Raw genomic sequence first — 144,179 nt, 5'->3', positions numbered from 1 at the left:
GGGAACATAGTATCACCACTATAGCGTCTAAAAAAAATTCTTCTTTCTTTTTAATTTACTATTAATTGGGAGTTAATGCATATATCATATCATTCCATAATTCAATCATGTCACACAGCATTGTACTAAAAAATCGTTCTTGTTGTTCTTTTGACAGATTAGTTCAGTCCTCTGACATCCCATGATATATTATTAACCATTAACATTGTGTTAGTCAGGGTTGACTAGAAAAGCAAATACATGGAGACTTATGATACCTTCAGGACCAAGGGTGTGAGGGACGATGCTGGGAGAGTGGAGGGTGAGTGGGTTGGAAAGGGGGAACTGATTACAAGGATCCACATGTAACCTCCTCCCTGGGAGAGGGACAGCAGACAAGGGGGGAAGGGAGACTCTGGATAGGGCAAGATATGACAAAATAACGATGTTTAAATTACCAAGGGCACATGAGGGAGGGGGGAAAGGGGATGGAGGGGGGAAAAAAGAGGACCTGATGCAAGGGACTTAAGTGGAGAGCAAATGCCATGAGAATGATTGGGGCAGGGAATGTATGGATGTGCTTTATACAATTGATGTATGTATATGTATGGATGGTGATAAGTGTTGTATGAGTCCCTAATAAAATGTAAAAAAAGAAAAGAGGAGAAAAAAATGATTAGGGCAACGAGTGTACAGATGTGCTTTATACAATTAATGTGTGTATATGTATGAACTGTGATAAGAATTGTATGAGTCCCAATAAATTGTTAAAATAAATAAATAAATAAAAGCATAAACAGAAAAAAAATAATGAAAATAAAAAAATAAATGGGGGAAAAAAAAGAAAGAGCTTTATATAAAGGAGTAATTTTATATTAAGAAAACATCCCAGTCCAGTCCAGATCAAATCCTTAAGTCTGATATTAGCCCATATGTCTGATATCACTCTGTAAATTCCTCTTCAGATTCATGCAGCACATGCAAGGATGCTGAGTACAGGAAGATCACAGACCAGTGGGTGGAAATCCTATGGATCCAGTGGCAGTGGACGCATCTTAGCATTGGCAGAGGCCTCCACGTGGCTCCTCCAGTTGCAATAGTCTTGCTGCCATCAGTATAGCTCCATGTGGCTTGTCAACAGGAATACCTTGCTGGGAGACAAGCAAAGGTAGAGTCTGTCCCAGCTCCAGGGAGGACGATGGGAATTCCCAGAATCCTCAGGAGAAGCCCTTGCCCACATAGAGGCCTCATTGGCTGTGACCTGACTGACAGGGTAGACTCCACCTCTTCACAAATTGACAGATTATGTAACTGCCACAAACATCATAATTCAATTCGTCTTCACCTTCCTTAGTCCTTGTCAAGCTTAACAATGAATAAAAGGCAATCGAAAGTACCCTTGCTTAGACGAGGCACAACTTACTCCTGAAAGCAGCATATTTGCTTTTCAACACTTTAACGAGATCTTGTGAGCAGTGTTGTCCAATGTGATACATCATTGATCTGTTGACTGTTGCTTTCATGGGCATTGATAGAACCTCTGAGACTATGGATTTCATTGTCTCATCCAAGTAAACAAATCCTCAGTAACTTCATCTTTTCTGCATTCTTCAGGATGTTGCTTATTGGTCCAACCAAGAGGGATTTTGTTTTCTTTATTTTGAGGTATAATCCATACCAAAGGCACAGTTTTGATCTTCACCAGTAAGTGCGTCAAGGCCTCTTTACTTTCAACAAGAAAATGTGTCATCCGCATATCACAGGTGGTAAATGAAACTTCTTCCAATCCTGATGTCATGTTCCTTTTCATATAGACCAGCTTCTCAGATTATTTATTCAACATACAGATTGAAAAGTATGGTGAAATAATACAACACTGACACATACCTTTGCTGATTAAACCATGCATGTATCCCTTTGTTCAAATGACTGCCTCTTGGCTTATGCATAGATCCTTTATGATCACAGTAAAGTGTTCTGGAACTTAAATTCTTTGAATTCAACTTATTTGAGATATTATTCATACTTTTTTATGATCCATGGATTTGAACACCTTTAAATAGTCAACAAATCACAGATACATATCTTTCTGGTATTCTCTGCTTTCAGCCAGCATCTATCTAACAAATCAGCAAAGATATTTCTTGTTCCGTGTCCTTAACTTTTTAAAATTTGAATTTCTGGCAGCTCTCTGTGTACTGCTACAACTATCTTAACATGATCTTCAGCAAAATTTTACTTGTGCATCATAGTAACGATATCATCTGATCACATCTGTGGGATTAGTTTTCCTTGAAATGGACTCAAACATGGATCTCTTCCAATTGATTGGACAAGTTTTAAATTATTCTTGGCTGTCTTAAAGTTCTTTGCATAAATGAATGATCACCCCAACACTGTATGCTTTGTTGAAACATCTCACTTGGTGTCCTACCAGTTTCTGGAGTCCTGCTTTTTTCACCAATTCCTTTAGTGCAGCTGTTTTTCTTGCCTCAATTACATAGATACTTGATTATATGTTATTTCCTGAAGTAGTTGAACATGTTCAATTCCTTCTGATACAATGATTCATCGCATTATTTCTACTTTAGATGCTCTGCATTCATTAATTTGTTCAACAGTTCCTGTATTGTTCAATGCTTTGCCCCAAGAGCCTTTCAATATTGAAATTCAAGCCTTGAATTTTTTTCCAGTTTCAGAATTTCCAAACATACATAGAGTAGTCATAGTAAATGGAAGACATGATGAAGCAAATGAACTGAACAGATAATTTTAAAGGACGGCTCAGGAAGACAAAGTAAAGTATAATGTAATATGCAGATAGGGAGTTAGTAAACCAAAAGGGAAGAACACATTCACAAATGTTCTCAGTATTCATTCTGGGCATATAGAATTACTACAGTTATTTTCTGCATTGTTTTCTAATGATATCGTTCCAAATTTAGTATATGTGCTGCCAAAGTAAGCACATAGTCTATACATGTATATACATGTTTACTATACACATATATACAAATGATATACATGTTTTCTAATTATACAGGAAGAACATTAAAGCCATGTGGGAAAAATTAAGTTACAGCAATATGTGAAGCAATATTCACATTCTGAGAGATATGTTTTGGGTGCCTCCTCTTTGTCCCCTGATGAGGAAGGGATTTTATCATAGGTTCATGAGAATGCCCAAGTCCTGGACACTAATTTTTCAATAGGAGGGTTTTTTTTAAATCATTTTTTGGGGGTTCTTACAGCTCTTATCACCATCCATCCATCCATCCATCTATTGTGTCCAGCACATTTGCACATATGTTACCATCATCATTTTCAAAACATTTTCTTTGTACTTGAGCCCTTGGTATCAACTCCTCATTTCCCCCCTCCCCCATCATCCCTCCCTCATGAATCCTTGATAATTTATAAATATTCCCTCCCCCTCCCCCATTCAACAGGAGGTTTCTTTTGTGTGTGTTTGTCGCACACATAGTGAAATAGTCAATGACTAGTCTAAAAGTTTGTAGTTCCAACCCACCCAGAGGTGACACAGAAGACAGGGGTGGGAGGGTGGTGGTGAGCGGGGAGCTATCTGCTTCTGAGAGCTGCTTTCACAGCCATGAAAACCCCTCTGGAACAATTTCATTTTGTGTAGCTTGAGGGCCTATGAATCTGAATTGACTAGATGGCAGCTAACAACAGATACAGTGAACAGCAAGTTATTAGAAATACATTCTCATAACCTGCGTGGGAAAAAACACAAAGCGCAGGACCAGGCTGCATTTAGAAACAGACTGCAAAATCCAGGACTCTGGGAGGGAGGAATTATAGTACTAAGAGAGTAGGGTGCCCCCTGGCTCCAACATTAGAACATGATTAGCTTGTTTGAAAAATCCTATGGGGTGACAGTTGGGTTGAAATTTTGTATAGGGAAAAACTAATAAGCAGGAACCCCTCATGGTAAACTGGTTAACTATTGGCCAGCTAACCACAGGGTCAGCAGTTTGAAACCACACTTCACTTTGAAGAAGAAAGATAAGGCTTTCTTAGAAACGCACATGCATAGTTCTACTCTGTCCTGTAGGAATCACCTCAATAGTGGGGAGCAGCATTCTTAAACCCTGTTGGTGGCTTCTTTTGTACTTGCTTCCAAGATAATGAATGAATGCTACAGAAATGGCAGGGGAGTCCAAAGGGCTGGGCCTCTCCTGTGGCTCAGCCTTATTTCATACCAGCGACACTTATAAATAAATAAATAAATAGTGGTGAGTTTTCATTTTGAAATTTGCCCCATTAAGATGGTAGTTTGGCTAGAGGATCTAATATGTGGCAGCAGCATGGAGAGATAAATTTATGTCATTAAAGTATCCCTTTATTACTCCAGTTTCAGATTTCAAGGCATTATACAATACTGAAACATAATCTGTGTTCTTATACTACAGGATAATAAACATGCATACACAGACTCCAAAATATTGAGTCTTTGGTCTAAAATTCCACCAAAATAAAGAACCTTTGGTATAAACTTGATTGAAATACCTTTTTGTTTTTCTCAATAGTTTATAGTGAGAAAATGCTTTTAAATTCTAAATGGTGAAGTATTTCAGAAATTAAAGAAAAATATTGAAAGATTTTTGTTAACACCTGTTTTCCATGAATCATCAAGCTATTATTCCCATAATAACTGAACTAGAAGAGGACTGTCTAGCTAAATAATTAGGAACATAGGCTTTATCAGGTCACTGAGACTATTATCCTGACTGTCACTGTGTGGCCTGAAGCAAGTTATTTAATATGTCCATGCTTCAGTTCCTCATCTGATAAGTAGGCTTTAAAATGGAACTTATATCAAAGACTGTGGTTATTAAATTCATATAAAGACCTGAAAAGCATTCCTGGCACATAATAAAAGCTCAGTATATGTCCAAATTACTATCATATTTTGGGGGCGAGGGATTTGGAATACAAGAGTGTGTGTCTGGGTTGACTAGAGAAACAAATCCAGAGACACTCATATGTGTGTAAAAGAAATTTTAAATCAAAGAGCAATTATATATTAAGAAAACATCCAAGCCCAGTCCAGATCAAGTCCATAAGTCTGATACTAGTCCATGAATTCTTATACAGGCTCACAAAGCACATGCAATGATGCCCAAAGCAGGAAGATCACAGGCCAGTGGGTGAAAAGTCCTATGGAAGCATCTCAGCACTGGCATGTGTCTTGACATGGCTCCTCCAGCTCCAGGGCTCGGACTGCCATCAGCATAGCTCCATGTGGCTTGTCAGCAGGAAGACAAAGCCAAGAGAGTCTCCAATGTCCAGGGAGAAAGACAAGACTTCCCAGAATCCTTAGAAGGCCATGGCTACACAGAGAGCTCATTGACTATGATCTGATTGATAGGCTAGACTCCACCCTTTTGCAAGTTGACAAGAGATTATGTAAATGTCACAAAGAGTTCACATATATTTTCCTAAAACATCAAAGTGTGATACATGCAGAACATCATACAAATTCTAATCCTACCATTTATGCATAATCAGTGTAAGCCCACATACTCAGAACAAGAAATAGAACACTATCAATCATGATTCCAAAAGTCCCTTCATGCAAACCTCCACTATCATCGCTAGCTTACTTCCCATTATAACGACTTCTAACAAAGTAGTTCTGTTTTACCTAGTTTTGAACTCCATTTAAGTAGAAGTCTATGGTGTGCATTTAAATTCTATTGCTATGTGGAAATTTATTACAAACGTAAAAGCTAAAAACAACACAGATTTGTGATCTCATCATTCCCGTGCATCAGGAGTCTGATATGTCATGGCTGCATTCACCGCTCAGGGTCTCACAAGAATGAAATCGACCTCGCTTAGTAGATTCTGGGGCTGACCTACATCAAGATTAAAATGGGAGTGCTTCAGGAGTCCATTGAGCCCTGTCAGAAATAAGAGCATTCATTTTAGGTTAAATCTATTATCTGATTGAACAGTATTTTTCGACCAGTATTAGAATAATCGTTTGAAAGGTCATAAAATATATCGTCTATATGAACTTCAAGAAAAAGCATCCTGAAATTGACCAGACAGATTTCTGTCTAGCCTAAGCTTGCAGGCAATTACTAGTCTTTCATAGATTTTAATTTCTTACAGGTGCTTACGTTCTTAGATGAGATTGCAATGGAACAAAAGTTTTGCACATGAAAGTGCATGCTAAAGTGCTATAGGGAATGGTTTGCTTGTTGCTTGTGGCTAGATCCAGGTATCACTTTGTGCATTCACTAAGGATTCCTTTTTTCACCTACATATGTGTAATTTTAAAACTTTTCCCTCAAATCTGCTTATAGCCCCTAGCAGATTTATTATGTCAATGAGTTAAATAAAAATCCTTGATATGTGTTCTTTTTATATATTCTATAAAGTAATCATTTTAACTTTAAAATGTTATTGTTGAACACACTTTATAGTACTTTGGGGTATGTTAAAATTAGTGGTTGTCATAGATAAGATAATATTTATAACTTATAACTCACTGCCATTATGTCGATGCCAACTCGTAACGACACCATAGGACTGGGTAGAGCTGACCCTGTGGGTTTCCAAGACTATACTTCTTTACCATTGAAAAAAGCCCCATCTTTCTCCTGCATATCTGCTGGTGGTTTTGAACTACTGACCCCGGGGCTCTCAGCCTAATATATAATAACTATGCCATGATGGATGCTACATGTATCATATATAATAATAAATACATGACATATATTTATCATATATAGCAGTCATTTATGGTTGTTTTATAGAAGCTAGGAAATAATTTTACTGTTTAAATAGATTCAGAAATTTATGAGTATTACAACTTTAATTTATAATACATTTTGAGTATTATATGTTTGATCTTGACTCTTAAGTCAGCTATTGACCTTTATATCAGGTGGTAATTACATAATCTGGTGCCAACTTGTGCAGGGGTGTAATCTAGCCCATCTATCAGATCACAGCTGAATGACATCATTTAGAGGTGCCACGGAGATAAAAAGCTCACTGGAGGTCAGATACACAAAGACTCTCTGCTTCGTCTTCCTGTTGACAAGCCATATGGAACAAAGGTGATGGAACCAGAACCCTGGAGCTGTCATGTGGAGACCCATGTATGCACCAAGATGCTGCCACCACTGCTGGATCTTCTTGCTTTCTGCATCAATGCATGTGCTGTGTAAGTCTGAAGAGGAATATACAGACTGGTATCAGACATATGGGCTAATATCATATTTATGCACCTGATGTGGACTGTGTTGGGATGTTTTCTTAATATACAATTACTCTTTGCATAAACTTTCTTATACACATATGAGTGTTTATGAATTTTATCACTATCATATTGACGGCAGTACTTGTTTTCTAATGCAAAAAATATACATCTAACAACACCAGTTGCTTCTCAAATTTTTTTTTAGCAATTTCCCATGGCTTTTATGATGGAATCCCTCATCTTTAGCTGGACCACAGGCACTTGAATAACCTTTGCCCTCTTACCTCTTTGGCCTTATCTCTTGCTACCCTGCATTCTCTGAAGGTATTCCACACTCTGGAGATTAATTTATTTTAATCTTTCAAACACAACCTGTATGAGGTAGGGTTACATAATTCATGGGAGAATTCCATTATCTTTCCATTTCTATTGAAGACCTTTCATTATATTCCTAATTTCAGAGTTTTGCATACATTATTTGTTCTACCAGGGAACTCTTATTTTGTTATAAAACTTGCTTTTAATTATTTCTGTATTCCTGTCTTTCCCTTTTTATTTATTCTCTCTAATCTTCTGTCTTTCTTAAAAGATAGTAAATATTCACTCACCTTAAAGTGGTCAGTGATGGTCCTAAGCAGCTGGTTATTCAGTTTTATGGTGGAGAAATCCAACTTGATGATATTAAAATGCATGTCTGTAACTGATTGTCTTGATCTATATGCTTTTCTTTCTTTCATTCTTTTTAAATTAGGGGCTCAAACAACTCTTATCACAGTCCATACATACATCAATTGTGTAAAGCACATTTGTACACTCTTTGCCTTCATCATTCTCAAAACATTTGCTCTCCACTTAAGCCCCTGTCATCAGGTCCTCATTTTTTGCCCTCCGTTCCCACTTCCCTCTCCTTCATAAACCCTTCATAATTTATAAATTATTATTTTGTCATATCTTGCCCTGTCCGACTTCTCCCTTCACCCACTTTTCTGTTGTTCATCCCCCAGGGAGGAGGTCACATGCAGATCCTTGTCATCGGTTCCTCCTTTCCAACCCACCCTCTCTAGTATAGCCAGTATCGCCACTCACACCACTGGTCCTGAGTGGATCATCTGCCCTGGATTCCCTGTTTCCAGTTCCTATCTGTACCAGTGTACATCCTCTGGTCTAGCCAGACTTGCAAGGTAGAATTGGGATCATGATAGTGGGGTGGGGAAGGAAGCATTTAGGAACTAGAGGAAAGTTGTATTTTTCATTGTTGATACACTGCACCCTGACTGGCTCATCTCCTCCCTAAAACTCTTCTGTAAGTGGGTGTCCAGTGGCCTACAAATGGGCTTTGGGTCTCCACTCCGCACCCCCACCCCCCTCATTCACTATGGTAAAATTTTTTGTTCTGATGATGCCTGATACCTGATCCCTTCAACACCTTGTGATTGCACAGGCTGGTGTGCTTCTTCCATGTGGGCTTTGTTGCTTCTGAGCTAGATGGCCGCTTATTTACCTTCAGATCTATACGCTTTTCTATACAACAGAAAAAGAAAATGAATAAGTTGGCATTTCAATGGAATAGTAAAATTTGAATGAGAAACTATAGACACACACATCTCCTTCTGTATTATGGTATAATAATATCATATTATCTAGTATATAGATAGCTGATCTTGGAGAGCTCATAGTTTTTAATGAGATTTCCTAAGCAGATTAGAAGGGGAGACTCATGAGACACATACCTAAGAGGAAGCCCAAGAAATGAACACTATTTCCCTAAAAGGGCTCTCCAAATCACTAACAATGCTAGATGTATAGTGCAAAACAAAGGCTCTCTATTGACTGAATACCAATTGAAATGTTTCTACAAGCTGACGAAAAACTGGAGGCACTCACTCACCTATGTAAGAGAAATTTGAAAGACAGCTACCTGGGCGATTGACCAGAAGACATTCATATTTGTGCTCATCCCAAAGAAAAACTACCCAGCAGAAAGTAGAAATTATCAAACAGTATTATTAGGATCACATGCAAGTAAATTTTTACTGAGGATAATTCCAAAAAGGGTTTCAAAAATACATTGACAGGAAACTACCAGAAATTCAAGCCTGATTCAGAAGAGGGCGTGAAATGAGAAGTATCATTGAAAAGCATCACATAGATCTTGACGGAAAGCAGAGAGTGCCAGAAAGATGTTTACTTGTGTTCTTGTTTTGTTTTGCCACTATAAATGCTGTTTCTTTAATTTAAATAGTTTAAATGTGGACTCTTACAGATATTGTAACAATCTATAAATCAGTTATATCAAGCAAACGTGTACAATAAGTTGCCATCATCATTACCTGTGCTTTATTGACTATGCAAAGGCATTCGAATGTGTGGGTCATAGCAAACTACATATAACATTGAAAAAAATGAGAATTGCAGAACACTTCATTGTGTTCACAAGGAATCTTTACATGAGCCAACAAGAAGTTGTTTGGGAATGATACATGTTTTAAAACCAGCAAAGTTTTGCATCAAGAGTGTATCCTTCCATCATAGTTATTCCACCTATATGCTGAACACGTTACCTGAGAAATTTGATTGTATAGAGAAGAACACAGCATCAGGATTTGAGGAAAGCTTATTAAAAACCTGTTGATATGCAAATGACAGCCTTGCTGAAACCTGTAAGGACTTGAAGCACTTGGTGATCAAAATCAAAGACTAAAGCCATCATTCTGGACTACAACACAAAATGAAGGAAACAAAAATCCTAACAAATGGACCGATTGAGATGAACATACTAGATGATAACAATATTTACGTCATCAAGGATTTCATTTTACTTGGGTGCATAATCAACACTCGTGGAAGCAGTAGTAAAGAAGTCAAATAGCGTATTATATTGGGCAAATCTGTGGCACAAGACCTCTCTAACGTGTTGAAGAGCAAGGAAGGCAGTTTGCAGACTAAGGTGCTCCTGATTTAAGGCATGGTATTTTTAGTTGCTTCAGGTGTTTATAGGGAGCCCTGATGGCATAGTGATTACATGCTGGATTGCTAACTGTGAAGTCAGCAATTCAAAATAACCAGTTGTTCTGAAAGGGAAAGATAAGACTTTTCATTCCCATAGAGTTTCAGTCTCAGAAACCCATTGGGCAGTTCTAGCCTGCCCGGGAGGGTTGCCATGAGTCAGAATTGACTCCATGGCAGTGACTTTGGCTTAGGGTTTTCAGATGCATGTGAAAGTTGGACAGTGAATAGGGAAGGTCAGAGAAGGATTGATGTATTGGAATTATAGGCAATGCAAAGAATATTGAAAGTGGTATGGAACATATGGTCAAAATGCTTCTTAGAAACAAGGATGACGAGATTTGAGCTCTTGTACTTTGGTGATGCTATCAGGAAAGACAGGGCCCTAGAAAAGAACATTATAGTGGCGAAGAAAGCTGATGGTGCCCGGCTATCAAAGGGTATAGCGTCTAGGGTCTTAAAGGCTTGAAGGTAAACAAGTGGCCCTCTAGCTCAGAAGCAACAAAGCCCACATGAAAGAAGCACACCAGCCTGTCGAAGAGCGCAGGTATCAGGCATCATAGAACAAAAAATCTTACCATAGTGAATGAGTGGAGACCCAAAGCCCATTTGTAGACCACTGGACACCCCCTTACAGAAGGGTCTTGGGGAGGAAATGAGCCTTTCAGGGTGCGATGTAGCAGTGATGAAAAATGCAACTTTCCTCTAGTTCCTAAATTCTTCCTTCCCCACCCCACTATCATGATCCCAATTCTACCTTGCAAGTCTGGCTAGACCAGAGGATGTACACTGGTACAGATAGGAACTGGAAACGGAATCCAGGACAGATGATCCACTCAGGACCAGTGGTGTGAGTGGCGATACTGAGAGGTTAGAGGGAGGGTGGGTTGGAAAGTGGGAACCGATAACAAGGATCTGCATGTGACATCCTCCCTGGGGGACGGACAACAGAAAAGTGGGCGAAGGGAGACGTCAGACAGGGCAAGATATGACAAAATAATAATTTATAAATTATGAAGGGTACATGAGGGAGGGGGGAGTGGAGGGACAAAAATGAGGACCTGATGCCAGGGGCTTAAGTGGGGAGCAAATGTTTTGAGAATGATGAGGGCAATGAATGTACAAATGTGCTTTACACAATTGATGTATGTATGGATTGTGATAAAAGTTGTATGAGCCCCTAATAAAATGATTTAAAAATATACTTTTTAAAAGAACATTATATTTGGTAAAGCAGAGGGTTGGTCAAAAAGAGGAAGACCATCCAAGTGATGGATTGACACAGTGGCTAAAATAGACTCAACCAACAATTATGAGGATAAGCGGCGTTCTGTTCTATTGTATGTATGGTTGCTCATAACATCACCTAACAACAAATAACAACATAATCACAAGTTAATTTGGAAAAATAACATACTCCTTTCTTTGCATTTTCAAAAAAAATCATTAATAATTTAAAGGGTCCTGGAGGTTCTCTATGGAGACCTAGTGGAGTAGTGGTTAAAGGCCTAGCTGCTAATGGAAAGCTTGGCAGTTGGAATCCACCTGCCATTCAGTGCAGAAAGATGTGGCAGCCGGCTTCTACGAGACTCATAGCCCTGGAAACCGTATGGGTTTCTATTCTGTCCTATAGAGTTGCTGTGTGTGGGCAGTGTTGTTTTAGCATGCGTGTGTGTGTTTTAAGAAATCTTCTAGCAGAAGTGCCTGTTTGACTTTATTTAACTCCAGGAATTCCAAATTCTCTTCCTTATAAGTGGCACAATTAAAGTAAAAGTTTTTGTTATTTTTGTTTTGTTTTTTTACTTCAAGCATTCTACCTGCATAAGTGTCCATTGAAAACACTTTGGGTAACATTCACAATGTGACCCTTCTTTATGTTGTCCTAAATTATATATGGTTTCATTACAAAGAAATAGCCATCTCAATTAAAGATAATTCATGGTCAGAAGCATAAAGCTGAAATAGACATTTTACTAAGTACACAGACACATAAATATAACTACAGTTTAAGATAGATGAGCATAATCCAAACTCTCAAAAATGGTATAATTCTATACAATTTTTAAGTACACTTAGTATTTAGGGTTAGGGTTATCCATTCGGCAGTGAATCAACTTTAAAATAGAAATAATAGTATATACTAGGACAAACATATATAATAATGAAGATAGAGACACCAATATATATTTTTAAATATAAGATCAGGATAGGTAAAGAAAGCGTGCCTTATGTGAGTCCATTTTTTGATTATAAATATTAATATATAACTCAGAACTCATTTCTGTTCATTTTCATAGTTTGGAACATTTCTCTAAAAATAAATCTGCAAAGATAATATATATTTCACAGTTGGCTATGTTGTCATGGGTTACTCTATAATTATTGCACTCTCAGATTTACCAAGAATTTGATGTACCTTTCTGTCTGTAATTTCTTTACAATGAAATATAATAGAACATTTTTTAATGTTTCATTAGTATTGGAAGCTTGGCAGACTTAAATTTTTAAAAAGTTAAAGAAAAATAGAATATCCTTTAAAAGATTCGCCAATCTTAAAAAAATAAAAATAAAAAGTGAAACAAACTATTTTAGCAGAATGTAGTTATCATGAATTCTCAAATGGGACATAATAAGTTTAAGATGTCTGCTTATGACAAGTGTAAAGAATTTGCCACTGTATTTTAATTGTTTAAGACACTGTTGGTCTACTGAAAATAATATTGCCACCATTATACAGTATGATTTGTTGCTGTTGAAGTGGTTGTGATAGGTAGCAAGAAGCAGGGATGCCTAAGGGATATGATAACTCCAAATTCAGACCCCCAGAACCAGGTAGGCAGCACATGTGGGTTGGTCCAAACTAGGTGAGGTGGCCTTAATTCAGCCAATGGGTACCATCGACCACACCTGCAGGTGAAGGCCCTAAAGGCCGGAACTTCGAGACCACCACCATCTCCCACTCCCCCAACCCCTTTTGGCTGCTTCTCCACTTTCTGCTGGGCTGTGCTGCAGCCTCTCTCTCTGGCCTCAGGTCGCCACCTGTGGGTATGCAGTCCCACGAAGTTGTCTATGTTCAGTGACTGTAGAACCTGAAACTTCTTCTGACCTTTATTTAAAAATACCCACCTGGATCATAAACCAGGATTCGTTGTGAATTCTTTCTTGTGAGAAGTCAAGAAGCAAGGTATTTCCCACCTGCGAAAACTCACAGTTGGGCATCTAGCCCTGGGGCCATGGGAGAGAGAGAGGGCATGCGAATAGTTATGGAAATGGAGTGTGTGATACAGTCTTATTTGTCACTTCTGGGCCAAGGATCCGATGTCTTTCTCTCAAAGGACCTGGGTGTGTTTTATCTGACAGTATCTAGCAGCTCTTTATACAAGATTGCACCATAATCATCTGTGACAAATAATTCAATGACAACTCCTTCCTACTGTTTCCTATATGTAATTGCTTGTTGAATGTTATGTGTGTTAAATGGTAATTTTGGAATAATGTCAAATCATGGCTCTCATACAGATATGACACTGGCTTAGGACATTTTTTCTACACATTCAGGGAGAGAACAATGCAGCTATTACAACTGGTTTAATAAGTCAAAAAGGAAGAGAATTTTATGGTGCAAAGAAAATGCTGAAACCTGTAGCTATTCAGAGTACTGAATGCCGCAGAGTGGGACCTGCCTTAACCACCCATGTCATTAAATGTAAGATCTGAGTTGACATGGTTGCAGGCACTCCCTTTTCTCCCCCCGCTCCCCCCCCCCAAAAAAAATACAACGCGGAAATGAGTTGTGACTAGCTTTCGAACAGATGTTTAGAAAGAATGTTGGAGAAGAGGCTAATTAAATTGCTGCCAGGCAGGACAGACTTTACATATAATTCACATACCTATAAGAGACCTTGCACTGCTGTGGTGTAAGCATCAGTCTGTTGTTACATTGCCCTCCGTGTTCAGTGCACTGTGGTGGGGTCTGCATGCACATTCCCATTTCTACAGAGACATGAACAATGCCCTCCCCTTGGGTGGGTTAGTGCCCGACTCCCCCAGGGTCATTTTCCCACCTTTCCTCTTCTTTGGGTTGGAAGTGCGATGTAAGCACACGGAGCGACTCAGGAACACAGGGGGCTACAGGGCTGGCCCCAATCAGAGACAGACTGACCCCCTCCCTGCTACAGAGGACAACACTAAACCTATAGGTTGGGGAGAGGGGCCAGGTTATCACACCCACATGGAAGCACACCAAGAAAGATAAAGCAAGAGTGAGGTCTCGACTCCATATCAGCACGCCAAGCCCAAAGGATGACATCCCTGCACAGAGCTGCTAAGACACAGCGAGGACTGTAGGGCCGACACAGCTCAAGACATAATGGCCCCTCATTGGAGCATACTGCAACAGAGGACAATCCTGAGGCCACGCGTGGGAAGTGAGTCTGGTTTGGAGCCCCACAGTGGGGCAAACTGAGAAGGGAACGTAACTGATGGAGCTGCTGAGTTGTTGTTGTTGTTTTTTAACACGTTCAGGATCATTTGCAAATTTGAAAGCTTTTTTCAAAAAACGTGTTCAGATGTTTTGAACAAACTTATAAAACAGATCTTTTTTTCTATAAATTTACAGGTGTGACTACAGGCTTAATTAAGCCACGTCCTTTAAGGCCTTTCACAGTGTAAGATTTTTATCATTTTGGAATATTGCATCTAGATTAACTTCTCTTATTCCCTCCATGCTGGATTTAGGTGAAGCAAATGGAAGGGTCTTACGTCTGCGTTGATGGCCTAAGGAAGTGATCCCATATCCAGAATTTAAAAAAACGTTCCCTTCAGTTTCTAATTCCATGTGGGGCCGCTGTTGCTTCCCAAAAACATCATTCCAAAAGACCCCTTGATTTTTAGGGTGGTCAGAGTTCTCAGGTGCTCTCTCCTGAGAGGTATAATTTTAGCTCTAGAAATGCAAGCAAGCAAAAAATTGGCTTAAGCAATCTTCCTTTATAACCCATGGTACATCAGATCTAATCGCTGCCCTGAATTGTTCCTTCATAGTCCTGATCATTAACTCCAGTAATAATCCAAAACGCCTTGAGAATTCAGGCTAGATCTTTCTAATAAATGTCCCATTGTTCTCTTAAGAAGTGGACCCCCAAGTACCAATTTTAATAATTTCTGGTTTAATTACAGCTTTTGGCTTTTCATCACAACGTTGAGCTTTGAAAAAGCTCTCTAGTCAGCAGGGATCCAGAGTTCAGGCTCTGCCAAAGACCTTATCATGCTAGTTACAAAAGGGGAGTCTGGGCCTCAATTTGAGACTGCCTCAAGATCTCAATTTGAGATCTTTTAAGCAGTTGAAAGAAGGGGAACGCGCTGTGATGGTGTTTCTGAACTCCTTGCAGGTGTTGCAAATCAGGCAGCCTGCTAAAAACACAAACAGGAAAAACCATCCTAATTTCTAAATCTCCTTCCTGCGCTGGAACTTTCTACACTTTGCCTTTATTTCCTTCATTGCTTGTCTTGACTGGTAGCTCGTTAAACTTCACTGCCTGAACCTCATCTTCTGTTGGCTCTCGCAGGTGGCATTTCCTTGGGGCTAATCTCATCTTTACCTCTTGTGCTGGCTTGCTGTATTGTCTTATAATGCCTAGGCTTGTCCACGCTATATTCCAGTAGAGATTCAAATGTTCTGAAACCGAACATGACTATGTCCCCTTCTGACTCAGGCTTAGTTTTCTCAGCTCTGTCTAAAATGGTTTCGGCTGTCTGATCCTCATTCTGACTGCCTTTCCCCAGATTTCAATTTAGATAGGTCAGAAGCTTCTCACTGCTCTGCAAGCTCTTTAAGCATGGATCGTTCAGCTCAGACTTCTCAGTGCTCTGCAGCCTTTGTTACTTTGATTTCTCCACCTGCAGAGGTTCCAGAATTGCTTTCATCTGCACCCATGGAGCCCAGGGTTCCTGTGAGCCTTGCTTAGGTTAATAGCTACCAAGTCCCAGAGTCTCAAACAGTAGTCAAGGAATATGTTTTCCATAAAAAAATTTTTCTAATTTACTCAAAGCTGTTATATAGACTAGTGCTAGCTCTGAAATTAGGGTAGTTAGCTATAATTGGCAGTTCCCAAGTCTTGCTGGGTATTTGGAGTTGGATCATAATTAAAAGGGACATTAAAACTTAAAGCCCAAAACAACCCAAGCTCACTGCCGTAGAGTAGATTCCAACTCACAACAACATAATAGTGCAGGGTAGAACTGTCCTGGGTTTCCAAGACTGTAGCTGTGTGTTTTTTTTTAATTCTTTTTTTAAATCATTTAATTAGGGGCTCATACAACTCTTATCACAATCCATACATACATCAATTGTGTCAAGCACACTTGTACATTCATTGCCCTCATCATTCTCAAAACATTTACTCTCCACCTAAGCCCCTGGCATCAGCTCTCCATTTTTTCCTGTCCCTCCCCGCTCCCCACTCCGTCATGAACCCTTGATAATTTATAAATTATTCTTTTGTGACTGTAGCTGTTTTATGGGAGTAAAAAAACCTCATCTTTCTCCCTCATAGTGTCTAGTGGTTTCGAACTGCTGACCTTGTAGTTAGCAGCCCAATACAATACTACCATCTCACCAGGACTCTTATTACTCTCACTTTTACTTCATAATCTAAATTTAGAGTATGAAGGGGAATTAGACGACTAAATTCAGAGCATGAAGTAAGAATGAGAGAAATCGTGGGACTAACTTGCATTTTTAGCCCTTAATGCTCTCAGGTATCCCTTCTTAATTATGTCTTAAAAACACATCGATTTGGTGCTAAATCACATAGCAAAGTCAAATGGCTTCAATTCAAGTATAAGAGAAAAAGAACGAGAAGGAAATCACGGAGGTCATTATGTCGATCTTCCAGTTTGCCTCCATAGGGAGACCCCAGATTAATGGACAACCACAAAAGTTTGTTTTCTGAGAAGGAATGGCCTTATCATTCGAAGAAAACTAGGCAATCAGATCTTACAGAAGATAACAGAGAATGCAGCAGGGGCATGGTGAAGTCTTGCAAATTCTAATTTATGTAGGTGTTTTTAAAATGATCCTCACTAGAATAAGTATTTTTATAAAACAATGACTTTTAATTTTAGCCTAGTTCCTACAATGTTCCTGGTGTATAATAGCTACTTGCTGACTCAATGAGAACATAAATACTACTTCTTCATAGTACATGTCTTCCTTTTCCCTCTACCTATGAAAATCTCCCCAGGTTTCCAGCACGAGCTCCAGCCCCACACCATTTTTCGCTTCTATCCATTGTTTGTGAACTGTTACATGGCTTATACTGTGAACGACATGCTTAAATTACACATCACTAAATTATATACATTTTTTCTAAAGTATAAGGATGTCTTGTTTTTGCCAGCCGGCTGAATGTTTTCCTTTGGTGACCCAAATGATGATCTCAGTAACACATGTAGAATTTTTAATCTTGATATTAAGGCTAGGAGGGATAAAATTTACCTACTGTCTGCACTAGAGTCTATTTCAACTGAAATTGACCCTAGATGACAGAGTGGAACTCCCCTCTGGGGTTTCTTAGATTGCAATCTTTAGGAGAGTGGTTTGCTAAGCTTTAGGTTTCAAATATAAGTCCAGTACTTATGCATTTTACAGTCAGGGCTCTAGAGAAATGGTATTTTGAAGAGCGAAAGTTTGAGATACATCCTGGCTTTTTTGTTAGATTACACCATGGCAAGGAAGTAGGTGGCTATATGAAGAAATGCTTGTTATTTTGAGTCAATGTGGAAGGAAGATGGGGCTGTCTACTCTCATACAGTTTTACAGTCTCCAAATCCATACAAAGCAGTTCTATTCTGCCCAAAAGGCTGGTTATGAGTCAGAATTGGCTCTGTGGTGGTGTATTTGGCTTGGGTTATTATGACTCAGAACTCAACTCAACAGCAATGAGTTTAGTATTGGGGGACTAATGATTTCACTTTCAGGAATTCATTTATGTTAACCACATATGCTAAGATTTTATAAAAAGTCTTTTGGTTTGGGAAGTTTGAAAGCTCCAGTGTTCTCCAAACACAACTAAGAGAAGTGACAAGCATAAAAGACGTCTGAACAAGAAAAATAGTTTACTTTAAGTTACTACTTATACACAAATTGACAAGAGCCTAATATATCAGTAATGGCAGAAAACCAAGCCACACAACCCCTGAAGAGGCCCCAAACTAGACTTTAAGTTAGGAGGGCCAGTTCCTGGAACACCCCAGGACTTGTGGGGAGATAATCATAAAGGTCAATGGACAGACATGGAGTTTTTTTGTTTGTTTTTGTATTTTGTTAGCTTCTTTTCTCTTTTTATTCAATTTTTGTTTTATTTTTATTTTTGTCTCTGTTATTGTTGTTTTGACTACCAATATAAGATAGGCATGGGAAGAAAGCTCAAGGAGAAAGCAATGGGACTGAAGGTTCCAGAGGGACCTTGGGGGAGGAGGAGATGGGAGAAAGGAGCAGTGAGAAAACAATGCTTTAGCCAGGGGAACAACTAGGGAATTAAAAGCAACAACAAGGAGGACGTAGAGATTCCAGTGATGTTAGCACAACATCGATCTAGCTGAGAGGAATTAATAAGAGGAAGAAGAAGGGTGAACATGATGGCGAGGCAGAAGGAAGGTAAAAGGAAACTGGAAAGATCTAGGAAGCAAAGTTATGGGTAGAGGTATAAACATAGGTGTGCATTTATTTGAATATATTAATTTATAAAAATAGAGGTATTGACCTATATACCAATGTTTATATGGCAACATACTGAGGTGGTGGACAGAATAGGGGCCTCTGCTCAAGCCCTCTCTCAATGCAAGAACACTTGGTTCTGACAACCTGGCATTCTGTGATGCGTCCCCTGCTGACATAATAGCTGAAGACAAAATGGATACATAGGCAAATGTGGTAAAGAAAGCTGATGGTGTCCAGCTATCAAAAGATATAGCATCTGGAGTCTTAAAGGCTTGAAGTTAAAGAAGTAGCCAACCACATGGAAAAAGCACACCTGTCAGTGTGAACATGAGATGTCAACGGAATCAGGTAACAGACACCAGAAGACCCAAAACAAAACAGAAAAACATATAGTTTATAATGGGGGGGATGGAGCAGAGACCCCCCCCCCAACCCATCTGTAGACAATAGGATATCCCCTCACATAAAGGTCACAAGGAAGAGATGAGTCAACCAGGTTGTCGTATAGCACCAATGAAACACACAATATTTCTTTGGCTTGCTCACCCCCCACAATCATGACCTTAGTTCTGCCTTTCAATTCTGGCGATAGCAGAGCATGGAATCTAGGTCAGATAAACCCCTCAGGAATAGAAATGGGAGAAGCATTACACAGAGGGGAAGGAGAAAGGTTGCAGGAGGAGGGGAGTGTGGTAGTTACATAATCAGTTGTCAATTTGAGTATTAGAGTGAAAGGGTAGAGTTTGCCTGTCAATCAGGTCACAGCTTGATGACCTCACTTGGAGGCACTAAGGAGATAAACAGCTCACTGGAGATGGGACACAAACATTCATTCTCTGAGAGACTCTACTGAGAAGTCATGCAGCTATGCCAGAGCCCCAGGAACTGAAGGAACCACATGGAGACCCCTGCCAGCCCAGAGTTGCTTCCACTGCCACTGGATCCACAAGAATTTCCACCCACTGGCCTGTGATCTTCCTGCATTTGGCATCATTGCATGTGTTTCATTATTCTGAAGAGGAATTTATAGCTTGGTATCAGACATATAGGCTATCGGACATATGGACTTGATCTGGACTGGGTTGGGATGTTTTCTCAATATTCAATTGCTCTTGTATATAAAGCTCTTTTTTATACTTGTATGAGTCTCCCTGGATTTGTTTCTCTAGTCTATCTGGGCTAACACATGGAGGAAGGTGGAAAAGATTACAATGATGGACATGCAATCCTCCCCCAAAGGAGGGATGAAGCACAGAATCATGGGGAATGGGAGACAGTGAATGGTGTAAGATATGAAAACAATAATGATTTATAATTTATCAAGGAGTCATGAGCATTGGGGAGGGGGAGGAGCTGATACCAAGGACTCAAATAGAAAGTAAATGCTTAGAAAATGATGATGGCAAAATATGTACAAATATGCTTGACACAATTGATGTGTGGAACATTATAAGAGTTGTAAAAGCCCCCAAAAAACAATTTGTAAAAAATGAGTGCATAAACAAATTTGGTGAAGAAAGCTAATGGTACCCAGCAATTAGAAGATATAGCATCTAGAGTCTTAAAGGTTTAAAGTTAAACAAGAGGCCATCTAGTAGAGAAGCAGCAAAGCCCACGTGGAAGAAGCTCACCAGCCTGTGTGATCATGAGGTGTCCACAGGATCAGATTTCAGGCATCAAGCATCAGACAACCCAAAACAAACAATCATATGGATCTGAAAAATGGGGTCAAAGTGGAGACGCAAACCTATCTGTAGCCTGAACTAACTCCAAGCTTTTCTTTTGTGGAAAAAAAAAAACAAAACAACAAACAAAACCTATCTGTAGACAATTGGCATCCCCTCACAGAAGGGTCACCAGGAAGGGACAAGCAAGTCAGGATGCAGTATAGCATAGACAAAACACACAATATTCCTTTAGTTCTTTAGTGTTTCCACTCCCCACTATCATGACCACAGTTCTACCAAACACATCTGGCTAGACCAGAGCATGTATACTGGTACATATGAGCTCACAACACATGGAATCAAGGACAGACACACCCCTCATGAATAATAATGGGAGTAGCGAAAGCATGAGGGTAGGAGGAAGGTGAAGGAGAAGGGGGAGAAAGGGTGAACTGTGGTAGTTACATAATCTGGTGTCAATTTGAGGATTAAGAGGGTAGGGGTGGAGTTGAGGGTGTCAATCAGGATATAGCCAATGAGGCTTCTGTGTGGGCAAGGCCTTCCCTTGGGAATCCTTGGATTTCCTCCTTGAATGCAGGATAGACTCTTTCTCGGCTCACTCCCTGAGAGATGTGCACTGACAAGACACATGGCACTGCACTGACGGAACCCAAGCCCTGGGTACTGGAGGAGCCACGAGGAGACCCCTTCCAGTGCTGAGATGCTTCTACCGCTACTGGATCCATAAGACTTTTCACCCACTGGCCTGTAATCTTCCTGCATTTGGCATCATTATTTGTGTTGCCTGAGTCTGAAGAGGACTTAGTGATCAGTATCAGACATATGGGCTAATGTTAGATTTATGAACTTGATCTGGACTGGGCTGGGATGTTTTTTCAATATTCAGTTGCTCTTGTATATAGACCTTTTTCTTAATACACATATGAGTGTCTCCACATTTGTTTCGCTAGCCTACCCAGACTATCACATTATTGGGAGTGGGGTACCTGAGAAACAAATCATAAAACTGGAGAGTGACTATGATGCTCACCCTCCCGACACAACCGCTGAAGCCAAAGCGGGTAAACAAGTAAATGTGGTGAAGAAAGCTGATGGTGCCTGGCTATCAAAAGGGATAGCGTCTGGGGTCTTAAAGGCTTGAAGATAAACAAGCGGCCATCTAGCTCAGAAGCAACAAAGTCCACATGGAAGAACACACCAGTCTGTGTGATCATGTGGTTCTGAAGGGATCAGTTATCAGGCATCAAAGAACAAAAAAATCATATCATTGGGTGCACACCTCCATGATACGATCGCTGAGGACAAACGGGTGCATAAGCAAATGTGGCGAAGAAAGCTGATGGTGCCTGGCTGTCAAAAGGGATAGCGTCAGGGGTCTTAAAGGCTTGAAGATAAATAAGCGGCCATCTAGCTCAGAAGCAACAAAACCCACATGGAAGAAACACACCAGCCTGTGCGATCATGAGGTGTCGAAGGGATCAGGTATAAGGCATCAACAGAAAAAAAAAATCTTACCATAGTGAATGAAGGGGGAAATGCAGAGTGGAGACGCAAAGCCCATTTGTCGGCCACTGGAGATCCCCTCACAGAGGGGTCTAGGGGAGGAGACGAGTCAGTCAGGGTGCGATGTAGCATTGATGAAGAATACAGCTTTCCTCCAGTTGCTAAATGCTTCCTCCTTACCCCCCCCCCCCCCCAACTACCATGATCCGAATTCTACCTTGCAAGTCTGGAGAGAGCAGAGGTTTTACACTGGTGCATATGGGAGCTGAAGGCACAGGGAATCCAGGGTGGATGATACCTTCAGGACCAGGGGTGTGAAGGGTGATACGGGGAGGGTAGAGGGTGAGTGGGCTGAAAAGAGGGAACCAATTACAAGGATTTACATGTGACCTCCTCCGTGGGGGACGGACAGCAGAAAAGATGGTGAAGGGAGACACGAGACAGGGCAAGATATGACAAAATAATAATTCATAAATTATCAAGGGTTCATGAGGGAGGGGTGAGTGGGGCAGGAGGGGGGAAAAAGAGGACCTGATGCAAAGAGCTTAAGTGGTGAGCAAATGCTTTGAAAATGATGAGGGCAAAGAATGTACGGATGTGTTTTATACAATTGATGTATGTATTGATTGTGATAAGAGTTGTATGAGTCCCTAATAAAATGTTTTTTAAAAAATGGAGAGTGACTATTTGTTTGACCTCTCTGTCATGGTAGTGTTTCTGCAAAGCCAGAAGTCAGATATGTCCATTCAGTTTATTGGACTGTTTTCTGGAAAGAATATGGGAAGTTCAAATTTTCATTATTTTGTTTGGTTGCCGTCTTTGTGATTCCTGTTTGAAATGGCAAAAAAAAAAAAAAGAATGCTTTTTATGTCTATTTTCAGTTCAGGGGTAGAAAACACCATTTGAGTTTCTCAGAAACCATGCTGCTTAGTGAAAATGTCTGACACAAGGTCAAAATGGGTCACAAAAAACCTGGGGCTGACTTGATGTCCTCAAGAGGCCTAATCCTGTGCTTTGTATCAATGAAATAGCCTGGATGAGAAGATAAATCAAATAAGGATTGAAATAGACTGTTTTAAAAGTTGAGCTTAGTAGCTAATTCTACTTTGTTCATATTGATTTCTGCTTATTATTGTTGATTAAAGGAGGTATAGAAATGATTGTTGGGAAGTATGAAAATAGAGAGCTTGTAAGTCCACTGGCCTGGAGCCATTAAGAGTTGATCTTTAGATGGGTTTAAGGCATGCCAGCAAAGACGTCTCAGGAAGGCTAAGTGTCCTCTGCTAATCAAAGCCCCCAGTGCTCTGGAGTACTCAGGATATTTGCATTGCAAGAGATTTTTGTCTAGGGGGCTGTTGACAGATTGAAGGGGGAAAAGGGAACTCTTTGGCTTTTCGAAGTTTGAACTCTAATGTTTTTTGTCATAAGCTGGAAAACATCTGAAACAATGAAGAAAACTCCTCTAGGACTGAATGTTAAAGGAAGCCTGTGGGCAGGCTGTCATGTTTTTTAGGGGCCTACCTGGATCCACTTGTTGAGTGGATGTGGGAGAAGAGCAGCAACAGAGAGATGGGTTGAGTCTGGCCACTGACACCTGTGGACCTGGTTTACAGGAACTAGAGGAGAATATGAGAGCAGGTTGCCTGATCTGAAGTTCACGACCTAGCCAAAGAGGGCTAGACTTGTTGAGAATTTGTGATGGTGCCATGGTCTAAAGGCAAGGTGACCAATGAGCACCTTGGTTAAGTAAGGCAGTCCACATTGAGTTGACCAGAACCCAATCAGATGAAGAGAAAATACTTGAGTCTGTGAACTGGTGCATTTTGCTACTGACTTTATGGATGTCCTGTCCTGATTTGACTTTGCTTATGGATGTGGATGACACACGATTTCAGCTGGAAAGAAGATTCTTCATATTCTTTGAACATGATTGCTTCCTCAGAGAACTGGGTAGATGTAAGTGGGAAGAATAGAAAGTGCATACCCAAAATTGGGAGCATAAAGGCATGAAGTGGTTGGCTTACAAAGTTTCGTAGATGGGGGAATGTATTCATAGGACTATAGGATTAAGGTGTAGGTCTTACTTGACTGCAATTGTTAGGTATAGAGTTTAAAAGAGGGTAGCACATATTGAATTGAATGTATTTTAATTTTAACCTGTAAAGTACAGATATGATTTTATTATTTTTGTTTGAAAATTGTATACAGCTAAAAAGTTATATGCAAGTGTCAAACTGACAAGGGGTGGTCTATGGTAGCTACATAATCTGGTGTCAATTTGGGACTTGAGAGGATTAAGAATGAAGGGGTGGAGTTTAACCTCCCAATGAGGCCAATGAGGCCTCTGTGTGGGTATGGCCTTCTCCTGAACATTCTGGATACTCCTGTATTTTCCTTCTTGGATATGGGAGACATTTTCTCTCTGTCCTCACTCCTTGAGAGATGCCCTACTTATAAGACCAATGACACTACACCCTTAGTGTTGGAGAAGCCACATGGGCCTACCCTGATGCAACCAGATCTCTGGAGCCAGCGAAGCCTTGTAGAGACCCCTGCCAGTGCTGGGATGCTTACACCACTGAATCCAGGAGACTTCCAGCCTACTGGCCTGTGATCTTCCTGACACCAGTGTCATTGTCTGAAGAGGACTTTATAGATTGGTATCGGACATATGGGAGAATATCGGACTTATGGACTTGATCTGGACTAGGCTGAGATGTTTTTTCAATATTCAGTTCCTCTTGTATATAAACTTTTTCTTATTCATGTATTTGAGTGCCTCATGTATTGGATTTGTTTTTTGAGTCAACCCAGACAAACACAGGAACCTATCTCAATGATCAACATATAACACTCCCCCAGAGGGAGGAACAACAGAAACATGGCTGAAGGGACACAGCAGAGAACATAGGATATGAAAATAATAATAATTTATAAGTTTCTAGGGGTCATAAGGGTTGGCAGGTGGTGGAGGGAGCAAAGAAATAGGAGCTGATTTCAAGGGCTCAAGTGAAAAAAGAATGTTTTCAATATGATGATGGCAACATTTGTCCAAAAGTGCTCAATACAATTGATGCATGGATTGTAATAAGAGCTGTATGAGCCCCCAATAAAATGATTCTAAAAAGGAGCTTTAAGAGTTCCCAATAAAATAATTTAAATAAAAAAATAACTGCTTATAATGTACACCTATTGGAAATAAAAAATCTTTGAAGCAATTACTACCAAATAATCTCTCTTTTAAGCATGAATCTTTGCATAAGAAAAAAAACTACCTGGTTGATATTTGTGGTGATCTCTACTTTATCAATAAAGTGAAAGCATCAACTAGACACAGTGCATACAAATCATATTCATGATTATTAGAGCTCACATTTCAAAGAAATTAATGCATTGAGAATGATGATGGCAACAAATGTACAAATGTGCTTGACACAATGGATGGATGTACGGATTGTGATAAGAGTTGGAAAAGCCCCTATACAATTATTTTTAAAATTTGGCCTTCACCAAAAAAAAAAAAAAAGGATGTATTTCACTATGTGAACACAAAAAGTGATCCCACTCCCAAGTTTGTGTTAGTGGCACAGGAATATTAAGGAAGCAAACATCTCTTGTTAATGAACCAAAACTAAATGACGTATTTTAATTGTTTTGTAGATATCATGATCTGGCAGTGCATGACTACTAGACAGTCCCTCAAATACTACTACATCTTTTTCTAGAAATGTATTTCTGAACATATTCCATTTTAGCAAAGTCTGATGCAATTAGCTATTGAAACAGTGTTTGAGGTGGAAGAGAGAAGTAGTGTTCTCATGCCATCTGCTTCAATTTTTAGCCTAGTTCTTTCCTTCTGTGTATGAATGAATTCTGCTGTCCCATAGGACACTTTTACCTTCCCTATTTAATTTTCCTCCATTCTTATCATTCCTTATTTTCTTTGCTTTAATCTCCTCATTACCTCCCACCCCTCACAACTGGAGTTGAAACATGCAGATATGGCAAAGACTTAGAACAGCATGATAAAAGAGATGAAACCAATTCAAGAAATTAAAGAGATCAGCAAAACACTGAAAAATTTAAAATGGATACATATGTTTATTTTTATTTGTTATGTTTGTTTAGTGTTACACAACATAAAGGTTATTTAGGGTAAAATATGTATTTTCAGATCTTAATGTCTGTTCTTTAGGAATACAACACTGAAAATTTAAATACATGATCACTTTCCTATATTGTTAAACAGGATAGGCAATACAAAAACAACAACAACAAAAACCCATCCTGATAAGGGAGGCTCTCATCATGAGGTCTAAATGGTAACCATAATAGTGAGGTATTTAGAAAATAAATATACATATTTTGAGGGTATATGTCTCAAAATATTTTCTGATGAAGTACGCAATTAAAAATAAAAATTGGAAATCATTGTCCTAAATGTCATCCAATTTACTGTCCAGGTCAATATAACAGTTCCTTCAATGTTTTTTCAGACTTCACTTGAAATCTTTCAGTATGTTTTTGATTTCTTTCGATGTCTGTTTGTGAATTGGATGAAGTTTTCTATAAAGTGTTAAACTCACTGCTTCGTGGAAAAGATGAACACATTGTTGGATTATGCTGCTTGCAAGAATAAATAAGCTAAAAAAGGAAATAAATTATCCTGAAATGATCACTTCCCAGGTAAGAGATGAAGAGCAAGATGGGAGTAACAGGGCTACTATGGTAAGTGCCTGTGATTCAGAAGTGTTGAGAAATGAGTTTATCTGTGATCCTAGAAAAATACTAAAATGGTTTGGCCTAGTTTAAGCTGAACACCAGGCTAAAGTATCATTATATCAAACATCATTGTATTAAACATCACCTTTCCCTTAATATATACAGTCACTGCTTGCCATCATTGTTTGAGAGAATTGAATAAGGAATTATCCTGAACTATTTGAATTAAGAATCTAAAAGAAAATATAGCAATTCCTCTAAGAACTTTTCCCTAGTCATTACTATAGCCCACCCAGGCAATGTGCAAATAGTAATTTTCTCTTACCAAGAAAACAAACTACGTAATATCTCTTGTACTGCTTCTATTCCAAATTGAAAATGGTGGCAGCTGCTATATTCTAATTGGCTATTTCATGAAACCATTCAACCATTGACTAACTTCTGTTTAACACTCAAATTTTGTTATTAAAAAGAAGCTTTTTCCCAAGAGAAGAGTTGGAAGAAATTATGCTAAGTGAAGTAAGCCAAGCACAAAAGGACAATTACAGTATGAATCCACTGAGATAAGCTTAAAAAGCACAACGGGCCTGGGGGAAAGCCACTAAATGCACAGATTCCTGGGGCGAGCCCAGGCACTCTGACAGGGGTCAGACCCAACCCAGGGATGCATATGGCAGCCAACTAAAAAGGAGGGGGCAAGAAAAAGAGAGAGAGGACATGGATAGTGGAGGAACAGGGCACTAACCTTCCCACAGGAAGGGTATTGTTTATGTCTCCATAGGAAAGAGAGAGAGAGAGAGAGAGAGAGAGAGAGAGAGAGAGAGAGAGAGAGAGAGAGAGAGAGAGAGAGAGAGACCAGAACTCAGTCTGGTATGCCAAGCCTTGAGGGCAATATACTAGCATGAAGTGGTGAACTAACAGAGAAGTCTGCAGGGCCAGACCCAATCCCAGCTATATCGACCCCTTCCCCTGAAGAGCTCACTACAGAGGAAAGAACTGAAAATACAGCCCAGGGAGAGTGGCAGGCTTCCCAGACCACATGGGGGGCAAACTAAGAGGGGAAGAGAGAGAGTGGACCGTATCCTGTCCCATCAAGTCCCAAGGACAACATTTCTGCCTAGAGCAGCCAAGGTACAGAGAGAATCATAGGGCCAATCCCACCACAAAACATGATGTCTCCTCACTGATCTGCAGCACTGCAGGGGACAGCACTGGAGACATGGGAATTGTGCCCGGTCTGACCTCCTGACACCGGGGCAAAATAAGAATCAAGAAGAGCAAAGCAATGAAGTCCCTGAGTAATCTCAAAAGTAGACGTCAGACTCAGAGGGCAGGGGTTGGCACTTCATCAGACGTGCTCAGAAAACCTACATAAAGAGAGACCTAGAACTATTTATAGGCCCTTTTTATTTTCCTTTCTTCTCCCCCACCTCTCCCACCATGTATAGCTATATAAGATAGGCAAGATAAACAATCCTAAGGAAACAACAGCAGGACCAACAGAGGGGGGTGTGAGGGAAATGGATGGGGAACCAACAAACCAAGGGACAAGGGACCAACAAAAAAGATCTAAAATTGATTATGAGGATAGTGTAGCTCACCTGGTGGGGTTTGAAGTACAATGTAGCCGAGAGGAATTACTGAGAGGTGAATGAAGGTTGAACCTGATAATGGGAAAGGAGAAGGAAATAGAAGAGAGAACTAATATAGACATGTATATAAGTAAATATATTTATATATAATGATAGAGATACAGGTCTATGTACCTATATTTATAGGTTAAGTATCAAGGTAGCAGATGGACATTGATCCTCCACTCCAGTCCTTCCTCAATGCAAGAACACTTGGTTCTGATATCCAGAAGGGGCTTCCCTTCCTGGCATGACTGCTGAAGGAAAAATGGGTGCATAACTAATGTGGTGAAGAAAGCTGATGGTGTTGAGCTATTAGAAGATATAGCATATGGAGTCTTAAAGGCTTAAAGTTAAACAAATGGCCATCTAGCAGGGAAGCAACAAAGGCCACATAGAAGAAGCACACCAACCCATGGGCTATCGAGGAAAAATTGGTGCACTTGAAAATATAGCATCTGGAGTCTTAAAGGCTTGAAGTTAAACAAATAGCCATCTAGCAGGGAAGCAACAAAGGCCACATAGGATAAGCACACCAACCCATGGGCTATCGAGGTGTCCACAGGATCAGTTTTCAGGCAACAGACAACCCCAAACAAATCATCATATCGATGTGAACAAGGGGGTTGTAGTGGAAACCCAAAGCCCTTCTATAGACAATTTGATATCCTCTCACAGGTGGGTCACAAGGAAGGGACAAGCCATCCAGGGTGAAATGTAGCACTGAGAAAACCACAACATTCCTAGTTCTTCAATGATTCCACACACTCCTCTATCATGAATGCAGTTCCACCTTACAAATCTGGCTGGACCGGAGCATGTACACTGATACAGATAGGAGCCGTCAACACACAGAATCCAGGACACATAAAACCCTCAGAAACAATAATGGGAGCAGCAATACCACGAGGGCGGGGGAAAGTGGAGGGAGAAAAGGGGAACCTATAGCAATGGTTGAAGTATAACTCCCTGTGGCAGTTATATAATCTACTGTCAACTTGAGGAAGGGGTGGAGTCAAGCCTGTCAATCAGGTCACAGCTTGATGACCTCACTTGGAGGTGCAGCAGAGATAAATAGCTCACTGGAGGCCAGATACCCTCTCTCTCTGGGAGACATTCCTGTCCACGAGTCATGTGGAGCTACGTTGATGGAGCCAGAGCCCTGGAGTTGGAAGAGCCACATCATCGCTGAGATGAACTTTCTATCCTCTGGTCTGTGATCTTCCTGCATTCGGCATCATTGTATAGCTGTGTGAATCTGAAGAGGAATTTATAGACTGGTATTGGACATCTGGGTTAATATCAGATTTATGGACTTGAACTGGACTGGGCTGGGCTGGGATATTTTCTTAATGTACAATTACGTGTTGATATAAAGTTCTCTCTTCCACACATGTGAATGCCTGTGAATTTGTTTCTTTAATTAACTCTGACTACCCCACTCCCTTCTCCACCCCACACCCACCCCCCCGAGGGGGATGAACAGTAGAAGCATGGGTGATGGGAGACAGTGGACAGTGTAAGATATGAAAATAATAATTTATAATTTATCAAGGAGTTACAAGGGAGGGCGGGGAGAGGGAGGGAAAAAAAGAGCTGATACCAAGGGCTCAAGTAGAAAGCAAGTGTTTTGAAAAAGGTGATGGCAACATAGATACCAATGTGCTTGATACAATTGATGTATGGACTCAGGCATCTAAGACCCAGAATAAAACCATACCCAAGGTGAAGGGGGGGCGGCATGGAGTGGAGACCCAATGCTCATCTGTAGACAATTGGACATCCCCTCCAAGAGGGGTCACTGGGAAGAGAGGAGCCAATCAAAGGGCTGTATAGCACTAATGAAACACACAACTTTCCTCAAGCTCTTTGGTGCTTCCTTCACCCCCCTATCATGACCTCAATTCTACCTTACAAATTGGATTTAACCAGAACATGCACACTGCTACAGATAAGAGCCTGAAAGATAGGGAATCCAGGATAAATAAACCCCTCAGGGCCATTAAGGAGAGTAGAGATACCAGGAGGATTAGGGGCTGGTGGGAGAAAAGGGGGACTTGATCACAAGGATGAACCTAGAACCCCCTCCCAAGGGAACAAATAGTGGAAAAGTGGGTGAGGGGTGATAGAGGACGATGTAAGATATGAAAATAATAATCTATAACTTACCAAGGGTTTGTGAGGAAGGGTGGGTGGGGGAGGGAGGAAGAAGAAATAGGGAGCTGATATCAGGGCTCAAGAGGGAAGAGAATGCTTTGAAAATGATGATGGCAGCATATGTGCAAATGTGCTTGACACACTGGAGGAATGCATGGATTGTGATAAGAGATGTAAGAGCCCCCAATAAAAGTTTTTTCCCCAAAGTCTCCAATGAAATGATTTATTTAAAAAATAGAGCAGCATTTGTGTGCGTGTGAAAATAAAATCAAGTTTAGTAAATTAAATTTTTTTTCGTTTCGGCAACAAATAGTAAAAAAATACTAAAAATTGGCCTATAGACTATCATTTAATAAAAAGGAAAAATAATTCCTGGTTTCAGACAGAACTGAAAATTACCAAAAGGGAAGATGAGGAAATGTGTTGAATGAGTGTCTTGCTTTTAGAGTCAATCTGCGTCACAGCAATTCCAAAAATACTCCACATCTCTCGATGCCACCCACAATTCCTCGGCTCCTGCTCTGAGTGGCTGGCTCCGTTGAGAGGCTTCCCCTGGAACACAGGTGAATCAAATCAGTAGCAGCATTGCTAATCGTGATACACCCTCTCTTTGTTAGCTGGTGGAGCTGTATGAGAAATAGTACCAAATGGGTGACTTTCATGAACAGAAATTTGTTCTCACTGTTTCAGAAACTCACTGCTGTTGAGTGGGTTTGAACGACTGGCGGTATGGTTAGCAGCCCCAAACTTAATCCACTTAATCCATCAGTTCTGAAGCAAGACTTTGTGTTGGTGCTGGTGAAAAATATTTGTTTTAGCTGCTCTAGCTTTTGTGCTCAATAGCCTGATAGGCATGTGAGAGTTAGACATTGTATAAAGAAGACCGAAGAAAAATTGGTGCACTTGAATTGTAGTGCTGAAGAATATTGAAGTTCGTCTCATGGACTGCTCAAAGGAGAAGCCGATCTATCTTGGAAGAAATACAGCCAGAGTGCTCCTTAGAGGCAAGGATGGCAAGACCTTGTCTTGAAAACTTTGGACATATCGTCAGGAAGAGACTAGTCCCTGGAGAAGGATAACATGCTAGGTAAAGTCGAGGGGCGGCAAAGGAGAGGAAGGAGATGGATTTTCTGCATCAATGGGCTCAGGCATAGAACAAGCAGGAGGATGGTGCAGGGTTTCGTTCTGTTGTGCATAAGGTCTTTATGAGTCAGAACTGACTCCATGGTACCTATCGACAACAACTAACAACAATGGCTCCTATGTTCCTTGATTCCCTATTGATTTCCACACAGAATCTATCTTTCCCATTTATGCTTGTTTACTTCAGTCCTGCTGCTCAAAAGAACTTTGAAGCACACTCCACATTGATAAAGGTGATATTGTGGGCTATGGGTTGGGTTACCAACCACAAGGTCAGCAGTTGGAAATCACCTGCTGCTCCACAGAAGAAATTTGAGGCATTTTTCTTTTGTAGAGATTCATAGCCTTGGAAACCCGAAGGGGCAGTTTTACTTTGTCCCACAGGGTCACTATAAATCAGAAAAAGTTTATTTGTTTGCTACACTGATATGACCTTATCAGCATGACAAAGAAAACCTTATTCTCAAATGGGTTTGAATTCGCAGTGGTGGTGATATTAGGTGCTGTGGAGTCTAGATTGACCCATAGTTACACTATGTATAAGAGAGCGACATATTGCCCTATCCTATACCAGCTTCACAGTCATTGGTATGTTTGAGCCCCTTGTTGGGGCCACTATGTCAGTCCATCTCATTGTCTGTCTTTATCTGTGGCCCTTTTCTTTATCAAGTACGATGCCATTTTCCAGGGTCTGATTCTCCTGATAGCAAGTCCAAAGAAAAATGACACAAAGTCTTACATTCTTACTACTAAGGATTGGTTGTATTTCTTCTGAGATAGATTTGCTCACTCTTCTGGCAGTGCATGGTATATTTAGTACTGTAATATATACATTGAGAGGACACCATTCAATCAGTAACATATGGCTAAATTAGAGATTGGGATTAAATTGCGATTCTAAAGGAGTATTAGCCAATGTGGTTCTAAGATGTATAGATAGGGTGTATAGATACCTTTTAAAGGGCCCAAAGTGTAAGTGGGCATATAGTAACGAGTGCAAAATTTGATCAGCTGACACTGAGAAATGAATAACAGTGAACAGAAAAAGGAAGTTTTGGGGTTTAGCAGTCAATGCAAGATTTTTTTTTTTAACCTGGGGCCTGAGCTCTCTGTGGAGACTGGGTTTGGGAAGGGTAGGCACCACTCACTGCTCACGCCTTACTCGCTCACCTTCATTCCCTCCATTTAGACCACAGAAAATCCTGACCTTGGGTGTGATGGACGAGGTAAATGGGCCCTCACGTCCGCCTCAGATCCATAATCTAGTCAGGAATTGAGGGTGAATGTCAAGCTGACCTAGGACAGTGTCCAAAAAGTTAGGTATAACCAAGAGTGACCTAAAAAGGAAAACAACCAAGTTAAAATACAACGTGGAAAATCTGGGAAAAGAAAGTGATGAAGCTGATAACACTGGAACTCTGGTATGAGTCAATACCTAGACTTCTACAAAGCAGTTTTTGCCTTTGCTCTGAGAAGCTGGCTTATCATGATGCTTTGTCTTGGCTGTGAAAGCATATGAAATATACATATCATTTTTTATATATAAAATAAGGTTCTTTCAGACTTAGACTAGTAGATATCTGGGGAAGGCTGGGGCTATGACTATGTAATTGATACTTCGAATCTGGAGGATTCATACAGTGTAATCTAAAAAGCAGCTTCACTTTTGTTTTTTTCTGCTCCATTAAATTTGTCCACTGGGAATAATTCATAATAAGTTCCATTTATATGTTAGTATTTATTACTGCACGATGGAGGATAGCTTAAAGTGTACCTCCCTGCCAGTTGGCAGAACTAATGGGGTGTTGTGCTAGTCTGGGCTGACTAAAGAAACAAATCCAGAGACACTCAAATATATGATAAGAGTTGTATGAGCCCCCAATAAAATGATTTTTTTAAAAAGTAATAGAATAGTCCAATAGAAAATAAGGTCTAGAAAATAATGGTGACAACATAAGTGTGCTTGATACAATCGATGTATGGATTGTTACAAGAGCTGTACGAGCCCTCATTAAAATGATTTAAAAAAATAAACCAAGAGAAAGTGTTAGGAACTTTTACCAGAGTTTGACATTAATATAACAGTTAAGCCTATGACTTGTTTCATTGGACAAGATAGAAGCCAGCTAAATATCATCAAATTGGTATGGTGAGTTGTGTGAGCCACATAGTAGTACTTGCCTATACATAGTGGGAAATGTTCTACAATAATAAAATAAACAATGATCACAAAAAAAAATTTTTAAAAGAAAGGATTTTATATCAAAAAGTAATTGTATATTAAGAAAACATTCAAATCCAGTCCAGAACATGTCCACAAATCAGACATTAACCCATAAATCCAATACCAGTAAAAAAATCTTTTCTTAGACTCACACAGTCACATGCAATGATGCAAAAAGATCACACACTGGTAGGTGCAAAGTCTTATGGATCCAATGGCAGTAGAAGCATCTCAGTGCTGGCACAGGTCTCCTGATGGATCCTCCAGCTCTTTGAGAGTGGCTCTGCAATAGGACAGTGAAGCAGAGAGAAAGGGTGTGTGGCCTACCCCCAGGAAGAAAGAGCAACATCCCCTTTTGATGAAGTTCTCAGAATCCTCATGAGAAGGCCACACCCACAGGGGGAATCATCAGGCTGTGACCTGCTTGGCAAGCTAGACTCCACCCCTACACTTATTTAACAAGTTGACATGAAACTGTGTAAATACCACAGACCACCCCTTGTCAACCTGATACTTTTACACAACTGTTTAGCCATACAAAATTCTTAAACAAAACAATAATAAACTCATGTCTACACCTAACAGGATAAAACTAAAATGCATGCAATTCAAAATGTGCCAGCCTCATTTAAACATTATATTCTAAAAGTGACAAAGCAAAAATATACTATGCTTAACAATTGAAGTTATATGAACACCTACACCATAATCCTAAAATTCTATAAACATATTCCCTCACATATGAAAGCTTGTAGGCTAGCCACTTTATGCCTTTATCCCAATATTGGGTATCCAATTTCTATACTGTCCACTTACATCAATTCAGTGCTCTGAGGAGACAAACATGTTCTCTGATGTGAAGAATCTTCATTCCAGTTGGAACCGTGTGACTCTGCATCCATAAACAAAGTCAAATCAGTACTGGCTTTCTATAAATTAGCAGCAATATGTACCAATTCACAGGCTCAAAGACCTTCTCTTCATCTGATTGGGTTTTGGTCAACTCAATGTGGGTCACCTCCCTTAGGCTCACTGGGGTGCCCATTGACCACTTCACCTTTCGATTATGTGCTCCATCACAAATTTCAAAAACCTTGGCCCATTTGGGTTAGGTCATGTAATCAGACTAACCATCCTGCTCTCATCTTTTCCTCTAGTCCCTGTAAACCAGGTTCATAGGTATCAGCAGCCAGACTCAACCTATCTCTTTATTGCTCCATTCTCTACTTCCATTCAACAAGTGGATCCAGGTAGTTCCCTAGCAAGAATTTCAGGGTGCCTGCAGGCTCCTATCAGCATTCAGTCCTACAGAGGATAGTTTCTGCATGGCTCTACATTTTTCCAATTTCAGCCACAAACCATTAGTTCACAATGCAAAAAGTCAAAGGATTTCCTTTTTCTTTAATCTGTTAATAATCCCCTAGTCAAGTCTCTTAGAATGCAAATGGCCTAAGCACTCAAAGAACAGGGTGGGGCTTATCTTTTCAGAGTCTTCTATACAGGAGTGTCTTATACCTATCTAAAGATCTAATTTAATTCTGAAGTCAAGTAGGCTTGAAAAATCTCTATATTTCCCAATAAACATTTCTTTTTAAAAATTTTGAACTTAAAAAAAAATAATTGTTTTATTAGGGGCTTATACAACTCTTATCACAATCCATACATACATCAATTGTGTAAAGCATATCTGTACATTCATTACCCTCATCATTCAGAAAACATTTGCTCCACACTTAAGCCCCTGGAATCAGGTTCTCATTTTTTACCCTCCCTCCCCACTCCCCCCATCCTTCATGAGCCCTTGATATTTTATAAATTATTATTTTGTCATATCTTTCACTGTCTGCCATCTCACTTCACTCACTGTTCTGTTGTCTGTCCCCCAGGGAGGAGGTCACATGTAGATCCTTGTAATTGGTTCCGTCTTTCCAACCCACTTTCCCTCTACCCTCCCAGTATCGCCACTCACACCACTGGTCCTGAAGGGATCATCCGTCCTGTATTCCCTATGTTTCCAGTCCTATCTGTACTAGTGTACATCCAGACATGCAAGGCAGAATTCGGGTCATGATAGTGGGGGGGGGGGCATTTAGCAACTAGATGAAAGTTGTATTTTTCATTGTTGCTACATTGCACCTTGACTGGCTTATCTTATATCTTCCCCTAGACCCCTCTGCAAGGGGATCTCCAGTGGCCGACAAATGGACTTTGGGTCTATGCTCTACACTCCCCACCTCATTCACTATGGTAAGATTTTTTGTTCTGAAGATGCCTTATACCTGATTCCTTCGACACCTCGTGATCGCATAGGCTGGTGTGCTTCTTCCATGTGGGCTTTGTTGCTTCTGAGCTAGATGGCCGCTTGTTTAGCTTCGCGTCTTTAAGACCTCAGATGCTATACCTTTTGATAGCCGGACACCATCAGCTTTCTTTGCCACATTTGCTTAAGCACCCATTTGTCTTCAGCAATCGTATCATGGAGGTGTGCACCCAATGATATGATTTTTTGTTCTTTGATGCCTGATAACTGATCTTTTCAGAACCGCATGAGCCGGACACCATCAGCTTTCTTTGCCACATTTGCTTAAGCACCCATTTGTCTTCAGCAATCGTATCATGGAGGTGTGCACCCAATGATATGATTTTTTGTTCTTTGATGCCTGATAACTGATCTTTTCAGAACCGCATGATCACACAGACTGGTGTGCTTCTTCCATGCGGGCTTTGTTGCTTCTGAGCTAGATAGCTGCTTGTTTACCCTCAAGCTTTTAAGACTCAGATGCTATATCTTTTGATAGCTGGGTACCATCAGCTTTCTTCACCACATTTGCTTATTCAACTACTTAGTCTTCAGCATTTGTGTTGGGAAAGTGAGCATCATAGAATACCAATTTAATAGAAGAAAATATTCTTGCATTGAGGGAGTACTTGAGTGGAGGCCCAATGTCCTTCTGCTACCTTAATACTACACCTATAAATATAGGCACATATATCTATTTCCACGTCCTCATATATAAATATATTTGCATATGTACATGTATTTATCTAGACCTCTATAAATGCCCTTTGCCTCCCAGCTCTTTCCTCTACTTCCCTTGACTTTCCTCCTGTCCCACTATCATGCTCAGTCCCCACCTGGGTTTCAGCAACCAATAATCACACATTATATCAATAACAACAGGCAGAATAAATCAGTTTAAGCCTAGTAAAGCCAGACCCTAAATTCAATTCTTAAAACAGTCAAATTCAATCCTCTTCAGGCTATCTTATCTAAACTATACTTAATTATCTAAACTTAAAACAGTCCAATTCAATCCTTTCTAAACTATCCCAGTCATATGTGATATAGCCTGAGGTTTCTGACTGCATCCAACCAGGTGGGGCCTTCTCCTCTCAGCCATTTTGATCCAGCAGCATGGTCTCAGAGGATAAGTTCAAGGGGCCATTTTCCCCCCTGAGCTCTAAATGTACATTAATCACATTCATTTACACCATTCCAAACAGGAATAACTGAAGACAACATCCAAGGAAAGGAATCAAAACTTTAACCTCCCATGTGCTTCCTAGAAAACAATGGAACAAACAGTGTGAGTCGATCTGAACTCTGGTTAGCTGAAGAAGAAAGACTGCCTTCAGGCAGAGGCTCAGACAAGAATCCACTCTCCATCTTCATGATGTGTTTCTCTAGTACCCTGCTCCCAAGGAACCATGATGTGTCAGACTGGGTGGACTAGAGAAACAAATCCAGAGACACTCCGATATGTATACGAAAGTGCTTTATATCAAAGAGTAATTCTATATTAAGAAAATATCTCAGCCCAGTTCATTAGTCCATAAGTCTAATATGAGTCCAAACATCCTTCTTTAGATTCATGCAGTCACATGCAATGATGCAAAATGCAGGAAGACCACAGTCCGGTGGGTGCAAAGTCTTGTGGATCCAATGGCAGTGGAAACATCTTAGCGTTGTTGCAGGCCTCAGGTGGCTCCTCTAGCTGAGTGTGGCTCCTTAACAGGAAGATGAAACAGAGAGAGAATGTGTATGACCTGCACTCAGGGAAAAAGGGTGAGAGGAAGTACCCGGAATCCTCATGAGGCAGCTACGCCCACAAGGAGCCATCATCAGGCTGTGACCTGATTGACAGGCTAGACTCCACCCCTACAGTTATTTGTCAAGTTGACATGAAATTGTGTAACTACCACAGGCGTCCACAATGCTGTGCTGCAGTTAGTTGCTGTTCAGTCAGTTCTCACTCACTGTGACCCTATGTACAACAGAATGCAGTCCTGAGTGATGGAGAAGCCTCCATCCATAAAAACATGACGAATGGGGTAGAGTTACTCTTGAGAGGTGTGTGTGTGTGTGTGTGTGTGTGTGTGTATTTCATTCTGTTCATCACATTCTCAAATAAGTTCATTGAAATATTTTGTGCCAAAATATCATTTAAATATTTTATTTTCCTACTAGATTCCCCCCTCCTCCTGCAGTACAAATGACTGACCTTGACTCCAGCCTTACTGCTTTAGCAATACAAAGGAAGTACTAGTCGCTTAAACCAAAATCCTAGTGTCAGAACAGCCTCTCACCAGCATTTGATGAGGGGTTGTAGGTGTCTCACTGACCTGTACATGTGTCTATTTATGCTTTTTTAAAACCATGGAATAAAATAAGATTAATCAGCATGTAATCTATAAAAATTCAACAATTAAACATTTTTGAAAAAAAAACCCCAAATTATGAAATGACTGAGGTCTGTAAAGAAGCAAAACCAGTGACTTGTATGTGTGTGCACATAGAAAAAATTAATATCAAGAAATGACTCACACAGTTATACAAGTGGGTACATCTAGTATGGTTCAAATCCGTGCTTCAGGCTTGAGCTGAAGGTTTCTCCCGACTCCTGTAGTTTTAAGGGCTGACATCAGGTAGCAGGAAGACCACAGTCTGGTTGATGGAACACTGAATTCAGTTTCTGAGATTGGCAGAATGAATCCAAAGTTAGCAATCCTCTGATGAATCCTGGTATCTGTACACAAAAATCCCCAAGAGGTCAAAGAACCAGGTGCAGGATCTAAATCCAGCAGTAGACGTAAGACAGCTGTCGCACACTGTCAATCTGTACTAAGAGTAGGCCACACTCCAAAGACAACCTCCCTTAATTGAAGCACAACCAAGATCAGATGAATTGCTTAGCTGTTTCACAGAAGAACCCATCATGGACTTGAGCACACTATGCTAGATCATATCATAGGAGAATCCTGGCCCATGCAAGATAGCATCAAACCTATCACAGACATAATGTCTTGGGTTTGTCTTGGGTTAGGGAATGTCTTGGGTTTCAACTCATTGGTCATCATCATCATCTTTGGGTTTTGTTTTGTCTTGGGCACTAAGTTATTTCTTCAAATAAAACCATATTTGAAACTCAACATAGATAGAAGTGCTGGAATTTCAGTCTTTCTGGATTGGCCCCGGATGTACTCTGGAGAGTCTCTTAAACTCTGCTCTGGTGACATGTTCTCATTTTCAAGTGGAACTTTAAATGATACTGTCCATAAGCTCAAGGGCCATCTGATTTTGCTTACCACTTTATTCCTAGTAACCACAAGACCCGACACAAAACTGATGCGAAGTAAATGTTTGTTCAATGTCAGAGATAAATTCCTGGGCAAAGTCACACAATACATTGGTGAGGTTGGAATGGAGTACATGTGAATGGGTAGGTCAATGTTGGTACTGATACCAAAATCAGGAGTACAGGAGAAGTATAGGGAAAAGAATCCATAGATCAGTTTTGGACAAAAGGTTGGAGGTATTTATGGGGTACTCAAGAAGCCATAGAGGGGCAATGGTTGAGAACACTAAGCTGCTACTGAATGGTCAGAGATTCAAACTCAGCATCAGCTCCACAAGTGAAAGACTTGGTGATGTACTACTACAAAGATTACAGCCTAGGAAACGCTACAGGCTATCCTACAGAGGCATGAGGCATTGGACTAACCTTGACATCACACAACAGCGAAATGGGGCATTCAAGTGGTATTATCAGCAAACTAGAAGATATATATATATATATATATATTTCTATGTATGTCAAACCACACAACTGTCTGTATTTTGTTACTTAATCTTATCTTTAGTAATATGTATATACTACATACAGTGTTGTAGCACATAATTTGCTGATGTTATCTTTCTCACTCACTTGCAGATGCTTAAAGATTGAATTAAAATGAAATCATTATATTAGGGGCTCTTACAGCTCTTATAACATTCCATACATCAATTGTATCAAGCTTATTTGTATATATGTTGCTATCATCATTTCTAAAACATTTTCTACTTGAGCCCTTGATATAAACTTTTTCCCTTCCACCCTCATGCATCCCTGATACATTATATATTGTTATTACTATTTCATATCTTCCACCGTTCGTTGTCTCCTCTCATCCACATTTCTGTTATTCATCCCTTTGGGGGAAGGGGAGCTATATATCAAATCATGTGATGGCCTCCCCCTTTCTCCCCCTTCCCTCTCCCCAAACATTCCCCTACCCTCATGATATCACTGCTACCACTACTGTTTCTGAGAGATTTACCTGTCCTGAGTTACATGTGTCCAGAGCTCTTATCTGTACCAACATGTGTTCTCCACACTAGCACAATTTGGAAGGTAGAACTGGGTCATGGTTGTGGAGGTGGGCAGAGGAGGGAGCATTCAGGAACTAGAGGAATGGTGTGTGATTCATCAGTGCTATACTACACCTTGGTTGAATCATCCCTTCCTTATAATCCTTTTATGTACAGATTGGCTTTTGGTCTCCACTCCAGCACCCCTCATTCGCATCTATATAGTTCTTTGGGATCTCTTGATACCTGATACCTGATCCTATCAACACCTTATGATCACGCAGGCTGGTGGGTTTCTTCCATGTGGGCTTATTAGCTTCCCTGATAAAGACTGAATTTATAAAGATAGTTAAAAGCAAAGGTAACAATGAAAACCAAAACAAACAAACAAAAAAACAGGGAGAAAGCCTTCGTTTTAGATTAGTTGGAGCAGATTGTCTAAAATTGGGGACAATATGTATTCTGTTTAGACTTTGTATCTTACTTCTTCAGCTTCTCTTTTGCACAAGATATTCATTCATTTAGCATTCAAGTACTGTGCTAGTGTTGCTCATTTGAACATGAATGCAGCGTTTCATAAATTTTAATGGGCATGCAAATAACCTGGAGAATCTTGCCAAAATGCAGGGTTTTAGAAGCTGTAATTTTTTGGCCACAATATTAAAAAGAAAGTTTATTATAGGTAATTGCTTCCACTGTATATACCGTTTCTGTGGAAATAAGATAGCAACTTAGATTACAGAGATTTATGACAGTTTCATGAAGATATATGAAATCTCAAACTTGCAAATCTTTTTATTTCACTTATAAATCATTCTGTAAATTTAATTTCTTTTAAATTTTATGGGACCATATCAGGAAAAAGTTGAGATTACTCCATACTTTCCAAAGAGGCAGATACTCCTGGGATAGTCCTCTGCACACACATGTTTTCTACCTAACAAATAACATAAATTGGTGGAGTTCAGTTATGAGCTAACAAATATTATTTTATTGCTCAAATACCTACAGCCCTGTGAGGTACTAGACAGATGATATCTTTTAAGACGTAAATATCACAGAGATATTATATATCTCATGAATGTCAAGAAGAACAAATTCTAACCGCCTATGGCCAGTATATTATGATCATAAGGCTTTGATGTAAAGTGAAGTGTACTTGACTTTCAACCAATGGTGCTAGAAAGCAACTCATTATTATAGTTACACTGATGTTTATAGCTGGTTGTAGAGAATTGGAAGTCCAGGTTTCCAGAAACTTTCAAACTGCCTTTCCTTTTTCCCTTTCTGAAGAGAAGTTATCGGCCACCAGGACGCTTTGCTAGATCCAAATTCATCTGGATGACAAGTTGATGCGATCTGTGGAATGAAAATTAAATTTAGGACGTCCACTGGAAGCTTTCGTTTCCCACTGTGGAGGTCGTTTCCGGTGTCCTTATATTACAGTGGCTGAGTTCTAAGGGATCGTTCCAAAGTAAGCGTCATAGCCACAGGCTGATGACACCGGAATGTGAAGCGGGAAGCATGCAGCTCATAGGCTGGGAGACGCAGAGTCACCTGGAGCTAAGGTTTAAGTGCAGACATGGCAGAGGGCTGACAGCTCTCTGAGCCAGACAGCCCAGATGGGGCTGCCCCTGGAGGTAGACGCAGCATCCCAGAAAGGATGAAGAAAAAGGGTGTCAGAGAGAGTAGACGCTGTACATTTTTACAGAAGCAAGTAGTCCTTCTTCCTCTCTTGGGGTGGCTGAAAGGTTTTAACTTACCAGACAATGCCCCCATAATTCGTAGACTCGTAGTGGTGTCTGAGATGCTCCCTGTCCACTGCTACATTTGGAACAGCAAGGCAGTACAAAATAGTGAAATCAAGTAGCAGGATTTTTGTGTTTCTGAAAATTTCACAATCTTTTCAACAAATACAGGACGGCAAACATGTCAGATTCTATTTCTCACATAAACTCCTTCACACAAAGTTTGTTTTAGAGCATTTAAGAATATTCTGCTTTTAACTGTTCACTTTGAATTGTAGTATCACTTAATTTGCCTAGGAAAATCCTCTCGATCTTAACAGTGGTCCTCTGAGCTACACAGTCTTCTAACGATTTGTCTGTTTCTTTACCTCCAGCTAAAGATTTAAAACTAGAAGTGGGGGAAAAGAAGCAGGGAGCCAACAAACCCAGGGACAAGGAACAAGAAATGATTTCAAATCGAAGGCAAGGAGGGTATATAAAGCCTGGTGGGATTCGATCAAGTGCACTGTATCCAAGAGGAAGAACAGAGAGCTGAATGAAGAGTGAACACGACAGGGGTACAGGAGGAAAATAAAGGAAATACAGGAAATAACTAAGAGACAAAGGACATCTACAGAGGTCTAAACATAGGGATGTCCACATGAAAATATATTAATACATAACGATAGGGATATAGCTCTATGTTCATATATTTATAGGTTAAGTATCAAGGTAGCAGATGAACAATGGGCCTCTACTCAAGTTCTCCCAATGCAAGAACACCTGGTTCTAATAACCTGGAATTCTGTGATGCTCATGCTTCCAACACAGATTGCTGAAGACAAAATGGGTGCATAAGTTAATGTGCCTGGCTATTAGAAGGTATGTGGGGTCTTAAAGGCTTGATGTTAAATAAGCAGCCATCTAGCAGGGAAGCAACAAAGCCCACATGGAAGAAGCACACCAACCTGTGTGATCAGGAGATGGGATCAGGTATCAAGCATTAGAAGACCCATAAAAACCCCAACCATTGTGATGCAAATGAGGGAGGTCAGAATGGAGACCCACAGCCCATCCGTAGGCAATTGGACATCCCACACAGAAGGGTCACAAGAAAGGGACGAGCCAGCCAGGGTGAAGTATAACACTGATGAAACACACAACATTCCTCTAGTTCTTTAACGTTCCCCCCACCCCAATAGCATGACACTAGTTCTATCTCACAAATCTGGCTAGACCAGAGCACATACACTGGAACAGATAAGAGCTCTGAACACTCAGAATCCAGGACAGATAAATCCCTCTGGACCAATAATGAGAGTAGTGATACCATGAGACTAGGGGGAAGGTGGGGGGAGAAAGGGGGAACCGATTGCAATGATTGACATACAACAGCCGCCTCACCCCAGGGGGATGAACAACAGAAACATGGGTGAAGAGAGACAGTGGATGGTGTAAAATATGAAAAGAAAATAATTTATAAATTATCAAGGCTTCACGAGGATGAGAGTGTGGGGGTGGGGAAAGGAGCAAACAGAGGAGGTGAGACGAAGGGCTCAAGTGGAAAGAAAATGTTTTGGAAATGATGACGGCAACATATGTACACATGTGCTTGATACAGTTGATGCGTGGATTGTTAATAGAACTGTAAGAGGCCCCAAGCAAATGATTTATTAAAATTTTTAAAAATTAAAAAAAGAAAGGTGCAAAAAAAGAAAAGGATTAAAGCTATGTTTAACAGCTGTTAGAAATAATGTAGGAATGAGTCCGGCTCTGGAATTAGGTAAACTTGGGATATTTTGAAGCATTTGAACAATTACAAAAATACCAATTGCAAAATAGTGATCTAGTTCAAACTAGGAAAAAAGTTGTTGCTAATGTTTTCCTGAAACATGAAAACCATACACATTCTGCAAACAAAAATACGTTTTGTCTGAAATCTTGGTTTGAAATGAGAAATGTAAGAAAACTTTATCTTAAGTTGAATGGATAACTTAAATGTTATCTGTAGTTTTATCTGTAAATTATTCCCCTCACTGTTATTGTTCTTTAAAGCTCTAATAATTGATTTTCTTTCCTTAATTCTTCTTATAGAAATTATTTATAGGGTTTATTAGCTGATAATCTTTGGTTCGTGAAACTTACTTTTACAGGAAAACAGCCCCAAATGAAGGAAATTAATATAATAAATCCATGAAGATAAGTACTATTTTAAGAGAGGAGGAGGAGGAGGAGGAGGAAGAAGAGGAAGAGAAGGAGAAGGATAAGAAAAAAGAAAAAATGAGAATTGATCCCCTTACAGAAGGGTTGCGGGAAGGAGATGAGTCAGTCAGGTTGCAGTGTAGCAACAATGAAACATACAACTTTCCTCTAGTTCTTTAATACTCCCCCCTCCCCAATCATGATCCCAATTCTACCTTACAAATCTGGCTAGACCATAGGATGTACACTGTACAGATAGGAACTGGAAACACAGGGAATTCAGCACAGATGATCCCTTCAGGACCAGTGGTGAGAGTGGGCGATACCTGGAGGGTGGAGGGAGGTTAGAGTAGAGAGGGGGAACCAATTACAAGGCTCTACATATAACCTCCACCCTGGTGGACAGATAACAGAAAAGTAGGTGAAGGGAGACATCGGACAGTGTAAAATATGACAAAATAAATAATAATTTATAAATTATAAAGGGTTCATGAGAGGGGGGAGGGAAGGGGAAAAATAAAGAGCTGATGCCAGGGGCTTACGTGGCGAGTGGTGTTTTGAGAATGATGAGGGTAACGAATGTACAAATGTGCTTTACACAATTGATGTATGGATGGATTGTGATAAGAGTTGTAGGAGCCCCCAATAAAATGATTTTTAAAAATGCAAATAGAGTGACACTAGGGATAGGTTGAGATAGGGGAAGGAGCTCTGGGGGTGCATTTCTTAAGTCCTTGCCTTGGAGGTTCAAATCTCTCAGGCACTCTGTGAGAAAAAAGAAGACCTAGTGATGTTTCCACAAAGATTTCAGCCTGGAAGACCATATTGGACAGTTCTGCAGACAGAACTGGGAAGCCTTCTTTCAAAGTGTTTCCAGCAAGCAAATTCTGACTCATGGGGAGCCCATGTAGAGGACAGAGTAGAACTGCTCTCTACAGCATTTTCAATAGCTGCTCTTTTTCAGATGTAAATTTTCAGGCCTTTCCTCTTAAGTGCCTCTGGAAAGACTCAACTCTTTGGTTTCTTCGTTTAGCAGCAAAGCACATTAGCTGTTTGCACCACCTAGAGATTCCCAGCCCTGTCTAGGCTGTTACATTTGAACAGAGATCTGAGTAAAGCGAGAACATTAGCCATATTAAAAAGAGAGGAAAGGACAGTGTGGTGGTTACTTAAATTGTGTCAACCTGAAGGTATTCAGAGCGAAGGGGTAGAGTTAGCCTGCTATTAAGGTCACAGTCTGAAGACGCCTCCTTCTGGGCATGACCTTCTCATGAGGTGGATCCTGAGTACTTCCTCTCTTCCACTCTCTGCTCTCACCTTCCTATTAGCAAACCACCATCCCGAGACCTCTGAGCCCTGTGATGCTTCCACCGCCATTGGAGTCACAAGAATTTGCACCCACTGGTCTGTGATCTTCCTGCATTCTGCATCATTGCATGTGGCTGCATGACTCTGAAGAGGGACTTATGGATCAATATGGGGCTTATGGGCCAGTATTGTATTGATGGACTTCATCTGGACTGGGTTGGAATGTTGGCGTGATATATAATTACTTCTTGATATAAAGTTCTCTCTTGCCCATAAATACGGTAAGTGTCCCTGGCTTTGTTTCTCTAGTCAACCTGGTCTAACAGGAACAGCAATCTTTGTCCATCCATGTAATCTCTTTTGGTGTCTTAACAGTCGTATTTTATGGTTTTACTTGTATGCCTATTGTATATCACTGATTAAATTTATTCTTAGGTATTTTATCATTTTAGGATTTATTTTAAATGGTATTGTTTTCTTGATTCACTTTTTGGATTTCTCATTAGGGAAGAGGAACACCGTTAAATTTTTTAGGTTAATCTGTAACTTTGCTGAACACTTTGAATAGTTCCAATTACTTTCTTGTGGAGAGTTTCTGGTATATTTTAATGCATAGGATTATGTTATCTACAAATAAAGAGGGTTCTACTTTTGCTTTTCCAATGTAGATACCCTTTACTTCCTTTTCATGTATTTCTGCTGTGACTAGGACTTCCGGTACAATATAAAGTGGTAATAATGGACATCTTTGTTTCATTCCTGTTTGCAAAGAGAATGTGTTCAGTCTTTCTCCATTGAGAATAATACTGGCTGTTAGTTTTGCAAATATGCCCTTAATTTTAATGATGAGTTTTCTGCTTATCGCTATTTTGCTGGAAAATTTTATTTTTATCAATGTTCCTTTGTCTGATTTACCTGGTGAATTACATTAATTAGTTTTCTAATCCTGGAACATATTTGCATCTCTGGTAGGAACCCCACTTGATCGTTTGATAATATTTACATTTAATATATATCATAAATATAATCAGTTGGCTACAATTTTATGAGGAATTTTTCTTTCAATATTCACAAGAGATGTAAGTCTACAATTGTATTTCAGCTGGTTTCTTTGTCTGGCTTTGGTGTCATTGATACCAAATTTTGGTTTCAAAGAATGAATTGGGGGATATTTCTTCCTTTTCTATAGCTAGAGCAATTTGAATAAAATTAATGTCAACTCTTCACTGAATGTTTGGTATAATTCTCCATTGAAGCTATCTGGAAGGGTCTTTTTGTTATTAATATTGGGAGTTTATGATATCTTCAAATTCTTCTCTTGTTATGGGTCCATTAAAATATCATATTTCAGTTTGTAGTAGTTTAGATAGCTAGTGTGTTTCAAGAAATTTGTCCATTTCTTCTAGGTTTTTTAATTTGTTGGAGTGTAATATTATGATCCTCTTTATTTGGTCTATTGCAATGTTACTCATTTAATTTCTATTTTTACTTATTTTCATCTCCTTTTTTTCCTTTTGTTAATGTGACTAGTGGTTTGTAAATTTTATTGACCCTCTCAAAGAACCAACTTACAACCTTTTTTTATTTTTGTGTTGTTTTTCTGTTTTCTATTTCATTTAGGTCAGCTTTGATTTTTATTATTTTCTCTCTTCCAATGACTATGGACATCCTTTGCTGCTTCTTTTCTGTTTGTTCAACTTGCAGGTTTAGCTATATTGATTTGGTCCTTTCCTCTTTTTTGATGTATGCATTCATTGCAATAAATACTCCTCTGACCACTGCGTTTACTATGTCCCAATAATACAAATGGTTATTTCAGATCACAACAACTACAAAACTAGAGATCAATAATAGAAAAAGAAAATAAGGAAAATAAATATATAAAAACAAAACACCTAGTTTTGCAGTTATGATCACAATCTTTCGTATTATTTTTATATTTTTTAATGTATTGAGGCTTACATGATTTACATGGGTCATTAAGGAGGATGACTCAGGCACACTGGTGAAGAATGTGTACTGTGCTGCCGTTAGAGGAAGTATCACCAAGTGAACCTCACAGACACGCACAACACATTTCCTTTCATCTGTATCTGCGATGACTTGCATTCTAATTATTCTGTTCACCATCAAAAGTATTGTGTCAAATTATCCTACTTGCATTGTAGAACGATTCAGTTCTGTCAGAGTTTTTATGCATTTGGGGTTTTGTCATTGGGTAATGTGTTAGGCAGGATTCTTTAGAGAAACAAAACCTGGACATTTATGAATATATATATATTCAAACCTATATATATGATAGGTTTATACAACGAGAAGGAATATAAAAGCTAATTAGTTCACATAGCAGTACAGAGGGTTCAGTTCAACTCACTTCTATGGAATAGTTAATTTACTGGAAATCTTTAAACACAAGTGAGCTTCTGGGTCCAAGGTCAAGGAAGCGGACAGCAGAGGCCTTCCTGGGGCAAGGCAAGTAGGGTCTGCCCACAGACAGCAAGCAGCAGGCTGAGTGACCAACAGTCAGTAGCTCAGTTGCTTAGCAAAGCAGGCCCTGATGGGATATCAAATGCAATCAATGCAAAGTGACAGGATCTACCAGCCTGAAGCTTAAGTGATGTACGCACCAGCACCATGGCCAAGCAGGTGTTGAAGGACCGTAAGCTCTAGCAACATGTTCCACTGGCTGTTCTGGTTCACAGGTAGTGTAGCTCACTGGTGGAAGCTGAGAACTAGCTACAGCAGCAGCATGAATGCTCCAGCACACTCTGATCACCTGAGAGCAAGAAAGAAGGGGGTGAGTCTTGTAGAGCCATTTACCTCTTTGCCCTCCAAACTGTGACCTGTTAATCACACATGTTCCTATTGGCTGGGTTGGAACAATATAGCTATCACAGGCAGTAAATATGTATTACTGGTATGTCTTCATGGTGAATTGTAATAATATGTAATATTATGTAATACCATCACTGTCTCTTAAAAGTGATTTTGACTTAGTTGATTTTAACAGAGATTATTATTGCCATTCCTGCTCTCTTCTGGTTACCATTTTCTTGGAAAGTTCTTCTACTTTTATTTTTATTATGTTTATGTCTTTGTGTCTAATAGGACTCTATTGTAGGCAACATATTAATGTGTCATACATTGACAGGGAACTTCCAGGACGTGAAACCAGATTCAGAAGTGGACATGAAGTGAGGGATATCATTGCTGATGTCAGATGAATCTTAGTAAAAGTTGAGAATATCAGAAAGATATTTAAAGGTTTTATTGACCATGTCAAGGAATTTGACTGTGTGGATCATAGCAAATTATGGATAAGATTGAGAAAAATGGGAATTCCTTAACACCTAATTGTGCTCATCTAGAACTTTTTCTTCCCAACAGCTTTTTTTTTTCACATTTTATTAGGGGCTCATACAACTCTTATCACAGTCCATACATATACATACATCAATTGTACAAAGCACATCTGTACATTCTTTGCCCTAATCATTTTCAAAGCATCTGCTCTCCACTTAAGCATCAGGTCCTCTTTTTTTCCCCCTCCCTCTCCGCTACCTCCTCCCTCATGAGCCCTTGATAATTTATAGATTGTTATTTTGTCATATCTTGCCCTATCCGGAGTCTCCCTTCCCCCACTTCTCTGCCGTCTGTCTCCCAGGGAGGAGGTCACATCTGGATCTTTGCAATCGGTTCCCCCTTTCCAAGCCACTCACCCTCTACTCTCCCAGTCTCATCCCTCACACCCCTGGTCCTGAAGGTATCGTCCACCCTGGATTCCCTGTGCCTCCTGCTCCCATATGCAACAGTGTACAACCTCTGCCCTAAAAAGTCCTGCAAGGTAGAATTTGGATCATGGTAGTTGGGGGGAGGAAGCATCCACTTCCCAACAGTTTTATTAACATATAATTTACAATTCAGTAGTTCAATCACATCAAGAAGTTATACAATCAACACAATCAATTTTAGAACATTTTCTTCATTCTTTACTCAAGGTTACTAACTTTCCATTTCTCCCAATGTACCCTGCCATACCCTTAAGGAATCCAGTTACTGTCTCTATAGAATTATGTTCTGGATTTCATATTTCATACAGATAACAACATTAATAAACAAACTAACTAATAAGAATAACAAAGTAAAACAAATTAAAAACCTTAATCAACAAGAAAGAAAATAAGAAGCAACAAAGCCCACATGGAAGAACCACACAGGCCTGTGTGATCACGAGGTGCCAAAGGGAACAGTTATTAGGCATCAAAGAACAAAAATTCATATCATTGTGTGCTCACCTCTATGATACGATTGCTGAAGACAAATGGGTGCAGAAGCAAATATGGCAAAGAAAGCTGATGGTGCCCGGCTATCCAAAGATATAGTGTCTGGGGTCTTAAAGGATTGAAGGTGAACAAGCAACCATCTAGCTCAGAAGCAGCAAAGCCCACATGGAAGAAGCACATCAGCCTGTGTGATCATGAGGTGTCATATGGATCAGGTATCAGGCATCATCAGAACAAAAAATCTTATCATAGTGAATGAGGCGGCATCATCAGAACAAAAAATCTTATCATAGTGAATGAGGCGGGGAGTGTGGGGTGGAGACCCAAAGCCCATTTGTAGGCTACAAGCCCCTATAGAAGGGTCTCTGGGAGGAGATGAGCCAGTCAGGGTGCAATGTAGCAATGATGAAACATACAACTTTCCTCTATTTCCTAAATCTTCCTCCTCTCCCACTATCATGATCCCAATTCTACCTTACAAATCTGGCTAGACCAGATGTACACTGGTACAGATAGGAACTGGAAACACAGGGGATCCAGGGTGGATGATCCCTTCAGGACCAGTGGTGTGAGTGGCAATATGGGGAGGGTGGAGTGAGGGTGAGTTGTTAAGGGGGAACCAATTACAAGGATCTACATATCACCTCCTCCCTGGGGACCGGACAACAGAAAATTGGGTAAAGGGAGATGTCGGACAGGGCAAGATATGGCAAAATAATTTATAAATTATCAAGGGTTCATGAGGGAGGGGAGAGTGGGGAGGCAGGGGAAAAAATGAGGAGCTGATGCCAGGGGCTTAGGTGGAGAGCAAATGTTTTGAGAATGATGACAATGAATGTACAAATGTGCTTTCACAATTGATGTATGTATGGATTGTGATAAGAGTTGCCTGAGTCCCTAATAAAACGATAAAAAAAAGAATCAGTGAGAGAAGAGGACACTTCTCCATGTGAAAGACAAAAAATAAAAAAAGGAAAATATTTAAGACTAGGACAAATGTAAACGGATCATAAGGGAGATCAGGTGATAGGCTGCACACATTTTAACTTACTGCATCTTCAGCAATCCACTCTCCAATGCAATCTGCATGCTACCAAGACTATGCACACCCCTGGTGCCTGGTCAGAGGGGATTCATCGGGGACTTAATCCACATGTATTTTCCTTCACATAAAAAACAAAAAGTAAAACAAGTTTAAATAGGTCAAAAGGAGATCAAGTATAAAATATCCCATTTTGACTTAACTATATCTGCCACAATCGACTTTACAATGCTCTCTGACAACAGGGCTATATCCCTCAACAATGATCTGAGGCCATTCATTAGCAGCTTAATTCAGTTGATTCTGATTTACAGTGACCAATTGGTAAAGGGGAGAAAGCGGGGCCTTCTACTCACATAAAGAGTTACAGTCTTGGGAAATTACAGTTCTTGGGAAATCTATCCTGTCCTAAAATGTCCCTATTACTGGACATGGACTCAATGGCAGTGAGATACAGTAAAGAGTAGAATTGCCTCAATTTCCAAGGCTGTGAATCTTTACAGAAGCTAACTGCCTATCGTCCATGGGTGGGTATGAATCAGCCAACTTTTGCTCAGTAGTGATCTTCCGAATGCTTAACCACTGTGTCACCAGGACTCCTTTATTAAAAACAGAGACTCTTGCTCTGAATTTCAATGAAAATCTATTAACTAGGAGGGCATAAAACAGTTCTCAGTGGATAACATTAAATTTTTAGTATAATCTTTGGTAACATGCTATTTAATAAATGGTACCAATAATGATTTGTTTTACTTGAGGGTCTGAAAATTCTGATGTCTACCTCAATCCTACGATTTTTTTTCTTGCTCTCCTTATAATTTAAAGAAACGGTTTCTCAGCCTAAGCTATATTTTAGTCTTTCTCACCGTTTTACAAAGCAATGTCAGAAATAATTGACATCAACATTACTTCTACATCATTAAAACTAAAAAATCCGATGCCCCTTTACTGTTTTCTTTATCAGGCTATGAGGAAATGGAACAGAAAGGAGGGAATAAAAGGCATAGTTCTAGTGCTTTTCTTGAGATGGTCGAGGTGCTGTCAAAATCTCTTAACCAGTTAACTTCAATGAAGTTACTAAAGTAATGTCCTAATGGACTGCTTGGGCACTCTTGGCACTTCCCTGAGCAGTAATCCCTTCTCCATGACTCCACTGCGGTAAGCTTTCACCCAGATTTCCTCGCTGCAACAGAGTCAATTCTGACTGATGGGAATCCTGTAAGGAACCCTAGCCCAGCCTCTGGATTTGAGTTCCAATTTTTACAGGCGTCAAAAGCCTCATCTTTCTCCCAGACCGCGGCTGGTGGGTTCGAACTGGTGATTCTGCGAGTTAGCAGCCCAGCGCGTCACTCGCAGAGGCCCAGATTCAGAAAAACAAAATTCAAGCTTTCTGACTTTAGGACCGAGACACAAGGCCGGCACCAAGAAAGTGAGCGCACGCCCTTGCTGAAGACCAGTAAACAGGCCACGCCCCCGGCGAGCGCCGTACGTCCTTACGTCACCCGCTTCCGGACGCGCTGCTGAGCCAACGGCGGGGTCGGGCCTCGCGACTGGTCCGCGTGTTATCGCTAGGGAAACGCGGGAAGTTGGACCGGGCGGTCGGCGTCCGCCGCGGAGGGGGTTTGGGCCGCTTCCGGGGCGGCGAATCCGGCGCTCGTCGGTTTCTGGCGCGGCGGGATGGAGGTCGTGGAGGCCGCCGCGGCGCAGCTGGAGACGCTTAAATTCTGTGGCGCCGGCCTTGGCGTCGGAGAAGGTCTCCCGGTGTCGTGCCCGGCCTCTGAGCCCGAACCGGGGCCGCCGCCGCCGCCGAGGGAAGCGGCCCCGGACTCGGGGCAGCAGCCGGCGTCCCCCGGAGCCCGGCCTGCCGGCGAGCAGGCGCCTCCGCCCGCGGAGAGCGCCGCCGCCTGCGAGAGCCGCGAGCCGCAGTCGCCGCCTGAACCGGGCGGGAACGGCGTTACGGGTCTGGCCGCGGCCGAGGCACAGATCCCGGACCGCGTGGAGAGCTCGGACTCGGATTCGGACTCGGACAGGTGGGGTACCTGCGGGAAGAGGCTGGACTGATGGGCGGCGGCGGCGGCGGGTCCCCGCGGGGGCTGGAACCCCGAGCTCGCCGGCCCGCTGGACGCACGTGCGGGCACGTCGCTGGGGCCGCCCTTGCCGCTGCCACGCGGGTGGGCATTTCAATGGTCGGCTCCTGCTTCGTGCTGAACCTCAGTGGTGCGCAAGGGCCACTATAGAGGCAGAATACCTCTTAGTGAGAATGGGGAAATGCTGAGGTTATTTTCGCGATCACTGTGCACCCTACGTCTTGGAGATGGTAACTGTTCGATTTGGGGGGCTACGGTCTGAGTTTTCCATAAGATCTGAATTTGGAGGTTTAGCGTGCACTTAAATATTTTTTGCTTTTGCAACGGGTAAATTAGGGATCGTGGAAAGGGTTATGTGTTTCAAGTTTGACACGTGACGTTTGTTATTTTGCAGACTCGTGTGTGTGTGTGTGTGTGTGTGTGTGTGTGTGAGGGGGAGGGGTATGTGCTATGAAATGAGCTAAATAAAGTTCTTAAGTACTGTGCTCTGCATACTGTAAGCGCTCCCCACCCAAGCCGAAACAAGTAGGATGTTACTAAGCCACACTGTACTTTGTATTCAAATATCTGAGTGTGTTGTGTGAGCTATTGAAGTTTGTGCATAATACGGACACGTTATCCCTGCCCTGCATTCTAGTGGGCGAGAAGAAATATAAAAAAGTAAATGTTTGAATAGAAATTTCGAGTTGGTGAAAGTTTCAGTGATGGAACTGACTCCGTAGCAGTGTTAAAGGTTTAATCTTAATTCTACGTGTAAACTGTTGAGTCGTTTTAAACACAGAAGTAATAAACCTCTGCCACTATTCCAATAAGCTCCTTTCTGTGTAGGATGATTGGAATTAAGGAAAGAGTGACAGAAAATCGAATGGAGTAGGGCCACATGTGGAAATAGTTGGATAAAATGTTGCGTTGCTTTATAGACTGACCATGGACCCCTGGCCTAAGTATTTTGAAGTTCTGCCCATCGGGCTTGTTAATGGATCAGCAGTGGACTAGGTAAAAGGCCATCAACTGGGTGGATGAAGATAAAGAACAGACCTGGGTTGAGACTGGAGGGTATGGACTGACATACTGTTTAACAACCAAATGAAGATGTCAGATAGACAATAGGAAAAACTGGAAGTCTACAGATCGGAGGACAGTTCTGGGCCAGAGATGTGAATTTGAATATCATCTGATTTGAATTGATGAAAGGTAGTGTTTACTCTTTAGCCCTATAACGCCCAGCGGGACGTTTTCGTAACATTTAATTAAAATGTATATATTAATGTATGTATATATTGATAACTATGAAAGTAAAGAATAAAAACAAAAAAATTCTCCTGAAATTAAAAATTCAGGCGTTATACGGTTAACTTTGTTTTAGGCGTGTTTGCAAACTTGAGCAAAAGGAGTGGGCCTCATATAACGAACTCATCGCCAAAATACAGCATTTCAATATATTACCGATCTTTTTAGTTTACCTCCCTTGTTTTATCTTTACTATTTCTACCTGAACAATTCTAAACCAAATCTTAGTCATGTGCCCCCTTATAGTTAAATATATATATTTCTTTAATTTTTTAAAAAAGCTTGGCCATCATACTTAAATGTAGAAAAATTAGCGTAAACTTAATACTCATTCTGTATTCTGATTTCTCCACTTGTCCTAGGTGTTTGTTTCTTTAAATTAGGATTCAGCCCATTAGGATTGAATATTGTATACTATTCAAACAATACAATAAATGCTATTTAAAACCAGAAAACTGGAAACCCTCACAGTAAGGATGAGAAAAACCAGGGCCAAAAATTTAACAAAAACCGCATTCCACAATGATTGCTGAAAGTAATCAGACCTGAGTGCAGAAGGCGGTTGAGATGCCAAGCTAAGGAGCATGACCTTTATCTTGTGCACATATAAATTTTTCAAAAACCTTTACACTTTTCTGTTTGCTGGAATGTTTAAAAATAAAAGGTAGAAAGTAGTACAGCACATGCTATAACCAGATTTAACAGTTAAAATGTTAAGGCTTAGATTTAACCATTATTAACATTTTGGGACTATTAGTTTTATACACATACATATTATCGAACTATTCTGGTTTCACTTACAAGTACCATTGACACTTTATGCCATATTATTTCATCTTGCATTTTCTAAGAGAAATGGCTTACACGGTCATCACACAGAGCAAAACTGATAATAATTCCTTATCTAAATTGTAGTCATGGGAGATCCTTTTAAAGCAAGCATGCCATCTTACTAAGATGGAGGCCATGGGAGAGTGGTAATAGCAGGATGAGGTGGTGGCTGTGGTAGGAATAGGTTAGTTAGTATTGGTATCAGTTCTGTAACACAGATGAACAAGTGACAGCAGCGAGGACTGAAACCGGTCAGTGGAATAGAGCAATGGGATAATGAGAAGTTCACCAGTTTGGAGATAGGACTTTGGAGACTGGGAGAAAATGCAATAGTCTAAAATGATTTCAGCAGTGATATAAAAGAGGTGCTCCAGCAGAGAGGTAGGTTCAGTAAGGAGTTGTTCATTGCTGTGACATCTACTCTGCCTCACAATGGTGGCTTGAGTGCAGAATAGAGCCCCTCCACTTGGTTCTTGGGCCTGTGGCCTTTCAGAGCAGATTGCCAGGCCTGTTCTCCATGACAACTTCGGGTGAATCTCTGACCTTTCCTCCCGGTTTTTTAACTTGTTGCACTTGTGAGGTGTGTTACGTCCATTCATAAATCATGGCTAGTGACTTAGAAGTTAACCTACTCATGGACAGTGATTGCAATCACTGGAGCAAATGAGGCATCTGCGGAAAGGGGCACAGAAGGGAGAGAAACTGACCAAACACAACACTGAGAAGCAGCACGTGCAAGGGTCCTGGGATGGGGCTAAATAAAGAGGGATGTTACTGGTGATAAGAATGACTGTATAAGTCAAAACACCAAAAATATTTCAGAGGTGAGAATAGTCCACATGGCTGGTGACTTAGGAATTCAGGTTGTCTGAAGATTAGGGAGAAACTTGGCAATTACGGAAGTCATCTAGCCCATAGAGAGATTCTTCAGAATTGACTCGGTGGCAGTGAGAGTGAGCAAGAGAGCTGCTCTGTTCAGAGCTCCCTTTTGACAGACATCAGCTGTCGCTGGGTATGTGGCATGTGAAAAAATTCTAAATTTAAAAAACGGAACTGCATCGCTTCTCACACTTTTGCCTATGAACAGTGTAAATATTGGAGCCCTGGTGGCAGAATGGATTATGAGTTGGGCTGCTAATCAAAAGGCCAGCAGTTCTAAGCCACCAGCCGCTCCAAGGAAGGAAGGTGAGGCTTTCTTTCATAAGGAGCTACAGTTTTGGAAACCCACCGGGGTAGTTCTTCCCTGTCCTGTAGAGTTGCGTGAATCCGAATTTGCTTAATGGCAGTGAGCTTTGCTTTTATTGAGGGGTTAAAACAGTTTCCCAGATAATGCAATATTTCTAGACTACAGTCACTTTGAATTGTTAAATTAGATCGACAAGAGTAGATGTTTCCAGATGAGTAGATGGAGCAAAGTAGCTATTTCCAGATGAGTAATCTCAGTCTAATGCCATTATCGAGGTCAAGGATTGTAGCCTTCAGTATGTATTACAATGCAGAATAAGGAAGACTAACATCCTCACATGGACCAATGGGTAGCATCATGATAAATGGAGAAAAGGTTGAAGTTGTCAAGGATTTTGTCTTGCTTGGGTCCACAAACAGTGCTCATAGAAGCAACAGTCAAGAGATCAAAAGACGGGTTTCAGTGAGTTAATCTGCTCTGCACAGGACCTAGTTAGAGTATAGAAAAGCAAGAGGGTTACTTTGAGGATTGGTGCGCCAGACCCAAGCCATCGTGTTTTCCATTGCATCATATTCATGTGAAATCTGGACATTGAATAAGGACAGTGACTGGACAATTGAAGAACATAGACGAATCAATGCATTTTAAATTGTGGTGCTGGAGAAAAAATATTGACAGTACCAGGGACTGCTAAAATAGCCAACAGATCTGTATTGGGAAAAGTAAGGCTGGAGTAGTCCTTAGAGGCAAAGATGATAAGACTTCATCTGATCTACTTTGGACATGTCGGGAGGGACCAGTCCCTGGAGAAGGACATCATGGTTGGTAAAGAGGAGAGGTGGTGAAAAGAGGAAGAAGGCCCTCGACTAAATGGATGGCCATGGTGGCTACATCAGTTGTCTCAGGTCCATTGGAATAATTGTGAGGGTGGTGAAAGACTGAGCAGTATTTAATTTTGTTGTGCATAGAGTTGTTTTGGGTTGAAGCCAACTCAGTGGCATCTAACAACAATGCCATTATAATAATTACTATTTTTTTTAACTTTTTCCCCTATAGTGAAACAGATTCAGATACTTCAAGCTCCTCTTCTTCCTCCTCATCATCTTCCTCATCTTCCTCATCATCCCATATATCACTTCCGCCAGTGCTGTCAGATGGAGAAGATAATTTACAAGTTGAGGAGAATAAGAATTTCCTTAAAACAAAAGATGAGTTACTTCTTGACGTAAGTACTTAGATTTGTGATGAAATTTAAGTCCCATCCTCCAGAATAACGATTCTCACCCTGCGGGTCACGACCCCTTTGAGGGGGATCAAATGACCTTTTCACGGGTCGCCTAAGACCATCAGAAAACACAAATAATTCACAATATATAATTACATATTGTTTTGTGATTAATCACTATACTTTAATTATGCTTAATTATGTTCAGTTTGGAACAATAAAAATATATCCCACATAGCAAATACTTAACATTACGATTTATAACAGCAAAATTACAGTTACGAAGTAGCAAGGAAAATAATTTTATGGTTGGGGGTCACTGCAGCATGAGAAACTGTATCACAGGGTCACGGCATTAGGAAGACTGAAAACCACTGCTCTAAAACATGATAGGACTGTTATTGATTGCATTTGACCTATAACTGCTCCATAAATGTCAACTCTTTGTTTTTCTCAACTTTTTATTGGACATGCTTTTGTCATGCATTGGCTTTCTTGTGTAGATGAGAATTGCTGTGGATAATTTCTAATGTTACATCAAACATTTGATCATTGTTTTTTGCTAGGACATTAGCTATATAACACTCAAAGAATGAAATAGATTAATGCAATAAACACCCTTTAATTTGAAGAGGGGAAAAAAACCCCAAAATTTAAATTATAGAGGCAAACATATAACTTCTTTATTCTTTTTACATTGTTAATGTGGTAGATATATAATCATTTGTCAGTTTGAGGAGTAAGAGTGTAGGGGTGAAGTCAAGATTGTCAACCAGATCATCGCCAAAGATTCCTCTGTGTGGGTATGGCCTTCTCCTGAGCACTCTGGGAAGTCCGGTACTTCCTCCTGGGAGGCAGGAGAGACTCCCTCTCTGGTCACACCCTGGAAAACATAGCAGTTGACAGGGCACATGGACCCACCCTGGTGCACCCCTGGGTCCTAGAGAAGCCATGGAGAGACCCCTGCCAGTGCTGAGGTGTTTCTAATTCCTGGACTTCTACATTTTAGCATCACTGCATGGGCTTCATGAGCCTGAAGATTGGCATAGGACATATGGCCTAATAACGGAGTTAAGGACTTGATGTGGACTGGGCTGGGATGTTTTCTCAATGTTCTATTGCTCTTGTGTATAAATCTCTTTCTCATACACATGAGTGTCTATGAATTCGTTTCTCTAGTCTACCCGGACTAACACAGTTAATATGAATTATTTTTTCCTTTACCACTTCACAGCAAGAATTTTTTATGTTTTTGTACAACTCCAGTTTTTCATGCTACAGACATGTGGATATCTCAAAAGTCTTTGTTGTTGTTTTTAAACAAAAGACTCCCCGGGCATGACTACTTTGAATTTAAAAACATATAACCACTTATTTTAATAATATGATTATTATTTTGGTAAAAATATACTCAGTAGAACAGTGATGCTAATTTCCTTCTTCAAATTGTATGGTGAATCCTCATTTTGTCCTTCCAAATTATTCTTCCACCAGTGTTCACTACTCCCTGAGCTTCAAATCTAGATCGTTGAACTTGATCTCAAATATGTACTTCGCTAAAAGAGCATGACGCTTAAAGTAGCTATAAGTCACTAATGTAAACTATGATTAAGTAAACCTTAGGAGATATCTTTGGTTAAGGTTTTAGGTTTAGAGCTATTTTAGGTAAATTGTTTTAGGGATTCATCCACCAACAATAGCTCTAGCAAGTCTGGATTCCATGAGAATTTGAAAGTTCTGTATTTTTCTTTTTTTCGATTAGGATTCTTTAGAACTTTGGATAATGACATTTGGTAATGTTCATCATATAGTCGGGTCCTCTGGTAAAAGAGGAATCTGTTCACAGAGGCAATTGATTAGTAACACATTTTCTGTCTTCCTACTATTGACTCTATTTAACAGCATAGAAGTCGACATATCTGACCTCTGGCTGCCCTATTGCCTCAAATGAGGGACGAGACGTGCTTCTATTTTCCCAATACCAGCTGGTTGTCTACTTCTGTGCTGGGTTCAGTAATTCGTTGAAATTGCCACGCAGAACTCAGACATGACTCACAATTAGGAGATTTGTTCAGGAAGTTAATAGGCTACCATAAATTCAGGACCAGCAAACAGAAAGGTAATCATCAGTGGTCCATAGCAACACTTCTCCTCAGCCAGCAGCAAAAGTTCTCTGGTCCGCAGCCTCTCAGCCACTTGGCTTTTGGATTTTGTCCCCTGTTGCTGGGAAGCCACCTCAACCATCACTCTTGTCTCTCAGCCCCATAGTCTCGGGTCAGATGAGAAGGTACCCTGCAGTCTTGGCACTGCTCCTGTGAGCCTCTGGGCCGCAGTATCTGGTACATTTTTTTCTCAGTGACTTTTGCCACGTTAGATCTTGGGTGTGTTTTTCCAGAGGTCCTCATATTTCTCTATCTTCACTCACGACCATTGAGGCAAGACCGACTCATAACAGCCTTATAGGATAGAGTAAAATTGCTGAGGCGTTTCTGAGACGGTAACTTTACAGGAATAGAAAGTTCCATCTTTCTCTCTCAGAGTGTCTGGTAGTTTTGAATTGCTGGCCTTTCAGTCACAAACCCTACGAGTTACCACTACTACTCCACCAGAGTTCTGTGTACTAGATGACTCTTACATACTGAGATCGAGCTTTGATGGAGGTGTGGTTTCTGTATTTTAGCCTACCATATCCCCAAGGATGCTATTCACACCCCATCGTACAGTAGAAAGATACCCCCCAAGGATGGACACCCTTTAGTACAGTAAAAAAGATATCCCCAAGAAAACAGAAGTGTGGTGTGGCTTACACCCTCTATTTAGCTCAGGACTTAACCCTAACTTTTTCAATATTAATTGGGAGCTAATACATATTAGTTATATATATGTATATACAACCATAGATATTATATATATTACATAATATGCAATATATATTATATGCATTAATATATAATCTCATCGTTCAATTACATGAAGCAGAATTGTAAAATTGCTATCACAGTTTCTAAAGATTATTTTTCTTCCTGGACTTCTTGATATTGTCTCCCTTTTGCCACTCCCCCAACCAGCATCACCACCCTCCCTGACACCCTTATTTTACTTGCTGTCTAGAAGTTCATCAATCCTGTTCACCCCAACTTAATCCTGTCATAGATGTTAACTCCCCCCAAAGTGGGGTCATAGCCTGTGGGAAACTGAGAACTGGGAAGAGAATGCATGCGGACAAATTCTCTATGCTCATATTTAAGAAACCTGGGAGGCCAGGAGTCTTGTGGAGGGAGCCTTTCTTGTTTGTGGGATGGAAGTGGATCCAAGTCACATTCTCCTAAGTAAAAGTTATCGCCCACCCCCATCCCCAATAATAGCGCTAACTTTAAGGTGCTGCTTGCAAGCACATGGTTGCTACTATACTATTGAAGGTTAACTGCTGGAAGGCTATTTGCCTGAAGGTTCTCTGCCCTATGGAACAATCAGACCCCGTTGTCTGTCCCACTGCTGAGTAGGACTCACTTCCTTCTGATAGGATCATAGATTTTTTCCTCTGTATAAAGGCTCAGGTACACTTAAGGTCAAGCCAGCTCATAGACAACCAAGGTTGGGCTGCCATCTTGACTCTAGAATCCACCCATCATGTTAGGTTCGCACCTGCCTGTCACTCGTATGTCTCTAAAAGCTCTCCTCCCTATTGCATGTATACCCTAGCTCATCTCCTTCCTGTTAGGCGTTTGCCTCTGATACAACCCCTTCCTGGTATGTATGTGCTTACTGTGACTAGCATGCCTAAGATATACAAGCTTGTGAGAGAATGCTGCCTCTCTGCTTCTGGTCTCCTTTGGAAGAGGTGAGCCCTTGCATGCCTTGTCTAATGTCTCTTTAATTTACCCCTCAATTACACAACTGCCCCTTAGGACCCCTCTGGATGTGGGACTGGATCCCACAATAGTCAGAGGCATGAAGTCCAGAATTACAGTACATCTCATAAGAAATCGGTGGCTAGGAGGGCCGTATTAACTAACAGAATCTCACTGGCTCTTCCTTTGTGCTCCAGGTGGGTACAGAGTAAGTCTTGTTACTTGGTTGGACCTTACAAGGTTGTAAAAACCTCAGCCACTTTGCCATAAACAAGGAAGTAAATAGCAATTAAATACTACATTAGTTCAGTAAACTAAGATGCCCCATGAAATTAGGATGTTACTATGTAAACCAAGAAGCCAGATCATATGATGTGTTTGGTTAAATACCAGCAACTTTAAGAGTAGCCATTTTTATCCATATTTGAAAAAATAATGCATTATGAAAGTATTAGACTTTCTTGAACTGGTCCCAACATTTTAATTGACTTTTTACTTTAGTTCCTGTTTAAAATATGTTGGCTTAGTTACCATTGTGCCAGTTCTAACTAATAGCAACCCTGTATACCAAATGAAATGGCCCACACCTGTATCATCTCACAAAGTTATACTTGAGCCCATTATTGCCCCACTGTGTCAATCCCTCCCTGACCTACCGTACCAAGCATATTTTTCTTTCATGGACTAATCCTGTCTGATAACCTGTCCAAAGTCCCTGTGGCAAAGTCTTGCCATCCTCCCTCCTCAGGAGCATTCTAATCTGGCTGTACTTCGTTTAAGACAGATTCGTTTGTTCTCTAGCGGTCCATGGTACTTTCAGTATATTCTTTACCAAAGCTATTATTTGAAGGCATCAATTCTTCAGTCTTCCTTATTCGTTGTTCAGCTCTTGGATGCATATGGAGCGATATAAAATCCTGTGGGCTGATCTCACACATGTACCAGCACATAGTAGACCTGAAAATGACATCTTTGCTTTTGAACCCTTTAAAGAAGTCTTTGGCAATTTTCCTAGTATAAAATGTCTTTTGGTTTCCTGATGCATTGATTGTCGATGCAAATAAAATGACGTTCATAACAACTTCCATTTGCCCTGTAGCATGATGTCGCATATTGGTCAAGTTGAGAAAACAGTTTTTTAAGTGGAGGGTAATGAAGGCTGTAGTTCTTGGCCTTCATTAGTGTTTTTAAGTCCTGGCTTTCCGCCGGCAAGGCCATGTTATCTGCATATGGCGAGTTTTTACTGGTTTATTCTTTTTCATATAGTCCAACTGCTCAAAATACTTCATCAGCATATAGATTGCCTCTAAGTATGGCGAAAGGATACATAAGTGTTGCACACCTTTTCTTATTTTAAGCCAGGGCGTCCTCAAACTTTTTAAACAGGGGGCCAGTTCACTGTCCCTCAGACCCGATGGAGGGCCGGGCTATAGTTAAAAAATAAACTATGAACAAATTCCTGTGCACACTGCACATACCTTCTTTTGAAGTAAAACAAATGGGGCACAAGCACGCGGCGGGCCAGATAAGTGTCCGTGATGGGCCACAGTTTGAGGACCCCTGTTTTAAGCCGTACAGTATCTTTTTGTTTTGTTTTAATGAGTGCTCATCTTCTGCAAACGGATTCACCATGAACAGAAAGAGGTGTTCGGAATTGGACTTCCCAATCTTCTCAATGTTAGCCATAGTATTTTAGGATCTGCACAGTTGAATGCCTTTACATAGGCTCTAAGAGCAACCGGACCAAATGAAAAGGAATAAAGCATCTGAACTGGTGGAAGGCGTATTAACAACCTGCTCTATGCAGGCTGCTGCCCAGTCCTTAACCATTATGCCAACAGTGCTCCTTCATGTCAGAGTAAGGTGGTCCTGCATTAACAGTTGGTATAAATGGTTGGGCAGTATTTTAAGGGGGTGGGGAGGCCTTTACGGGAGGCAATAAAGTGCAGCCTTGTGGATTTTTCTGCAGTGAGGGAAATGTTATGTGTTCATGCCATCGTAATAGTGCTGCTTTTGGGCACTGACATGTGGCTAGTACTACTGAAGACTGTATTTAAGATTTCGTTTAATTCGTGAATTGAAGTTTAAATAGGCATATACTATATCAAATGGTGAGCAATGCTGGATAAAAGGATTTCTTCTCACCTGCTCATTCCGCAATCCATGAGTGATATGATAATCGAGGCTTCTGCTTTGATTTTTCTCGCCTGCAGAAAACAATTTACATCTTTTATTTTTGTTATATTTATCTCTCAAGCCTTCCTGAGCACACTCTACCTTTAATATTTTTTAGTTTACTATTTAGTGCCTTTTATTTCTGATGGTTAAGATGATAGTGTCCTCTAGTATATGTCTAGCCCTTTTTAAATAGACCTGTGTATTTTTCTCTTTCTCCATCACAGATGAAACGGTTTCCCTGCACAAACAAAAACAAGCAATTGATATTCCCCCTCTCCCCCCAGGAGACTAAGGAAACTTATTCCTCTTTTACCAGGAGCAGCTGCTCTGCCAAGTGTTAATCTAGTAATTGTAACAATGTTTGCCACTATAATAATTGTAACAATGTTTTCCACTGCAGGCAGAGATATCTATCCATCCTGTGCATTTACAATTCCTTAGTTCCTTTTAACATTTTTTTTCCGGGGATGGGGGGTTGATACCTTTTCATTCTTTAAGAATTCTTTGGTGAATTCTAAGGATTACATTTTTTTAATCTGATTTTTGCTCTAAAACAGGGGTCCTGAAACTTTAAACAGGGGGACAGTGCGCTGTCCCTCAGACTGGTTAGAGGTACAGACTATAGTTTTTAAAAAAACAAACCCTGTGAACAAATTCCTATGCACACTGCACATTATCTTATTTTGAAGTAAAAAAACAAAACGGGGCAAAAATACCCGGCAGGCTGGATAAGTGCCCTCGGCGGGCTGCAGTTTGAGGGACCCCTGCTCTAAAAGATCTGAGCTTGTTTGCTTGTTTTTCCTCCTTTGTCTATCTGATGAGTTGGGTCTGGGAAAGGACATCATGCTTGATAAACAAGAAAGGCAGTGACAAAGGGGAAGACCTTTGACCAGATGGATTGATGCAGTGGCATCAACAATGGACGCAAACATAACAATTGTGAGGATAGGGCAGGCAGTGTTTCGTTCGTTCTCTTGTACATAGGGTCCCTAGGATACAATAATGATGTGTTTTTTAAAAACCAGATCCACTGGAGTTGAGTTGATTCTGACTTCACTCATAACCCTATAGGACAGGAGACCTGCTCATGGGTTTTCCAAGGCTATACATTTTTGTGGAAGTAGGCTGCCACAGTCTGCTGTGGAGTGACTGGTGGATTTGAACTGCTGATCTTTTGGTGAGCAGACAAGCACTTCATTCACTGTGCTACCAAAGCTTTTGTATGATGTGTTTAGAAGAAAGAACTGAGGATAACATGATAAACAGTGATTGTTAGTACAGTACTTTAAATTTAGTAAGTAATGAAGAAAAAGGTGGCTTTTGAATTTAGTTCCCAACAGGAGCAGATCTTACATTGTTGGCTTTGGCATGGTGATGCAAGGACTAGTGTGGTTCAGGGTCAGAGTAGCGTTCCTGTGAGTGGACATTACCGCTGCAGCACAGGCATTCAGTGACACTTAGCAGTTGCCTTCCTCCACAGCTGGCCACCACTATGGGGTGGCTTATGTGTTGCTGTGATCCTGGAAGCTATACCTCCAGTGTTTCAAATACCAGTAAAGTCACCCAAAGTGAACAGATTTCAGCAGAGCTTCCAGCCCAAGAACAGACAATGAAGGACTAGTCTGTCCAATTCAGCGGAATTAGCCTCTTGAAACCTCATAGGATGAGGATATGGAAACATTGTCAGTTACTGAAAACATAATGAATAGAAGCAGAACATTGTCAGAGATGATTCCAGATCAGCTGCTTGGGTCGAAAGGCACTCAAAATATGACTTGAAGAAGAGGTACCCTCTCTAAGTAGTCAACAGTGATAACTCAGATGGAGTAACGCCTTTGTGACACTCATTTGCCAATGAAGTATGACTTCAGAAAATTGGCAATTATCGAAAAAGATATTTTGGTCTTGGGCGCTTCGAATGAGAATGTCATGTTGTGCTGGGAATGGCACGATCAAGGGAGTTCCTTTCATTCTCAACTAAGGGCATTTCAAGATCTATCTTGAAGTACAATCCTGTCTGTGATGGAATAATTTCCATCAGCGCATAAAGAAATCCAATTAATATAACTGTCAGTCAAATTTACGTACAAGCTATCATAGCTAGTGTGTAGAAATTGAAGAATTCTACCAACATCTTCAATCTGAAATCCATGAAACACAGTCAAGATGTATTAATAATTATTGACAATTGAGATACAAAATTTGGAAACAGAGGAAGAAATGGTAGTTGGAGAAGAATGACCTTGGTGATAAAAATTAATCTGGAGATACCATGATAGAATTTTGCACGGCCAGTGACTTGTTCAAATAACACAGCAGACAATTGTACACATGAATTAATCCAGCTGGAATACACAGAAATGGTACTGACTAAATCTGGAAAGAGACAATGGAGAGCTCAATATCAACCATGCATACCAGGCCAGGGCCCTTCTGTGGAACAGTTGCTCAATTGTTACTTCAGGTTGAAGTTGAAGGATATTAAAACAAGTCCACAAGAGCTAATATAGACTTTAAAAGTGTATCCCCTCCTTGGAATTTCGAGAACATCCATAGATTTGAAGCATTAAACACTTATGACCGATGACCCGATGAGCTAGGGGAGGACATCGTGAAGAAAGCAAAAGGTCATTAAAAAGACAGGAAACAAGAAAAGATCAAAGTGGATCTCAGAAGAGACTGAAACTTGCTCTTAGTTTTATGGTAGTGAAGGCACATGGAAAAAATGAGGAAATCATAGAGCTGAAAAGAATTTTAGAGGACAGCCTGAGAGGCAAAAAGAAAATGTTACGGTGAAATGTGCAAAACTTAGAGTTAGGAAACCAAAAAGGAAGAACAAAGTTCCATCTGAAACCTAAAATCTCAAGGAAAAATTCAAGCCTTGAGTAGCAATATCGAAAGATTTGATGGGGAAAATTTGGAAGACAGTCACTTGGCCAACTGACTGAAAGAAATCCATACTTAATGCCCATTCCAAAGAAAGGTGACCTAACAATTCTCATCCTAGAGAACAATATCACTGATATTGTAAGTACAATTTTTTCTGAAGATCGTCCAACAACAGTTGGCGTAATGCATTGACAGGGAACTCTCAGAGTTTTGGGCCAGATTCAGAAGAGGATGTAAATCAAGAAATATATCATTGCTGCTGTCAGATGGATCTGGGTGAAAGCAGAGAATACCAGAAAGAGTGACTTGGGTTTCATTGTGTATGTTAAAGCATTCAACTGGTGCTCGCTTCGGCAGCACATCTACTAAGGCATTCAACTGTGTGGACCATAACCAACTACGGATAGTTTTTCAGAAGAATGGGGATCCTAGAACACCTTCTTCACATGGAACGTGTGCATGGATCACGAGGTGATTGTATGAACAAAACAAGGCCATACTACATGGTTTAAATTCAGGAGGGCATCTGGGTTCCATCCTCTCTCTATATACTTTTTATATGCTGAGCAAATAATCAAAGAAATTGGCTTATATGAAGTAGAATGCGGTGCCGGGATTGTAGGAAGGCTTTGTTAACAACCTGCAGTATGCAGACGACACACCTTGCTGAAAGTAAGGACTTGAAGCACTTGCTGGTGAAGATCAAATTTTGCAGCCTTCAGTGTGGAGTTACAACCCAGTATAAAGAAGACCAAAACCCTCTCAGTAGGACCAATAGCATTATCTCATGATAAATGAAGGAAAGGTTGAAGTTAAGGATTTTGCTTGCTTTGATCCACAATCGGTGCTCACGGAAGCAGCAGTCAAGAGATAAAACAATGCATTGCAGTAAGTAAATCTGCATATGACCATTTTAAAGCTTTGAAAATGAAGGCTGTTACTTTGAGGACTAAGGGTGTGCCTGACAGTTTCCATTGCCTCATGTGCATGTGAAAGTTGGACATTGAATAGGGAATTTGGACAAAAAAATCTATGCATTTGAACTCTTGTGCTGGCGAGCAATATCGAAAGAATGGAGGACTTCCAAAAGAACAATCAGGTCTGTTGTGAAGGAAATACAGCCAGAGTACTCCTTAGAGGCAAAGATGGGTAATTTGTCTGAGAGACTTTGGACATGCTATCAGGAGAGACCAACCCCTGAAGGACATTGCTTGGTAATGTAGAGGGGCAGCTGAAAAGAGGAAAGCCCTCAAGGACATGGATTGACACCGTGGCTTCAACAATGGGCTCAAACACAAGAACATTTATGGGGATGATACAATACTGGGTGGTGGGCTGCTCTGTGGCTATGAGTCAGGTACCTAGCAGGGGATTGCAATTGATGGGGAGAGATTTTTTTTCTTCACTTTATATCCTCTGTGTTAAAGATCTGAGCAGTTCTGTTCAGCGAGTTACCTTTGCCATTTGTTTTAACCAGTGTGCCTTACTACAGTCTAAAAGTAATGAATTTATCTAGGCATTGGCACATACTTCTACAATTTCCATTTGCCAGTTATAGTTAGGATTACTTAGAATTTCTTTTATAACATTTCTTTTAAAGCCATGTTTCTTTAAAGCTTAATTCCTGATGGGTCTTCTCACTTTCATTTTTTTTAAAAATTGGGATTTAATATATCCTTTCCTTCCATAGTTCAATCACACTCAGTAAAACTACAGTTGCTACCACAGTCTTTTTCTAAACATTCTTTTTCATCTTGGGATCCTTGACATCATCTCCCTATTATCCCACCACCAATGTAGCCTCCAGCCCCAACCCCCTCCCGCTCCCCCTCCCGGAACTCTTACTCTACATGGTGCCCCACCGGTTTATCAGTCCTGGGTTTCATATACTGAAAACCAGGAAAACATATACCACCACTTCAAGAGGGTGACCTCCAATGATATAGCACCTTTTAGTTATTTTATTAAATACTTGTATTGGGGGCTCTTACAGCTCTTAGCACAATCCATACATTCATCCACTGTGCACATACGCTGCATTTTCAAAGCATTCTCTTCCCGCTTGAGTCCCTGATATCAGCCCCTCTTCCCCCTCTCCCCTGCCCTCCCTTCCTCCCTTGATAAGTTATAGATTATTGTTTTCATATCTTACATCGTCTTCTGTTGCCCCTTGCCCACTTTTCCATTGGTCGTCCCCCAGGGAGGGGTTTCTCCCCACACCCTCCCATAATCCTCTTCATATCTCTACTCTCCTTGTTGGCCCTGAGGCATTTATCCTGGATTCCCTGTGTTTCAGACTCTTATCTGTAGCAGTGTGCATGCTCTGGTCTAATCCAATTTGTAAGGTAGAATTGAGGGCATAAAAATGGGGGGAAGGAAGCACCAAAGAACTAGAGGAACATGGTGTGTTTCATCGGTGATATACTGCACACCGACTGGCTCATTTCTTCCCTGTGACCCCTCTGTGAGGGGATGTCCAATTGTCTACAGATGGGCATTGGGTCTCTACTCCATACCCCTCCCTCATCATTCACCTTAAGTATGATTTTGTTCTGGGTCTTGGACACTTCACGATCACACAGGCTGGTGTGCTTCTTCCATGAAGGCTTTGTTGCTTTTGTGCTTGATGGCCGCTTGTTTACTTTCCAGCCTTTAAGACCCCAGATGCTTTATCTTTTGATAGCCGGGCACCATCAGCTTATGCACCCATTTTGTCTTCAGTGATACTATTGGGAAGGTGAGCATCACAGAATACCGGATTATTAGAACAAAGTGTTCTTGTGTTGAGGGAGTACTTGAGTTGAGGCCCAATCCAATGTCCATCTGCAACCTTAATTCTTTTAGATATGAATACGTAGTTCTATTCTCCTCTTGTTATATATATGTGTGTGTGTGTGTGTGTGTGTGTATTTACATATGTACATGCCTGCAATTAGACATCTATATATGTCCTATGTCTCCTAGTTCTTTCCTCTATTTCCTTTTACTTTCCTCTTGCCCCACCATCATGTTTGGCCTTCATTCGGGTTTAGTAATTCCTCACTGCTACATTGCCCTTGATTAAGCCCCACCAGGCATCCTACGCTCTTCTCTCCATTGATTTTAGTTCACTTGTTGCATAACACCTCTTATATGCACCCTAATATGTACAAACAAAACATTACAAACCACAATTACAGGAAATTTTGGAAACCAGATCAGGTGCAGCCTGCAGCATAGGGGGATTCACTGCCCAGAGCTTTAACCATTGAAGTCAGCCTTGTGCCTTGGATCTAATATGCTCATTTCTCTAAGGCACTCTGTTTAATAGCCACTTTCCTCCCTTCCATCAATTGTAGATAGAGGGAGTTCTCTTGAAGCTAACTACCTGCCAGATATAGTCGAGCCGACCCGACTATCAGCCAAGGCACCTAATTTTACCACAAAAACTGCATTAAAATATGCTGGGAAACTCGGCTTATACACGAGTATATATGGTATGTAGTTCCACAACTGACTCTTGGGCTCCCACTCTCATCCATAGCCTTCTGCACATGGATTCTCACCATTTAGGCTCTGGTACTAATCCCTCCTTTGAGGTGATCAAGGCAGGGTGTTGTCTTCTGAGGGACTGCTTGGTAACAAGTTCTCCCAGGAGAGGGAGACAGCCCTGTCAGAGGATTGAGGGATTCTGAGGCAAGAAAGGGGTGCAGCATGTCTGGGGAAACACAGATGCATGTCTGTTGGTAGGTAAAGGAGGAAGACTGACCTCCAGGTTGGGGGAAGAATGAGGATGCTTTTGAGGACACTGGAGTGGGGGTGGGGATGGTGGAGGCGGGGGGATGTCTTTGGTGGTATGTAACAAAGAGGTTGCTTTGAAGTCGGCCGTCTGGGATATCCTGGGAACCCAGGCTGGGTGCTGTGAAATGCTGGAACACTGAACCCAGGATCTTCAGGGCACACAATGCTGCAGAGGCTATATCAGTGAGGTCCCATTGTGAGAACTCCATTGGTGAACTGGACTCTACCTTCAACTTACTTGTAAACTGAAGACTTAAGTTGGAAAGTACGTGATTGCAAGGAAGCAGAAAACAGCTGTATCAAGAGTGGTGAACTGTTGGTTGACAGACGAACAAGCTCTTGCTAGATCCACACCCTACATGACATATTAGGATATGTGTGACGGACATTCTGAGGTGCTGTGCCACTCAGAGTCATCCTCTTGAAGTCGTGTTTTCTGTTTTTGGTAAATGAAGCACGCATTAATGAGCCTATAGGGACAGCAGATAGAACAAGGGTTAGGGCCTGGGGGGTTGGGGAGGAGTACTGGGAGGGGGAGATAAAGGGACAAAATGTTAAGGAGTCTAGAAAAAGTGTGGTTAGAAACTGATTATGGAAGCAATTGTACAATCTGTTTGGCATGATTGAATTATATATTATATGCATATTATTCAAGTATTAACAAGAGAAAAATTATATACATTCTGAAATGGGCTTTGGGCTCTCAATAAATCCTAGCTCCAATTTAAGAACAATTAGTTCTGACATCATGGCCCTGCTGGATACTTGCCCTCAGGAAGGAAACACAGAAGATATGGGTACTGTAGCAAAAGGTGGCAAAGAATTTAGATGGTGCCCAGCTATCAGATAAAATGCTGTCTGGGGTCTTAAAGGCTTGTCTCCAAACAAGCAGCCATGTAAGTGAGATAGATGTCATCCAAGTCCACATGGAAGAAGCACAGCATCATCAGTTACCGAAGGATTGGAATCAATATAATCCAAATCTTCCTAAGAGTTAATATTGATCATTTGGTAAAGGTCTAGAATAGAAACTCTGTTTAATTAGTCTAAAGCCTAAGGTCAGTGTTTGATTATATTTCTTCAGTTTTATCTTTATATCAGCTTATAGTTTCTACAGCAACTGAGATACATTTAGGTCAGAGAGAGTAAATAAATCTTCAGATAGAAGGAAATGTAGCTTTTATCTAAATGTAGCATTGAAACATAATTCTATTTCCAGGAATGCTCTATTTACTGGCCAGTGTCATTTCTGGTTTTCCTGATGACACCAGACACTTATTTCTTGTACATACGGCCCTAGAAAAGATTCCTGCTCATGTCTTTGTTCACCTCTTTGTCTTACCCAAAGTAATTAGTCAACTAAACTAAAGAAAGAAAGGAATTCTCTTGGGAACAATTATAATTAGTAGTAGAATATTTAACCTCAGAATGATATTACTATGTAAGTTGTTCCTCTCCCTAAACTGGACTCATTAACAATAGTTATTTTTATTGTTTCTTAATCAGTGTAACTGGAAAAGTCTGAAATACTACCTTCTGTCTGTATTGTTAGTACAGGTGGATTTAGGCTGTCTCACTTTAGATCCAGAGACTCCTCAGGTGAGGTGTTAGCAAACTGTACCACCACTTAAAACGGATAATATTAAAGAGATCATATAAATACCAACACTACATCTTCAGAGATTGAAATAGATTTATCCTTCTTGATTTTATGTTAGATCTATGAAGCTGGAAGACTATGTAATGCATTTTATATTATAGGAACTACCATATGTTGAAGAACTCTCTATTCTTCTTCCTGAAGATATTGAATTAAAACCTCTCGGAATGGTTTCAAGTATTATTGACAAATTAGGTATGTAAATATTTCATGAATAATGTTACTGTATATAAACCTGCACAATTATATCAAAATTATCTTTGAAATATATACTGTATATACTTGAATATAAGGGACTCGAACATAAGCAACCCGAATATCAGTTGGGGCACCTAATTTTACCACAAAACTGCATAAAAACATGCTGTATAACTCGGCATATACACGAGTATATACGGTAATATTAACCTTGTAGGCCTTAAGTTTAAAGAGGAAACAATTAGATTTTATTTACTCGGGAAATACAATTATTTTTCCTTTTGGTTCGGTGTATTGTTTTCTGTTGCTGTTGTAACAGATTATCACAAATGTAAGAGCTTAAAATGGCACGCATTTATTATTTTATACGACCATTAGAAGTCCAACAGAGGTCTCACTAGGTGAAAATCAAGGTGTCCGCAGACTTGTGTTCCTTTCTGGGTCTCCGTGAGAGACTCTGTCGTCTTTAATTTTCCCCCTTCCAAAGGTTGCCTGCTTTTTATGATCCTTCTCTTAATACCGAAGCCAATATTTCAACATCTCTGTGACTCTTCAGTAATACACCTTTTCCTGTTTTTAGCCAGGAAAAGTTCTCTGCTTTTAAGGACACAAGTCATTAGCTACCATATACCTTGATAATCCAGAATAATCTCATATCTAGGGCTGTAACTTTAATTGCATATATCAAGTACTTTTTTGTCTATCCATGTAATACGATACTGTAGATTCACATATCCAACAGATTAAGCAGTGGTTGTGTTGAAGGAATTATTCTACAGATCAGATTGGAGTTTTATCTTATACACTGGTAAATTAGAAAGTTCTCTGATTTGATATTAAAATTAAGCAAAACAAACAACTCTTCAGTTATCAGTTTTTGTTTCTCAGCTCTAGGGTGTGAGGTAGGCATATGTTGTTAGGTAACCCTTGAGTTGTTTCTGACTTACGGTGAACCCATGCACCACGGAAGGAGGCACTGCCTGATCCTGTGTCACTATCGTGCTTGAATTCACTTTTGCAGCCACTGAACCAGTTGATCTGAAGATGCTTCCTTTTTTCACCAACTCTCAACTTTACCTACCAAGCTTGATAGTCTTCAGAGACTTGTCTGTTCTGATGACATAGTCAAAGTAATGATAGGAAGTCTTGCTGTCTTCACTTCTAAGGAACTTTGTGGCTGTACTTCTGTAAGACAGATTTGTTTATTTTTACAGCAAGCCATTGGGTTTTTATTTAAAAAAAATTTTTTTGCAAGCCATTGTTCATTCATTCTTTACTAGAACCACACTTCAAAGAAATAAATTCTTCTGCAGTCTTCTTCATTCATTATCCAGCTTTTGCATTGATAGGGTTAGCTGTAGTCCATTGAATGCTATAGTCTTGATCTTTGTCAATAAATCTTTGAAGTCCTCTTCACTTCCAACATGGCAGCATTGTGTTAATCTATGTGTAGCTGGTTGGTATTGGGTTTTCCTGCCATCCTGATGCCTCGTTCTTATAATTCAGCTATATGAATCTAAAAAAATGAGAAGTCACCAAACTGAAATGGAATTCTTAAAGACCAGTATCCTAGATATCTGTGGACTGGTATTAACTATTTAATACTATGGACTAGAATTAATCATTTCAGTCCAACAGTCACATAGTTTTCTATACTTGAAATGACAAATTCATGAAGATTGATATTATGTTCATGGTCAAAAAGAGCGTTTCAAAAGCTGTCTTCAGGTACAGTGCCATCTGTGATCAGATCATAAACCTGAGGAAAATACTGTGGAGGCCACATCTGACCTCTGGCTCTACAAGGGAGAAGAATCCAACACCACACCAGTCCAAGTCTGATGGCCACAAGAAGCCAGAGGTTAGGCATGCTCCCCCCACTCCACCCCCCACTGTCCTTTTTCTCTTTTCTGGCACTTATCAACTTTCACACAGTTTGTTAATCCATTCTAGTGGCACATAGAACTCAGGCAATGTTTTTCGGGGTCTATTAGAAAAAATTATCAGGTTTTCACAAGCTAGTATGTGAAAACATCAGGGATACAGTCTGTGGTCCACAGCAGCATTTCTTCTCAGCCTCTCAGCCCTTAGATTCTACCTTATGTTATGGGCTAGCAAGCCTGCCCGCTGTCTGTCTCAGTCTCATGGTCTCTGCTCTCAGAACTATAGCTCTCGGGCCACCGGCACTCAGCAGGGTTCTTATCTTGCATGCACCACACTGGTAGCTGTCCATTTTCTCTATGTTACTGCTTTTGAGCTGACTTATACGGTGTAGCGTTCTACACTTTCCTTGCCTGGTCTCTTTCAGTCATTTAGAGTTACAGAGAAATGAATAGAAGAATCGTATTAAGTAACTCCATTTTACCACAACCTACATAGAAACCCAAGTAATATAATTATTACACAAGTTTCTGCACCAGTCACTAAAGCAAATGATGAAGTGACTAACAGAGAATTCTATCAGCTTCTTCAGTTTGAAATGAGCAAACATGCAATCAAAATGCATTGATAATTAATGGTGACTAGGATGCTAAAATTGGAAATGAAGATGCAGGATCAGCGATTGGAAAATATGTCATTGGTGATAGAAACAAAACTGGGGACGACATGTTATAATTTAGGGCAGCCAATTACTTCCTTATTGCAAATACTTGTTTACAATATGTCTTAAGTTCAGACGGAAGCTAAAGAAAACAAAGAATTCCATGAAAGCCAAATACCTGAATTTGTGAAGTCAACAAACTCCTGCCTCGATTTAGATAACATCTCAAAAACAGGTTTGAAACACTGAACATTGTTGACAGAAGACCGACCAGGGAAGTTGTGAGCAAGAATATATATGAAGAAAGCAAATGTTATTAGAAAGACATGAAAGAAAGAAAATTCAAAGTGAATGAGTGAAGAGACTATGAATGAAGCTTGTTCTCAAGTGAATGGAATGAAGTAAAAAAAAACAAAACAGAAAATTTCAAAGGGGAGCTGGAGCTGTCAAAAGAAAAGTGTGAAAAAACTAAGAGCTTGAAAGCCAAAAAGAAATTACATTGTCCACACATAAAAAAAGAGAGAGAGAGAAAGAAATAACATCAATATTCAGCTGAAATAACAAGAAAATATTGAAGGCTGAGTTGCAATATTGATTTTAGTCATATACCAAAAAGATTGTTTAAGAAGTTACTGTGCCAAAAAGAATTGGTTAAGAAGTTGCTTATATCAAAAACTGATGGTATTGATGGAAGAAATCCAAGCTACACCGAACACTATCAAAAAACAAAATTTCAACAAAGTTGGTTTAATACCAATTGAAATGTTTCAACAAGCTGAGGAAAAGGAGCATTATAAGCAATCCTCTATGTCAAGAAATTTTGAAAATGACTTCTAGGCTAACTAACTGGAAAGAGATCCATATTTATTCATATTCCAAAAAAGTGATCCAACAGCTTTCAGAAATTATTGAACAATACAAGTAATGTCACATGCAGGTAAAATTTTTCCGAAGGTATTGTATTGTGGCAGCTCATCTACAGGTAGCTGTCAGATACTCCTTAAGCATAATTCAGAAATGGCTGAGGCAAGAGGAAAATCATTGGTGACAGTGGAAGAATCTGGACCGAAAAGCAGGGAATTCCAGAAAGCTGTTTACCTCTGTTACCATCGATGCACAGACACTTCTGCTTGACATGATTGAACTGTGGAATAATGACACGGGTATTAACCAAGTCATAACAAATTAAGAGGCAAAAAATTACGTTAACAATTACCTAAAACTGAATCATGGAAAACTATGGATAATTTTGCAAAAAATAGCAATTACAGAGCATTTATTGTGGTCACACGGGACCCGTGTGGACTAAGAGGTAATTGCATGAACGGAACAAGGGAATGTTACATGAGCTAAAATTAGGAAAGATGTGTGTCAGTGGTGTGTCCTTTCACTGTATTTATTCAGTCTGTATGCCAAGCAGCTTATCCAAGAAGTTGGCTTGTGTATGTGGTAAAGAACAAGGCGTCTGAATTGGAGGAGACCTTATTAGAAATCTTCGATATACAAATTCAACTTTGCTGCTGAATTTGAAGAGGACTTGGAGTACTTATAAAAATCAAAGCCTCGGTAGAGTTTACAATTCGATGTCAACATAAATCCTCACAACTGGAACTATCGACCTGAGACACAGACCATGGTAAACAAAATATTAAAATCAACACTCATGGAAGTAACAATCAAGAAATAAAGTAACACATTGCATTGGGCAGATTTGCTACACAAGGAATCTTGAAAGTGGTAAAGAACAAAGAATAAGGAAGTCTTTAGAGTTGATTCCTCTGAATTATGAGTTAATGAAGAATACTAAATATACCGCAGACTGCTTAAAGATCTCTCTTGGAAGATGCACAGCCAGAGTGCTCCGTAAAAGCTATAGAGTGGTTGAGACTTTGTCTCAGATAATTCTGCGTGTTATCAGGAGAGACAAGCTTTGGAGGAGAACATCCTGCTTGGTAAAGTAGAAAGACAGTGACAGAAGAAGGAACTCAGATGAATTGACGAAGTGGCTGCAACAAGACGCTCAGGCATGGGAACAGTTGTGAGGATGCTGCAGGCCTAGGTAGTGTTCTTATATTAGAAATCATACCCCTGCGGCGTAAGGTAATGCTATTGGTAGTGTCATTAATTTAGCAGTGGTATAGAGTTTAAAACACTATTGACAAAAGGAAATTGCGAGTATGGGTTGGCTACAACTGCATTGCATGAATCGGCCGTTCAGCCCGTAAAGAGGTCTTGTGTAGCAGCTTTACCCAGTGCAGGGTCATTTGATATCTATCCTGACTGCTGCTTCCATTAATGTTGATTGTAGATTCAGGGAAGACAAAATCCTTGAAAACGTGATGATGTTGCCTATTGGTCTGTTGGTGAGGATTTTTTTCCTTTGCATTGAGCTGCAGTATAAATTGAAGGCTGCTGTCCTTAATCTTCATCAGCAAGCGCTGTAGCTCTTCACATTGAGGAAGTAAGGTTTTCTCATCTGCACATCAAAGGTTGTTAATAAGCCTTCCCCAGATCCTGAGACTGCATTCTTTTTCATTTAGTCCAGCTTCTTTGAGTATGTGCTCACCGCATATAGATTGGAGAAGTATGGTGGGAGGATACAACCTTGATGCACACCTTTCATGATTGAAACCACGCCGTAGTCCCGTATTCTATTCACACAACTGCCTCTTGACCCCTGCACAAGTTTTCCGGAGCACAGTGAAGTGTTCTGGAATTCCCATTCTCAAGGGTATTCGTCGTTTGTTGAGAGCCACACAGTCAAGTGTCTTTGCACAAACAACTGGAGCAGCATTTTGTATAACAAGAAAAATGTTCCAACTCGGTGACCGTATACTCACTGTCCTGGAATTGATAGACACAGAGACCCTTTCTCCTCCCGGGTGGCCCTGTAAACTAAGCATTTAGTTGCGAATTAAAAGGTGAGCTGTTCAATCCCAGTAGCTCCGCACGGGAAAGACCTGCCCCTGTAAAGATTTAAAGTTTGGGAAAAGGGCGCGCACCATAGAGGAAAACAGTCCCACAGGACTTCCTAGGCTGCATTCCCTACATAGCACCTTTCCTCTCTGGAGCCTCTAGAGAGCCCTTCTCAACCTGTGGGTCACGACCTCTTGGGATCGAACGACCTTTTCAGAGGGGTCGCCTCGTTCATAACAGTAGCAAAAATGAAGTTATGAAGTAGCAATGAAAATAATGTTATGGTTGGGGAGTCACCACAGCAGGAGGCACTGTAGTAAAGGGTCACGGCTCTAGGAAGCTTGAGAACCACTGCTCTAGATGCATTTGAACCATTGATGTTTTCAGTTAGCAACCGAGCACTTTCAACAATTGTGCTGTGAGCGCTGTTCTCCATCTATTCTGTCCATAGGGGTTAGAATTTATATTCCGTATTTTGGAGGACACAATTCAGCTCAAGATCCTCATAGCTTTAGTCCATGAATAGAGCTAACCAAAAATGTGCTGGCCCATGATCTGTTGCTTATGGATGTATGTATGTGTGCATGCTGTTGAAATTATTTGGGATACAGATAACATTCTTGATGAAATTTAATAATCCGAGCTAATACATTTTATTTACTGAGTAGACATGCTTAGGTAGCAGAGTAATTTTTCTTACCATTTTTCTAAAAATATCATTTTGGGTGCTCTGTTTTTTTTCTCCATCTAGTGAGGTAGATTGGCAATCATAATATTTAGAGATTTTACTAGACCAGTGGGATAATGATTTTGCTTTCTTGAGAAGGGAAGTTCAATGTAATTGTAGAAATTGCTCTGAATGCTCTTATTCTTACAACATTTATTCAGAGGAAGATACTTTGTAATGCCTTTAAAGAATTGCTTGAGAAAATGTATACATCTTGAATTCGTTGACTCTGATGAGTAATTCAAATTTTGTTAAGTTTCTACTTTATATTCTAATTTCTTAGAACTTGTAGCATTTTGCATTAAATAAATATATGTATACTAAATATCTTCCTGTGCTACAGTGTGACAGCCTTATCTTTACCCAAAGTGAATAGTTACTGCTGTATGTTAACCTTAGATTATTTTCAAGTGATGGTGGAATTACTAACTTCTGATTAAATGCAATATCTGTTGTGCTTAATTTTTCAGTAATAATTGAATCTATGACCTGCGTACCTCCAGTTAATGAGGACACTGTAATTTTTAATAGTGACCGACAAGCAGCAGGAAAGGTTTGTAAAAGAAAACCCAAATGTTTGAATATATTGTGCAACTGGAATTGCAGACCAATAGGCTTTGGGGTTGTTTTTGCTCACAACAATTATCCATAATAACATTTTAGAAAGAAAGAAAATATGTACATTATACAGACAGGCTGGAGGGGAGCTCAAAGTTAAAAATTGGCAAAATATAGAAATTACTGTTTCTTTGTTGATTTTGCTTTATAATTTTCTTAAGTTTGAATAGGAGTGTAAAGCTGAGTGTTGATCTCACTTCTTTTGATTTAAAGGAAGAATTACTGCTTATGCAGTACAAACTATTGCCAATGACTTCTCAAGAAGTTAGTGATACATTTAGGCCTTCACTTCAGGGAGGCTTGTGAGAAAGAGTAGCTTTCCATGCCTTTTGATCTAGTCCTTTAGGAGAAACCAGTTTTCTGCCAAAGGGAATTGTAAAATATTTGCTGCCCTCAAAGGGGAGGAAATAATTTTATTACAGAAAATTTAATCTGAATTTTCTATGGAGTGTTTTCAGCATCGACCACAGTATGACAAACTGATGAATGAGGACTTGATGCTTCCGATTTACATTTTTAGCTTTCTTGTTTGATTTCAGTAATGATTCATCCCTCTTATAATAAATCATGACTGGCAGTCCATTGATGATGTTTCGTTTTTTAGCATGAAGGGTGCTGGTGACATAATGGGTTGGTTACTACTTGGACGTGCTGCCTGCAAGAGCAGCAGTGTAAAAACACCGTTTACTTCATAGGACTAAATTGAGACTGTCTGCCCCTTGAAAGGTTTCCAGCCTGGGAAACGCAACGGGCCCGGGGTCTTTCGTCTGATAGGGTAGCTCCTGTTTGAAATTGACTTGATAGCAGTGAGCTGGTGGTTGTTCTTTTGAGTTCTTTAGTATTAGATGATTTTGAAAAAAAATACCCTATTTTCCCTATACAGTTATTTTCCTTCATATATTATGAAGTCAGTGGGTTGGCTATTTATTTGAGTTTATGTTAGGGCATTTATTAGAGAAAGTTTCTTTTAGTAAACAGTAAATAGCAGTATGCCCCCTCTCAAATATCACTGGGTAAGAAATGTTCATTCACTAATCCTTTATTAAAGATTACATCACATCTTGATGGGTAAGCCGTGATGACTATAAAAGTCACCAAGTTATATAGCCTAAACATGAAGATAGAAATAAGTTGTGGCGCTGCCTTTGAACCCGCCGTGCCTGCCCGTGGCGCATGGGGTTAAGCTGCAGCGCCAGAGCAAGTGCTGGCGCATAACTGGGGCCGCCAAGCCTCTGCGGGCGGCCCTTTTAACCGCGAGCGACATGGAAAAAGAAACAAAAAAAGAGAGAGAAATACGTTGTTTGGTCTACAATTTTATTAATGAAGGGAAAGCATAAATAAATTTAAATTGTACTTTTGTTAAACAATTGTGAGTGCCACTCAGGTTTTCTTGTTACATAAACTTTAGCAAGTTAATAAAGAACTTTTATATTGGAACTATTTTTCAAAGTTAATAAAAATTGAATTGTCCTGTTAGGAAACAAGGCCCTGGGAAACACCCTATTATGTACCAAGTCACAAACTGTGATTCTTTTACCTTGCATTAATGGAACCACCGGAAACTGTAACGTTTCTATTGCTATTTAAACTTATTAAGGGCGCTACAAGAATTATGAAAAATTTTTAGATTTTTTTAAGGGAATGCAGAGACAACATACATTGGAGGAACAAAAGTCCTCGTACTGGACCAATACGTACCATCCTGATAAATGGAGAAACAGTTGATGTTGTCAACGGTTTCATTTAACAATTCCATAGCTAACAGTCAAGAAATCTCACAATGCATTTACAGGATAAAAGCCAAAGATGTTTCTTTTAAGGTTTAAGGTGCCTTGATCTAAGTTATGTGTGATGGTTGAAGTCATGTGTCACCTTGACTGGGCTTTGATTCTCAGTTGCTTGGCAATCAGATCTCATGGTATCTGATTAATTATTTCCATAATGAGATCTAGTCTCAGCTAATCAATTGAAAGGAGGTGTCCAGTGGGTAAAGATCTGGATTTTGTATTTAACTTGTCATCTGGACTCTAGTTATTGGACCTTGAGCCAATCTGAATGGTCTGCAATCTTGGTAGTAATTGCCCTCCTTAACACATGAAGCAGTAGACTCTTATCTGCTGACCTCGTATTAATTTGCCACCATAGCCAGCAGCCTGCCACCTGACCTGCCAAACTTGGATTTCTCAGCCTTTGTAGTTCTGTGAATTAGGAGAAGCATCCAGTTTGACTTCAGACCTACGGACTTAGAATTTGCCGATCTCTGCAGCTACCCAAGCCATTGTCTTAAGATCAGTCTCCCTGTCTATATGAGGGGGTACCCCCCCCCCAAAAAAAAACCAACATTTTTTTCTCAAAGCTATGTATTAAACTCCAAATGTACAACCCCCCTCACATAAAAACAAACAAACAAATGAGCATCATCTTGATCTTTGAATTCATAAGACGAGAGTTTTTTGGATGAGGCGTCAATGGTGTCTTCCACTGGCTTGATTGATGTTTGCTTTGGGGATGGTAAGAACAGCGCCGTGTCTCATCTGGGTTCTTTCAGAGCTGTTCTTTTCGAAGCACGGTATGTTTCCACTCAACTGTCTTTCCTGGTTAGTCAGAACCCGAGGCACAAATTTAGCAGCGGCCCCTTCTCATTCCCAAACCTTCCAGTACAATTTGCTGATCTGAGCTATACAGATAACTTCCCATCTCTTCAGTAGCCCTTAGTTGGTCTTCAAGCACAAGTGCACACATTTTTTTGGACATTTTTGTCTGTTTAGGAAGTTGACGGACATCCAGAACGAGGTTTGTCATCAATCAACATTACACCTTTTTTGAAACGAGAAAACCACTCTTAACTTGAGTGTTCCCCATAGCACTGTCCTGTGCAGGTATAAGCCTCACTGGTTTTGCTTCATTCGAGAACTGATTCTAAGACACAGTTGCATTTTCAGTCACCTCATGCTTCCAAAAGCCGAATAATAAGCAAGACAAAGAAACATTGCTACCTTTGAGTTATGACGTTGAGGAATATGGACTGCCGGAAGAGCACATGAATCTGCCTTAAATGTAGTACAGCCCAAATGTTCCTTAGAATCAAAGATGGCAAGACTTTAAATTTAAAGTCCATTGTATATGTTATCAAGTGAGACCAGTCCCTGGAGAAAACGACATCATGCTTGGTAAAGTAGAAAGTCATTGAAAGAGGGGGCGTTAGGGGGAAATACATGTGGATGAAGTCTCTGGTGATCCCCTCTGGCTCTAGACTAGGCATGTGAATAGCCTTCCGGCATGCATCCAGAAGCGGATTAGTGCTGATAGCGCTAGGTTAAAACGTAACACCTTATCATTTGTTCTCCCTTTTGACCTCTTTTAAATTTGTTTGCATTTTTAACTTTTTTTCTATCTAGGTCTGTTTTGTTATTGTTGCAATTTTTGTTTGTAGGTAAATCTATATAGAGACAATAACTGAATTACTTGCGTCTTAGGGGTATGGTGGCGGAGGTTTGGAAAAATGGGGAGCTATCAGCAAGAGTACAAAAAAAGAGGAACGTGTTCTAAAATTGGTTGTGGTGATTATTGTACAATTCTTTAAAAAATGTTTGAATTATTGTATATAATGGGAATTCTATGTCAAGACATTTAATAACGAAAATGGAAAACGGCTAATAAGATGGGCTTAAACAGAATACGGTTGTAGGTATGGCCCAGAACCAAGCATTGTTTATTGTACCAACGATTGCTGTGAGTTGGTACTGACGTAATGGCTTCTAACAGCAGCAACCAAGAACACTTACTGTCACTGGGTAGAGCAAACAGTAAATTGCTTGAACATAAAGTTAAAGCATGGCAGTTTGAATCCACCCCGAGTCTTAGCAAATGGCCTGGCAGTCTGTTAGTGAACGGGTACAGCCTTGAGATCCTTATGTAGTACAGTTCAACTGTATCCCTGGGGGACTTACCATGATTCAAAGCAGACTGGAGGGCAGCTGGTTTGGTTTCGACAAAGTATTATTAAATGTAATGGGGGCTGATAAGAGTGATGATGCCATATGTCGCTGTCATCATTTGCAATTCCAGTTGGACAAGGTTTTCCCTTTTTAATCTCAATTATTCCAGTGCTTCTCATTATTTTGTTAATTTGTTTTGCACTTGTAATAAAAACTTAAATTATCGTTGCAATTAATGTTATTTCAGAACACATTGACATTTTAACATTTTCATGTCACTGATATTTTCCGAGAAATCATACTTTAAGAAGGATGGTGCCCTGATGGTTTAGCAGTATTGGAAACTAATGGAAATCCGAAAAGCTTGAATGCTAGCCTAAATGTAACAAAATGGAGAGCAAAATGGGCAGTTTCATTGTGATAGGTATCCATTTGTCTTAAGTTATTTGAAAACTTCATTTAGTAATTTGGACCACGAATTTCATATTTATAATTTACTGTAGTAATTTCACTTCTTCCTAATAAATTTTTATGACTTTTGAAGTATAAAACAGAGACTTACATATAAAACATATAAATATCTTTTAACATGCATCATTTATTGTATTGAAGGTTTTGGAAGCTGCCAAAACACCCTGTATTACAGGACATTACATTGTAAGTCATGATGGAGCAGTGGGTTAAGCATTTATTTGCCTGCTAAGTGCAAGGTTAGTAGTTCAGATCCATAAGAGTTAGATCAGTCAGTCTGCTTCATTAAAGATTTACTGCCCAGATACCCTGGGGGCAGTTCTAGCCTGTCCTATAGGATCAATCTGGGTCAGAAGCAACCTGACAAACAATAAGTTTTGGTTTTATATCCATAAAAGAGTGCTATATAACCACTTAGGTTATTCTTAGGAGCTCTCTTGACACAATGGGTAACCATTCGACTGCTAACTGAAAGGCTGTTGGTTGAACCGATCAAGTGGCGTTAAGGAGAAGAGACATGGTGATACATTCCTTGAGGATTTCAGCCTAGGAATGCCTTTGGAGATCACTGGTTCAGAATCTACTGGCACACAACAGTCGTACTATCAAAATATTTGAACCAGGCACAGAACAAAGTTGTTATCGGCTGCTCTAAATTCACAGAAAAAAACTGAAGTAAGTGAATAGATTTGTAATTAGAGCATTAAGACTTTCTTTGAGAGTGCAAAAATGATAGCTATACAAATTCATTGTTCTTTGACATTGACAAAATTGCCTTGTTTTAGCAATAATGAGCAATTTTTAGAGAGAATATTGCCGATGTTTTTTATGGCATGTTTAAGTGACCTTTGTGTTTGTTCTATTTTACAGATTTTTGAGATATTTGGCCGTGTTACACATCCATTTTATATGTTACGGTATAATTCTGCAGATCAAATCAACAGTAAAGGTATTAAAATAAAGGACATTCTGTATTTTGCTCCATCAATGAAAGACTTCACCCAATACATATTCACAGAAAAACTAAAACAGTAAGTATATTATTGACTCACTCTGATGGTTCTTTAATGATCTAATTTGTGTTTTAATCATTCTCAGTGATGGTATCCTTCTTCAATTTGAATTGTGTCTGTCTTCCAAGATGTTTCTCTTCATAATAACATTTTGCTGAAAGTAGCAGTGTATCATCACAATTTACAAGCCGTCTTCATTGAAAGCTCAGAGTCTCAGAAACGCACAGGAGCAGTTCTCTATCCTATAGTGTTGCTATGGGCATTGCATTCTAAGTCTCCCAAACTTGGAAATGCGGGTGATGCCTTGTGGGTTTATTGTCTTCTCCTGAGAAGCAAACTGCTGGTCAGTGAGTGCTTTTAGCGCTGCGTCAGAAGTACTGGTCCCAGTTACATGTTGTAAGAAGGTCTCTCTGATCACAAGTATCTGATTTCCATTTGTTATTTCATAGAAGAGAGTTTGGATCCTGAATACTGGTTAAATTCATGTTTAAGAATTCTTGTCTCTCTAAAGGAGTGTTTTGCCTATGTTGTTCTTGAAAGGCTATGTAAGGCTAATTTTCTTAAATAATTACTAGCAAAGTTAAATAAATGTAAAATCATGAAGTCAAAGACTTTCATGTTGATTGTTTTGCATATTAGGATACCATTGTCAATATGCCATATACGGAAGTCATTTACTAAATAGATTTTTAATAGGAAAAAGAAAATAAAAATAAAGAGTTGAGAAGTTAAGTTTGCTTTTTCAGAAACTCTACCAAAGAGTACAACCCTTTTAAATTAGATTTTGGGGTCTTATCAAGGTACATGGATGCCAGCGAACATTCGAACCTATGAACTAGAGAAGGAGGTCAGCTCTTCTCCAGCCCAATAGTCTCTAGTTAGGCCATGTTGATCTTAGTCTTCCAGGTGCATACTATCTTCTCAAAGTTATTTTACAAATGTGAATTGAACCTATTTTAGTGGATTTTGATTTCCTGTGCTGTGGTTGAGAGATTTCTTGATTACATCTTGAAATGTCATACTAAGGATACTCCAGTCCTTGAGAGATAACATGCTTGTATTTGCAGAATGGATTACTAGAGTTACTTTAAATGAACAGATGAGAATGAGTAAATAAATGTCTTTAGCTTCTGAGAATTCCATTTATTTTTAAGATGTTTTTAAAGGAGTGAGAACTACATGTCCTAATTATGTGACATATTAAGTAATTGAACTGTAGGATGTTGTCCCCAAAAACCTGTGAAACCATCAGATTAAAAATGAGCTTTTCAGAAATTGTAATCATATTCATAATACATGTTCTTTGTCCTTGTGAAAATTTATTTTTAGTTATATTTATTCATTTGTGATTCTCCCTCGGGATTTTCAAGGCCCCTCCTTCCTAAACTAAATAGTCTAGATTTCCCTTCTCTGCTGCAAAAATCTCACTGTTGGAGTAACCCTGCTTACTCATGGAAGATTTTTGGTATTCCGTACCTTACACTTGATTTTCATAGTACATATTAGGGGGCTTCAAAGAGGTTATGGAAACAAATCCATTATCTTTTAAATTCCATTTTCCCATGAACTTTGTGAGGCCACCTTGTATAAAAGAATTTCCACATTATATTTAGTTTTAAATATGTTTGTCTCTGCCATGTAAACATGTTAAATCTCAGACAGGAATGCTCGTACTCACTTCGTATGATTAGCACGTTGAACAGTACCTGACCCATCGTAGGTGTTAAAAGCATTTGTTGAACTGCGCTTGGGGTATCATGAAAGTAAAAAATCAGCCTAATATCTAAAAATGTTTGTAAACTGCCAAACTACATTTTCCCACCTGTTTTAATATATATACTGCAAAACTGAAAGTTGAGCTCATGTGTTCTACTTTTCTTTATTGCTTAGTTAAAAGTGTTCAGGAGAACTAATAAATGTTTCTTTGACTTTCCCCTCTCCCCTCCAGGGAAAAGGGATCAGATGCATCATGGAAAAATGACCAGGAACCTCCACTGGAAGTAAATATAAGACTTTTTACACAACACTTTTGAAAGTCGGGTAGGACTTAATATTATAAATGTACCATTGTTGATCTCAGGGGGCAGCCCTCAAGCTGCACGGCAGGTGCACTTCTCCCTGCTCGCCCGGTACTTCATTGCTCCCACACATAACACTTTATATAGCACAGTACATGCTTTTTGACTGGTCCTTTCAGAAAAAAAACGCTTCAGTATATTTTAATAATTCTGTTACCACTTACCTATACCTTTCATTTTTACTAATTTAGTTGTTGATCCATGGTTAAAACAAAATGTCATTGAAAAACCACTGTTTACGTTTAGTAAAGTCTTCATGTGGAACAGAAACATTTGTTATGGTCCTTAAATTAATCAGACTTTCTTCGGGAGGTTCAAAGTATTAGAATCTACCTACTTTTCAGTTTTCTACAATGGTTTTCTTTTTCCTTCTGTTTCAGCAAAAACAATTTTATACCCCCAGTTTGACTTGTTATACCTAATTCAATTCTAGAGATGTGCATTAAATTATCAAGGATAATGTCCTATATCTTGCACCACATCAAACAGTATTTCACCAACACTCAAAAATGAAATGACAGGCACACCTTGCTAGTGTATCTTAGTTTGGATTCTGCAGAAACCATGGGTGATGCTGCTGATATTAAAATAGCAGTAGCAAAGCTTCTAGCCTCACAGAAAGTTGTAAATCACCAAAGTATGACAGAGTGACAGGTATGATAGCCCATAAGTTTTGGAGCAGTGGTATTTTCAATAAATTATCTCACTCACACACACACACACACACACACACAACACCTCCACCTCCACCCCAGACAGGACAAAAAGACCTAAACACTCTGCCAGTTGCTTATTCTAAATCTGAGGCTATAAGTTTTTATGGGAGCATGTATGGTTCTCTTTCCATGGATTGGGTTGATTAGAGAAACAAATCCAGCGATGCTCATGTATGTGTGAGAGAGAGTTTTATATCAAAGAGTAATTGTGTATTGAGAAAACAGCCCAGCCCAGTTCAGTTTTAAGTCCTTAAGTCTGATATTTGCCCATAAATCCAATACAAATCTGTAAATTCCTCTTCAGACTCACAACACATGCAGTGATGCTGTATGTGGGAAGAGCTCCAGCTCATGGGTGGAAAGTCTTATGGATCCAAAGGCATTAATAAGACTAGAGAAACAAATCCACAGACACTCATGTATGTGTATAAGAGAGAACTTTATATCAAGAAATAATTATGCGTCCATAAAACATCCCATCCCAGGCCCGATCAAGTTCATAAGTTCAATTATTCAACAAGCCCATAAGTCCGATATTAGCCCTTGAATTCTTAAGCCAGTCACTTCGTGCCTTTATCCTCCCAATTTTGGGTATCCAATTTCTATGTTCCTCACTTACATCAACCTTAACCACTTATCATATAACATGATTTGTTTTCTGTTGGAAGTTGGTTTGTATTTTTATTTGATTTTCATCAAAAGCAAAACCAGACGTGATGTTTGAGTTTATTCTGACACTAGCCTACAGGCAGCCTTGAATGGACCCACTAGATTTCCCAGGCTGCAAAACAGGGACAGAAAACATTTTTACTGCCACGGGCCATTTGGATGTTTATAATGAGACCATTCACAGGCCATTCTGGCCAAACATGTAATTAATTCACCTCTAATGTCATGACTGGAACGGGTTTTCCTTGGTAAGACTTGTGTTGTTAGCTGTTATTGATTTCCCGGGTCTTACACAACCCGTGAGCTGGACTTCACCCACCTCTGCTTTATGGAAGCAGACCACATATTTTTCATGTTAGCGTAATTGCTGGTTCATACTGCCATCCCTTTGTCTGACTCTTAATTGCTGTCCTGCCAGGGTTCCTGTTTTCCCACTGAAATCGCACTCCTAATAATAATTACAGCAGTTCTTGATAATGAATTCTGTATCAATTTTTAAATGAATGAAACGTGGAAAATTTTTATATTAGATCTGATCACGTTACTTGCTTACTCCTTCATATATAGGGTGTAAAAACTGTTTTCCATGGACATCCTTTGGCTGCTGGCCCTGTGTAGTTAGTCTGAGTCTAAAGTGGGAGGCATACTTCTAGCCAGGGAATAGCAGATTTGAAGTTTGTAAAGAATAACATGTTAAAGTTACCTGTTTGAAACTTTGTAGACATGCAGAAAATAATTGGACATCTAATCTTGATTACTGGCTTTTTATTATTGGAGTCGTTTGTCCAAAAAAGTACATTATTTTATCTTTTAAAATCATTTATTGGGGGCTCGTAAATTCTTAACACAATCCACACAACCATCCATTGTATCAAGCACATTTGTACATTTGTTGTCATCGTCAAATCTCAAAATATTTGTTTTCTACCTGAGCCCTTGGTATCAGCTCTTCATTTCCCCCTTCCCTCCCTGCCCATCTCCCACACGAATCCTTGATAATTTATAAATTGTTATTATTTTGTCATGTCTTATACTGTCTGACGTCTCCTTTCACCCACTTTTCTGTTGTCCGTTCCCCAGGGAGGGTAGAGATCATTGTAATCGGTTTCCCATTTCTACCCCACCTTCCCTCCACCCTCCCGGCATCACCAATATCACCACTGGTCCTGAAGGGTTTATCTGTCCTGGATTCCCTGTGTTTCCAGTTCCTATCTGTACCAGTGTACATCCTCTGGTCTAGCCAGATTTGTAAGGTAGAATTGGGATCATGATAGTGGCTGGTGCAGGGGGAGGGAGGGATGGACAGGCATTTAAGAACTAGAGAAAAGTTGTATGTTTCATGGTTGCTATACTGCACTCTGACTGGCTCGTCTCCTCACTGTGACCCTTCTGTAAGGGGATGTCCAGTTGCCTACAGATGGGCTTTGAGTCCCCATTCCGCACTCCCCCCTCCTTCACAATGATATGATTTTTTTGTTCTTTGATACCCGATTCCATCGACACCTCATGATCACACAGGCTGCTGGTGTGCTTCTTCCATGTGGACTTTGTTCCTTCTCAGGTAGATGGCCACTTGTTTATCTTCAAGTCTTTAAGACCCCAGACACTATATCTTTTGATGGCCGGCTTCCATCAGCTTTCTTCATCACATTTGCTCATTGCACACACTTTGTCTCCATAAATCGTGTCAGGAAGGTGAGCATCGTGGAATGCTAGTTTACTAGAACAAAGTGTTCTTGCACTGAGGGAGTAAAAAGAACATTATTTACTTAACCATATTTAATTCAGACACTGCTCTTAGCAATAAAACGAACTCTTGTGTTCAGGATCAGTGGTATATAATTAGTTTGCTCTCTACACCCCCTTGATTGGGAAATCTCTAACATAAACCTCTATCTTTCTCTACAAGGCCTTGGATTTCAGTGATGATGAAAAAGAAACAGAAGCCAAACAGAGGAAAAAATCTCAGATTCAAAACCGGAAAAAAATCAAATCTGAATTTAATGAACCAGGTGAGTAATGCAATATGACATAGTTACTGTGAACACTATTTTTTGTATTGGTACATTTTATCACTGCAGTAAACAACAATGGAGGCGGGCTAAACTGGTCTCCTTTAGCCCCTTGATTGCCAGGAGACAAGAGCTCCATACTCTATTCATTGTTACCTATTCTGACACTAACCATTAATTCTCCACTACTCTGCATCTATTCTGGATTCAGTCACTCGTTACAGTGGACACACACAACTCGGATAAGGGCTGACTAGGGAAGTCAGTGGGTTAATACAAGTCAGAATCAGCAAACAGGATATATTCATTGGTGTCCTCAGTCAGCAGCCAAGCCTCTGGTTCTTAGGCCCTCAGCCATGTGACCTCTTGGCCTTTGCCTCCATGGACTGGGACGTCAGCCCATGTGTCACTGTCCCACAGGTTCAAAGTCATGGCCCAGATGAGTATGTATCCTAAAGTCTCATCACTGCTCCTCCTAAGTTTCCATGCATCTGGTCGTGGTGGCCTCTGCCACTTCAGACAGATCTTAAATGTGCTTTTCCAAGGTCCTTTGGATTTCTCTCTTTGCTAAAGCTTCAGAGATGGCTCATCTTTATTGCCAGGGAAGTGTCCATTTTCAGTGATTAGTCTCTTCTGATGATACCCAAAGGGAGCAAGACAGAGTCTCTCCCATATTAACTTAAGTTGCGTATTTCTTGTATTCTAATGTTGTTTGGTTCATTTTTCTGGAAATCATAGTGTGTATAATGTTCTTTGCTTACTCTATTGGTCAAATCATCGTTTCTTGTATGTCTTTTGTCAGGTTTTTGTATGCCTTTGAGGCAGTTGAAAAGATCAGTTTGCATCAGGTACACCATAGTCATCAAAGCGTTATCTTTGCTTTTTAGAAGGTCAGAGTCCCCTGTTGTGTCACAGATCTGCCCCATGCCACACGACATTTGATTTCTTGACTGCTGCTTTCATGAGCGCATGTACCTTTGAACAAACTAGAATGAAGTACTTTATTGTACCAAACAACCATGTAGGTCTATATCTGACCTCTTCTTGGTTCTCCGATGCTGTGAGAGAAAAGTCAGATGCCTCCATGTTCTATCCTTCATTACCTGTTCTGATACCAACCGTGTCTGCAACGCCACTCTGTTGATGCTGAGTTTCACAATTTGTTGCCATGAGCACACAGAACTCACAGGCGCTACTCAAAATTAAGGAGGTTTATTAGGGAAGTCAATAAAAACAAAAAGCAACTCACGGCCGTCAAATTGATGCCAACTCGTAGCGACCCTATAGAACAAGGTAGAACTACTCCTGTGAGTTTCTAAGATTGAAGCTCTTTATGGGCGTAAGAAGCCCCATCTTCTATAGAGGAGCTCGTGCTTTCAAGCTGCTGACCTTGTGGATTGCAGCCCAACACGGAACCACTGTACCACCGGGCTCCTTAGGGGAGTCAGTAATTCAAGATCAGCACACTAAGGATACAGCCATCTCAGCCACCAGCAGAACCCTTCTCTGGGCCTCAGACTCTCGGTCCATGGTCCCTTGGTCTTTGCTTTTAAGGCCTAGAAGCCAGTCCACCTGTTACTCTATCCCACAGTGTCATCATCTTTGACTAGATGAGAAGAGGGTACCCATAGTCTCTGATGCGTCTGGTTGCAGTGGCCTCTGCCACTTCAGACAGATAATTTGAATGTGCTCTGGGGCTCAGTTTCTATCTGCTGCTGCTCCCTCCAAGATGCCTAATCCTTATAAGCAGGGGGTGGTGGTACCGAAAATTGTCCATTCCTCTTTTAGTGCTATGGTATATTTGTTCTACAGCCACCCAGTCACTCGTTGGAAGTTAGACTTAGGTAAAAGAGCCATGTTAAGAAATTGCACTTCATGACATCAACCACTCCATTTTTTTGTCCATAGACGTGCAGTCCAGTTGTGAGGACTGAGCTTTTTTATGGTTAGGTGTAGTTAATAATGGCTTTTACCTTCATCAGTGTGTACATTCAGTCATCTTCGCTTTTGACAAGCAAAGTTATGTTGTATGCATATATCTCAAGTTCTGATGAATCTTCCTCTTTCTGTGCTTATCATGTGGTATGTGCTCAGAATATTTGTTTAGCATATACATAGAACAAAATGGTAAAAGGATATAATTCTAATGTATAGCCATTATTTCAAGTATTTTTTTTATTCTGACTCTTTCTTTCTAGATCTCCAGTGACATAAATGTTAGGTCTCTCTCTTTTTTTTTTTTTCCTTTTTAAAAATAGTATTTTTGAGCTGTACTTAACCTATCAAGAAGGGTTGTGCAATCATCCCCACAGTCAACTTTTAGGCCTTTTCCCCCCTTCTTGTGCCAATTGGTGTCACTCTCCATTTTCTCCACCCTCCCCTTCCAAGCTCTCCCCAAGGAATCATTAATGCAAGTGCTGCCGTCTTTACTACAGAATGCTGGCTTATACTGGAAAACATCCCAGACAAGGACGAACAACAAAAAGACCAACAACAGTGACCATATAAAACAGACCTCAATCTAAGAGGAAGTAGATAATATTAAAAACTTGGAATAAATTTAAAGTAGGTCCAAAGGGAGATCTAATGGCAAGGTGTCCCGTTCCAGCCTAAGCACCACTGCTAAAATCCACTTTACAATGCTCTTTATCTCACGGTAGGAACTGTTCGCGTTCCTAGTCTATGGACAGGGGACTCAGTCCACTCAGGGACACTGCATTTGGATGTTGGGCTTCCACTATCATCCGTAGCATACATAAAACAGGCATTTAGAATTTAGATTGTAGTACCATTCCCTCCTATAGGCTTAGATATTATTATTTACACTTCTTGGATCACACAGGCTGATGTGCTTCCGTGTGGTCTTAGCTGACTCCTTACTTAGATGGGTGATTGTTTTGAGACAAGATTTAAGACCTGGTTGAATAGTGGTTACATGCAGTTGCTAAGTGAGTGTTCAAAACCACCAACTATTCTGTGAGAGAAAGACAGGGCTTTCCACTCCCAGGAAGAATTACAGTCTTGTAAAATAAGAGGCAGTTCTACCCTATCTTACAGGGTTGCTGAGTCGGCAGTGACTCAATGACAATGAGTTTACTTGGGAGTTGGATTTAAGACTCCAGACACCACTTTTCCTGATATCTGGGTACCGTCAGATTTCTTCACCAGCTTGGTGTGGCCATATCTTTATTGAACTCATGTTGGATGGGTTTTTGACAGGGCATGTCTTAAGGACTAATTGTTGTATTAGGCTGTGATCCGATGGCAGTTCAAAGTCCATTTATATAATTTATGTTTCTGTATGTCCCTATTTCACTTTTAGAGACATCATTACCATTTTATTTTACATCATAAATCATCCCCATGGGGCTTAAGGTAATTCTGATAGTAACATAGTTTAGTCAACGCTAACACATTGTTGAACAAAGGAAATTATACATGAGTTCTTATTAGATTCCGATACATAATTCTTAATTTTCAGATATTGGAATCATGGGAGCCTTAACACTAAGCCACGTGGGTGGAGGTGCAGCACTACTCTCAGTAACATTCATTTATGAAGGCATAACTGCCTGGTGGACTAACACATGACACAAAAAGATGGAGTGCCTGAAAACCAAAAAAACCTCAGAATTGCGCTGGGCTGAAGGGTGCTTTTGTAGTACGCATTTTTCCCCCTAGGTGAGCATCAAACAACTCTCTTGAATTAGTGCACCCAGTGGCATCGCCTGAGAAGGTTCTCTAGTCACAATAATATTTTTGTGGAAGCAGTTTTGCTCGAATCTTTGTTTTTTGTGATGGCTAATTTAAGAGAATGGTGCACGGATCTGAAATTTTGTTTCCCGCTCAGAAAAACTGCCACAGAAACTGTTGTGCTATTGAATACAACTTACAAGGACCGTGCAGTAGAAAAAACTCGTGTACAAGTGGTTTACTCATTTCAAAAAAGGTGAAATGTCGATTGATGACAAACCTTGTTCTGGGCATCCTTTCCCTTCCCGAATGAAGAAAAATGTCAACTTGTAGTTCATTTGGAGTTCCACCTGGTCAGGCTGTTAATCAAGCTTTCTATTTAGAGGTTCTGAAAAGATAGCATAATAGTGTGCTGCAAAAGGGCTGCTTGTAGAGTCATCTCAGTGTGTCGGTGTTTGGCAAAAAGGAGCGTGCCTCTCTTGCCTCTTACTCACCCAACCTCACTCCCTGCGACTTCCTTTTGTTTCTGTGAAAGGACAACAGTGACTTAGATGAGGTAAAGAAAGAACGATGGATACTGACATCCATCCAAACAGATGTTTTCACAATGTTTCCAAGAATGGAACCAGAGATTTGACCAATGTATTAAGTGTAATGGAGAGTGTTTTGAAGGTGGTAAGGTTTTTTAAAAAAAATTAAATATATAGCTTTGAAAAAAAGTCCGTTTTTGAGGTGGGGGGTTGGGGGTACCCTTTCATATTTTGGTCCTAGGCTGCTATGTTTTGGGCACCTTCAAAGCAATTAGTCTGAACCTGCCCCAAATCCAATGACAACCAGTTCCCTTACCTTTGGATAGCAATTGTCTGCTTCTCTCACTAGAGCATTTCAGTTTTAAGTTCAAAAGGATATTTCTGTCTGCTCCTAACTTCTGCTGTAGGAGTTTAAGGTAAAGTCCAGTTCACTTAGCAGGGTTTACAACTTGTCTCCCTCTGGTTTGGTCTATGAAGGATGTTGTATGTCTCAAAAGGACAGTCTATAATGTACCAGTTGTCTGCAGTACATTTCTTGGGTGACCAGGGGTCTGGGTAGAAACCAGGCCAAAAGTACCCAATTAGGGACATAATGTTAAGAATATTTTCCCTTTGGGCTCTCTACAAGGGGATGCGCTACACAGGTGGGTAACCTTCTCCAGTACAGGCATGTCCCCCATCTCCCTCATGCAATAGTTGCTCTTTCATGATTAATTAACGTCACTCAGCATAATGGTTTCCAGAGCCATCCATGTCATGAAGGTTTTTGTGGTTCATCATTGTTTTTCAGGGACTTTTGATGTTCCCTTTCAACATATCTTAAGCTGAAAGAACTATAGAAAAAATTCAAGTCTTGAGTTGCAATATTGAAAGATTCCGTGGGCAAAATAATGAATGATGCAGGAAGCATCAAAAGAAATTGAAAACAATACACAAAATCACTGTGCCAAAAAGAAGCAGTCGACAGCCCTCCATTTCACGAGGTGTCATGTGAGCAAGAACCGATGATGAAGGAAGGAAGGAAGGAACGAAGGAAGTCCAGCTGCACTGAAGGCATTAACCAAAAACAAGGTTCCAGGAATTGAAGGCATACCAATTGAAATGCGCCCTAAGGTGCTGAAGCTCTGGAAGCACTTACTAGTCTATGCCAGGAAATTTGGAAGACGGAGTGCAAGTTGATGGTAAAGTATGTTGCATTTTCTGTGACATGAAAGTTCGGAAATGTGTCACAGTAGCAGAGATAAAAAGAGAAAAGAGGCTGTCATTTTTTTTAAATCTCAGTGTATGCAAAAGTTGTATCACTGCAAATAGATCTTTGTTGACCATGTTGCTATAGCTATCTAACTTGTTCTTTCAAGCATTTGGTGGAAATGCTTCGAGAAAAAGATTGCCACGATGTATGCCACGTATGAAACTTAGCTTTGAAACTAAGCCCAGTGAAGAAGCGTTGATGCTGTCTTGCACTGTGTGTGTGTGTGTGTGTGTGTATGCATGTACACGTGAACCAGAACTCATGTCTCTGAAAATAAAAATCTACACGTGCTCTAAGGGTGCAATCAGAAATAAAGTTCAAGGCATAAAATACGAATTTCAGCATACTTTCAGTGGTATAAAATGAAATTTTATTCAACTAAAGCAAATATATTTAGGCCGGGATCTTGCTAGGGGGGGGAGTTGTCTTGTCTTTTAAAGCAAATAATATATTCTCTTAACATGTGCAAATAACCCCAAATGAATCTAAAGTCCAAAGGGAAAAAAAGTGGTTGGAACCGAAGAAGGGAACACTACTGCATGGTTTAAAATCGGGAAAGGGGTGATCGGGTGTATCCTCTCACCATACTTATTCAATGTGTATACCAAGCAAAGAAGATTGTTGCATCAGCGTTGGAGAGGAAGGCTCATTAAAACCTGAGATACGGAGATGACAACAATTTGGCTTGCTGAAAGTGAGGAGGACTTGAAGCACTTTCTGATGAAGATCAAGGATTGCCGCCATCAGTGTGCAAAACCGCTCAATGTAACCACCAAAATCTTCCCAACTGTACCAAAAGATAACCTCTTGATAAATGGAGAAGAGATTTAAGTCAGGGAATTCATCATGCCTTGACCCACTATCATTGATAGACACGGGCTGTTTCTATCTCCTTGCTTTTGTGAACTATGATGCAGTGAACATGGGAGAGAATGTTAGTCTGTTTCTGACTTAAATTCTTTGGGGGTATATGTCAAACAGGGAGCAAGTATTGCTGGGTCATATGGTATTTCTATTCTAAGCTGTTTCACCAAGTTCCACGTTGCTTTCTACAATGGTTATGTATATTCACAATCCCACCGGCAGTGTATGAGAGTTCCAATATCTCCAACAATTGTTCTCCAATTTTCTTCCTTGAGCTGTCATTGTAGGTGTGATATCTCATCTACTTGGTCTTCCCCTGATTGTTTCCTTTATTATATTTGCTGGTTTGTGTGTGCTATATAATGTGGCCCTTAAATTTGTCCTAATTTCCTTATTGCTGAGCTTTGTAGCTAAGTTAGGTCATGCAAGACCACCTACTTTGTGTTACTTTGGGGGGAGTTCGTTGCTTTTCCTGAGAAACTCTGGTGTCGTAGTGGTCACGATTTGGGCTCATAACCACAAAATCTTCGTTCAAAGCCACCAGCCGCTCAGAAGAGAGAAGACTTTCTTATGCCAGAAAGAGCAAGTCTGAAACTCACAAGGGCTGTTCTGATGTTTTGTTTTTTGTTTTTTTTAACTGATTTTTTAAAAATCATTTTATTGGGGGCTTGTACAATTCTCTTTTTTTAAACTAATTAATTAATTAATTTAGACAGTTATTATTTATTTATTTAGACAGTTTATTAGGGGCTCATACAACTCTTATCACGGCCCATACATATACATACATCAATTGTATAAAGCACATCTGTACATTCTTTGCCCTAATCATTTTTTACTCCTCTTTTCTCTTTTTACATTTTATTAGGGACTCATACAACTCTTATCACAATCCGTACATATACATACATCAATTGTATAAAGCACATCCATACATTCCCTGCCCCAATCATTCTCAAAGCATTTGCTCTCCACTTAAGCCTTTTGCATCAGGTCCTCTTTTTTTTTCCCCTCTCCCCCCTCCCTCATGTGCCCTTGGTAATTTATACATCGTTATTTTGTCATATCTTGCCCTATCCAGAGTCTCCCTTCCCCCTCTTCTCTGCCATCCCTCTCCCAGGGAGGAGGTCACATGTGGATCCCTGTAATCAGTTCCCCCTTTCCAACCCACTCACCCTCCACTCTCCCAGCATCGCCCCTCACACCCTTGGTCCTGAAGGTATCATCCACCCTGGATTCCCTGTGCCTCCAGCCCTCATATGTACCAGTGTACAGCCTCTGCCCTATCCAGCCCTGCAAGGTAGAATTTGGATCATGGTAGTTGGGGGGAGGAAGCATCCAGGACCCGGGGGAAAGCTGTGTTCTTCATCGGTACTACCTCGCACCCTAATTAACCCATCTCTCCTAAACCCCTCTATGAGGGGATCTCCAGTGGCCGACACTTGGGCCTTGGGTCTCCACTCTGCATTTCCCCCTTCATCTAATACGGTATATATATATACACACACATATATATACATACACACATATATACATACACACACACATATATACATACACACATGTATTTTTTTTTTTTTGCATGATGCCTTATACCTGGTCCCTTGGCACCTCGTGATCGCACTGGCTGGTGTGCTTCTTCCATGTGGGCTTTTTTACTTCTGAGCTAGATGGTCGCTTGTTCACCTTCAAGCCTTTAAGACCCCAGACACTCTCTTTTGATAGCCGGGCACCATCAGCTTTCTTCACCACATTTGCTTATGCACTCATTTGTCTTCAGCGATCCTATCATGGAGGTGTGCAGTCAATGATATGATTTTTTGCTCTTTGATGCCTGGTAACTGATCCCTTCGGGACCACTCGATCACACAGGCTGGTGTGTTCTTCCATGTGGACTTTGTTGCTTCTGAGCTAGATGGCCGCTTGTTTATCTTCAAGCCTTTAAGATCCCAGTCACTATCTCTTTTGATAGCTGGGCACCAACAGCTTTCTTCACTACATTTACTTGTTCACCCCCTTTGGCTCCAGCAGTTGTGTCGGAAGAGTCAGCATCATAGAGTTCCAATTTAATAAAAGAAAGTATTCATGCATTGAGGGAGTGTTTGAGTAGAGGCCCAAGGTCCTTCCGCCACCTTAATACTTAACCTATAAATATAAACACATAGATCTACTTCCCCATCCTCCTATATATATTTGCATGTACATGTCTGTGTCTAGACCTCCATAAATGCCCTTTGACTCCTAGCTCTTTCCTCCATCTCCCTTGACTTTCCTCCTGCCCTACAACCATGCTTCGTCGCCACCTGGGCTAGAGTATACCTCTTCTCTAAGCAACCTTACCCTTGGTCATTCCCCACCAGGCCTGTCACTCCCCCCTCTCTACCATTTTGGGTCCCATGTTCCCTTGTCCCTGTGTTTTTTAACACCACTTCCTTACCCCCTCTACCCCCCCAAAATGTACAATTCTTTTTTTAAAAAAATCGTTTTATTGTGGGCTTGTACAATTCTTATCACAATCCCTACATATATCCATTGTGTCAAGCACTTATGTACAGTTGTTGCCATCATTCTCAAAACATTTGCTTTCTACGTGAAACCTTAATATCAGCTCTTCACTTTCATTAATAATTTCTTGTTGAAGTATTTTTATGATGAATATTTAAGATCTTTTTCAGGTAACCTAGCATCTTTGTCATTTTTGGTGTTGACCTCTATTTTTCATTTTTCACCTCATTTGAAATCATTCTGGTTTCTGTTATCAATGATTTTCTTTTTAGTCTGAATGTACTGGGTGCTACTTTTTAAGATTCTGAATCTTATTTAATCCTCCTTTTGCTGTTTTATTGACACTGCTTAATAGAGAAAGATTTGTTTGCCTCTTCCTAACCAAATGAGGATAGAAAACCAAATTTAATCTGTTGACATTGAGAAAAAGGCTAGTTGGTGAAAGTCGAGTTTTGGGTTTCTCCTGTGATTCTTACTGTGCTGGATGGATAACGGCAAGAGTGCCTCGTTACTTCTCCCCATGCTGTCTTCACTGACAGCAAAGTTGAAGAAATGAGACTTGAAAATTCAGATGTTTATTAATATTTTAAAATTGATGTGTTTTTTTTTTCCCTAAGGTGGAGATTTTGTAGAAGTACACCAGAATTGGAATGCTCACAGTTCTGCTTCAGAGAACTCAAAAGAATTTCTCAACAAAGAATTCACAGGAAGATTCTCCCGGGACAGATATCCACAGGCTTGTCGTGGAAGACCCCCATCTCAACACTTTTATACTTCAGAGCATACAGTATCTCAGGAGACATCAGCGTTTCCTCTTCAGAGACAAGACAGTCCTATGGTGTCACACTATCCTTTTCCTCCTCCACAGTTTGACATACCGAATTTTTCACTCCCTCCATTCCCACCTCCATCTCTTCCTGTAAGCATGCATTGGTCCGCTCCGAATGTGGCAGCTCATGCATGCTTGAATATACCATATGCCCTGCCCCCTCCCCCCCCTCCTCCTCTTCCCCCTCCTCCTCAACCCTATTCTGGAGATAATAATTCTACTCATTTTGGAACTTATTATTAGGAACTATATTTATTGGCAGAGGAATATAGTCTTTTTCACATTACATTGTAAAATTTTTGTTGGTTTTTTTTTTTTAATAAAGGTGATTATGGTCCTGGATTTGTAAAGCATTTGTAAAATACTAAATAACAGTTTTTTTCCATTGTAAGTTGATACATATTTGTAACCTTTGTGAGACTGAATCTGAATGGAAATGTCAGCTTTAATTGATAGGGGAGATAATCTAATTGTAGACATTCCCTGATTTGTGAATGAGATTCATTCCAAACTGCGTCACCTCTTGAAATCGGCCCTGTTTCAGTCATGGCCAAGGAGACATCACTGAACAGACCTGAGTTTTTAAAGTTATGATGAACCCAAAGGTAGAATTATAAAAAGTATAGGTTAAAAGCCTGAAATGTAATTGTATTTCGTACATTGGTGTGCATTGTACACCTTGCATGGCAATCAACTCTCTTGTTTGGCATTTCGAGCTTAGTCCTGCTGTAGCCCTGTCCCACTTTGAAAACGTGGCTGTCTCCTCCACCCTTGCCAATGCAATATCATGTTTAAGGCCTCCTGAGAGGACTCACAGCGCCTATTAGAAGTCTTGCCCTTCAGCCTCAACCCTTAATTGTTCCTATTCTAGGTGCCATTTTTGTTTAAATGGCAAAACTTCACATCTATTCCTGTTTCTCTTCGTTAAGATGAAAAACCAAGCTCACTGCCATGAGACATGCTGACTCAAAGCCTATATAGAGGGCAGGCCAGAACTGCCCCTGTGAGTTACAGGAGTAGAAAGCTCCATCTTAATCCCACGGAGCAGCTGATGGTTTCAAACTGCTGACCCTGCAGCTAGAACCAATTTATAGAGCAAGAAAGGTGTTTGTAAGTTGGACATTTGTAACCCATGAGTTGCCTATATAGATATAGTAAGACTTGAATCTTTAGACCTTCTGTCACCTCTCCCTATTTAAATAATAAAAGTTCATAGGAAAATTCCATTTTCTTTAACATTTTCCACAAATATTGAAAGCTCCTCCTGTAGGCATAATAATGGAAATGGGATAAGTTTCATCATGGATTAAAACAATACATTTATTGTCATCTTGACATTTTAAGTCTTTAGTAATAAACTTCATAAGCTTATACTTGGGAAACTGATTGCAAACATAATTTACTCATAAATGCTTTTGTTTTTTAGAAGCAAGTGAAGAATTCAATATGTCTTACTTGGACAGAGGCTATAATGATAAAGTTAGTTATTATAATAAAATGCATTTCTGTTATTTGGGCCCTGACTATATTTAACTCTTTTAAGAGAAGCAAAGTGTACTTAAGGACTTTAATTTTGATTTCCATTTCCTAGATTCTCAGCTGTCACCTAAGCTGGTTAGGTGCTTAATAAATATTAATAAAATGCCTGAATACATGTAGACTTTTAAACCAGGCCACGGCATGTTACTTTACATTATGAAGTATAAAAATAAGGGATTTTAGAGATAAAGGAGACTTATTTAAGCCAATCTTCATTTTATAAATGAGAAGATTAAGGGTTTCAAAAAGATTAACTTAACATAAGTTCACTCAGTAGTGAGATAGGAACAAGTTAAACCTAGATTCTTAGATCAGCACTCTCCACAATTTTATTTCCCAATCTTTACCTTCAATCCTTTAAGACTCCAGACGCTATATCTTTTGATAGCTGGGCACCATCAACTTTCTTCACATTTGCTTACGCACCTGCTTTGTGTTCAGCGATTGTGTTGTAAAGGAGAGCATCATGACATGCCAGTTTACTAGAACAAAGTATTCTTGAATTGAGGGAGTACATCAGTGGAGGCCCAATGCCCATCTGCTACCTTAATACTAAACATGCAAATTGATCTATTTCTACACCCTCATATAAAAATATATCTGATATATACATGCCTCTTTTTACACCTCTATAAATGCCCTTTGCCTCCTAGGTCTTTCCTCTATTTCCTTTTACTTTCATCTTGTCCCACTATCATCTTCAGCTTTCATTTGAGTTTCAGTAATTGCTCTTGGTTACATTACCCTTGGTCACACCCTGCCAGGCCTCCTACACCCTCCTCACCACCAATTTGGATCACTTGTTCCCTTGTCCCTGGGTTAACACCACTTTACCTACCCCTCTCCCATGTTCCCCCGGAACTGTCCTGTTGTTTTCTCCTCCAGATTGTTCATCCAGCCGATCTTACTTAGATCTGCCGAGATAATAACATGCACAAAAACGAGAGAGCAAAACCAATCAACAAAATAAGCCAATAAAAAAAAAAAACACCAAACCAACAAATAAAAGCTTGTAGTTAGTTAGTTCAAGGACTGTGTTGTTGGCCTTTAGGAGTGTTTTCCGGTCGAGTCTGATGGGGCACCTAGCCCTGGCCCCTAAGTCTATTTTTGGTATTCCCTGGGTACTAAGTTGCTCTATTCCCCTTGCTGTTCTGTTGCACCTCCTTAGTGTTTTGTCTCAGTGTGGTGGGGTCAGATCAGGCACAATTCCCACACTCTCCAGGTCTCCAGGGTTGTCCCCTGTAGGCCTATGGGTTAAGGAGAGATGTTTTGTCTCATAGTAGGGCCAGTCATATGGTCTTCTCTGGATTGGCTGCTCTGAGCGGGAATATCGTCCTCCAGGTTTGGTGGGCCAGGATGTGCTCCACTCTCTTCCCCCTTCATTTGCTCCCATGTGCTCTGATCAGACATGTCCCTCTCCTGGACCTGTAGCCTCAGTGCTGTCGTCTGAAATAAATTCTGTGGGGAGGGGCAAGTGTCCACGTAGTTGAGGTTGGGGCCAGCCCCTTAGATCTCCACTCGTTTTCTACTCCATGCCAGCATGTTGCATTTACATCTTGGAGTACTGGATTGAGGGCTGGTCCCTCTTTCCCTGTGGAGATAAAATAAATACTTCTATTAAGTGCTGGGAAAAAAATAAGTATGATTTAAATACTAGATCCTTTAAGCAAAAAGAATATAACTAGGTTAACATGGTATAGAGTGAATTAGTTTACCACAAGATGTAGTTATAATGTTCTTATTCTGACAGTGGATGTTTACATAAGCAATAGGGTGTAAGCTGACAAAAAATGTTTAACTTTTGATAAAAGCCTAGCTAAGTACTAAGACAAAAACTAATAGGACAAGTTTATATAGATAGCCAAGCATCCTATTTAATTATATATGCATATATATGTGCTTACATATTTACACACACTCATATACCTGGTAGCACCAGTGATTAACATGCATGAGTACTAACTAGAAAGTCAGAAAGTTAGGGGTTCGAATCCACTCATAGAAAGGCTTGGTGTTCTGCTTCTGGAAATTTAGTCACTGGAAATCTTAGGGAGTACATAGTTCTACTCTGATATACTTGGGGTTACATGAGTCAAAGTTGACCTATAATAACTGGTTCTGGTTCTGGACAAGCTTAAAAGGAATTGGAGTGTTTATAAAAATCCATTGTCAATTCATGGCTATACTCTGACTCTTTTGCATTCAAGGTAAAAAGTGTTCTTTTCTGCAGATAAGCAGTCACCATTCCTGAAGCTGTTCTCTACTTTCTGTACTCTACTCTGAACCGAAGTTTATGTAGTAATAATATTCCAGAAAGTTAAGGAAACATTTGCTACAGTGTGCCTCTAATTATAGTCGAAAAGTATCTCATTAAATACTTTCTACCAGACTAAAGTATTTGATTTTGAGCTACTAGCAGCAATGAAAGCTCTCCTCTTAGACTTTGAATCCACATTGTCATTTCTGTAGACATGTATAATTACTTAGTATCCTGGCAACAGTGTCGAATTGTATGTATCAAACGGTGAAACACATAATAATGAAAATAGGCACTGATTTTAAATAAATACTCTCTTCACATTTGGTAGAAGGTAGTGCAAAAAGCTTCATTGTTATTTGTTATGCATGTTCTAGTTGCTTTAACTTCTGAAATGCACCTTTCCTTTCCACATTGGGTGATGAAATGGGAATAACTTTTACTTGGGGCCATTTTGCAGTTACTTGCATTATACCAACTCTTAAGCAGAACGAACTGACCTTGCTCTTGTGGTAAAAGCTTTTTATTTATGTTTTGGACAATTTGGCTAAACATTCTTTTTGACCCAAATAATGATATAATAAATATGAAGGAATAAAATCACCGATTAGCATAGAATCCGTAGTAAATTGCAGGCAGTGGTGGTGGGTCATGTTTGAAGGACAGAGGTGATCTTGTAAAATGTATTTCGTGGTAATAGCCACTTGCAGCTCTTTAATCTATTCTTTGCGCCCTCCACTGCACAATGATGAAAGCATGTCTGTTCCTTACCCCCTACACTTGCAGACATGAATGTGACGCCATGGCATGCATAGTCTAACGCAGACATGATTGGCACTGACCTGCTCGACTGTGCAAGATACGGTGATAGCTGATTCATTTAAAGAAAATAATTGTCTTAAATGAGCTTTTTTTTTTTTACAAAGTATGATTTTGGTATATTTCTGTAAACAAATTCAAATGAATCCTACTGTAAAAATTATGGGCAGAAAAAAAGTAAGAAAAATCATAGTCATGTATTTTATTTATGCATTAGATGTCACTAGTTTGAGCCATATGAGATTACCCACACAAAAATGGTAATTTTTTTATATGGCTCACACTCCTAGATGTCCTCTTCTGGCTTAGTTTTCTTCATAGAGAATGTTCCCGAACCATTACTCCACTGAACCCACTCCGGGGAATGGGTGCAGTGGTGACTCACTATATATTTATATTTATATACACTAGGTTTCATAAAGAGCTCTACTTTCATTGTCCTGTCCAGGAGGAGGCTCAGCGTTCCCAAGGCTCTCACTCTACTCCTTGGTTCTGTTAGATTCCTTGGATAAGAAATACTTCAGTTCTTGGCTTTGCATGAGAGAGAAATTCATGCTGAACCCTGGTTTGTGATCCAAGTGGGATTTTATAAAGGGCAGAAGAAGTTTCAGGTTTTATAGTCATGGAACACGGGACTGCACCTTCTCTCGTGGCAACCTGAGGCCCGAGAGAGACCTCGGCATGGCCAAGTGGAAGGCCAAGGAGCAACCGGAAAAAGAGGGCGGTGGTCTCCAGGTTCCGGCTTTTTAGGGCCTTCTGCTGGGAGGTGTGGTCGACAATACTAGTTGACCCCATTGGCTGGCCTTAATCGGCCCATCAAGGTGTACCGCCCACCATGGTGTAGTATCCTTCCCCCCCCCCCCCACCCCACCCCCACCCCCGACTTCCAGCTTCCTGTAGTGGAGAGTGGCCTTGGCATGTAGAGGAACAGCCCCTGGGTCCTATTCTACCTAACAGGTCTTGTCCCACTGACAAGAAAGATTTCCGGCAAGGGACACAGTTTAGACAAGTCAGAGAAAAGATTTGAACAGAATGAGTTTATAGATGGGGGATACTTTGGAAAGAAAATCCAAAGGGCCTTTAGCTAGTCTCAAAGTCCCAGAATTATGTAACGCTAGCCCTTGTATTGACTAATGGTGAACTTCCCACCAAGTGCTGGCTTTCTGATGGTTTTTCTGCTGTTGCCTGGTCCTCTGTAGGTTCTTTCAGGAATTCCCAACCCAGCACTCCAAGTTGTACATTATTTTTATTTTGAAACGGGGTGGGGGGGAGTTGTTAAAGTCAACAACCGATTTGCCATTCCACACTGCCATCAGGTCCACTCTGACTCAGTGAGCCCCACGAACAGAGTAGAACTGCCCTTGTGGGTTTCCAAGACTGTCACTGTATGGGAGTAGAAAGCATCACCTTTCTCCCTATTTTACATGAAGTAGAAGGAGATATCTTTAAATATTTCAAATGTGTTGAAAGTGATTAAAGAAATTTACCAGCTGCTCCTTTCTTTACCCTGATACTCATTTGTTTCTTATTCTTGTATTTTACTGTTTGTTTAATCAACCTTTTGGCTTTAGGTTAAAAATATATATAAAAAACATTTTAAACTATGGAAAAACAAGAAATATTGCATATACAACTGTATATGCATAGCTACATCCAGGAATAGACAAAGATAAGAGACTTGTAAACTTACACACTTATATAAGAAATTTTCAAAACAGCCTTCAAAAAGTAATTTCTAGAATTCAAATTAAATATGTAAAATGGAACACGACTTTTAATTATGCAGAAGAGCGAAACTCATGGTGACTATATCAGTTTTTATGTGTAGCTCTTAAATAAGTTTTTCTAAATATAAATAAATTCCCAATGACTGTGATTCCTGATCCATTTGACTTTATAATATAAACCCCTTCATTTTATCATACTATAAAAGACATAATGAACTTTAAATGCATTTTGTTAAATAAAAGAAAATAGCTTACAAAGACTATATGATTCCAACTACAATGATAACTCGGTTACCGAATGCTTTCAAACTCCAAATTTCCCCTACTGGAACAGCAAAGTTTAAAAAAAAAATCTGCTTGGTGTTCATAACTGCTAAATAGTGGAGCCAAAATTATGACTTGAAAAAAACTTGTAAGGGGCTGAAAGTGAGTCACACAGAATCTGGTGATGGACATAAAGGATCAGTCTAAGCACTGCTCTCACTCAGACAACATATAGAGCTTGGGTCCGTGCATTAAAACTTTGGTCATTGCACTTCTTTTGCACTTTATTTACATCTGGCTCTGAAGAGAGTTAGTGGTACCACCAGTAAAGCTAAGAGGAAAACTGAGAAGTAAAATAGAGTTTGTGTTAGGCCAGGTCGCCTAGAGAAACAAATCCAGTGACGCTCATGTATGTATAAGAAAGAGCTTTGTAACAAGAAGTAATTATATGTCAATCAAACATCCTAGTCCAGTTCAAATCAAATCCATGTCTGATACTAGTCCATAAATCCCTCTTCAGACTCATGCAGTCACAAGCAAAGATGCTGAATGCAGGAAGATCACGGGCTGGTGGGTGAAAAGTTTTGTGGATCCAAAGGCAATGGAAGGGTCCCTGCACTGGCTCCGGTCTCCTCGTGACTCCTCCAGCTCTCCCAGTGTCTAAACAGCAGAAAAGTGAAGCAGAGAGAGCAGTCAAGCCGGCCTCCAGAGAGCCATTTGTCTCAGTTGCCCTCCACCTTACCTTACCCTCCTAGTATTCCAGCTTCGCTTAATCGTCCAGGATGGGAGGGAGTGGGGTGAGACTGTACTTTCCTTTTTTTTTTTTTTTTCCACTGTGCAACCCGCTTCAGTGCCTGAAGCCCACGGGGAAAGCCAGGCAATAGTCTGGGGCTGCAGTGTGCTTTGGCCTGGGGCACTGTGAGAAGCCCATGGGATCGGACCTGCCGTAAATCCAAACCCAGGCACTGTACTTTATTTTTTAAATCATTGTATTGGGGCTCATGCAACGCTTATCACAATCCATACATACATCAATTGTGTAAAGTACACATATATTCGTTGTCCTCGTCATTCTCAAAATTCGCTTTCTGCTTGAGTTCCCAGAATCAGCTCCTCATTTTCCTTTTTCCGCGCCCCCTCCTTCCCTGCTCCCCCCTCCCTCATGAATCCTTAATAATTATAAATTATTGTTTTATCTTATCTTACACTGCCCCAAATCTCCCTTCACCCACTTTTCTGTTGCCAACTCCCCGCTTCCCTCCCGGTATTGCCACTCCCACCGCTGGTCCTGAGGGGTTCATCTGTCCTGGTTGTGAGTTTCCTTATTGCTACACTGAACCCTGAGTGACTCATCTCTTCCCCACTACCCCTCTTCAAGAAATGTCCGCTTGTCTACAGATGGGAATTGGGTCCCCATCATGCACTCCCCTCACTCACGATGATATGATTTCCCCCCGCCCAACCCACCCCGACTTTTGGTGCTTAAAACCTGGGCCCCTCTGCCCTTCATGATCACACATGTTGGTGTGCTTCTTCCATGTGGGCTTTGTTGCTTCTGGGCTAGATGGCCGCTTGTTTACTTTCAAGCCTTTAAGTCCCCAGATACTATATCTCTTGATAGCTGCGCACCATCAGCCTTCTTCACCATACTTACTTATGCATACATTTGTCTTCGGCATTTATGTGGAGAAGGTAATCAGACAATGATGGTTTTTGTCCTTTGGTGTTTGCTACCTCATCCCTTCAACACCTCGCGTTCACACAGGCTTGTGTGCTTCTTCTCTCTGGGCTTTGTTGCTTCTGAGCTGGATGCCTTCAAACTTTTAAGACTGCAGATGCTATATCTTTTGATAGCCGGACACCATCAGCTTTCTTCACCACGTTTGCTTATGCACACATCTGTCTTCAGCGATCATGTCAGGAAGGTGGGTATCATGAAATGACCATTTAGCTGAGCAAGGTGCTCTTGTATTAAGGGAATGTGTGTGAAGAGGCCCAATGTCCACATGCTACCCTACTACTAAACTTATAAAAATATGCACATAGATCTATTTCCCCCATAATCATAAATATATTTACATATGTACATGTCTGTATTTAGGCTTCTATGTATGCCCTATGCCACCAACTCCTTTCCTCTATTTCCTTACACTTTCCTCCTGTCCCACTGTCTTCATTCTGGTTTCAGTAATTCCTCTCAGTTACCTTGCACTTGGTCACTCCCTACCAGTCCTCCCATCCTCTCCCTCCACTGGTTTTGAACCACTCATTGTTCCCTTGTCCCTGGGTTGGCCAACACCTCCTCCCTTCCCCTACCTCCCACACTCTCATTTTCCTCCAGGACCATTTGTCCCATTATTTTCTTCTCATAATTGTTTGTGTAGCCTATCTTATCTAGGTGGACCTGCAGACATATTATTATGTGCATAAAATTGGGGATGGCTTTGACAGCACCAAAGTGGCACATAAAAACATGGCAACAACAGCAGCAACACCGACAAACTAACAAACAAAAAACCAACTGACATACAAAATTTAAAAGAAGCGAAAAAAAGAAAACAAAAAGTGGGGGGGGGGGGCGGGAAGCCTGTTAGTAGTTCAAGGTCTGTTCGTTGACCTTTAGCAATGGTTTCCGGACTATTCTGATGGGGTGCCACGTCCTGGCCCCAGAGTCCATCCTTTATACTCCCTCTGGACCTCCTTGCTCTGCTTCCCCCGCCACTCCATTGCACGCCCCTAGTGTTTTGCCTTAGTGTGGTGGGTTCAGCTCAGTCGCACATTCCCCTCGGTGTCTCAGGTGCTGTCCCGTGTAGGGCCATGGGTCAGTGCAGGATGTCTCGCATCTCGCCATAGGGCCGGCTATATGGTCCACTCTGTACATTGGGCCCTCTGAGCCGGGCTATCATCCTCTGAGCTTGGTGGGCCCAGGTGTGCTCCACTCCATTCTTCCTCCTTCCTTTGCTTCAACTTCCTTCTGGGTGTGGTGTGGTAGGTCAGTTCCTTTCCCACACCAGACGATCTATTTTCATTTTCTGTGGTACTGCCTTCGATGATGGGAGTGGGGCTAATTCTGGATGTGAACTGCATATGGTCCAGTCTCTTTGTGGATTCCGCCACGTGTTACTTTGCCCTCCTGGTTTAGCGTGTCATGGTGGAGTCCGTATGCATGTTCTGGTTCTGTGGGGACACAATCTATACTCCTCCTTGGGTGGGTTAGTGCCCTGTTCCCCCAGTGCCATCAACTCAGTTTCTCCCCACCCGCATCTCCCACCACCTGCCCCCCTTCCCCTTCTTTATGCTGGGCTCTCATGTACCTCCCGAGGTGTGGCCTGCCCTCCTTTCAACTATCTATGCTTCCACCCATTTATGGTGAGATAGGTGTTTATTCTTCTATTCTTGGTTTGCTGATTGCACTTACCTCAGGGGACTCATGTTATACTGTCCCTTTGAGTCTGGCTTACCTCACCTAACATGATTCCTTCCAACTCTTCCCATGAAACAACATGTTTCATGTGACCATACATGCTTTTCAGTGGTGCGTAGTACTCCATTGTGTGAATGTGCCAGGGTTTACTAATCCACTCATGTATCAATGGAAACTTAGACTGTTTCCAAGTCCTTGCGATTGTGAATTGTGCCGCAATAAACATTGGAGCAAAGATGACTGGTCGTGTTTTATTTGTTGCTTCCACCGGGTATATGCCCAGTAGAGGGATGGCTGGGTCATAGGTAGATCAATTTCCATTTTCTTTAACTATCTCCAGATTGCTTTCCACAGTGGCTGTACAAATCTACATGACCACCAGCAGTGGAGGAGGGTTCCTACTTCACCATAGCCCCTCCAACACTTGTTGCTCTCTGATTTGCTGATTTGGGCTAGCCTCAGGGGAGTTAGGTGGTGTCTCATGGTTGTTTTGATTTGCATTTCTCTTATGGCTAGTGACAGGGAACACTTTCTCATATGCTTATTGGCCACATGGGTCTCCTCTCTAGTGAAAGTTCTTTTCAGTTCTGTTGCCCACTTCCTTAGGGGTTAACTGTTTTTGCTCTTTTTCAGGTCATGATGGTGTTGCAGATTTTAGTAATGAGCCCTTTGTCCAATGTGGCCTTACTTAAAATCCTCTCCCAGTCTGTGGGTTGTCTTGTCACCCTCTTGGTGAAGTCTTTCGAGGTGCACAGGTGCTTTATTCTTCTTAAATCCCATTTTTCAATTTCCAGTTCACCTGTGTGTGTACCCTTCCCTATTGCAGTGAGCCTATGAGTTCCCTGGGCCAGTGCTCTGAGGTTGGTCCCGATTCCCTCCTTGATCTTCCTGATGGTTTGGGGTTTAACTTCTAGGTCTGTGATCCATCTTGAGTTTATTCTAGTGCATGGGGTGAGGTAAACGTCTTGTTTCATCTTTCTACATGCAAGTGGATATCCATTGTTTCCAGCATTAAGTTGAAAAACTATCAGCCTAAGATCACAATTTTGGTCTCTTTCCTTTTCCCAGTTCAAGGCATTGGAACACATATATATTACTTATACTTGACCATAGATTTCCAGAGTAGTGAGAAAATAGACAATATTTATTTACCAGGCAAGTTACTTTTACCGTGAAGATGGTTGTATTTGGACCATCTAGTAAGGGCAATTCTGCCTGTTTAGTGAGACATTCTTACATATGGAATGGTTTCCATGGAAACTCATCTGCAGCCCACTGATTCCATGTACTGTATGTTCTGGCCACATAAATAATGAAAAGCTGTACTCATTTTTAGTTAATGATCTCCACATCTTCCCATTTAATAAACAGGATAGGTTTTTCATATCATCAGAAGTAGCTGAAGATAAAATGAAGGAAATGCAAAAGCAGTGTAAAGGCTAATAAACCTGCACTTCAAAAGTACAGTGCACCCTAAGCAATTGTTTCCTTTCATCACAGACCAGAAGATCCGACATGTCAACTAGTCATTCAGACATTCAGACCTTTCCTGGTCTTGCTTATTGGCTGCTCTCAAACTCATTAAGAATCGAAATTACCTCTAAAAACATGTTTGAGAGGTGACCCTGAGCAACATCTTTCTGTGTAAATTATGTCAGGTGTTAGCTCCTCAAAAAAAAAAAAAAAGCTCCTTTATAAAAAAAAACAACAACCCCCCCCCCCCAACTCCTTTATTATAGTGAATTTCACAAAATTGAGCTGTGGCACGCTTTTGTTAGGTTCTTTGCTATAAAGATTTATAATTTTTAACACCTGGGCTTTTTCCTTGTGTATCTCTGAGTATCATATTCTTTAGCAATTAATTTACAGAAAAATATAAACAAATATTAGCCCCTTAAAAGGATTTTTGGTTTCTTTCCCCCTACCAGACAAATTGAAATGTTTTGGAGACTAGAAAATAAAGGAATTTTAAGTAATGCAATGTTGATACTTAAAAAATGTTTTTCCTTCTTTCCCAACACAAACAACTAAGAATTATGGGCCCAACTTGTGGTCTAATCTAAGTAGACAATATTTGTTTTTTAACTAAAAATTATTTTAAGCACTTTAATTTTTAGTTCATATTTTTTATTAAAGTATCACAGCAAAATAAAGTTAGAGGATAAGGAGAATAAAGAAATATTGTTGAATTGGATATGAAAGAAATAATCTTTAGTTGAATTCTCAGAACTCTTTAAAAATTGGGATAGGGGGGTGGTGGCGGTAAGCAAGTGGTGTTAACAAACACAGGGACAAGGGAACAACATGGGACCCAAAATGGTAGAGTGCGGGGAGTGGCAGGCCTGGTAGGGAATGATCAAGGGTAAGGTTACGTAAAGAAGAGGTATAGCTGTAACCCAGGTGGGGACGGAGCATGGTAGTAGGGCAGGAGGAAAGTCAAGGGAGATGGCGAAAAGAGCTAGGAGTCAAAGGGCATTTATAGAGGTCTAGACAAAGACATGTATATGCAAATATATATATGAGGATGGGAAGTAGATCTATGTTTCTATATTTATAGATTTCATATTAAAGTGGCGGAAGGCCTTTGGGCCTCTGCTCAAGCACTTCCTCAATGCATGAATACTTTCTTTTATTAAATTGGCACTCTACGATGCTCACCCTCCGACACAACGGCTAAAGCCAAAGCGGGCGAACAAGTAAATGTGGTGAAGAAAGCTGATGGTGCCCAGTCTTAAAGGCTTGAAGATAAACAAGCGGCCATCTAGCTCAGAAGCAACAAAGCCCACATGGAAGAAGCACACCAGCCAGTGCGATCGGGTGGTCCCGAAGGCATCAGTTAACAGGCATCAAAGAACAAAAAATCATATCATTGGCTGCACACCTCCATGATAGGATCGCTGAAGACAAATGGGTGCATAATCATATGTGGTGAAGAAAGCTGATGGTGCCCGGCTATCAAAAGAGATAGTGACTGGGGTCTTAAAGGCTTGAAGATAAACAAGCGGCCATCTAGCTCAGAAGCAACAAAGCCCACATGGAAGAAGCACACCAGCTAGTGCGATCACGAGGTGCCAAACGGACCAGGTATAAGGCATCATGATATATATATATATATATATACCATAGTGAATGAAGGGGGAAGTGCAGAGTGGACACCCAAAGCCCATTCGTCGGCCACTGGAGATCCCCTCACAGAGGGGTTTAGGAGAGGAGATGGGTCAATCAGGGTGCGATGTAGTACCGATGAAGAACACAGCTTTCCCCCAGATCCTGGATGCTTCCTCCCCCCAAGTACCATGATCTGAATTCTACCTTGCTTGACTGGATAGGGCAGAGGTTGTACACTGACTGGGGCATATGCGAACTGGAGGCACAGGGAATCCAGGGTGGATGATACCTTCAGGACCAGGGGTGTGAGGGGTGATACTGGGAGAGTAGAGGGTGAGTGGCTTGGAAAAGGGGAACTGATTACAAGGATCCACATGTGACCTCCTCCCTGGGAGATGGACAGCAGAGAAGGGGGGGAAGGGAGATTCCGAATAGGGCAAGATATGACAAAATAATAATATATAAATTATCAAGGGCTCATGAGGAAGGGGGGAGTGGGGAGTGAGGGGAAAAAAAGAAGAGGACCTGATGCAAAGGGTTTAAGTGGAGAGCAAATGCTTTGAAAATGATTAGGGCAAAGAATGTACGGATGTGCTTTATACAATGACTGTATGGATGTGCTTTATACAATGTATGTGTACGAGTTGTGATAAGAGTTGTATGAGCCCCTAATAAAATGTTTAAAAAATTAAATTTCTATGTGGAAGTCGGGGAGGATGGAGAACAAAAATGCCCTGACTTTTCAAGGCTGGAGTGACCTTCGTGAACAGTTTGTTTTCACTCCAAGTAGGCATTCTTTGGAATATATTAGGTAAAGAAGAATGGCTTTTAATAAATTATTCTCAAGACAGCAAAAATTTGGGAGAGGGAGTGCACTACATCTTTCTGAGCTGATTTCATAACCAAAGGTGAAAGCTATCAAACCTATTTATTGTATGAAAAGGAAGGGGATGCGAAGATTAACAAGTATGACTTTAGTACCAGTATTTTTTAGGCTTCAGTGTATCACATTCCTCACCCTACCCTCACACACAAACACACACACAGAAATAATAATTTCCTGACCACTGGATGCTTGGGAATTAGCTCTTGTGGTAGAATGAATTGTGCATTGGCCTGCTAGTCACGGGGTCGTCGATTAAAACCCGCTAGACCCTCACTGTGAGAACGACGAGGTGTTCTTGTCCTGTAAAGATTCACAATCTCCGAAACCCATAGGGACAGTTCAGTGGTGTCCCACAGGATTGCTGTAGTTTGGAACTTGATAATAGTGCATGAGAGAGGCTTGGGAGTGTGTTGTGGACAAAGAACATGCATGACTCAAGCAGGGTCCTAGTCAAAGAGATTAAAGTTTGTCAAACTGCCAAGGGTGATTCTAAACAACATCCAACAACAGGAGCAGTTGGGAACAACATAGGTTTTGATGTCTTCAGAACTTTTAAAACTCTGTCTTGGCCATTTATTAACCATTGTAGAAAAGCTACTTAATCTCTTGGAACTTCAGGAACTTTATTGGAAAAATGACTACTTTGCAAAAGCAAAGTAGTAATGTAGCAAGGAGCCTCTCCAACATTATAGAATCAAGGTTCATTTCTTTAATATATAAAGAGATATAAAGAGCTCATATGAAAAGATGCCCTCTTATAAACCATCGAACTAAACAAAATTAAAAATAATGAAGATTTGTTTTTTCTTGAGCAAAAAAAATAAATATTATAGGAATGTGGGAAAGTAGAGATACTCTTACATACTTTTGTTCATATGTAATATATTAATTGATATACATTAGTTAATACAAAACTTATTATGTTAAATTTTAAAATGTATATACCTGAGGTAGTTAATTTATTGTGCCAACCTGGCTGATAAACACATGTGGGCTTAATTGAAGGGTGGAGGGATAAATGGCTCAGTGAGCCTCGCCTTTCTAGTTCATGGGTCTCTTGCTTTCTGATGGTCGGACCAGTGTGCAACTGCCTTAGTCAATTCCCTGCTTTAGCTGGCAAGACTGACTTCCTGAAGATGTCCCTGAGGAGAAGCCACATGGACCTACCCCGAAGCAGCCCTGGGTGCTGGAGCACCCATGTGGAGACCCCTGCCAGTGCTGAAATGGTTACACATTCACTGACTCTGCTTTCATCCTGCAGTTGGCAACATTGTGTCTGTTTTGTGAGATGGAGGAGGACATTGTGGACTGGTGTTAGACATATGGGTTAATGGGTTAATGTTGGACTTAGGGTTTGGGCAGCACTGGGTTTGGATGTGTTCTTGATGCGCACTTAACGTTTATATAAAAAGTTATATATAAAACTTTTATAGATGAGTTTCTGTGGATTTATTTCTCTAAAGTACCCAGACTAATACATTAGGAATGTGGCAAAGTAGAAACTCTTACATACTTTTGTTCATATGTAATATATTAATTAATATACATTAATTAATATAAAACTTATGTGGAAATTTAAGATGTATGTACCTTTATAGTTGTAGTTCTATTATTCAAAATATATCCTAAGAAATAACCAGTCAAAGTTATAAGCTATATATGAAAGATTATTCCTTATAATCCTGTACATACTAATACACCCCCAAACGAAATCAAACCCACTTGTTCCAAGTCAATTCCCGTGTACATTAATTAACACTGTAGCAAAGAGCAGGCAGGGTTGATGAAACTGTAAATCTTCACTGGAGAAGGTAGCCTCATCTTTCTTTGTCAGAGTGGATGGTGGAGAACTAGTGCTGCTAATATTGTACAGAATGAGTTCACCCAAAGAATAAGTAAATTAACCATATTGCTATCATTCTGATGCAGAAGTAGATGTGATTGGGATTTATTAATATGAGAAAAATGAAAAGAAATAGTTTATAAAACAGTATGACTGGCTGTTTTGTGCATATTGTTATTACTTTCTTGATGACACCAAAGAAATTTAATTTCATATTACATGAATATAAAATATAATACATGTGGTATGTCTTTAAAGTTATATATGTATGCATGTATATAAGATACAAAAATTTTAAAAGTGGTAAGCACTTAAGCAACCTTATTTCTCTGTTGATTCATCTCAGAGACAGTGCAAATGCAACCCTTATTATGAAGGATTGTCTTTACTACTTTTAAAATAACATGAATATGAAGAAACACAATTTTGATTTCCCTATGGCTCTCTGGTGAAGTTATGCTAACCTCAGCTGCTAACCTCAAAGTTGGTGGCTGAACCCAACTGGGAGAAGGGTCTGGTGACTGACTGCTCTAAAGAGTAATGCCTGGTTAGACCAGAGGATGCACAGTGGTGCAGTAGGGATCTGGAAACACAGGGAATCTAGGACAGATGTACCCCTCAGGACCAGCAGGGAGAGTGGCGACACCTGGAGGGAAGGGGGTGTAGAAGGGGAGAACCGATCTCGGGGATCTGCGTGTAACCTCCTCTCTGGGGGATGGGCAACGGGAAGGTGGGTGAGGTGAGATACTGGGCAGTGTAAGATAAGATAAAATAATAATTTATAAACTAGTAAGGGTGCAAGGGGGAGGGGGGAGCAGGAAGGGAGCGGGAGGGAAAACGGAAAATGAGCTGATTCCAGGAACCCAAGTGAAAAGGGAATTTTGAGAATGACGAGGGCAACTAATGTATAAGGGTGCTTTACTCAATTGATGTATGTATGAATTGTGATAAGAGTTGTATGAGCCCCACTAAAATGATTTATTAATTTAAAAAAAGAGTAATGCCTCCTGGAACACTGTGGGCAATTCTATCTTGTCACGTGAGATCTCTGTCATGCAAGATTGGGTTGACAGCACCTAACACCAGCATCTGCTTTTGTTACTAACCTCCTTAGAGTTCATGTATTGAACTTGTAAAGTAACTACAAAGGAAATGATTAAATATTGTTAGTTGCTTTCGAGTTGATTCTGACGCACGGAGACCTCATGTGTGCTTCAGAGAACTGCTCTATTTGGCTTTCAAAAACAGTTGCCAAGCCTTGTCTTCCAAGGGACCTCTGGATGAGTATGGAGTACCAACCTCTCAGTTAGTAATTGGGTACTCTCCTAGGCTGGCTTTCTCAAGAAGCAAAACTAGCGAAGTGTATATGGACTCATACGTGAGTATGTAAAAAACACAAGCTGTAAATCTTTACAAAAGCAGACTGCATCTCTCCAGAGTAGCTGGTGGGTTCAAACCACTGGGATTTTGCTTAGCAGCTCAGTGGTTGATCGTGTGTGCGCACGCGCGTGTGTGTAAGAGAGAGAAATTATCTGAAGGACATGGCTCATGTAGTCATAAAGGTTGGCAAATTCCAAGTCCAGGTGTCAGCAGGAGGCAGGTTGAGGCTTTTCCGAACTCGAGTAATTGCAGGGGTTGAGGGATCACAGACTGCAGAAGCTGATGGTTCTCAAGATTGGCAAGCAGTATGGCAGGCCACAAGTTCAAGTCCCGTGAACCAGAGGTCAGATAGTGGTCGTCACATTTCACATTTATCCACGTGGCACCTGTACCCATCTGCCCACCTTCATCAAGTGGGTTGACTCATCACAAGACTAGATGGGGCCTCTGAGAGAGTAGACATATGGGAACAGAGGCCTTATCTTTCTGCTGCAGAGCACTGACTACCTTGTGGTTGGCAGCTCCCCGTCTAATCCACATCACCACCTGGACACAGCTCTTTCAACATCTGTAGTCTCCAAGTAAAGCTGACAACTTAAAAGTGATACTTGTGCTTATTATGATACAACTTACCTGCACACAACCCAACACGCACTAGCCCCATTTATATATTACATTTTATATTTTACAGATTCAAGTCAGCTTCAGAATGTACATGAGCAAATAACATTATCCTTAATTCCATTTTCTACACACACACACACACACACACACAATCACTGCTGCAAGATTATAGAAATCTTTATAAAACAAAAATCTAAAACTGTGAGGACATAGTTTCTTGACATTTGCTTCATCTATCTATGTCTATACATTTCTGAAGGCAATACTTCTATCACTGTACCCTTTCACAATGAATTCTGTGATCTTTGATTTATACATCAAAACAGTCGTTTTTCATCCTCCAGGGAACAAACTGTGTTTTTTTGAAATGTCTTTGTGTTTTAGAACAAACAGAAACCCGAGTGAGAAAGATCAGGGATGTAGGGTGAATGACGTAAGCCTTCTCAAAGGACAATTCTGGCTACCATAAAATAAACAAACAAATAAATAAATAAAGCGATTGCATTGTGATGGGGAAAAAAACCCGTCAGCACAATTTTCCTGCCCTTTTCCTTATGAACGCAGTGTTCAATTTTCTTAAGACCTTTAAAGAAGTATAACCCTCTGTCCTTCCAGAAACCTTATCAAGATTACTCTGTGGAATCCCCAAACACAGTTGCCATAACCTGCTGCTTCATTTGAACAGGGCCATCAAGTCCCCTTGGAAGCCACTGTTCCGGATGGGTTCTTTTCTTTGAGGGCACCTCAATGAGACCATGACAAGTGTACTGTCAGCAGGCAGCTAGCCCCTGATCACAGAAAGCACGCTTCCTTACGTTTCCTTTGGAATAAACCTGTGCACGTATGAACTGGGACTCTAGCAGCAGGCTTTGCCGCTTACCCTCTTATCTAGATACACACACCTGCTCCGACTCACTGCCCTCAGTTTGCTTCTGAACCACGGAGACCCTACATCGCAGACAAGTGTGAAAGGCAATTCTGTTCTGGCAAGTCATCCACTTCAGGATGATGGGGGCCAGGTGAGACCAGCGAATTTCATCAGAGTGGGCTCACGCTATACTTCATTTGTACTCAAGTGAATTCCTGGATTTAAGGCTACGCTGTTTTGAAAGCCAAGAAGGCATTCTACAAGACTACTGATAGATTTGGCAAGCCAGGGAGGCAAATCTATATCAAACTAAGTGTCGATTCCAGTAAGAATAAAACACTGAAAAAATAAAGAATAAAACACTGCCCATATATTGTAGTGGCGTCCTTCCTTAAGGAAGCCTACTCTCGCCTACATTTCAGGAGATGTGGTTTATAAGCTGGCTCAATCTAGGGATTGCTTAAGGGGCCATACCTCTCTATTTAACAATGAGTTTGACTGCTGTTCACTCTATCTTGAATTCTTCTGCTTGTACGGATCCCGTAAATATTTAGTAGCTTTTCCATTGATTCCATCCCCCGGGGCATCAGATATAAGTAGCCAAAGGCATGAGTCCATTCAATCCAGAATCTTCTGACTGCTGCTGTGTCTTCATGCTCTGTTAAGGTAACTTGTCCACCTTTCCATTGTTAATTAATCGGTACCACTTGTCCCTTATTGAGACCAGGCAGAGGGGCTAAAGTAGAGACTGGGACCAGAGGCAAAGGCAAGAATACTCACCTTTCATAATTGGATGGGCACATGTTCAGAGATATTCCAGTAGAGTTAGACCTTCTCTGTTAATTAATATTTTTAATAAATCATTTTATTGGGGGATCTTACAGCTCTTATACCAATCCATACATCAATTGCATCAAGCATATTTGTACATATGTTGTCATCATCATTTTCAAAACATTTTCTTTTTATTTGAGCCCTCAGCATCAACCCCTCTTTTTGTCCTCCCTCTCCTACCCTCCCACCCTCGTGAATCCTTGATTATTTCGAAATTATTTTTATTTTCATATTTTACACTGCCCACTGTCTCCCTTCGTCCACATTTCTGTTGTTTGTCACCCTGTTGGGGGGTGGGGAGGTTATACATTGATCATTGCTATCGGTTTCCCCCTTTCTGCCCCTTCTCCCCACAACTTCCCCCTACCCTCATGATATCACTACTCTCATTACTGGTCCTGAGGTGTTTTGTTTATCTTCCTTGGATTCTGTGTGTCAAGAGCTCTTATCTGTACCAGTGTACATGCTCCGGTCTAGCCGCATTTGTAAAGTAGAACTGGGGTCATGATATTGGGGTTCAGGGGGAAAGCATTAAAGAACTAGAGGAATGTTGTGTGTTTCATCGGTGCTATACTGTACCCTGGCTGGATCGCTCCTTTCTTGTGACCCTTCTGTGAGGAGATGTCCAATTGTCTACAGATGGGTTTTGCATCTCCATTCTGACCCCCCTCATTCACATTGAAATGGTTGTTTATTTTGGGTCTTCTGATGCCCGATGTGGACACCTTATTGTTCACATGGGTTGGTATGCATCTTCCATGTGGACTTTGTTGCTTCCCTGCTAAATGGCTGCTTATTTAACCTCAAGCCTGTAAGACCCTAGATGCTAATCTTGTGTTAGCTGGGCACCATCACCTTTCTTCACCACATTAGCTAATGCACCCATTTTGTCTTCAGCTATCCTTGGGATTGTTTACCCTGCCTATCTTATATAGATAGACAAAAAAAACACCAAACCAAACAAAACCCAAACTAGCCTATGAGTAGTTCCAGGTCTGTATGCTGACCCTTATAATGATAATGAAAAATTTAAGCTAGTTTACACTGAACTGGTGGCATTTTATAGATTATACCTCATCTTTGGGACTATATTTCCCAGAAATCCTTGCTGCCTGAAGTTATGTAGTGGGGAAAATATACTTTGATTGAAATTCCTGTAATCTCAGGCCTAAGGGAACCTATCCAAAGCAGTGACATGCAAGTGGGCAAGGAAGCTGATATTATGGCTATACCAGTTATATATGTACCCACTCCTAGAAGCTTCGAATAAAGCTTCTCCAGGTTTGTCCTAATTCCAATATCCTTACCACCACAGTCTAATCAGACCCACTTTAATTGTGTCCCAATTCAGTTTGGGCAATTCCTGCTGTCATATGCATATTCGTTGAGGCTACTGTGATTCCAATCACATTTCCTCGGCCTCTGTATTATGGTAAAATATATGTCTTCTGCTCACTCCATGTGTGGGTCTAACCTGATAAATCCACACTAAGAGGCCATTTCCTAAAACATGGGGACATTCTTCTACAGTACACTAAGGCAAGCCTGATACCTTAACTTAATTTAGGGTGGGCCACCAGGTAATCAATTCATCCTTCCATGAACAAATCAAATAAATTATTAGAACCTTCTTGACCTCCTAAGCTAAAATGGTGTAAGAAGAATATCTACTGATATTCTTTAATAAATTTAAAGAATTATTTAAATAAACTGAAACTGATATCTTACCTTGAATAGCCATTCCGAAATATATTTCTTAGGTTTAGATTTGTACATGGGAAAATAAAGCAGTTCTTTGAAGAGTAGTATGCCTGCTCTTGGGCCTTTCTCTCTAATTCACCTTTTGGGGCTCATCGAGACAGAAGTCTAGTTATAGGTCATGTAGCAAAAGTAGGTTGTGGGGTTGGGTCTAGGGGACATGCAGCAAAGTCTTGTATCTACCTCGGGCCACCACCCATGCAGTATCCCAGGCCCTACCCCAGGTAATATATCAAACAAAAACTCTTCAGCCACTGTTGGGTTGATCTTATCTGAGGGTGTTGAGGAGATAATGGTTTATTGTGAACTTGGCAGAGAAAGGTGATTAGTCTCTTCTGATGGTTGGTTCTGTTGGCAGAGGTGAATTAACAGACTTTTGAGTTTCAGTGTTCCCAGCTTCTCAATTATTGGCCCATATATTCTAATCCAAAATTTCAGGATCTTATGTCTTGATTATTGGCCCACATAATCCAATCCCAAATTTCAGGATCTTATGTCATTGCAATCAATGCCCTCACCAGCTTTAGACACCATAGAATGTTCAGAATTCACTTGGTTTTATTTTACTACTTTGTACAGTGAAAATAGAACCAACTGATCAACTCCTTTCTGCTTCTCAGATGGAGAAGACTGCAGAAAAGTATCAGCCCTTCTGCTATCAGAACTTCTGCGATAGCCAGGCGTATCCCCCTTGCCTTGCTTTCTTTCTCTATGATTGCATCTCTTACTCTTCCAGAGACCTCTGCTGCCTGAACATTGTTACACTGAAGATGTCAGAATAGATGCAGGAAAGTCGGAACAAAATGGCAAGACTTCTCAAAAGAAGTTTCAGGGACTTCTTCAGATACTGTGACTTCCCGTGAAATCCCCAGAGGTTATTTATTTTGCTATCGTATTATCCTTAGGTGCCGTTGAATCTATTCCAACTCATAGGGACCCTGTGCACAACAAGGTTGGCATGGTTACCCTAATGGAGAGCAAAGTCACAACAGTAATTATAAGAGTCTGACTTGAATGAACTGATGGCATTGCCTTCTTAGGTACAGCACCCCTAGGAACAAAATAAATGGGAAATATACTATACTATTAACCTATGTGTGGTAGTTATGTAATCATTTGTCAATTTGAGGATCAAATTGTCAATCGGGTTATAGTCAATGAGGCCTCTGTGTGGGCATGGCCTTCTCCTGAGGATTCTGGGAACTCCTGTATTTCCTCATTGGAGGCCGGAGACACACTCTCTCTACTCCCTCCCTGAGAGATGCTCTACTGACAAGGCACATGGCGCCCTGGGAGCTGCAGAAGCCACATGGACTTACCCTGATGCAACCAGACCTCAGGATCTGGAGAAACCCTGTAGCGACCTCTGCCCGTGCTGAGATTTACTGGATCCAGAAGACTTCCCACCCACTGGCCTGTGAGCTTCCTGCATTCCGCATCATCGCATGTGTTTCGTGAGTCTGAAGAGGACTTTATCTATTGGTATTGGATAGATGGGCTTATGTAGGACTCATGGACTTGATCTGGACTGGGTTGGGATGTGTGTTCAATATTTAAATGCTCTTGTATATAAACCTGTTTCTTATCACATATAAATAAGTCTATGAATTTGTTTCTGTAGTCTACCGAGACTAACACACTATGCAAACTATCAGGAACTCAGTAGAATATGTATTTTTCCAATTTTCTCCACATTTTAAGGTATAAGATTTGAAATGTACAATACAGGCACGATAACATGTAATTTTGAAAATATTACTACTGAAATTTCAGTTTTTTAAAATTCTCAATTCAGTGAGATATCATCCCCAAGGAGACAGTACTTGGCTCTTGGAAGAGTACCTATTCCTACTCAATTATGTGTGTGTGTGTGTGTGTAAGTGGACATGAAGTGTGTCTGCATTTTCATTGATGTCATTGGAAAAAATATTTAAAGTGTCTCCTTGAGGGCATGACAGTGAAAAATAGATTAAGAAATATTACTGTCTAACATGCTTTCAGTAATAATAAAGGTTTTTAACTTCTTCCAGGTAATGACTAATGGAGCAAATGGTGGAGAAGGCCTAGCTCTATGGGAACCAATTTTAAAAATGGGCTTTGACAATGTAGAACTCTCAGGCAAAAACTTGTTTATAGAATGTGGGTAGATCTGAGTCTAAAGTGAGGTCACTCTTGTCTGCATTGCAGTCAAGTGATTTTTACAAGATGGTCTAGACCTGGAACAGAGAGAACACCCTGTCCTGGAGCACAAATTACATAGAAAAGCATTGAGCACTTAAGCTCACAGCATGAAGGACAAGCAAAAGGTACCGGCTATGGCCATTAGGAGACAGACGCAAAGGGCTCTGCTTCAGGGACTCTGAAGTCTCTCATAAAATGCCCCAATAAATATCAAGAGCCATCACTTTTCCTAAGAACGGCAGGTCATTTTCTGAGCTACAACCTTGAGGCAACCCTCTCTTTAAAAGTCTGAGAAAAGAATGGAAATTCCTTTCTGATATTTACTATTGCAAAACACAATGAACTTCCTCCACTAATTTTAACTCATTAGCTCTGATGGATCAATCTTTGCTTTAGAATGACATTTATAACTAAATATTCACATAGCACCGAGTATTTTAAATATCCATTTCTGTATTGTTGCCTAAATTTCTTATGATGCAACAAGGCTTACTTTAAATTGTTGTTTTAAATGAATTCTAATTATGATAAAGTATTTTATTTCGTTTTTAGCTGAAATCCTAGTGGAGAGGACGATATTGAGCTGAACAGCAAATGGGCAGGAGAGGAAAAGAAAAAAAGGGAAATGGAAAAGAGGAAAGGGAGTGATGATATTATCACTATTTCACCAATAACTGTGTTAAGGGACGCTGATGTTTTTTAAGTATAAGTGTGTGTGGTTGGAATTGGAGGATGCCAATCCCCCACCACTAATCACAGATTCAGTAAACACAAATGTACGATTGACACATATATATATTACATTAAAGTAATCGAGAGCATGAGAAATGGAAGAGAGAGTCAATTAATGGAGTCAGACACACTTCATGGTAGCATGCTCACCTACTGGATAACCATGATCATACTGACCAGGTCCGTGCACAGCGTGGGCCCAGGTGAGATGGGGCGTAGACCAGGCAGGAGGCTCAAGCACCCGGCAGGAGGCTGGAGACCACGTAGGAGGTTGGAGCCCTGGGCACGAGGCTGGAGGGCCAGGCTTATTGCTAACCACGTGTTATATCTATCTGGTGGGAGGCGGGGGAGGGGGGTGCATGATTGCAGGTAACCACACGTCACAGGAAGCAGCAGTCCACAGGAATATACATCATAGGATGGGGAGGAGCTAGGGGTGTACACATGATAGGAAGGGGAGGAACTAGAGGTATACACGTGACAAGAAGGGCGGACCCTAGATTCATAATTGCAGCCTAACCTTGGCCACCCTTGTGCAGGTTTGACCTCTCTGAGGTCTCCTACAAGGAAGCAGTCAACTATTATCCTTATCAGAAGGGAGTGGGCCCTACTTGTTGTGGAATAAACAGTGGTGACTGCTTGCTCTAGATGGCTGATAGCTCTTTGGGAGAATGACCCCTGATCTCCTCCTGATGACCTCCAAGTGTATAATCATTCATGAGCAGCTAAGTTTGACATATATTTGTGGGAGACAGCTTGGGAGAAATCCTTCTGTTTCCCACAAGTGTGTCTGAAATTATCCAAATGAGTTGCTGTGGAGTGGATTCGAACGCAGTGACTAGAAGACTGAATAGAACTTCCTCATGATTCCAAGGCTGTCAATCTGAATGTAAAGGAACCACCATCTCGGTCTCCTGTGGTGGAGTTTGGGTTCAAAGTGCCAACGTTTTGGTGAAAAGTCAAGCACTTACCTCAGTGTCACTAGAAGTCCTCACACGTTGTAACAGTGGAGGATGTAATCACGACTTGAACAATTTGCAATGGGTACATCTGCTGCCAAGAGCCTTTTTAAAGTATTACAAAGCAAAATTGTCACTAAGGATTAATGTGTGCCATGCTATTTTCAATGGTCTCATATGAATGTGAAAGTTGAAATGGATTAGGAAAACCATGGAGTAATTGATATTGGTGAAGAACATTGAAAGTGTCACGGACTGCCAGAAGAACAAACATACCTTGGGGAGGTACAAAGAGAATGGGAAGAAATTAAGATAGTGAGATTGTGCCTCACACATTTTGGACCGGTTATCAGGAGGGACCAGTGTTTGGAACAGGACATCATGATTGGTGAAGTTGTTGGACATTGAACGTGAGAAGCAGTTCTGACAAGATGGATTGACACCATGGCTGCAACCATGCATTTAAACATAGCACCAATTGTGAGGATTGTGCAGGACCAGACAATGTTTTATGCTGTTGCACTAAGTTGGAGAAGGTACCTAACCATCACAAGAGTACATTTTATTTATTTAATTTTCCCTTTGTGTGATTTGATGTTTTAAATCTTCATTTAGTTATTTTTATTCATTTTATTGAGGGCTCTTACAGATATCCTAACATTCAGAGTTCAATCACATCAAGCAAACAGTGTTGTACAATTGTTACCACAATCAGTTTCATAGCATTTTCTTTCTTCTTGAACTCCTCGATATCAGCTAGAGTACATTTTAGTACACCCCTTGATTTGTGCTAAGACATCACCAGTTTTACTGTCATTAGTTTTGCCTGCTATTAATGTTATTTCCATTTTACCCTTAGTTTTTATTTTTAGAGAAAATAAGGAGCTTTACATCAGTGCTGTCCAACAGAACTTCCTGCTTTAATGAAAATGATCAAATACTTTCTAATATGGTCAAATACTTTCTAATATAGTGCCCACTACAGCTCTTGGACATTTGAACTGTGGCTAGTGGGACTGAGGAATTGGATTTTAAATTTTAGGTAATTTTAGTTAATTTACATTTAAATCTTATAACCACCTGGGATTAACTCGTTGTCTTGGGATTGATTATGATTCACAGTTACATGCTATGGGAATAGCCTGATTTTTCTCCAGGAGAGTGACTGGTAGGGTCAGTAGGCTCACCTTGAGGTTGGCAGTCCAGTGCTTTACCCATTGAGCCTCCAGAGTTCTTCACTTGACACTATTACCTACCCAATTGGTCAATGCAACATCCAATGTATGAAGACATTTTCATATTATTTAATTTACATTTACACAATCAAACTTCTTAGCTTCAACTATCATATTAAGAACACTGGCAAGTCATTAGGAATTTTCTTCATAACATAGATTTGTGCTCCAAAACTAACATTATGTCTTCATCTAGGATAACTGCTGTGTTAGTCTGGGTGCTTTAGAGAAACAAATTCACAGAAACTCATGTATAACAGAGAGTTTTATATAAAGGGTAAGTGCATATCAAGAAAACATCCCAACCCAGTGCTGCCCAAGCCCACAAGTCCAACATTAACCCATATGTCCAACACCAATCCACAACGTCCTCCTCCATTTCACCAAACAGATGCAATGATGCCGACTGCTGGAGGAAAGCTGAGTCAGTGAACATGTAAACATCTTAGCTCTGACAGGGCTCTCCACGCAGCTTCTCCAGCACCTAGGACTGTATTGGGGTAGGTCCATCATGTGGCTTCTCCTCAGGGATGTCTTGCAGGAAGTGAGCCTTGCCAGCTAAAGCAGGGAACTGGCTAAGGCAGCTGCACCCTGATGCGACCATCACAAAGCAAGAGACCTGAGAACTAGAACCGCGAGGCTCACTGAGCCATTTATCCCTTTGCCCTTCAATTAACCCCACATGTGTTTATCGGCCAGGTTGGCACAATAAACGAACTATACCAACTGTCAACAATGGTTCCCTGACACAGTCTAAAGAGAGAGACTTCCTGTAGTCTGAATGAATAGAGATAAATTAAGTGTGCATTTCTTAACGGATAAGCAAAAGTTCTTTAAATTGCTAAGGTTAAAATAAGGAATATCAATACTAACATTATGTTCTAGAAGTAATATGCAATTTAGGTAAAATGTTAATAAATAAATATTTTGAGTTATAATTTGTCAATTTTTCCATTATAATTTTCCTTATTCTCAAGTATGATTTAATGTAAACTTAATTCTTAACAAGAATGGTGCTCGAGCTTGCATGCACTGAGAAAACCTAGCAACCAATATGGAACAATGAAAAAATGCATGTTTTTTATACCTACTTAAAAAAATTAAGAGAAACAATTCATATATGTAGTTTTGTCTTACCATGAGCAAAGAAAAAAAGTTCAATAAAGATTTTAAATGGATAAATTTTTGGTTAAATAAAATGAAATATCATCCTAAATGTCTGTTTCCTTAGGAAATGACCCTCCAGCATAATTTTACAGTAATAATAAGAGACTAACTTCTTAAGGGTGGGCATAGCAAGAGAAAGACCCTTCACAGTATTTGGTGAATTATCAAATAGCAAGAAGAGACTCAAAAGTGATATATTTCAGCTTATGGTTTTTCTCCATATTCCCTTCCTATTTTCACTTTGTGATCTAATTAACGGTAACACTGATTAAGCATTGAAAACAGTGCTCCAGACACTGTGTTAAGTGCTAATTTTATAGACGTTATCTCACTGTACGCTTATAACAATGTTGCTATATAAGAACTATTATTACCTGAATTGCACCACGTTGTAAACTGCAGCTCACAGTGATTAACTTGCAGAGCTTCATACTGCCAGCAAATTGCAGAACTGAGATTTGCCTGCGGTTCTGTTGAATTCTTCGGCACCATTCCGTCTCTGAAAATATTTCCAATATCTAACAGTACATACCAGGAACAACAAGGGAGACCTGGGAAACCTGTGATTAAAAGCAAGGGAATTGCCAATGTCTAGGCATAGCTCTATGAAAGCATAATTTATGGCAACACCAAGTATGAAGATTTTGTGTCTATACACCGATATTTACAATTTCAAGTGTTTCCTTTATCGAGACTTCAAAATTCCTTTTGATGAAGAAAAACCACTTAATTTAAGAGAAAAAAATTTAATATAAAACACTGGATAGACTTTTGAGTTGTGGACATGGCTAAGTTGAATTTATTTTATGTATATATAAAAGTTCCCTAATCAAAGATACTAAATCTTCAGGAATTTCACACCATCAGATGATCACTACTGAGATTGTACCGGCCTTTCTACTGGTCACTAGTCTCAGGGAACCCTTTGCTGGGAGGTTATTCAGGAAGAGAAGTACAGGTATGCCCTGTGTTAGTGCACTTTCAACCAGTATGTGTTGCGGAGAATGTATTTGTTTTACAAATGGAAAGTTTGTGGTAACCCTGCATTGAGCAAATCTGTCATTACTACTCCCCCCCCTCCCCGCGAATAAAACAAAACTAAAGTAACACATCCGCTCACTTTGTGTCACATATTTTGCTTTTTCGCACAATATTTAAAGAATTTTGTAATATCACACACTTAATAAAATAAAACAGAAAGATAGCTTTCATGTGCAATAAGAAACAAACAAGTTCATATTACTCACTTTATTGCAATATCTGGTTTATTGTGGTTGTCTGGAACAGAACATGCAATGTCGCTAAGGTATGCCTGTATATCATTCCTATGGCATTGAAACGTTTTTCTTAGTGATCTTTGGTGTGGTGGTTACTCCTTGGGCTTCACACCACAAGGTCAGCAATTCAAAACCACCATGCATTCTGTGGGAGAAAGACGAGGCTTTCTGCTATCATAAGAGTAGACTCTTCCAAGAGTAGAACTTCTAAAAGGTACAGTCTTGGAAACTCACAGGGGCATTTCTGCTCTATCCTACAGGAACGTTGTAAGAATTGACTACAGCAGTGAGTTTTATTTTGTTTTTTTTTTTAGTAAATGAATAAACTAAGTAGATGGATGAGTCTCTCAAATTGCCTATAACCTTCTTTAATTTAGCTGAATATTTTCAGAAATAAAAAATAAACAAATTTGCATATTCATTAGGAGCCCTGGTGGTGCAATAGTTAAACACTTGATTATTAAACCAAACATCAGTGGTTTGAATCCACCAGCCATCTCCAAGATAACAGACATAGACATCTGCTCCCCTATAGATTACTGCTTAAAAATCCCCGTGGCGGATGTGCTTTATACAATTGATGTATGTATATGTGTGGATTGTGATAAGAGTTGTATGAGCCCCTAATAAAATGTAAAAAAAGGGGGGGAAAATCCCCGTGGATCAGTTCTAATCTATTTTATATGGTTGGTGTGGGTTGGAATTGGTACGATGGCAAAAAACAACAATAACAGCAAACAAAACCATCTGATTTGTCATAGCCAATTAAACTAGGGAATTTCAGATGTATGAAATATGCCAGAAAACAATATTTTAGGGTCATTTCTATAAGAGTGTCTCGTTTTTATTTCTTTGCTAAGTAAACAGTGCATTCTATAAAAACGGAATGAGTGCTAAGCATCAGATAAGGCATTCATAGAAACTTCAGCTTTAAGTCGATCTTGAATTGCACAGTGTGACTGCAACTGTTGGAAGCAGAGTCGTTTGAACAAGTAAGAAGGTTTGTGTTTTATCTGGAAGAAATTTGCCATCTAAATATCCAGGAACAAACTGAAGAAAAACTCCAAGTCATTGGAGTTGACTAACTCTCTACCCTAGCTTGTGTGACTCACACCAAAGTGAAGCAACAACTCAACTGCAATTGTTTTAAGAATAGAAAATTGGACAAAGGCTATCCTGAGCTGGACCCTTGATAAAAGAAAAGGAACAGAACAAATAACATACCCCCCCCTCCCTCCGTTGTCTCCTGGTGAACCAGTGAATCATTCCAAATTGTAGGTGATCAGATAGAGAGGGTTTGGAACTTTCAAGGTTGAAACAGAGCCAAGAAAGTTATTTTCTCCCTTTTCTTTCGGTCTCCTTCCTGACTCATATATGGAAGGTGATGTTTTAGGGAGGGACGGTCAGAAAGTAGAAGGTAACTACCTTTTGGGGGGCTCTTTCTCTGATAGATGGGAATTTGAAGTCAGACCACCCTGCAGCAGGAAATAGGGCCTGTGGAGTTTCCCTGAGCAGCATCTCAGTGGGCAGCCCTGCAAAGGTCCTGTGACGTCAAAACTGCAGCATCTACAGGCAGCTGAGAGCCAAGTGTCTCTCCGGAGCTTGAAAGCGAAAAAGGTGAATTGTAACAACCAACCACAAACAAGTTTAACGAGCGAGGACGGGCTCTTCTTGATCTTTTAGTTTAACCTAAGGGCGTTTTCATATGACAGTTGACGGATGAATGTTTAAAATGACCCTTTCATTTTGAAAACGGGAGGGAAGTTGCTTATCTTTCATTTGGACAGCTCATTGCAGTAGCTCTCCTGGGCGAGGACCTATGTGCTGGTCGCCTGTCTGCTGGTGGGTAAGTATGTGCGTGCTCTGCTGCAGTGATCTCAAGTCTCGTACGCGAGCCCCTCAAAAGATTAATGGGATTTTCTCTCCTCCTAGCACCCTCGGTAATCTCTAGTACACTTCCATGCACAAATTGTTCGCTTCTTCCCGTTTCGTGCCTTATTTAGTCATTTTCCTACAGGATTTCAACCTATGCTATCTCTCTCGCCTGGGGATTTGGAATTCTATTTTTTAACTCCTCAACACCCATGGCCCTACTCCTGAATGAAAGGTGCGATTCCTACTTAGCTTTCCACTTTGGGTTATAAATCCTTGACTCTATAAGATTAAATTAGGTGCCACTCTTTATCTAGGCATACTGTCACCAGAGTCCACATCATTCCGTTTTGTATCTTCTCATTCTTGGCATATTATCTCCTGTCTGGTCACAAGTTTCTTGGTGCAGGGTCGTCCTTCTTCAGCAAGTTTTTCTCTAGCACAAATGTACTCCTTTGTAATCTGGCTTCTTGCACTCAGCATTAACTATTTTGAGGTTCATTCATGATGTCACATGTTTCCGTCATCTGTTCCCTTCTTTGCTAATAATCTATTTTATGACTATACCACAATATGCTTATCTGTTCACATGGTGATGAACATGCGGGATTCATTTCAGTTTTCAGTTATTAAAAATAAAGTTGTTGTATACAAGGTTAAAAGAAAGATAACTCAGGCAGTTGAGTCTCCGACACTCTTCAAAGACTGAGACCGCTTGAGCAGCTGACAGACCCTACCCACCTTGGACCCCTCTGCTGAGGACGAATCCTTGGACAAGCCTTCTTTCTGAAACAACTCCTAAAAGGTTTCAGCCTGAAATGTTTCAGCCTAAAACACTGAAGCTTTGGATTTTAATTGTTGAACTCACGTGACCCTACCCTGACTATCTAGGTCTTATCCTGAAATGAGTTTATGCATGCCGAACATGAGCACTTAGCTCTTTATTTTAGAAACAAAATCTCCTAAGACAGGAGCACCTTGATTTTACCAAAATTTCTTCCCAATTACAAATTACAAATACAGAAACCTCTGAGAACTGGGAATGTATAACCCAAGAAGGCAGAGTTTTAGAGTCCTCTACCTGCAACGTTAAATATGTCCGATGTGATGACACGGTGCTACCAAATTTATTTGGGTGTCCATTTGCCCCGATAGGTAAGGGCACAGAGCTGCCCCTCTTGTTCCTTTCTGCTTGGTTCTCTCTCGGAAAGAATGTCTCTCTGAAGTGAAAGCAAAACAATAGCAAACGCAAACAAACAGTGCTCACGGGGTGGAGTCTGACACATGGCGACTATGAACACAGTAGGACTGCTCTGTGGATGTAAAAGGTAGCAAATCCTCACCAGGTGCAGCATCTTTCTCTACTGGAGGGGCTGGAAAGTGTGAACTTTTGCCATTTGGGTTAGCCAGTGAGTGCTTAACCGCTGCGTCACCACGCCTCCTACAGAGCATTAAATTGGGACACCCAGGTGACCATCTTGATGCCCTCTCACCGTCTCACATGACCCTTGTAAGAGTTTTCCCTGTACTACCTGTTTTGACTTCTCTCCTCTTTCTGACTAGCTAAATTTTAATGATAGACAGCATTTCCTATATATGCTATATATATAATTTAATATATATGCTATGCTATATAATTTCTGCTAAATATGCACATGCTTCACACTCGGCTTGATACTCTAGTGGAGAGGGAAGAACATGTTTTAATGTTCTCGAGAGCCTTCCAGGGGGTCTATGGCTCTGCAACATGAATCCAAAGGTAAGCTTTCCTAAGGAATAGAAATAATACATGTATGTGATTTCTTTGATATGTATCACTGACATGACAGATGGAACATGGCATCCTGAAGTACTTATGGAATAAAATGAGGAAAGCAAGTTTTCCTTTTAGGTTTTCGGTTTATTAACTTGAACCGAAAATGATGGAAAATGTTCAAGAAACATCTTACGGCACATCTTCTCTGTTAAAGGACCACTTGGGAAGAATGCCAACAAGCAGAAGAAGATCCTGTTGTGCAGAGAGCTCGTGAAAGATGCGCACCGGTGCCAGCATGACAATGGCAGGCCTGCTAATAGCTGCTGGACTCAGAGTAAAAGCTTAAAAGGAAATGTTCCATCCTGAACACTGCATCTAGCTCTCTTTGTTGATTTTGAACAATTTGCTAACAAGGCATTCAAGTGTACTATTAACCATATTGCCTCATTTTTCTTATAATCACCTCTAAGCTTCAGAGCAATCAAAGATGAGGAAAAACATCCCTACTTCTGCTGAAGAGTTTTTTGTAATACCATGAAGGTAGGGGGAAGGTGTGGGGAGAAATGGGAGAAACTGGGAACCAACTACAATGACCGATGTAGAATTCCACACCTCCTCTCAGGGGGACAAGCATCAGTAGTGTAGGCAAAGGGAGACAGTGGCAGGTATAAGATATTAAAATAATAAGAATTTATAATTTGTCAGGGATCCATGAGGGTGGGAAGGCTGGGGAGGGAGGGAGGGGGAAAAGAGGAGCTGATACCAAAGACAGATACCAAAACAGAAAGAAACTATTTTGAAAATGATGATGGCAACATACGTACAAATATGCTTGATACAATTGATGTATGCATTTTTATACGAGCTGAAAGAGCCCCCAATAAAATGATTTATTAAAATTTAAAATGTAAGTATATCTATATATTAAAGGTATTTAATTGAATGATTGATACTTTTGAGAACCAAATATATTTAAAGAGAACCACAAAAGAGAGGAATAAAAACTAAAGTTTGGCAATAAAATAGTTTGATATATTTATGGAAAAGAAGTTTATAATTTCTTAAGTATTTGTAAAATTTTCATTTTAAAATAAAACCTTATTTCAAAATGGACTTTCAAAAAGATAAGTTTCAGAAGAGTTAGAAGTATTCTGCTTGCATCTGTTTGTGGTTGCAGATGACTAACTAGATTAAACAACAAAAAATTATTATAGAAGAGGAGGGAGCGGGAAGTTGATGCCAGGGGCTTAGATGGAGAGCAAACGTTTTGAGAATGATGAAGGCAATGAATGTGCAAATATGTTTTACACAATTGATATATTTATGGATTGTGATAAGAGTTGGAGGAGCCCCTAATAAGATGATTAAAAAAATTACTATAGATAAAAATTTAAGTGTTATAATTCAATAGAGCTAAGAATTATTTATTAAATTTAAGTCATTACAAAGTTCTCCATTACTGTCCACATATGCTTATCTCTTTATATCATTTAATAACTATTTTTCAATTAACCCTGCCTAACACATAATGCTTCCTGATTATTAAACTCAGGTTTTAGTTATGATGTTAAATTTAAATAAAAATATTTAAATTGAAAAAATAGAAGAATGTTTCTGTAGCTCCTTCAAGTTGATCTTTTTTGGCTTTACTATTACCTTCATGAATGTCTGCTGACAAGCATTCTCACTTATCAAATCCTCCCGGAAGAGCCTCAGGAAAAGACTTGTGAATCTCCTTGTAAAAAGGTCACAGTGTTGAAACCGTATGGTGTGCTGTTCTACTCTGCTATAATGTTGGGGCTTCCACGAATAAGAATTGACTCAATGAGAACTGTCTTTTAAAAAAATCATTTTGGCGCTTCCCGCCGGCTGCCGCTGTGGGACCGCGGTCATGGCGGACGTGCTGGAGGTGCCGAGCGCGCGCGTGAACGCCAGCATGTTAGCTCAGTTCATCGACCAGCCCGTCTGCTTCGTAGGGAAGCTGGAAAGGATCCATCCCACTGGAAAAATGTTTATTCCTGCAGATGGAGAAGGAAAAAATGGAACCATTGAGTTATTGGAGCCTCTTGATGAAGAAATTTCTGGAATTGTGGAAGTTGTTGGAAGAGTAACAGCCAAGGCAACTATAATGTGTGCATCCTATGTCCAATTTAAAGAAGATAGCCATCCTTTTGATCTTGGACTCTACAATGAAGCTATAAAAATTACCCATGAGTTCCCTCAGTTTTTTCCTTTGGGGATTGTAAAGTATGATTGAGTTTGACGGACGGACTCTTAGGACTGAATTTGATGGTGGAGAACTATTGTTGGAAGAAGAGACCCCTGTGGTTTCTATAGGTAATTTGCTCCGTTTTCACTTCCATTTCCTTAACCAGATCTTTCACTGACAGTTCTTGCTAGAACGGGTATGCCAACCTTTTTTCACATAACGGTGTGCAGTCTTCATATAAAAAAGATCTACTGCTCATGTCCTTTGTATAATAAAATTAGGTGTAAAGGCAAAAAATAAAAAATAAATAAATAAATCGTTTTATCGGGGGCTCATACAGCTCTTATCACAATCCATACATATATCAATTGTGTCAAGCACATTTGTACATTCGTGGCCTTCATCATTCTCAAAATATCTGCTCTCCACTTAAGCCCTTGGTATCAGTTCCTCATTTTCCCCTCTCTCTCCCCATTCCCCATTCCCCACTCCCTCATGAACCCTTGAAAATTTATAAATTATTATTATTTTGGCATGTCTTACAACGTACATCGTCTCCCTTCACCCACTGTTCTGTTGTCTGTCCCCCAGAGAGGAGGTTGTAGATCCTTATAATCGGTTTCCCCTTTCTACTCCACCTTCCCTCCACCATCCAGTATTGATAAGTCTTTATTTAAAAAATGGGACAGATCCACTTTGCCCAGAACTAATGTGTTTAGGAGAATATGTTGTAATTTGATATTGTATGGCTGTCCCATGTAGAGTTTTTAGAAAACAGTTTTGGATAAAGAGATATTTTCTCCATTCTTCCTACTCACCTCCCACCTAAGGAAGAGGACCTGCTTCTGTATATCAGAGAAGAGGCATACATTCCATTTATTTCATCAAGGGTGAGAGGACTTTTAGTTAAAAATGTGTGCTCGTTCAGAAATCATCATCTCTGCTTTTCTTATCTTTTGTGTAGTTGGGTGAAAGAATGCACTGACAAAATTAGTTCTTTCTCCTTAAAGTCCTATATGTGGGTCAGATCCAACCAAGATACAGAGTTAACAGGGTCCCATTGATGTATGGGAAAAGTTCATGCAGAGCCAAAGTACCAATATCTTTGTGAGAAATCTGCTCTTAGGTATATTGGCTACTGACTCCACTGTTTCTCAAGAGGTAGTTGGTTTTCCATTGGCAGTGTTTCCAAATGTACACAGAGCCTAGGAAACTTATAGTGAGAACAGCGAGGGAGAAATAATGGACAGGTTTTAGATTTTTTTAACATAATACCACCAAATACCACCAAGGTCTGCTTTCAATTTGTAACAAACTTTTAGAGACTGGAGAGTGAATTAACATAGAACAACTAGCATGGGGGAATCCAAATGGCTCATGGAGAAGTCACTGTTATGGTGGATAAGCAAATGCTGGACTGTACTTGTAATAACCAGAGAGAAACCCATTGTAGGATTAAAGAAAATTATCTGGTATTCACTTCTAAAATATCCAGTCAATTTTGACTCATAACAATCATAGCGAACTTATAGCAACCCTATTTATTAAACACTGAATGCACATACTCATTTACTCAAGAATTCCAGTCTGAGAAGTTTATCTTTTATGTATATAGGCAAAGTGGTTATGCATTAATGTACAACGATTAGAGCCTGGCTTGTATAATTAGAAATTATTTAAATAATGTTCCTAGGCAACTAGCTAGAAAATGGACCAATAATTTATGGTGTGTTCATACAATATAATGTCAAAAGCACATTGAAAAGAAGGATATTTATGTGAGTGTATTGATTGTGCACATTATAAAATTATAAAAGCCATTATATAGAATACATCTGATTTTACCTATGTCAAACAAAAATATATGTTTGCTTGTATATTCATAATATTTCAGGAAATGTACAATACTACAAATACTAGTTATATTTGGTGAGAAATAAGGTCATGGTGTATGCAATTTTTAAAAAATTATGTTTATGACATGGCTTATTCTCCACATTTGAACATATGTTAGGCCATGATACTATTTAAAACATCAAAATAATGTAAAGCTCCTTCTCAGAGAACACTATAAAATTAGAAATAAATAGCAGGAAAAATTTTAAATGGAAACTTAATAACATCCTATTTAGAAACAAAAAAAACCTTCCTAGAATTAAACAAGAATGGAAACACAAACAAGTGGCCATCTAGCTCAGAAGCAAAAAAGCCCACATGGAAGAAGCACACCGGCCAGTGCGATCACGAGGTGCCCAAGGGACCAGGTATAAAGGCATCATGCAATAAAAAAAGAAAGATATATGTGTGTATATGTATATATATGTGTGTGTCTATATATGTATATGTATATATATACCATATTGAATGAAGGGGGAAGTGCAGAGTGGAGACCCAAGGCCCAAGTGTTGGCCAATGGAGATCCCCTCACAGAGGGGTTCAGGAGAAGAGATGGGTCAATGAGGGTGCGAGGTAGTACCAATGAAGAACACAGCTTTCCCCGGGGTCCTGGATGCTTCCTCCCCCCAACTACCATGATCCTAATTCTACCTTGCAGGGCTGGATAGGGCAGAGGTTGTACACTGGTGCATATGGGGGCTGGAGGCACAGGGAATCCAGGGTGGATGATACCTTCAGGACCAGGGGTGTGAGGGGTGATGCTGGGAGAGCGGAGGGTGAGTGGGTTGGAAAGGGGGAACTGATTACAGGGATCCACATGTGACCTCTTCCCTGGGAGAGGGACGGCAGAGAAGGGGGGGAGGGAGACTCCGGATAGGGCAAGATATGACAAAATAACGATGTATAAATTACCAAGGGCACATTGGGAGGGGGGAACGGGGAGGGAGGGGAAAAAAAAAGAGGACCTGATGCAAAGGGCTTAAGTGGAGAGCGAATGCTTTGAGAATGATTGGGGCAGGGAATGTATGGATGTGCTTTATACAACTGATGTATGTATATGTATAGATTGTGTTAAGAGTTGTGTGAGTCCCTAATAAAATGTAAAAAAAGAAAAAAAAAAGAATGACGAGGACAACAAATGTATAAGGGTGCTTTGCTCAATTGATGTATGTATGGATTGTGATAAGAGTTGTATGAGCCCCAATAAAAATATTTATTAATTAAAAAAAGAAAAAGAAAAAAGAGATAAAATATTTCATAACCTTTCCCATCATGTCCTTGAGGATTTATTCAAGAGGGTGGAAGAAAGGGTGGATGATAATGTCATGTGATAAATGCCCAGCAGATTGGACAATGGTTCTACAAAATGGAGGGAGAACAGAAAAGGAGGATTGAGGGGTGCAGCCTCTAGCTGAGCACCATAAAGCCGTGGCTGTATTCTTTCTGCAGGAATGAAGACTGGCATGAAATAGAAAGAAGAAATGTCAAAATCTGCATTTGAAACAGAATTGAGGAGAATGACTAATTAGCTGTCTTATTCAGAAATTCTATTTTATATGATTTACTTTAAATAAGAGGGACAGCAGAGAAGGGGGGAAGGGAGACTCCGGATAGGGCAAGATATGACAAAACAACGATGTATAAATTACCAAGGGCATATGAGGGAGGGGGGAAGGGGGAGGGAGGAGGGGAAAAAAAAGAGGACCTGATGCAAGGGGCTTAAGTGGAGAGCAAATGCCTTGAGAATGATTGGGGCAGGGAATGTATGGATGTGCTTTATACAATTGATGTATGTATATGTATGGATTGTGGTAAGAGTTGTATGAGTCCCTAATAAAATGTAAAAGAAGAAAAGAGAAAAAAATGATTAGGGCAAAGACTGTACAGATGTGCTTTATACAATTGATGTATGTATATATATGAACTGTGGAAAGAATTGTATGAGCCCCAATAAATTGTTAAAATTAATTAAAAAAATATGTATTGTACATTGCATTTCTTTAATGGAACATTAACTTCTCATTAATTGGAATGTTTCTGTATTTAAATATATGTTTAACTCCATTCAAATTACTTTGAAGATGAGTTTCAAAAATAACAAATTAATGACTTGGTATTTGGGCATCCTAAATATCTTACAAGGTAAATATATGGTACCAGGATTAAAAACAAAAACTTCCAGTAAAAAAAAAAAATGGAAACACATCCTAAAATCATGGGGACACAGCGAGTGCAATGCTCAGAGATCAATTTATAGCAATAAATAAACAAAAGTTTTAAAAAATAAATTAAATGGACAAAGTACTGTCAAATTCAACACAAAGGAAAAGAAAGAGAAGATATAAATAATTTAAATGTGAAATGAAATGGTTAATGGCAGAAGTGAAATTAAAAGAATAATAACAATGCTATGAAGAATTTCACTCCAATAAATTTGAAAACTTAGGATATATGGATACATTTCTAGAAATGCATAACCTTTCTATGCTAGCACATCCTGGGGTCTAACATTTGAAATACACCACCAACAAAAAATTCCTCAACAACCAAAAAATCCTGACCTAGAATATGGACCAATAATTTATGGTGTATTCATACAATAGAATGTCAAATATATATTGGGGGAAATGTATTTATATGATTACATTGATTGTGCGCATTAGTAAATTAAAAAAATATATATATATGTATAATCCTTATACAATATTACTTGGTTAGAGAATTCTGAGATAGTTACGGTTTATTGTGCCAACCTGTCCCAGAAATGCATGTGGGAGTAACTGAAGGGAGGAGAGTTAAATGGCTCAGTGAGTCTCGCCTTTCTAGTTCTCGGGTCTCTTGCTTTCTGATGGTCAGACCAGAGTGCAGCTGCCTTAGCAGTTCCCTGCTTTAGCTGACAAGGCTCACTTCCTGCAAGACATCTCTGAGGAGAAGCCACATGGACTTACCCTGATGCAGCCCTGGGTGCTGGAGCAGCCCTGTGGAGACCCCTGCCAGCGCTGAGATGCTTACATGCTCACTGATTCGGTTTTCCTCCTGCAGTCAGCATCATTGCGTGTGTTTTGTGAGATGGAGGAGGACTTTGTAGATTGGTGCTGGACATGTGGGCTAATGCTGGATTTATGGGCTTGGGCAGCATTGGGTTGGGATGCTTTCTTAATGTACACCTACCCTTTATATAAAACTCTTTCTTCTACATATGAGTTTCTGTGGATTTGTTTCCCTAGTTTCCCTAGATTAACACAAATTCTTTCAAATATTCAGACATGAGCTGATAGAAATTCTTTTTAACTCTTCTAGAACATAGAAAAGGATGGAGAACTCTCAAAGTCATTTGATGAAGCATGCATAACCCCGATCCCAAAGCCAGGCAAAGATGCCACTAAAATAAAAATCTGAAGAGTAATATCCCACATGAGCATAGAGGTGAAAATCCTCAATAAAATCCTAGTCAGTCAAATCCAATGCCATAGCATAATAATAATATAGCTTTATTATTATACAGCTTATACAGCATGGCCAATACTTATACAGCATGGCCCAAAGGAATTCATTCTAAGGAGACTAAACTCTTTCAACATTAACAAGTAATATGTGTCATTATGTAAATAAAACAACGGGATGTGATCATTTCCAACAATGCAGAAAATGAAGAGCACACTCAGCATATCTTAAACTTGAACTCGGGGAAAAAATTCAAGCCTTAGAGATTCTATGAGAAAAAGGTTGAGTGATGTGGAGAGCATCAAAAGAGAACAGAGTCTCTGTACCAAAAAGAACTCGTCCAATTCCCAGCTTTTCAGGCCGCAAGAGCATATGAGCAAGAACCAGTGCTATTCGCCTGGGCTCTTAAAGGCTTGAAGGTGAACAAGAGGCCATCCAGCTCAGAAGCATCAAAGCCCACATGGAAGAAGCACACCAGCCTGTGCGACCACAAGGTGTCAAAGGGATCAGTATAAGGCATCATCATCAGAAAGAAAAAATCTTACCATAGTGAATGAAAGGGGAAGTGCAGAGTGGAGACCCAAAGCCCATTTGTCAGCCACTGGAGATCCCCTTGCAGAGGGGTCTAGGGGAGGAGATGAGTCAGTCAGGGTGCGATGAAGCACGATGAAGAATACAGCTTTCCTCTAGTTCCTAAATGCTTCCTCCCGCCACCCCCAACTCCCGCCCACTATCATGATCTGAATTCTACCTTGAAAATCTGGATAGAGCAGAGGATGTACACTGATGCAGATAGGAGCTGGAGGCACGGGGAATCCAGGGTAGATGATACCTTCAGGACCAGGGTTGTGAGTGGTGATACTGGAAGGGTAGAGGGAGAGTGGGTTGGAAAGAGGGAACCGATTCCAAGGATCTACATGTGATCTCCTCCCTGGGGGATGGACAACAGTAAAGTGGGTGAAGGGAGATGTCAGACAAGGCAAGATATGACAAAATAATAATTTATAAATTATCAAGGGCTCATGAGGGAGGGGAGAGCAGGGAGGGAGGGGAAACAAAAAGAGGACCTGATGCAAAGGGCTTAAATGGAGAGCAAATGCTTTGAAAATGATGAGGGCAAAAATGTACAGATGTGCTTTACACAATTGATGTATATATGGATTGTGATAAGAGTTGTATGAGTCCCTAATAAAATCGTTTAAAAAAAAGAAAAAAGAACCAGTGCTATTGAAGGAAGGCGCCCAAGTGACACTGAAAGCATTAACCAAAAACAAGACACTAGGAAGTGATGGAATGCCAACCAAAATGTTTCAAGAAGCTGATGAAACACTGGAAGTACTTACTAGTTTATGTCCGGAATTTTAAAATTTTGCTGAAGCTCATTCAACATCTGTTGCAGTAGTACATTGACAGGAAACTGCCAGTGGTTCAGACCAGATTCAGAAGATGCGAAACAAGGGATATCCTTGCTGATGTCAAATGGGTCTCAAAGAAGTGAATACAAAGATGTTTACTTATGTTTTATTTGCTCTGCCAAGTCATTTGACTGTGTCGGTCATAACAGACTTTGGAGAGGCTTGAGAAGAATGGGAATTTCAGTATACTTCCTTGTGCTCATGTGGAATTGATACATGGGTCAAGAGGAAGTTATATTAACAGAGCAAAGGACTATTGCATGGCTTGAAATCTGGAAAGGTGTGCATCGGGGTTTTATCTCACCATACTTATTGAGTCCATATCCTGAGCAAATAAGCAGAGTAGCTGGTTTATATGAAGAAGAATGTGGCATCAGGACTGGAAGAAGGCTCATTAATCACCTGTAGATGATACAACTTACTTGCTGAGTGAGGAGGAATTGAAGCACTTGCTGGTGAAGATCAAGGATTGCAGCCCTCTTTATGGATTGCAAGCAATGTAAAGAAGACCAAAATTCTCACAACTCATCCAATGTGACAATTGGAGAAAAAAATTGAAGTTGTCAAGGACTTTGTCTTACTTGAATTCCCAATCAATACTCATGAAGGCAGCGGTCATGAGATCAAGCAACCCACTGGGCCAATCTGCTGTACAAGACCTCTTTAGAGTGTTGAAAAGCAATGCTATTATTTTGAGATTAAAGTCCGCCTGACCCTAACCAGGTAGTCTCGGTTGTCTCATATGCATGCGAAAATTGGATATTGAATAAGGAAGACTGAAGAATAGATGCATTTAAATTGTGGTGCTGGCCGGCAGAAATAGTTAAAGGAAGATGAGCTAGCATTCCCTTATTCAGGGGATTGCAGATGCTTTTGTGTAAATGACCAGATAGTAAATAGTTTAAATTGTGAAATATTAAGTTCGTTCTTGTTGTTTTTTTTCTTCCGCCCCCTTCTCCTTCTTCTTCTTCTTCTTTCGCATCCTCAGCTGCCCCAAATTTTTCTACATCCTCTTTCTCCTTGCTTTTCAACAAACTTTTAAAACAACCATAAAAAAGCTTGTTGCCCCCTGTCCTAGGTCTTTGCCATGCCAGTTATCCACACTTCTCATAAAATTTTTCGACTCCATCTTCTCTTGTCAGTGTCCTTCTCCCATTACCAAGTCCTTTTATTCCAAGCATATAAATATCTCTTCTCTCTCCTCTTCCTGCTGCTTACATTAACCTTGGTCTTCTAACCCTCCACTATTGTCAAAGATAACAGTTCTTTGACTTCAAACGTAGGTTCGTCCTGACTCATGTGTCAAGGCTCATGTAGCCTCCTGTTCTTGGAAGTCATTTTCTATATTTTTTTGTGAACTCCATATTCTCTCCTACTTCTAAAGCCTCCGCACCTCTTTCACTGTACCTCTATTATACATCTGTTATTTATTATTCATTTAGGCAGACCTTGTATCTTTTCCTTTCTGGACGGTGAACCCTCTGAACCTTGTTTTATTCATTTTTTAGAATCTGATTCACATTAGAAGTGCAGTAACTGCTTCAGTAAAAACCGAGAGCATACAAGGAAAGCATTTCCCATCACTTCATCTGTGTTACTATTTCTATTAGCACATATTTTAAAATGATGGGGAAGAGAATTATGAAAGACTAGTGCTACACAAATTAGTTGTCTCAAACAATTATGTTAAGTTTCATCTGGATCATGACAGTCATGTTCTCTCTCATTCTACATCAACTTCTACTTCTGGCTCTACTTCTAAAATCAAGGACAAATAATATAATGCTTTCTAGTCTCAGAACATGTGATTTTCAAACGGAATATGGTATTTTCACATGCTACCCAGCATAATGTACGTGAAGAGAACAAAATAAGGAAGAGAATTATTTTAATTTTATTAGAATTGGGAAAATATATATGATGGTAAGTCACAGAGTATTGCTGCTGGGGTTCAAGTTCATTCATGTACAGATAAATGCCAAACAAAATGTTTTTCAATGTGTTTCTGGGATCAGTGAATGGCAGTAGATACATTGATTTGGTAACACATTTGTGTTAGATTTGTTAAGATGCCTTCAAAGACAAAAAGTTATTCAATATTCCTTGCCAATGCCATAATTTCAAGACATAATTTAACCTTTGATTTTTTTAATTCATGGTCTAGCTTTCACATATATATGGAATGACAGAAAATTCCATCACTTTAGTCAAATGCTCCTTCAAAGATCCCCTTAAAGTGGCATCTTTGCTTTCCCACACTTTAAAGAGGTTTTCTGTGGTACATTTGCTCAGTAAAATATGTTCGGTGATTTCTTGACTGCTGATTCCACAGGCACTGACTGTGAATTCAGGTTGAAGGTCATCCTTGCCCACTTCAAACTTTTCTGTGTTTATTGTGATATTTATGATAAACAGCAACATCACTGCTGTTCAACACTTTCAAAAGATCTTAGATAATAAATTTACCTAGTGAAATACATTGCTGATCTCTTAACTGCCGCTTCCTCGAATATTGATATTGATTGAGAATCCAAACAAGACAAAATCCTTCACAACCTCAATCTTTTCTCCATCGGTCATGATGTCATCTATTATCCTGTGGTGAGGATTTTTGTCCCATGTGCATTGAGTTGTAGTCCATACTGGTGGCTATAATCCTTGATTTCATCAGCAAGCACTTCCAGTTCTTCTCAGTCTCAGCAAGCAAGGCTGCGTCATCTGCTTATTGCACGTTGTTCAAAGCCTTGCTTCAATCCTGATGTCACAATCTTCTTCACATAATCCAGCTTCTCTGCATGCAGATGGAATAAATATGCTGAGAGGACACAACTCTAAGGTGTACCTTTGTTGATTTTATTTTTTTATTTTTTAAAACATTTTATTAGGGGCTCATACACTTCTTATCACAATCCATCCATACATCAATTATATAAAGCACATCCATACATTCCTTTC

At 40.1% G+C, this 144,179-nt stretch overlaps 1 protein-coding gene, 3 non-coding genes and 1 pseudogene across 4 annotated transcripts; 4 read left to right on the top strand and 1 right to left on the bottom strand.

The window, feature by feature from the left end:
* The first annotated feature begins 4,076 nt into the window (after nucleotides 1-4,076).
* LOC142444117 (small nucleolar RNA SNORA14) lies at nucleotides 4,077-4,213 on the top strand. Its single transcript, XR_012783782.1, has one exon. It is a non-coding gene; the product is annotated as a small nucleolar RNA SNORA14 (small nucleolar RNA).
* A 48,505-nt stretch (nucleotides 4,214-52,718) lies between these two features.
* Nucleotides 52,719-103,832, top strand: NAF1 (nuclear assembly factor 1 ribonucleoprotein). Its single transcript, XM_075543648.1, has 8 exons — nucleotides 52,719-53,232; nucleotides 57,653-57,821; nucleotides 72,281-72,374; nucleotides 79,033-79,115; nucleotides 84,460-84,620; nucleotides 86,551-86,602; nucleotides 89,975-90,077; nucleotides 99,539-103,832. Exons 1-8 carry the CDS (start codon nucleotides 52,880-52,882, stop codon nucleotides 99,991-99,993), a joined length of 1,470 nt encoding a protein of 489 aa, XP_075399763.1. The 5' UTR covers nucleotides 52,719-52,879; the 3' UTR covers nucleotides 99,994-103,832.
* LOC142444237 (small nucleolar RNA SNORA76) lies at nucleotides 80,317-80,446 on the top strand. Its single transcript, XR_012783885.1, has one exon. It is a non-coding gene; the product is annotated as a small nucleolar RNA SNORA76 (small nucleolar RNA).
* A 3,355-nt stretch (nucleotides 103,833-107,187) lies between the features above and the next one.
* LOC142444135 (small nucleolar RNA SNORA42/SNORA80 family) lies at nucleotides 107,188-107,320 on the bottom strand. Its single transcript, XR_012783797.1, has one exon. It is a non-coding gene; the product is annotated as a small nucleolar RNA SNORA42/SNORA80 family (small nucleolar RNA).
* A 26,801-nt stretch (nucleotides 107,321-134,121) lies between these two features.
* LOC142443254 (replication protein A 14 kDa subunit pseudogene) lies at nucleotides 134,122-134,564 on the top strand (annotated as a pseudogene).
* The last annotated feature ends 9,615 nt before the right edge of the window (nucleotides 134,565-144,179 follow it).

Source organism: Tenrec ecaudatus, chromosome 3 (genome assembly GCF_050624435.1).
Source record: "Tenrec ecaudatus isolate mTenEca1 chromosome 3, mTenEca1.hap1, whole genome shotgun sequence".
NCBI classification, from domain to species: domain Eukaryota; kingdom Metazoa; phylum Chordata; class Mammalia; order Afrosoricida; family Tenrecidae; genus Tenrec; species Tenrec ecaudatus.
This window is presented reverse-complemented; position numbering and strand designations above follow the sequence as displayed.

Coding starts and splice junctions, on each gene's coding strand:
- NAF1 (XM_075543648.1), top strand. CDS start 52,880: ATGGAGGTCGTGGAGGCCGCCGCGGCGCAGCTGGAGACGCTTAAATTC. Junction 57,822..72,280: donor AAGATGAGTTACTTCTTGAC/GTAAGTACTTAG, acceptor TTTATATTATAG/GAACTACCATATGTTGAAGA. Junction 86,603..89,974: donor ACCAGGAACCTCCACTGGAA/GTAAATATAAGA, acceptor TTTCTCTACAAG/GCCTTGGATTTCAGTGATGA.